Source organism: Megalops cyprinoides, chromosome 2 (genome assembly GCF_013368585.1).
Source record: "Megalops cyprinoides isolate fMegCyp1 chromosome 2, fMegCyp1.pri, whole genome shotgun sequence".
NCBI classification, from domain to species: domain Eukaryota; kingdom Metazoa; phylum Chordata; class Actinopteri; order Elopiformes; family Megalopidae; genus Megalops; species Megalops cyprinoides.
This window is the reverse complement of record NC_050584.1, coordinates 67,769,667-67,907,144: the sequence shown is the minus strand read 5'-3', so window position 1 is coordinate 67,907,144 and position 137,478 is coordinate 67,769,667. Positions and strand designations below refer to the sequence as shown.

General features: G+C 43.8%; 4 protein-coding genes and 1 long non-coding RNA gene across 5 annotated transcripts in view; 1 reads left to right on the top strand and 4 right to left on the bottom strand.

Moving 5' to 3' along the window:
* cip2a (cellular inhibitor of PP2A) overlaps positions 1-4,952 on the top strand; it is a 21,445-nt gene extending 16,493 nt beyond the window's left edge. The window contains exons 18-22 of the mRNA XM_036522523.1: positions 1-149; positions 647-760; positions 1,924-2,006; positions 4,237-4,376; positions 4,793-4,952. The exon at positions 1-149 is cut by the window's left edge and continues 48 nt beyond it. Of these exons, the coding sequence (XP_036378416.1) occupies positions 1-149; positions 647-760; positions 1,924-2,006; positions 4,237-4,376; positions 4,793-4,942 (636 nt within the window). The 3' untranslated portion in view covers positions 4,943-4,952. The remainder of the gene's footprint in view (positions 150-646; positions 761-1,923; positions 2,007-4,236; positions 4,377-4,792) is intronic.
* A 33,814-nt stretch (positions 4,953-38,766) lies between these two features.
* LOC118772343 (CD276 antigen-like) lies at positions 38,767-42,563 on the bottom strand. The gene is made up of 5 exons (XM_036520604.1): positions 42,201-42,563; positions 40,682-41,002; positions 39,563-39,838; positions 38,900-39,202; positions 38,767-38,801 (listed from the first exon to the last, which is right to left on the bottom strand). Exons 1-5 carry the CDS (start codon positions 42,265-42,267, stop codon positions 38,767-38,769), a joined length of 1,002 nt encoding a protein of 333 aa, XP_036376497.1. The 5' UTR covers positions 42,268-42,563.
* A 2,358-nt stretch (positions 42,564-44,921) lies between these two features.
* LOC118772342 (CD276 antigen-like) lies at positions 44,922-112,249 on the bottom strand. The gene is made up of 9 exons (XM_036520603.1): positions 112,131-112,249; positions 105,334-105,421; positions 101,767-102,084; positions 100,773-101,048; positions 83,120-83,422; positions 70,832-70,853; positions 49,034-49,293; positions 46,776-47,065; positions 44,922-45,029 (listed from the first exon to the last, which is right to left on the bottom strand). The coding sequence occupies exons 2-9, from the start codon at positions 105,398-105,400 to the stop codon at positions 44,922-44,924; spliced, it is 1,644 nt and encodes a 547-aa protein (XP_036376496.1). The 5' UTR covers positions 105,401-105,421; positions 112,131-112,249.
* Positions 112,250-121,717: 9,468 nt separating this feature from the next.
* LOC118768973 lies at positions 121,718-123,028 on the bottom strand. The gene is made up of 3 exons (XR_005004467.1): positions 122,941-123,028; positions 122,284-122,325; positions 121,718-121,747 (listed from the first exon to the last, which is right to left on the bottom strand). It is a non-coding gene; the product is annotated as an uncharacterized LOC118768973 (long non-coding RNA).
* Positions 123,029-123,529: 501 nt separating this feature from the next.
* Positions 123,530-127,317, bottom strand: LOC118772341 (CD276 antigen-like). Its single transcript, XM_036520602.1, has 4 exons — positions 127,251-127,317; positions 125,454-125,774; positions 124,341-124,616; positions 123,530-123,858 (listed from the first exon to the last, which is right to left on the bottom strand). The coding sequence occupies exons 1-4, from the start codon at positions 127,315-127,317 to the stop codon at positions 123,530-123,532; spliced, it is 993 nt and encodes a 330-aa protein (XP_036376495.1).
* Positions 127,318-137,478: the final 10,161 nt, after the last annotated feature.

Genomic DNA, 137,478 nt, shown 5'->3' with positions numbered 1-137,478 from the left:
GAGCTGCAGGGGGAGGTGAGCGGGCAGATGCTGGAGGCGGAGAGAGCGAAGGCCGACATCGAGCAGCTGCTGCAGCACAACAGCCGTCTGCAGGCCGTCTCCCAGGAGCACCAGACCCTGAAGGGCTCCTACAACGAGCTGCTGCACAGGTCATACTGCGCCACGCCTCCACCCGCCGTACCTCACACTACACCCGCCGTACCCCACACTACACCCGCCGTACCCCACACTACACCCGCCGTACCGCACGCCTACACCCGCCGTACCTCACACTACACCCGCCGTACCCCACACTACACCCGCCGTACCGCACGCCTACACCCGCCGAACCCCACGCCTACACCCGCCGTACCGCACGCCTACACCCGCCGTACCGCACGCCTACACCCGCCGAACCCCACGCCTACACCCGCCGTACCGCACGCCTACACCCGCCGAACCCCACGCCTACACCCGCCGTACCGCACGCCTACACCCGCCGTACCGCACGCCTACACCTGGCGTACCGCACGCCTACACCCGCCAAACCCCACGCCTACACCCGCCGTACCGCACGCCTACACCCGCCGCACCCCACACCTACACCCGCCGTACCCTCACACCCACGCCCACTGTACCTCACACCTACCCTGTCTGCTTTCTGCAGGTTTAATGAGACCGACAGGATGCTGAAGGAGCTGCAGACGGCTCACATCACTCTGAACAAGCAGGCCGAGACCCTGAGGAAACAGAACGATGGACTAAAACTGCAGCAGGACAGGTAGGAGTCAGGGAGAGGAGTGTGAATCAGAGCAGGAGAGAATCAGGGAGAGGAGTGTGAATCAGAGCAGGAGAGAATCAGGGAGAGGAGTGAATCAGAGCAGGTGAGAATCAGGGAGAGGAGTGTGAATCAGAGCAGGAGAGAATCAGGGAGAGGAGTGTGAATCAGAGCAGGAGAGAATCAGGGAGAGGAGTGTGAATCAGAGCAGGAGAGGAGTGTGAATCAGAGCAGGAGAGAATTAGGGAGAGGAGTGTGAATCAGAGCAGGAGAGAATCAGGGAGAGGAGTGTGAATCAGAGCAGGAGAGAATCAGGGAGAGGAGTGTGAATCAGAGCAGGAGAGGAGTGTGAATCAGGGAGAGGAGTGTGAATCAGAGCAGGAGAGAATCAGGGAGAGGGCTGCGTGTCTGGGTGAGGTTGGTTGGGTAGAGGTATTTTTCTGTTGTTGTATAGGTCTGAGTAGAGTTTATGGTATTTTTGATGTGGCTGTTTCTGTGTTTCTTTTTCATCTCTCTCTATCTCCCTCCCTCTCTCTCTTTCTCCCTCTCTCTCCCTCTCTCTCTCTCTCTCTCTCTCTTGCTCTCTCTCTCTTCCTCTGTCTCTCTCTCTCTCTCTCTCTCCCTCCCTCTCTCTCTCTCCCTCCCTCTCCCTCTCTCTTTCTCCCTCTCTCTCTCTCTCTCTCTCTCCCTCCCTCTCTCTTTCTCCCTCCCTCTCCCTCTCTTTCTCTCTCTCTCCCTCTCTCCCTCTCTCTCTCTCACTCCCTCTCTCCCTCCCCCTCTCTCTCTCTCTCTCTCTCTCCCTCCCTCTCTCTCTCTCCCTCCCTCTCCCTCTCTCTTTCTCCCTCTCTCCCTCTCTCCCTCTCCCTCCCTCTCTCTCTCCCTCTCTCTCCCTCCCTCTCTCTCTCTCCCTCCCTCTCCCTCTCTCTTTCTCTCTCTCTCCCTCTCTCCCTCTCTCTCTCCCTCCCTCTCTCCCTCCCCCTCTCTCTCTCTCTCTCTCCCTCTCTCCCTCCCTCCCTCCCCCCCCTCTCTCTCTCTACCACTCTCACTCCACCTCTCCATCTCTCTCCCCCTCACTCCCCCTCTCTCTCTCTCCCTCTCTCTCCCTCTCTCTCTCCCTCTCTCTCTCCCTCTCTCCCTCCCTCTCTCCCTCTCTCTCCCTGTGACAGAATTCTCGCCCAGCTGTCAGAGAAGGAGGAGCAGGTGAGGGGGCTGGAAACAGCCCTGCAGGAGAGAGAGCGGGAGATCTCAGGTGAGCTGCTGGGACCCTGCTAACCAATGCTAACCAATCACCGCATTCGCACTTAGGCAGCTGCGCTCCCCTGAGCTGGACTTTAAAAGCTAACCGTGGCTCTGGAACATACCCTCTTCATGTAAACAGGAAAGTGTATGCGGTGCATTGCTTTAACATTCGAGCTGTTGCTCTCTTAGGAGTTTGGCTGTGTGAGTGTTAGTGATTTGCAAAGATTTACACTCATATCCATCTGCACTCATTTTAGGAAAACTTTACACTCTGGTCTGATGTGGCTCTGTCTCCCTCTGCTGGTCAGAGTGGGAATCACGCTATGACTGCTTCAACCTCTCTGCATTTTAACTCATTTTAATTCTGTGCCAATAGTCGGCCTGTGATAGCATCATTATTTCTGTTTGACTGCAAGTTATACTTGAATGCACTCAAATGAATACTGAACACTGTGTGTTTGTGTGTGTGAGGGATATTGATTCTCTCCTGGATCAGATGTTCAGTTTGTGTCATTGTGTCTTGTTCAGGGCTGCAGTGTGTGTGTCTGTGTGTGTGGTTCTCTCCTGGTTCAGGGCTGCAGTGTGTGTGTCTGTGTGTGTGAGAAAGACAGAGAGTCTCTCCTGGATCAGATGTTCAGTGTGTGTGAGACTGTCTTCTGTGTAGCATAGTGCTGCAGGACTCGTAACCGAAAGGTTACCTTTTCAGTTCCCCATGGGGGGGGCACTGTTGCTGTATACTTAACCCCCAGTTGCCTCAGTAAATATCCAGCTGTATAAATGGATAACATTGTAAAGGTGCGTTTTAACCAAATGCAATGCGAAATTTAAGAGCAACTTGAATGCATGTCAATGGCAGGAGGCGAATGGGCGGAGTTAATTGCGGCAAAACCGCGAGTGACGCAAAATGGGCAAAATGAGCGTTCGCTTGAGTTAAACAATGTTCAACTTGAGTGAAAATTTCGCCTGGTGAAAGCCAGTCACCTTCAAGTAGGGCTATAAGCCACGCCCCCTTTCCAGAAATCTGAAGCTGATTGGTATCGTCCGTTAGCTGACGTTTCAAAATGTGGACCCATCGTTGTGTTGACCGTTAACTTTGAAACATTACTTCTTAAAAAAAAGAGTTCATAAGAAATGACAAACTGCTTGTGCGGTATTTATATATGCTAATTAACTAGGTAGCTAGCAAAGCAAGACAACTTAGCTGTGTCTAGCAAACTTGCTAGCAGCGTTGGTGTAATCAAAAATGCTTGCTGTGATGTGGCGCGAAATTCACTTGTTCATTTTTCAGACAAGCGATCAAACCCGTGCAGGGAAAGCGAAGTGAAATTTTGCATCGTGTTCGGTTAAAACGCACCTTAAAAACCAATAATGCCAATAAAGTCTTCCGGATTGGATGTTCTGTGTGTGTGTGTGTGTGTGTGTGTGTGTGAGATTCTCTCCTGGCTGAGATGTTCAGTGTGTGTGTGGTTCTCTCCTGGCTGAGATGTTCAGTGTGTGTGTGGTTCTCTCCTGGTTCAGGGCTGCAGTGTGTGTGTGTGGTTCTCTCCTGGTTCAGGGCTGCAGTGTGTGTGCGGTTCTCTCCTGGTTCAGGGCTGCAGTGTGTGTGTGTGTGTGTGTGGTTCTCTCCTGGTTCAGGGCTGCAGTGTGTGTGCGGTTCTCTCCTGGTTCAGGGCTGCAGTGTGTGTGTGGTTCTCTCCTGGCTGAGATGTTCAGTGTGTGTGTGTGGTTCTCTCCTGGTTCAGGGCTGCAGTGTGTGTGTGTGGTTCTCTCCTGGCTGAGATGTTCAGTGTGTGTGTGGTTCTCTCCTGGCTGAGATGTGCAGTGTGTGTGGTTCTCTCCTGGTTCAGGGCTGCAGTGTGTGTGTGGTTCTCTCCTGGTTCAGGGCTGCAGTGTGTGTGTGGTTCTCTCCTGGTTCAGGGCTGCAGTGTGTGTGTGTGTGGTTCTCTCCTGGCTGAGATGTTCAGCGTGTGTGTGGTTCTCTCCTGGTTCAGGGCTGCAGTGTGTGTGTGTGGTTCTCTCCTGGCTGAGATGTTCAGTGTGTGTGTGGTTCTCTCCTGGCTGAGATGTGCAGTGTGTGTGGTTCTCTCCTGGTTCAGGGCTGCAGTGTGTGTGTGGTTCTCTCCTGGTTCAGGGCTGCAGTGTGTGTGTGGTTCTCTCCTGGTTCAGGGCTGCAGTGTGTGTGTGTGGTTCTCTCCTGGCTGAGATGTTCAGCGTGTGTGTGTGGTTCTCTCCTGGTTCAGGGCTGCAGTGTGAGCTCGGACAGCAGGAGCAGAGGGTGAGGGAGCAGGAGAAGGAGAGAGAGGAGATGGAGGAATCCATCGACCTGCTCAGGAAGGAGCTCAACAAGACGGAGCTGGCCAGGAAAGACGCCAGCATCAAGGTAGGAACCCACAATGGCAGGGGAACAGTTCAGTGCCCCTATAGCACCGGCAGGGGAACAGTTCAGTGCCCCTATAGCACCGGCAGGGGAACAGTTCAGTGCCCCTATAGCACCGGCAGGGGAACAGTTCAGTGCCCCTATCGCACGGGCAGGGGAGCAGTTCAGTGCCCCTATCGCACCAGCAGGGGAACAGTTCTGTGGCTTCACATCTGGGGGAAAGGACATTCCTGATGGTTACGCAGCCCACAGCACTGTGGAGCTCCGTGTCCACCCACACATCCAGCTGTTAAAACAATGCAGATCCTAACGTGGAAACGAACCCAGAGAAAATGTGTCTTTAAAGTAATGGGAGTAAGGGATTAATGTAGGCCGCAGACTCATCCTGGGCGTTTCCTGCTCATGTGTCCGCCATGCAGGCCTCTTCCCTGGAGGTGCAGAAGTCACAGCTGGAGGCCAAGCTGCAGAAGAAGGAGGAGGAGCTGAGTAAACACTCACACATGATCGCCATGATTCACAGCCTGAGCAGCGGCAAACTGAAGAGCGACACGGTCAACCTGTCCCTATGACCAACTCGCACACGCACACACACACACACACACACACGCTCACACACACACACGCTCACACACACACGCACACGCTCACACACACACACACGCTCACACACACAGCGGCAAACTGAAGAGCGACACGGTCAACCTGTCCCTATGACCAACTCTCACACACACACACACGCACACGCACACGCACACGCACACGCTCACACATACGCACGCTCACACATACGCTCACACACACACACACACACGCACGCTCACACTCACACACACGCACGCTCACACTCACACACACGCACGCTCACACACACACACACACACACTCACACACACACACACACACACACGCACACACACACACACACCCTCACACACACACACGCTCACACACACAGCAGCAAACTGAAGGGCGACACGGTCAGCCTGTCCCTATGACCAACTCACACACACACACGCACACACACACACACACACACACACACACACAGCGGCAAAATGAAGAGCGACACGGTCAACCTGTCCCTATGACCAACTCACACCACACACACACACTCACACGCACACGCTCACGCACGCTCACACACACACGCACGCTCACACACACGCACGCTCACACACACACACACACACACACTCACACACACGCACGCTCACACTCACTCACACACACACACACGCACACGCTCACACACACACACAGACACACACACACGCGCACACACACACGCGCACACACACACACGCTCACACATGCTCACACACACACACACACGCCAGCTCACACATACCCTCACACACACACACACACACACACTCACACACACACACGCTCACACACACACACACACTCACACTCACACTCACACACACGCACACGCTCTCACACACACACACACACACACACACACACACACACACGCTCACACATACCCTCACACACACACAGACACACGCTCACAATCACATCATATGTCTTTCTGTCACTTATGGTTAGCCATATAGTTTTGAGGCAGACTTTATTAATAGAAACTCTTTTTAGCAGAATTAACTTATTTCTCTGTCCCTGCCAAACGGCACATCACACGGCTGTAGATGATCACAGCTGTATGCGTCATGTTTTAACTAATATGTATGAATTTTAAACCTGTTTTGCATGTTTTATGTCTTATTTAATAAATGAATCAGCTCAGAAACCGTATCCCTTGATGAAGTGATTCCTATTGATAACCTCAACTGAGACAGACAGACAGCTCACTGCAGCTTTCTGGTACCACTAGGCTGTTACCGTGTGGCTGTAGTTGTCAGGGATACAGATCTGTGATCCGAAGGGTGAGGGCTCCATTTTCAGGTGGGTCAGAGCTGTATAGCACTCTCCAGAAAGAACCTCAGCCTGTACTGAATCAGTGAGTACTCAGTCAGGCCCGGACTAAGTAACCTCAGCCTGTACTGATTCAATGAGGACTCAGTGGCTCTTTGATAGACTGCTGTTGTTTAGGATTGTATGGATGTCTTATGCAGGGTTTAACTCGCACCACATATCAAACCCATGACTTGGATACGGCTCCATAATTGGTATAAATGAAGTGCAGTGTTGTAGTTATGTCACCTAACCTCGAGTCCAACCTGAGTCTAAAGTCACCAGCACTCAAGTTAGTGTCCAGGAGTGGGGAAATGAATCAAATTTCACAGGCTCAACAAGCAAAGATGAAAAGGTCAAATATGAGATATAAAGGCATGAGTGCACATTAATTTTTTTAAACAGATGGGTTTAGCACAGCCAATATGAGCAGGTCATGTGTGTATCAGTAAACAAATCTACAAATGATTTTAGTCACAAATGTTCATAAGATTTAACTATGACTGCGGCACTACATAAAAAAAAATTGACATAAATTTTAACATGATATGCTTCCTCTTTTCCCAGGTTTCATATCAACAAGCTGTATGGGTATACCTGTCCCAAAGTTACCTGTAGGGAGTATTTTTACACCTGGATCCTGCAACAGCTCAGGACACCAATCACCAACTGCTGATGGCTGTACACAGGTCACACACTCAATGCACACACTGTACACACACAACCACACACTCAGACTCATACACACATCACTGATGCACATATACTCAATACACGAAGCGAATACACATTAATGGTATATATGCACATAGTCAAAACACAGTTTACATTACATTACATTGCTTCATTTAGCAAAGGTTTGGGCACCCTTGGCCAAATAACATATTTTGTTGACTTCTGAAGTGAAACATAGGGCTACTAAACACATTAAATTACATTACATCATTTAGCAGATGCTCTTACCCAGAGCGACTTCAAATTAAGTGCATCACTATGCTAAGAATAGTTATTGAAAAGCACTACATGAGGTCAGTAAGATACTGAGTTAAGTGCTAAACTAGTGTAGAGTGCTTTTTTTAATAGAAAATGGCGATACATAGGATAGATAAAGAGGAAGGCAGACTAGAGATAAAGCTTATACACATTTTTTTTAATTGAAATGCTTTATTGGCATGATTGTTTGACTACATTTGCAATATTGTTATTATTCAGTCTCTGTACAATGTGAGCAACAACATACAAGCTTAAACAATACAATTAACAGTTTAAGTTAGAGATTGGTAAGCCTCTGTCTGTCTGGCTATTATTATTCCAGTTTGCAGGAAAGAAATTTGTAGTTTGTTTTACGGTTTGGTTTATTCTGATCCATGACTGTGAAGCAGTGTTAGTCTGAGACAGGTGAATGTTGAGTGCTGTGTGGTTAGTCAGGCTCAGTGCTAAATGACTGAGGGAGCTTGTTTGTTTTAGGGTTCAATACTTGGGTTTAAGGTACCTGAAATTGCAGCGTGTCTTGTGCACACACACACACATACATATATACATACATACACACCTGTACACAACATGTTACATGTTACTGTTGTTACAGCCCGAAAATCCACCAATCCACCAATTTTACAATAATAGAGAGGACAAGTGTAGGAGCCTAAAATGCAGTTTATTGATAAAATATAAGTATTAATTGATTAATTAACATGCAATAATTTAAGCTCATATGTATAAAAACAGTAATTTACATGGTTTGTTGATTTAGAAGGAACTGGACGGAATATTTACAGTATTTGCAGGTTGATTTATTTACAGTTCATGTTTACAGTAATGCAATAAGTTAATTGTTTGATCCCTTGCACATAAAAGGTGTGTGAATGATTTAAAATGCATAAGATCTCATTTATGTAACATTTGTAATATTTGAGCATAGGTGACTATGATTGTTGCTGCCTGTTGATACTCTCGCGAGGAGTGTTGGGGTAAGAGTCGGGGGGAGTCAGGCAGGGAGAGAGGAACCACACAGTTTCCCGACCTCTCAGTCTTTCTTTCTCATGAACTATTCTTGCCAATGGACAGTCGTTCTATACCAAACATTTCATGTGTCGAAGTAAACGGTTCAACTTTACCGAGTGGTCCTGTGGATTTTCTTGATGTGAATTCGGACGTTAGAGCGTCAAGCTAAGGCTTCCTTCATTGGACACCTACAACGAGGTTGGTCGTAACACCAGAGGTGGAAAACCCCGGCTTCAGAAAGTAAAAGTCCTGCCATGTGTAAGTCCTGCCATGTATTTGTTCTAGCCATTCACTAAACAAGGTGATTTCACTGATTAGCTCCTCCACCTGGCTGAGGAGTTGTGCTAATTAAATTCAGGTGGTGTAGTGCATGGGTGGAACAAATACGTGGCAGGACTTTTACTTTCTGAAGCCGGAGTTTTCCACCTCTGCGTAACACTAAGCCACCACGATCACAATCAAACGCATCCAGTTGAGCCACACAGTGGTATATACAAGCTAATGTATTATTACAGGTGGAGGATCAATTAAACTAATGCATAACTCTGAATATGATTACAGACGGTCTGCAAAACCTCACCGGGTAGCCAGTATAGCAAAATCCAGATCTGCAAAGAATATAAGAGGAATACAGCTGCCCTCTGATTGGCCGTCGCTCGACTTTGCCGAACTTTTCTTGTCGCCAAGTCGCGGCGATTTTGTCGCCAGCTGACTCGCCGCGCCCTGTCGCTCAGTGTAGCCCAGCGACCAGTGGAAATGAATGACTTCTGTGGTTATTTTTGTGTCTTTTAACGCAAGCATAAAAGACAGTTTTGAGAGCAAATTTCTCGCACTGCAATTAAAAATTCAAGTTTGTTTTTTTTTGCGTCACAAAAAGTTTTGATTGCAAATCAGTCCTGTTTGGTTGCAAATCAAAAAGTTTTGCTTGCGGGTCGAAACGTTTTGCGAGCCAAAGAGTTTTACGTGTCAAACAGTTTTGGTTGCAAGTTTAACTGGACGTAATGGGCGGGATCTACGCTGATGGACGAGAGAAGAGTTTCTATTGGTGGGTTTGAGTTAGGTCGACAGCATGGCTGCACCCCCAATTCCCTCGCTCCCAGTAAGCACTCGACTGCAGAGGAAAGATAACATTATTGTGTGTTGAGTTACATGGAGGTAAGTTGACATTAATGTCACTCCTTTTAATTGAAATGCTTTTAAATGTAGCATAGCAAGAGCAGCCAACTTGGCTAGCTACGTTTTTTGCTGCTAACTGGCTATGCTGTAGGCCAGCGTTTCCCAAACCTCTCCTGGAGAGGCTGCTGTAGGCTAATGGTATGTGTTTTCCCTGTGTGAGCGACAGGAAGAGTGAGACAATATTGGTGATGATGACGATGATACTTTATTGTCAGACAAGTCTGAAATTTTTCTTGCATCACAACATCTCAATTTGCAACATCACAGAGAAGACAAGAATTAGGACAATGAAACAAAGATACATACATTTAACATAACCATCACAAAGGACAATATTCAATGCATATTTAATCTGGGATTAAGCTCCTTGTTTAATTCTAGGATGGACTGATGCACAAAAGAGTGATTTAGCCTAACCCTAGTGAATCTTGGAACCCTGTGTCTCTGGTTTGATGGTAACATTTTGTCTTCACTGTTAGGGACATGGTTGGGGTCAGAGACAATGTTGTTGGCCAGCCTTAATATGTTACTATGGTAGGCCAATTCATACAGGTCCTTCTCAAAAAATTAGCATATTGTGATAAAGTTCACTATTTTCTGTTATGTAATGATAAACATTAGACTTTCATATATTTTAGATTCATTACACACAACTGAAGTAGTTCAAGCCTTTTATTGTTTTAATATTGATGATTTTGGCAAAAAAGTAAAGAAAAACCAAAAATCCCTATCTCAAAAAATTAGCATATGTCATCCGACCAATAAAAAAAAAGTGTTTTTAATACAAAAAAAGTCAACCTTCAAATAATTATGTTCAGTTATGCACTCAATACTTGGTCGGGAATCCTTTTGCAGAAATGACTGCTTCAATGCGGCGTGGCATGGAGGCAATCAGCCGGTGGCACTGCTGAGGTGTTATGGAGGCCCAGGATGCTTCGATAGCGGCCTTAAGCTCATCCACAGTGTTGGGTCTGGTGTCTCTCAACTTCCTCTTCACAATATCCCACAGATTCTCGATGGGGTTCAGGTCAGGAGAGTTGGCAGGCCAGTTGAGCACAGTAATACCATGGTCAGTAAACCATTTACCAGTGGTTTTGGCACTGTGAGCAGGTGCCAGGTCGTGCTGAAAAATGAAATCTTCATCTCCATAAAGCTTTTCAGCAGATGGAAGCATGAAGTGCTCCAAAATCTCCTGATAACTAGCTGCATTGACCCTGCCCTTGATAAAACACAGTGGACCAACACCAGCAGCTGACATGGCACCCCAGAGCATCACTGACTGTGGGTACTTGACACTGGACTTCAGGCATTTTGGCATTTCCTTCTCACCAGTCTTCCTCCAGACTCTGGCACCTTGATTTCCGAATGACATGCAAAATTTGCTTTCATCCGAAAAAAGTACTTTGGACCACTGAGCAACAGTCCAGTGCTGCTTCTCTGTAGCCCAGGTCAGGCGCTTCTGCTGCTGTTTCTGGTTCAAAAGTGGCTTGACCTGGGGAATGCGGCACCTGTAGCCCATTTCCTGCACACGCCTGTGCACGGTGGCTCTGGATGTTTCTACTCCAGACTCAGTCCACTGCTTCCACAGCTCCCCCAAGGTCTGGAATCAGCCCTTCTCCACAATCTTCCTCAGGGTCCGGTCACCTCTTCTGGTTGTGCAGCGTTTTCTGCCACACTTTTTCCTTCCCACAGACGTCCCACTGAGGTGCCTTGATACAGCACTCTGGGAACAGCCTATTCGATCAGAGATTTCTTTCTGTGTCTTACCCTCTTGCTTGAGGGTGTCAATGATGGCCTTCTGGACAGCAGTCAGGTCGGCAGTCTTACCCATGATTGCGGTTTTGAGTAATGAATCAGGCTGGGAGTCTTTAAAAGCCTCAGGAATCTTTTGCAGGTGTTTAGAGTTAATTCGTTGATTGAGATGATTAGGTTAATAGCGTGTTTAGAGTACCTTTTCATGATATGCTAATTTTCTGAGATAGGAATTTTGGGTTTTCATGAGCTGTATGCCAAAATCATCAGTATTAAAACAATAAAACACCTGAAATATTTCAGTTGGTGTGCAATGAATCTAAAATATATGAAAGTTTAATTTTTATCATTACATTATGGAAAATAGTGAACTTTATCACTATATGCTAATTTTTTGAGAAGGACCTGTAGAGTTTCTCAAGGGGTTGGCCTACAATCTGTGAGCAGATTTTTAGTTGGTGGCTTTAGTAATCCATGTAACCTGTGGTGTAAGGAGTCATAAACTAGCAAGCTAGCTAGCTGCCACATCTTTTTAATTTCTGTTTAGTCAACTAGTTGTTCTAAACAGGTCGTTGCTGCGAAAGTGCATGCTACTCAACTGTGCCATTGTCAATTCGCTAGTAATAGGGAAGATGGCTAACCGGAAATAAAGATACCCCCTGTTGACTCAGACTGGAAGGTCTCCATCTTTACGTGAGAAAGGCAAATTCTCTGCTTCCTGAACAGATCGTTCAGCCCACAGCTGCATAGTTACTCAGGAAGTTCAGTTTCAGCTCTTCAGCTCCAGGGTGTGACTGCAGCGCCCCCCTCTGGACCTCCAGAGTCTGATGATTTGTGCCCCGCCCCCTCTCTCTCAGGCTAGGATAAGGATAAGGGTAAGGATATTTTTATTGTCGTTCCGGGACATGTTGTACATGACAGGGAACGAAATGAGGTACTCGGGTCCCGATTCGGTGGTAGCAATAATAATAATGAAAATCAAGAACAAGCAATAATAAAATCAAGAGGAACACACAAAAAAAGAAAAACCATTAAAGATAAAATAAGTAAATAAATATATAAATATGAGTATAAAGTGAGCAGGAATCTAAAGATGAACAGACAGTAGCAGCAAATCTTAAGTAATCTCAAGTCTTAAAGTGCAAAAGTTTGTCAGTCAGTTGCAGCAATGCCCTGATGTGGAGTAATAATGCCATGATGTGGAGTAATAATAATAATAACAATAATAATAATAGCAGCAATTTTTCAGTTTGTCAGTCTCACAGCACCCGGGAAAAAGCTATTCCTCAGCCTGGTGGTTCTGGCCTTGATGCTGCGTAGCCTCCTGCCTGAAGGGAGGGGGGCAAACAGCCCGTTAGCAGGGTGGGTAGAGTCCCTCATGATGCAGGAGGCCTTTTTCCTGCACCTGCTGCTGTAAATGTCACTGATGGTGCGTAGGCTGCTGCTGATGATCCTCTGTGCAGACTTTACCACCCGCTGCAGTGCCTGTCTGTCTGCAGCAGAGCAGTTACCGTACCACACAGTGATGCAGGACGTGAGGATGCTCTCCACCACACACCTGTTCAAGGAGATGAGGACTGAGGTGCCAAGGCCAGCGCGCTTCAGCCTCTTTAAGAAGTGGAGGCATTGGTGGGCCTTCTTCACTATACTGGCTGTGTTGATGCTCCAGGTCAGGTTGTCAGAGATGTGCAATCCCTGGTATTTGAAGCAGGAGACCACCTCAACAGCTGCTCCCCCTATGTGGAGGGGAGGGGGAGTGGTGCTGGTCTTCCTAAAGCCCACAATCATCTCCTTTGTTTTCTTTACATTGATGGAGAGGCTGTTTGCTTTGCACCAGACCTCCAGTTTTTCCACTTCCTGCCTGTACTCGGACTCATTGCTGTGAGTCCCACCACTGCCGTGTCATCTACAAACTTCACAAAATGATTGCTCGCATGCTTGGCTGAGCAGTCATAGGTCAGCAGTGTGTACAGTAGGGGGCTCAGGACTCACCCCTGGGGGGAACCGGTGTTGAGAATGATGGGGGAGGATGAGATGTGGATTCTGACGGACTGTTAAAAAGTCCAGTAGCCAGTTGCACAGGGATGAGCTCAGTCCAAGTAGTGTCGGTTTGTCTATCAGGGTTTGTGGGATGATGGTGTTAAAGGCGGAACTGAAGTCCAGGAAGAGCAGTCTGACATAGGAGTCCTTGCTCTCCAAGTGAGTGAGGGCCAGGTGAACCACAGATGAGATGGCATTTGCGGTGGAGCGGTTCTGTCTGTATGCGTACTGGTGGGGGTCAGCTGTGATGTTGATGGTCTCCTTAATGTGTGCCATGACCAGCCGTTTGAAGCACTTCATGATTATTAGGGTGAGTCCTACCGGGCGATGGTCATTCAGGCATGACATTGTTGAGCTTTTTGGGACGGGGATAATGGTAGCAGTCTTAAGGCATGTTGGGACAATCGCCTGGGAAAGTGAGGTGTTAAAGATGTCTGTCAGCACATCTGCCAGCTGACATGCACAGTCCCTGAGCACCCAGCCTGGGATGTTGTCCAGGCCTGCAGCCTTGCGGGGGTTGACTCTCTGCGGGACCTCCTCACATCTACTGCAGTCAGACTGAGGGGCAGCTCACCTGGTGGGGGGGGGAGGTTAGCCTGGAGCCAGGAGAGGTGTTGGAATCCTCAAAACAGGCATAAAAAGTGTTAAGGGCATCAGGAAGAGATGGGTCCCTGCATCTCGTTTGGTGTACTCCGTGATGCCTTTGATGCCCCTCCACATACTCTGGGGTCGTTGGTGGAGAAGTGACCCTGGATTTTGAGAGCATATGTAGCTTTGGCCCTCTTTATGCCCGCAGTGAGGTTTCTCCTTGCTGCTCTGAGTGCAGATGCGTCACCAGACCTGAACGCGGAGTCGCGGGCTTTCAGCAGAGACCGGACCTCTGCATTCAGCCAGGGTTTCTGGTTGGGGTGGATGGTGATTTTTCTGGTGGTGGTAACATCATCCACACACTTACTGATGTAGCTGGTGACCGACAATGTGTACTCCTCCAGGTCCACACCTCCAGCGCTTGTTGCTGCCTCTCTGAAGATCTGCCAGTCAGTACATTCAAAACAGTCCTGGAACATGGAGGCAGCACCACTGGGCCACATAGTGATGGTCTTTGTTGTTGCTTTCCTGGACTTCAGCAGAGGGCGGTAGGCAGGGACCAGCATGATGGAGATGTGGTCGGAGAGGGTGAGGTGGGGGCGGTGGGATGGCTCTGTATGTCCCCCGTCTGTTTGTGTACACGCAATCAAGCGTGTTCGTTCCTTGGGAGGCAGTGGTGACGTGCTGGTGAAACTTTGGTAGAATGTCCGTCAGGTTGACATGGTTGAAGTCACCCGCAATCGCGTAGAGTGCCTCCAGGTGCTTGTTTTGAAGTGAGCAGATGCTATCATGAAGCTCCCTGAGCGTGTCATTGGCATTCGTACTCGGGGGGGGGGGGGGGGGGGGGGGATGTAAACAGCGACGATGAACACCGCTGTGAACTCCCGTAGCAAGTAATGCGGCTGGCATTTTATAGTTATGTGGTCGGAGAGGGTGAGGTGGGGAGCTGCAGTCTGCTGAGTGCCGCTCTGAGCTTCGGTGGAAGTGAAGCGGGCAAGTTGTTGATGTGCAGAAGTTAGGTCGGACTGTACCTTTTTAGCCTAGTTGCACTGGTCATGTTGTCTGCACATCTACTCACGTTGAAAGAAAAGTCCCTACCGCTAAATTTTACACCAAACTTTACACCATAACCGGGAGCCAGAGAAGCTGCTGTCCTACTGCACGCTGCCATCTTGGTGTCCTGCTGGGCTCTGGGACGTCCTGCGTATCCAGGTATGCAGCTGCTTGGGTCTGGTATCCGTGGCGATTAGGCGTCTGTGGATTCAGCCTGCTCCGCCCCCTGCCTGCCACAGTAGCCTCAGCTGCCTTTCCCTTCTCTCACAGGGCCACTCTCTATCACCATGGAGACAGCTATGTTCTACTGTGAGTCCTTAGCCAATCAGCTCGCTTTATTTAGAAACTTCCACCTCTCCATTTCCTTATTTTCCATCTTGTTTCTTTTGATCTTCACCTACGAGAAGCAGAAAATATGAAGTGTTTTACAGTCAAGTTTAAATATAAATGTGGTCAACTCCAGCCAAAACATCAATACATCATAATCAAGTATAAATATGAACGCAGAGTCATTACCTGAAGCACTCAGAAGACATTGTTCCTGTTCCTCTTCTCTCCTGTTCCTCCACTCCTCCATCTTCTTCTCCATCTCTTCCCCCCTAATTACCACCCAGAGGCTGTAACTCCTCTCCTCCACCTTGTGGTCCTTCTCCTCTCCCCTGGTTACCATCACCTGCAGGAAGGAGGATATGAGCCACAGAGAGAACAAAGCAGGCCCTTCCACATCCAGAGGCCTTCAGTCCCGGTGCCCCACATTAACGAGGTGATGTCATCGTGCCCATTCTTTAAATGCCAGTAATGCTTAACTAACTAATCCAGAGGCCTTCAGTCTCGGTGTCCCACATTAACGAGGTGAAGTTGTCATGTCCATGATTCAAAAGTGCTCAACTTACTCTGCCTCAAACACGGGACACCTTCCACCACTCCACGTACCACTACTTCTCCTTTTTCCATTAGATCCTCACCTGCAAGAAGCAGAAAATCAGCCACAGAAAATGTGAAACATTTTACAACCAACCAGGACTTTGCTCCCAACAGTGCAGATCAAGGAGGTGTTGTTTTATATACCTGTGGTTCAAATGCCAGCTGCACTGAGCTGAACATTAATAATTGAAGGCAACTAACTTCATACGCCTGCATGAGAAACATTTTTCAAATAGGACACTAAACTCCAGGGAAAGCATCCTATATAATCCAATAATATGGAAATATCCAGTTAAAATATCAATTTTATATATCAAGCAACAGCAACAACAACAGCAGCAGCAGTAGCAATTGCAGCATGGTTCCTGGTGTCACTCCCAGAATGTGCACCTGTAAATAAAGACACAATTCTTCACACTGACGAGTCTAGGACTGACACTCTTTAAGCAACTCATAGTATGGTACATAGTATATGCACTTCAACCTCTAGCATGCATAATTCTGTTGATATTGATATGCAAAATAGGAAATCTTTGCACAATGAATACATATAAGTCCACAATATAGCATCTTGTATCATCTGTCTTGGTTGCTAATAAATGGGTCCTTAAAATATGAGACAAAAATATTTCTAATGCATCCATTTTGTTCAGGCAGAAACACAGTGTTAATTCTTTGGGGTTTTGCCAATGACATGATTTATTCTTTAAAATTCTGGCATAGCATTATCACAAATGGATTTAGATCAGTCAAAAGTAGAGCTCTCAGTAGCTCCAGACCAGCTCAGCTGAGTTTTATTTAGTTTCTCCTCTTTATCTTTCACTTCCTGGATCTGTACCTGTGAAGCTGACATATGTCTGCACCAGCTGCAGGGTCCGGTTGGCTGACACCTTGCAGGTGTAGGTTCCTGTGAGGTTCTGGCCCTCTGGGTTCTGGATCAGGAGCGACCCGTTTTCTAAAAGGTCCTGAACCCGGTTCTTCCACAGGTCTGAGATATGCCGGTGTGAGGTGCTGCTGTTGTGTGTGAGGATGGGCGGGGTTTGTCCCATGAAAGTCCAGGTCTGAGTGAAGTTCTGGAGGCTGGGCTTTGGTGCAGGGCAGGGGATGGCCAGGGTTTGGCCCACTTCTCCATGGATGTCCCCTGAAAGGACAATCAAACACAAGTTGAGTTACACTTAGAGCAAGCCCTCCACACCCTGACAGACCCGGTCCAGTAAGATGATCACACACTGCACAGAAAAGCCCAGGTTAATCTCTGATATGATGATATGAGGTCTGGGTGGGGCAGGGCACTACAGCACACTTTAAACTTAAAATTCCTAAACCTAAATTTAGGAGCTTAGTCTATAAAAATATAAACTGTAGGATTGCTAGAGCTTTAGTACTATGTGGCAAACCTACTTTTCGGGGCTCAGTCAATAAAAATGAAGTGGATGACGCTATCCAGATTACTGCTGGTCATGGTGCATGTTGGAGGGTGGCTTCATGAACTGTATAATGGATGGAGTTACAGTACTGTGCTGTCAAATGCTGATTTTTATGAAGCAATGAAATTAATGAGTAATTTACATGACTGACAGTGCATTCTGGGGTTCATGAATCCTCATTTTGCCCTCAGTAGACACTCCCCTCTGTTCAGGAGATCGGTGGTGGTGATGTAATCCAGGCTGCGGTACCTTGCTGTCTGAACGAGGCCCTCCACTCCCCGGTCCCGTCCTCTTTGGACACGGAGCAGATGTAGGCGTGGTCAGAAGGATTTCCCAGCATCCTCACTGTGCTGCTCACTGAGAACAGTCCCTGGGCATCTGCAGTCAGCTGGCTGGAGTCCTGCAGGGTTCCTGATGGTGTGGGTGGATCAGTGGACCAGGAAACACGAGGGGTGGGGTAGACGCCCTGGGACATGCAGGCCACACCCTCTCTGGTCCTCTCCATGCTCACTGATTTGATGGGAGCTGCAGTGATGTCATAATAACAGTTAATATCCTCTTCCTCTGCACTGTCAAGGTGGGACACATGAAGGTTTCATCAGCAAGCTTGTCATTAAATTTGTTGTCACATCATCCATATGTTTGCCTGGAATGTGAGATTTCAAAACCAAATAAATTTTGACAGAATTTTTTTACGATAAGGGTTAAGCGACACTGAAGTGAGAGGAAACTGCACATGTACCATCCTCTTCAACTGATGTTTGCAACTCCTTACTACCCACAATACATTGCTTGAGCAAAGCACACCCCTTCAAGAATGTTCACAGTGATACAGAGTCAGGGCTGCCGCACAGTCTGCGCACATTATCAGCTTTACTGGTTTAACTTCCTCTTTTTTAGAGCACAGCACAGCTGGATATCAGATAATTTAACCACAACCCCCAGGCAACGATCATGCGCAGACTCTGGGTTAAGAAGGCCAGGCCTGGAAAAGTTCAATCGTATTTTGCATGAAAATTGATACTGAATACACGTTTGAATACACGTTTGTCAGTTTCCCTGTTATGTGATGATTGCCTGTGTGCTCGCTTATAAAAGGCACTTGGCTAAGCACTTGGTTATAATCCTGTGTGAAGTTTTTGGTGTTCTCAGCTGCCCAGGGCACTAAATGCAGGATATAAAACACTGCTCTTGCTGTTGGTTGTCTCTGCGTTGTCTGAGTGTTGAATGTGTGTTCAGTGCGCACCTTTTGGCACCTGATACGGGGGTGCAGAACGGTGATAGTGCGGACCCCTAGTGAGATAGGGGTGGATCCTTCGGATGTTGTAGAAGAAGAATCTGCACGCCTGACTCACCGCTACCACCTGAGAAGAGAAGGATAGTTGGCTATCAAGCAGTAGCAGCGCGTGGCTGCAGTCCTAGCAGTTCCCAAAATGAGATCCATAACTCGTTATTTAGAGGAAGACACTGGGACATACTCTGCTCATTTGTTGTGTTCTTGGCTGCTTGGCGCACTCACTGGGGGAAAAACTATGCTCTTCTTGCCTTTGGTTGTCTCTGCGTTGTCTGAGTGTTGAATGTGTGTTCAGTGTGCACCGTTTGGCACCTGATACAGGGGTGCAGAACGGTGATAGTGGGGACCCCTGGGGGTGTAGCATGGTCCCCAGTGACGGGTGTAAGCTTTCTTAATGTCTGTCAAGTAGATGCGTTACTTGCTAATGACTTCAGGGCTTAGGGTTAGAATTATGTAATATCTAGTGAGTAAATGTGCTACTTTATATTGACTGCAGGGTTTATTCTCACGTGACGGGTAGAACCACACTGCTGACATACCTGTGTAGGAGATCAATATGCCATTTGCCTGAAGGGGGCGCTCACAGCCTGGGGAGTCTGCAGCGTCAGCCAGTGCAGGAAAGGAGTTAATCAAGCAGTGATGGTTTCCTCAAAGAAAAGTGACGTTGTACATGAATATGTGGATCCTGAAGGTTTTACAACAATGACTTACATGAATTCACTCGTATCACTTGCTGCTTATTTTACTTGTAATATCGCAATGCCTTATGGATACTGTGATCTAGTCACTGGGATGTATTGTAGTGTCTCTACTTGACGTCCCTTAGTTTTCCAGCCTTTGTAGTTTCAGGTTAGCACAAGTTAACTTGTGGTAGTGCTTGAGTAATGTTGTACCCACACTCACTGGTCTGGGAGTGTTGTTAGCCCGGTCTGACACTGTTGCTCATTCAACTTGAATAAATGCACACATGCTCTATTGTGCTGGAAGCTGCTCTGGATAAAAGCATCTGCTAAATGAATGTGATGTAATGTGATGTCATGCTTGATCCATGTGGGGACTGAGTGTTCTACAGTAATGTGTCTGTTAATAATACAATTATTATTACCTTATTCACCTTTAGGTATCTGCATCAAATAACACCCAAATCTTAAAATAACACACTCCAGTGAAAATGTGAAAAAAATCAGTTTTCTATAATCAAGTTTGAATAATAATGCACTCACACCAGCTGAAATAATACAATACAATCCAGAATAAATATTAAAATCAACGCGTCAGTTAAACAATCGGTACACGTTCGACTTCAGTGTGCTTGTGTGTGTGTGTGTGTAAGAGAGGGTGTAGATAATCATTAGTGACAGAGCTATTTCACCTCCTGTTTCTTGCTTTCAATTATGTGATATGTGATAGGTTCATTCTTACCTATTTGAGGTTTCAGGGTTATAGAGAGGTCATACACGTGTAAAACATACACACACACACGTGCACACATACACACACACACACACACAAACACACACATATTGTGACACACACACACATGCATGCTCATGCACACACACTCACACACATTCACATACTCACAAACATTGTGACACACACACACGCATGCTCATGCGCACACACGCACATGCACACATACATGCGCATACACACACACACACAGACACACACATGCACTCACACACACACTCACACACAATCAGTCTCTGTACCACAGCAGACACAATACAGCTCACATAACTCCGTCTCATAAGTCCTGTCACACTTAGTAAGGAAATCTTAAGCAGTGCAAAGTGTATGTCTGAGTGTGCATGTGTTTGAGAATACACATAAATATGCATGTGTGAGTATGTGTGTAAATGTGTTGGTGGTTCACTGGTTTGTATGTGTGGGTGTTTCTACGTGCATAATGTGCATATTTGTGTACTTCTGCATGTGAGTGTGCGTGTGTTGGGGGGGTAGATAGTGTGTCATTGTGACAGACAGAGCCTATGATTATTTACATTTACATTTATTTATTTAGCAGACGCTTTTATCCAAAGCGAAGTACAAAAGTGCATAGAGTAAGTATAGCGACAGTACGGGGACAGGATGTGTACAGTTCCACAATGAGACAGTTCTCAGCTGAGAGCTAATTTATAGAGCTACAGGGTATAGGGCAACTAATAAGATCCAACTTCAAACAGCGCAATGAGTGCTAGAGTAAAGGCGGTAACAAGAAAAAAATACACAAAAAGCACACAGCAATTCAATTCAATTCAATTCATATTTATATTTATAGCATATATTTATATAACATCCGTTATGTTTGGGGTCAATTTGACCCCAGCAATTTAAACCTCCAGAAAATGGTGGAAATTAAAACTGCTACCCAAATTTATGTGTCAGGTACTTTATGTTTCTTTGTTGACTACGTAAATAGGCTTTAAATAACCCCCCACCCCCCACCCCCACCCCTATACATGTAGAATACCTATTATGCGACTATGGAAAAACATGGCAATCACCATAAAATCTCACTGATTAACCTAAAATCGAAGAGAAAGATATTTTTGGTATGTTAAGGCCTTTATATTATTTCTAAGTACTGATATTTTGTTATTACGAAATGCACTCAGACATTCATCCACAGTCATGTGGGGGCCTGGATTGTAAAGAAAAGGTAATCGCTGAACCCACTTGTCCCATACATCCCGTATTGCTGCGAGTTTATCACGCTTTCTTAGGCCCTGCCTTGTTTCTCTATCATCAAAGCGTATGACACGGGAGAAAAGATGAAATTTCTGTAGAGACATAGTTGCTGGAGATATTGCCCTTCCAGTGCCAGCATTCCAAAGGCTTGCTGTTGCTTCGCTTTTTGACTTGTAAACTTCTGCCAAAATGAGCAACCCAATATAGGCTTGCAAGTGGGTCACATCCAAGTCTTTCCAACTGCCCCCATACACACGCCTCCCCTCCAAGTTTGTCATCTCCAGTATATTCTTTTCAATTGATTATCAAGAGCTCAAAAGCTGATTTTATGTCTTGGGCATGGCTGACAGCGTATCTGGTGGGGCCTGAAACCATCCTGATAACATTAGCAGCACTAAGTCTACCCTGACATTCAAGTGGGGAGAGGGACCATAATAACTTTCCATTTTTTGAAGGTAACATGCCTTCTGGTGGTTGAGAAACAGGAGGGTCAACACTTAGAGTCTCATTCTCATCAGAGGAGGATGCCTCATAATCAGGGTCCTCCTCAACGTTATCCTCTGTCTCATATACAGTCTCCTCTATGTCACTCTCACTGGCAAACAGCTGTGGCAAAACCTCATTGGCAGAAAACTTTTGCTTAGAGTTCATTTTCAATAGAGAGAGAGAGCACACAGAGCACCAAGAGGAATGGCTTTGAAGGATGCTGTGCAAGCTTTTGTATGTTTGCTCCTCCCCTACTGTCATGCGCAGACACAGGTGTGGGAACCATAGTTCCCCTCCCTCACAGCACGGGAAATATCAAAATTCTCATGGAAATTATGTTTTCCCCTCCCTCATGTCATGTGAATTGTCCGTGGTTCTCGCACTACTACAGGCATTATTATGATAGGTTATGGCCCTAAAACAGAGGGAAGTCTTATATTACTTTATAAAATTATATTATAAAATTGTATGTTGCAGTGTCCGCAATATCATCCAAAACAAGCAAAACAAATGTGTGTAAAAAGTTGATATTTCTTATATGTTTTAAACAGCTAAAACACCCTGGGGTCAAATTGACCCCAAACAACACCAATGCGTACAACATGAGTACAGGGCATTAAAAACATATCATCATGTTAATTTTGTGTTTAACCAGTTGTCCCTATTAAATTAGGAAAAGTCATTAAATATGAAGCAAAAAAAATGATGTTGAGCATTTATTTAGAGACGTTAAACATTGAATGGGGTCAAATTGACCCCAAACATAACAGGAGGGTTAAGACATTCCAGATTGATAGACAATAGTAATTAACAGCAGAAGAACCCGGTTCTTCCACAGGTCTGAGATATGCCGGTGTGAGGTGCCGCTGTTGTGTGTGAGGATGGGCGGGGTTTGTCCCATGAAGGTCCAGGTCTGAGTGAAGTTCTGGAGGCTGGGCTTTGGTACAGGGCAGGGGATGGCCAGGGTTTGGCCCACTTTTCTATGGATGTCCCCTGAAAGGACAATCAAATACAAGCTGAGTTACACTTAGACCAAGCCCTCCATACCCTGACAGAACTGGTCCAGTAAAAAGGTCACACACTGTTCCAGAGAAAAGCCCATTTGATCTATGATGTTATTTCTTTTCTGGGTTTTGTGGAAGCACTGAATCTTTGATTTAATGCTTTTGTTTAACACCAAGACTGAAAGTTCCAAATTGTAAGACAGCATGGATTAGGGCACTACAGGGCATTTTACAGAGCAGATTGTTAAATATGAACTTAGTTCCCCCCTTAGGAGCTCAGTCAATAATTCACAGCATGAAAAGTAGCAAAGTAGCTGTGTTGCACTGTAATTATGTGCCCCTCCAGGCCACTAGGAGGCGCTGAGGTAAGCTGTGGGACTGTGGGGATAGAAACAAGGTTCATGGACACTGTGTCAAGAGTTGCAGTTACTGCTGGTAAGCGATTCCAATAGATGTGTTAATATCACAAATGAGACTGTAATTTCAGCATCTTCCAGATTACTGGCAGTGATGATGTAACTGGTGATGTAATCCAGGCTGCGGTACCTTGCTGTCTGAACGAGGCCCTCCACTCCCCGGTCCCGTCCTCTTTGGACACGGTGCAGATGTAGGCGTGGTCAGAAAGATTTCCCAGCATCCTCACTGTGCTGTTCACTAAGAACAGTCCCTGGGCATCTGCAGTCAGATGGCTGGAGTCCTGCAGGGTTCCTGATGGTGTGGGTGGATCAGTGGACCAGGAAATGCGAGGGGTGGGGTAGATGCCCTGGGACATGCAGGCCACTCCCTCTCTGGTCCTCTCCATGCTCACTGATTTGATGGGAGCTGCAATGATGTCATAATAGCAGTAAATATAGTGCAGGTAATGCATTTATGACACCACACATCATAGATATTCTGTGTTGACTAGATATTTGGGTCTTATGCTCCTTCCATGATTCTTACTCCTTTATCTAGAAGGTTCCAGTGCTATCTGTGTTGCTACACTAGATGTCGATCGTCTGTTGTAGAACATCCCTCTTCAGCTCTTAAACTGGTAAATCAGAAAACACAGCTTTAGCAATGGCAGAGGCAGAACTCTCATTGTGAGGAGTATGGACTTAAATATATGGTCCATATACAGATCATCTGAGGTTATTATGAAATGTTCCTTCCACGTTCCTTACTTCTTTATCTTCAGCCATGCTTTTAAACTGAATCAGAATACAAAGCTTTAACAAAGGCAGAACTCTCAGTGTGGACTTAAACATATGGTCTACATAGAGACCATCTGAGGCAAATCTTAAACCTGTGGACTGTGGAAACAGAACAGAGTTCATTCCTGCTTCAGAAAACCACTGGCTCAAGAATATGCATGAAGGGACATGGCCAACCAATCCCTTTAAATCAGATTCTGCTCTAAAACTCTGCTCATTTGCAAAGCTGAGAAATTTTGAATCAGTTACTGGATGTTTTAATCATCTGTGTAGGTAAATGATATTACTGTCAACATTTTATCATGAGGACCATTGCTCTTTTATTCCCCAAATGAATATTCATAAGACACAGAAAATCAGAATTCTTTAGTGTCTGTAATTAAGGGGGCAGAATTTCCTAAAGCATGCCAGTCCTGTGTCTTGGAGAAATCTGTAAAACATTACTGTAGAGGAAGAATTTCGATTAGAATTTAGAATTTGGTGATTAAATGACTCAAAGCTGAAACAGGACACGCTGTTTCACGCTGTACAACATCAGGAAAATCGGGCCCTCCCTATCTGAGTCTGCTGCACAGCTCCTTGTCCAGGCTCTTGTCTGAAGACTGGACTACTGCAATGCCCTCTTGGCCTACCTGCATGCACCATTAAGCCTCTGCAGTTGATACAGAATGCGACTGCATGTCTGGTTTTCAACCAACCAAAGAGTTACTCCTCCCTTGGTCTCGTTCAACTGTAGCTACCTGTTCAGAGCCTTGATGCTTGCGTACAGGGTGACCAACAAAACTGCACTTAAGTATCTGAACTCACTGCTGCAACCCTATGTTCCCTCCCGACTGCTACGCTCTGCCACCGAACGGCATCTGGGGGTCCCGTCACATTGCGGAGTAAAATCACTATCCAGGACTTTCTCCGCCGTCGCCCCCCAATGGTGGAATGAACTTCCACACCACATCCGTTCTGCCGAGTCCCTCTCTGCCTTCAAGAAACATCTGAAGACACAGCTCTTCCGCTCTCACCTGAGCACCTGAACACTACCCCCTAAAGGAATCCCTCAAAATGCTTTCCAACGAAATTAAAAAACAAAATTATAAAAAAAAATAATCTAATGGTTTAACACACTCGTTAGCTTTACCTGCTAGTTTGTACCTTGCCTGGCCAACCTTTGAAACTTGGTCACGCAGTGCTTCTAATATTGTTGACTCTGTATGGTTTTTCGCTTCTGTTGTATGATACCTCACTTGTAAGTCGCTTTGGATAAAAGAATCTGCAAAATGAATAAATGTAAAATGTAATAGTTGTGGGGAGACTTACCCTCCACTTTCACATTCACAAAGGACTCCTGGTTGCCGAGTGTGGTGCTGGTGTAACACTTGTATCTGCCCTGGTCCTGAATTCTGGTGTTCCGTAGCAGCAGGGATGCGTTGCCGTGGGAGATCAGGTCCTTAAAGAGAGAGGTCCGTCCTTTGTAGTGCCTGTCTTGGTCCTCTAGCTGATCGCTGCCATGGTAGTAGCTGTGGACAGTGATGACGTCCCGTCCAGCCAGTGTTTGCCAGTGAATGACCTCTTCAGGTGAGTGTCTGAAGCTGCACGGCAGCACACAGGCCTCAGAGAAGAGGCAGGTAACAGGTGTGTCTGCAGAGGAAGAACACACAGCAGAGTGGTTCAGCTGTTAGGGAGCCGGGCTCCTAACCAAAGGGTTGCAGGTTCGATCCTTTGCTGTGCTCCTGAGAAAGATACTGCAATACTCCCCTGTGTTGCCCTTGAGCTGTGTATGTTTGTGTGGATGACTGATATGAAAGTAAACAGTAACAGACTGATGTGATAACAACCATTTAATTTTACATAGTATGTGTCAGAACCTGTCTGTGTGTTTCAGCATCCGTAAACTCAATGTGAATTGAGTGGCAAATTGGGATACCTTCCTACATTCCATTCTTATGATACTACCCTCTCGAAAGGGCAGCTCCAATAACACTATGTTTGACCAGCTTAATACATGTCAACGGTAACCGCTGTTGTGGTTGTGTTTGATGCAGAGAGCAAATTTGGCACAACTAAGTGTCCCTTTTCACCAACAGCATGGACTTTGGCTCAATTGACTCAATTCAGCAAATGGTTAGAAATTCTATACAAAACACCAGAGTAATCAACAAATAGGGTCGTTTTTAATTCATTCATTCTCCATCACGGAACTAGGCAAGGATGTCCTTTCTTACCATTTCACTTTCACAATGGAAAATTCTCCCCTTTTACTTACCTGGCACAACAGTACTCATTACCACAAAATTAAAACTTAAAATATATTCAACCACGTAATGCCATCAAGTCCAAAATGGTCATTCTCTTCTTCTGCTAAACCTCCCAGACCATTCCCTTACCCTGTAATGTACCACACACCAAGATCAATCTGTCTAAACACATATCAAAACTCAAAGTACAAAAACATGTCTGTATTTCAATGGTTATCTAATGAGTGATCACCTCAAACTGGACAGTATCAAAGGAACGTAAAGGGATATGACAATACAGTACATGTCATCCATTCATAACAACATTATTCATAACTGTCCAACACCCCCCACCAACCCCATAACCCTGTCAGCCATCAGCATGGCCTCTCTATCCTGACTGTTCATTCCTCTCTTTTCTTTTACTGTCTGTGTGTCTACCCTTCCCTGCCCTCTCCCACATCGCATCCTCTTTTCTTTTCTTTTTCTCCTTTGAACTCTCTTTATACTATATATATATATATATGTTTCATTGGGGGGGAAACGACACAGAATTAATCACTCAACTCAGGGTCATTTTTCAGCTGTCAGGTACCAGAATCCACAGATATATTCACAGATTTACATACACCTAGCTCCTTATACACATTAAACACATACTGCAGGAGTGAGGAGAAAAAAAGAGCAGCTAGAAGCACAGCAGGTGAGAGTGAAGGTGGAAAGTGGGTTTTGTGTTACCTTGGCATTCAGTCAGAGTCAGCATCCACAGGAGGACGATGGTGACGGCCAGACGAGGCCCTGCCATGGCTGAGACTCCACCCAGCAGCTGAAAAATCAGTTTATTTAGTAACTTATTTAGTTGAAAGGGAAAGAACATAACAACTGTTTCATTACATATAGTGCCAGATTTAGCTGTAAGATAATTCCACCAAGAACATTTTTTAGAATGTAGGTTCAGTATCACATTTTGGAATTTTAAATCCATAATATTAAAATTTCCTTTTCCCTTTCTGCAGTTCTCATCTATTACCTGCAATTTTGGAGATGACCAGGAGCATTCTTAACAGCTTTTAGCTTTTAATATTATCTATGGTCAAGCCCTTTTTATCATTTGATGATTTCGAAAGGGTTATACATGCTCTTATCTCGTCCCGGCTTGACTGCTGTAATGCTTTGTACGTTGGTGTTAGCCAGGCCTCCCTCTCACGCTTACAGTTGGTCCAAAATGCTGCAGCTCGTCTTCTAACAGGAACACGCAAGTGAGAGCCCATCACCCCTGTACCCGCCTCCCTTCATTGGCTCCCTGTTCATTTGAAGATTAATTTTAAGATTTTATTGTTTGTCTATAAATCGTTAAATGGGCTTGCTCCAACTTATCTTTCTGACCTATTACAACCACCCGTCCCATCAAGGTCACTCAGGTCCACTAACCAGTTCCTTTTAGCTGTTCCAAAATCAAGGTTGAAGCATAGGGGAGATCGTGCCTTTGCAGTTACAGCACCTAAACTCTGGAATGAGTTGCCTCTGCATGTAAGGCTGGCCCCTACACTGCCTGTTTTTAAATCCCGTCTTAAAACGCATTTTTATTCCTTGGCTTTTAACTCAGTATGAGAGGTGCTTTTTCTTTCGTTTCATTGCTATGGTCTCATTGTTTTTATTTATTGTCTTTTGGCTATTTATTTATTAATTTTTTATTTGTACAGCACTTTGGTCAACTGCTGTTGTTTTTAAATGTGCTTTATAAATAAACTCGACTTGACTTGAGCATTCTTAATGGATTGTAGTTTCCAGCATGGATCCCCCAGTTTCAGTAGCTGGGTGGCAGTGTAGCATAGCGGTAAGGAGCGGTGCTTGTAACCAAAATGTGGCAGGGAGGATTCCCGGCTGGGGTGCTGCTGCTGTACCCTTGCACAAGGTATTTAACCTGGATTCACCTCAGTAAATATCCAGCTGTATATAAACGGATAACATGTAAAAACAGCAAGTTGTGTTAAGTAGCTCTGGATAAGAGCATCTGCTAAATGCCATTAATGTAATTTCTACACTTTAAGAAGAAGGCCTGAGTAGACCTGAGGAGGCCTGGAGACCCAAAAGTTCATCTGGTGAACAATAGCACAGATGAGTCAATATTTGTATTACTTTAAAAATACAGAGTAAGTACCATAGAGATCTTCATAGGTACCCTTGTGAACCTTTATAGAGCTGATTATTGTACTTCTGTATTGACGTTTGATTTGAGAGATACCATTGATATTATAAACAGACTGTTATCAGTCTAGGCAAAGTCAAAACACTAAGTGGGAAATTTCAGAGTGAGTTCTTCCACAGATGACAGAAACTTTACTGAAAGTGGTTGCAACGGTAACACAGGCTTGTGATAGGGTTCCATTCACTGTAAGCTCTATTGGTAATAAAAGCCGAATCTCTCGGTCTCTCAGTCTCAGAGTGGCACCACTGTCTGCCAACAAATAGTGCAGAACGCTGACCTGTCCACTGCACAACATGGACTGGAATGGAAATGGAAGCTGTGTGGGTACTTTATTTTAGGGGTCCATAATCACACATTGATAAACTGCTAATAGTTTATAATACAGCAACATAAAGCTTAATTAAGGACTTATATTACATATTATTCTTTAGCAAAGTCTTTTCATTGGATTTTATGAATTGGTCTCTATTTAGACAGTAACAAGCTACTAATAAGGATATTTTGACCCCTGTTCTAAAGTGAGGTTAGAGTCTATATTTTGACATATAGATTCTTAGTGAACCGATATCCCCATTACAATAAGTAGACATCCAAATCTAAAGTTAAAAAAAACCTCTACCATTCATTATTTGTTGATTTATTTGTATTATGATTAGTAATTGCACTCTGGCTGTTTATATGGTGTATACATTTTTGTTTTTCTGCAGAGACTGTTGATTTTCACAAAAATAAAAATGTATGGAATATGACTCATCTGGCAGAGGCATCGGTACATCCTCATGCACAAGAGTTTGTTGATGTTGTAAAGCTTTGCACGTGTGTCATATTCCATACATTGTAGAATAACAGATCCACAAATTGAAGGCTGGAAGTGGCAGATCCAAGAAGCAGAAAGGATATAGCGCTGCTCAAGTGTGTGTCTGCTTCTCATTCACAGGGTCACTCGGAACGATTTGGTAATTTCGTTTTATAGTAACATTGGCTAACTAATAACACCAACAGATTATTGGTCGGAAATACAACAGAATCCGCTATCCGGACTGCTAGGTTTGCCATAATTATTTTGCCTAATTGGTAGTGACTTCGCACTGACTTGTGTGACTGAAATAGCAATCGTTTGCTTTCCTTACTGAGATCGGGGTCAAACTAAACAAAATAAAAATATAAATAAAAAACAAAATAAAACATGCACTTTAGCCATCAATTTCAGCACTTGTTCCTGCGCAGAATAAGCCACAGTTTGTTTCTATGGTTAGCAGTTTACTGTAAGTAAACACTTGGCAGAGTGGTGCTTCAGTGCTTTTTCCAAAGCGAACCTTGTCGGGAATCAGTTTTTATAGCATGTAGCACGATTTCAGCTTTTTATGTGAAGTCACATGAAATCAGACTGGCAACCCTGTCGAAAAGGCCGACTGTGGTTTGTCACAAAGCCGCGCTTCTTTAGTGCATTTCATTTCCTCTTCAACCGGCGCTCGCTCCGCCCCCGCCCCTTTCCGCTCATTGGTGGGACGTCACTCATCGTACCCGGAAGAACGTGGCGGCGGGAACTAACTGAAACTTAATGCTAATGAAAAAATAACGAACCACGTAATATAACACGCGCTACATAGCATAAAAATAAGTTACGTGCAAAAGGGTTAAAAAATACATTAATTAAAAATCTTCTCTCGCGCTAAGGTTGCCGACCCCTGCTCTAGACAATGTTCATACCATTTATTACTCATAGCAATACATATCAATATGAAAGCTCCACACATGAGAAGTTATTCAGTACAACCCAGTTCAGATGGTGTACCTTACAATTAAAACACAAATAAAATGTGTTTCTTGTAAATAGCAACAGGTCTCTTTCTATGTATGTAATGTTTATATGTGTAATTTGGACAAAAACTTAACATCCTACCTTCACTATTTTTCAAACCCTGGTTACGGCCATGCCCTCATCTACCAGGCCACGAACCTACCCATGCGGTCGCATAGCTACTTTTACTCCTTTACCAACTGGCCTGTGAAAGCAGTTTTACTCAAGAGAGGCGATTCACTTCATTCAATTTCTAAACCAAAACAGCTTCTTTCACCTGAGAGATTTACCTTTAACTGTTCTCCGTTTCCACCTGCCACGACTGGGCTCCCGGTTCCGACGTTAGTCGTCCAATTTTACTGAGCGTCGACACCAAGCCGCACTTTCACACCGACCAGCTACACCTGTTTCAGCTCTCTAACACCAAAGTGCCGCTCCCCTCGCTTCTCCACGTTCAAAAACTTCATTCATTCAGCCGCCGGCGCAGCTCTCCTCAGTCCCGCTCGCTCGTGGCTTTCGTTTTCCCCGCCTCTGGTATTCCTGAGCCCTGATTGGACGGAAAGCTGCTGATAGGCTAAAAGATACCCACGTGCTGATAGCGTTTCTTAAAGGGGCGTGTCCTAAATGCACAGAACAGACACCTCATATCCACGGGGCTCGCCGCATACAGCTGCGGCAAGCGCAGCGAGTACACGGGTAACGAGCAAGATAGATAGATGGCTACTTTAATGTCTCATTTGACATACTGTGTAGTAAAGTTCAGTCTGGACCATCTAATCTACGAGTCAACGAGCCACTTTCATTTTCTTTGAACACAACTTGATTAGCGAGACAAGCTATATTTCACCTCTTCGAGTGAGTATAATATTGACTGCATAACACTGCGAACAAAAACGAGAGATTTACTTGATGTCGTTATATCACTATGCTGTCATTTCAATATTAAAGGAAATACCCATAGTATCTGCTGAGAAAGTTGCCCGCTTGTGTTTAGTTTGGGTGCTCAGATTCGAATAGTTACAGCTCGTTATAGATTGTGGTTTTCATCCGACAGGTGTCTGTCTGCAGGTTACTCATAAAACGCATATTAGTCAGCACTGATTACAATTCAGTAACGAAACACATGGATTGTCTACTTGTACGTCTTGTCTACTTGTCTACGCATGGATTGTCTACTTGTACGGTATCCTACCCAATATCCTTTACTATAGTCATTCTACCAAAGGTTTCTGTGAATTATTTAATAAACGTACAAAAAATCGCATTTGTGCTCAGCACCTTTTTAGAGCAAGACTTTTGTCTGCAGAGGCTCAGTCTGATTTTAGCGGTTGGCAGAGGACGCTGATTGCTGTCCGTGTAAGGCAGATCATGATAAAAGAAAGGAATCACACTTTAAAAAGTGGGCTTGATCCCGTTTACCTGACACGACCGTACTGTTCTCCGTTTCCACCTGCTATGACTCGGCTCCCAGCTCCGACGTTAGTCGTCCAGTTTTCCTGAGCAACCACTATTTGCACCAGGAACAATTTTTGAGCGGTTGACAAGAGCACGCTGTTTGCTGTTAGTATAAGGCAAATGATGACAAAATAAAGGAAGCACACTTAAAAAATAATAATAGTGGGATTGTTTCCACTTAACTAACGCGACGATATTGTTCTCCGTTTCCACCTGCCACGACTGGGCTCCCAGCTCCGATGTTAGTCGTCCAATTTTCCTGAGCAACCACACTAAGCCGCACTTTCACCCCGACTAGCTACACCTATTTCACCTCTCTAACCCCGTTAACAAACCGCGCCGCTCTGCTTGCTTCTTCTCCACGCGGAAAATCTCCCCCATTCAGCCCGCCGGCTCAGCTCTCCGCAGCTCCGCTACTTTTGGAGCTGTCCGATCCTGCGTTCGCTCAAGTGCTGCTGACAGGCTTACCGTACGTTCACACCGGGAATATGGTTACAGAGAGAGATGAGAGACCAGAGTTAAGATTCTGGAAAACCTGCTGACTAAGAGTGTCGCTGTGACCCCTGGAGATGGGTGAAGAGGGGGCCAGAGACGGCTGGGCACATCCAGCCGAGGTATTCAGAGGGACATTCTCCCAGGGATAAGAGCTTTTGTCCCATTTGGCTGGAGGCCATCGTCACCACTGATGTGAAGACCTAAACCTGAGAGATTATTCACCCCAGTGTACCGACCCACAGGGCTGTGGTAGGAGAGCAGTGTGTAATCATGGGAAAAGGCTGGGGTGATGTCACACTTGTGACCATCCAATCATTGCTGTTGTTTTTGTATGGAGTATGATTAATACTATGTTATTAATAATGAATTAAGTAATAGTGGTTGCTCCTTCAGATGGAAAAATATATGCACCATTTGGCATATAGTTCACCATAATATTCTTTAGGACACTGTGTCCTGTGGCCAAGTTGCAATGTTTTATTGTTCAAAAGAACACCTTCCAGGACACGATGTATCACTTGAAATAACTACATTTTGAAGAACATTCCATGCTTTAAGTTGTTAAATGTCTATGTGGCTTTAGTGTGTTTAAATACACAAAAGGTGCATAGATTTCTTAAATTAAAACAATAAAAATTATACCTTGTTGTAACAACGCAAACCACACCTACAAAACAATGTTGTCCATTTATACAGCTGGATAGTTTTACTCAAGCAATTGTGGGTTAAGTACCTTGCCCAAGGGTACAGCAGCAGCACCCCAGTGAGGAATCGATCCAGCAACCTTTCAATCACAAGTGCTGCTCCTTAACCACTATGCTACACTGCCACACACTCATAGCACAACAATGTAACTTTCAAATGCAATACTGGAGCAAAGTTGAAAATATAAAATAATTTCAAAGATTAATTAAGTCTGATTATAACAGTGATTGATTACACCAAGAAGTATTGTACCTAGAATACTGGGAAAAAGTAAAACCAGTTTGTGTTTATGCCACAGATCTGTGATCTCAGAATATCTAATTGTATGTGGACTACATGTGGTCATCTGAAAAGATATAAACCATGTGCTTTGACCTAACCTCAACCCTTCCACAACTTTCTGATATGTTGTGTTTTGGGTACAAGCACAGGCAATCTAAATAGACAACTTACCTTCTTTCCAGACAGGCCCTGCAAAATAGTGAGGAAAAAGTGAGATTCACTGAGGGGCTTTCAACAAAATATAAAGCATCAATATTATCTGACTGATACATTTTACTATTATTACTCTTTGTACTCTTTGTTGTTTGAATGCCCTTATCCAGGTTGTCTGTAAATGGTTCCAGTTTGTGTCTTACACAGTCTGAGACCCGTATCCAGTTATACAAAAGCAACTGCAATACCAGAACCTCAACTCAGGGTGGCAGCAGTGCTCAAACTTGGATTTGTGCACATGGCCTTCAGTGCAAAGCTCCAACCACTAGAGCACATGCTGACCATACATTTTAAACTTTTGTACTGCATTCAGGATTAATGATAAAAACGTTTATTCCATTACATTGTACTGTACAAAAATTCACAGAGGGGGACTTTGGATCCCAGAGAGAGCGGGAGACACTGTATGCTGTATGTAGGCAGACTGTGTCATGGCAATAACAGGTGCTGCCGTGGCAGAATAATAGGCACGTTTGTTGATCGGTGACCTTGTGTTATTTAAGAGAGATTTTAAGTTCTGAATTTCTGATAATCAGCTGAAGTCTCTCCGGGGTCTCCTCCTGCACTGATCTCTGCCTCAGAAAAATCCATCATGAAATGGCTGGTAGAGCGTGCAGCTCTGTCTGTGTGCGTGACACCGGGAAGCAGTTCAGAGACTCACCTGCATGTCAACAGAACACAAGTGTATCCATTCAGTTTAAACGAGCAACAGTGTCAGACCAGGCTCACAACACTCCCAGACCAGTGAGTGTGAGCTTAACACCATTCAAGCCCTACCACAAGTTAACTTCATGCAATCTAACAGAAACCAAGTATACTATGATACAACAGTCCCTACAGTCCCTGATACACTTCACAGTATTACACAAAATAAACATCAAATACTAGAGGTAGCAGGTGTTAGGGGGCGGGGATTTGAGGTGGATCCGAGATGCAGTCTGAAGAAGTGGGTCTTCAGTCTGTGTTGCAGGATGGCCAGCGATTCCACTGTCCTAACCTCCAATACCGACAAGGATCGTGTCTGAAAAGAGCGACCCCGTCGGGTCGGGACAGTCAGTTGCCCTGTAGATGCAGAGCGCAGCGATCTTGGGGTCATAGGTATGAGGGGGTGTCCCATTCACTGTCCTGTATGCAGCACCAAGGTTCTGAACTTGATGCGAGCAATAACAGGAAGCCAGTGAAGTGACTGAGGAGGGGAGTAACTTGACTATGTTTAATGAGATTGTAGACAGGTTGTGAAGCTGCATTCTGCACTCAATTAGCTGTAAAGGTTTGATTGCACAGGTGGAAAGGCAAGCCAAAAGGGACTTGCAGTAGTGCAGGTGTGAGAGCACCAGGGCCTGAACCAGGAGCTGTGTAGAGTATGTAGTGAGATAGGGGTGGATGCTTCGGATGTTGTAGAAGAAGAATCTGCACGCCTGACTCACCGCTACCACCTGAGAAGAGAAGGATAGTTGGCTATCAAGCAGTAGCAGCGCGTGGCTGCAGTCCCAGCAGTTCCCAAAATGAGATCCATAACTCGTTATTTAGAAGAAGACACTGGGACACACTCTGCTCATTTGTTGTGTTCTTGGCTGCTTGGCGCACTCACTGGGGGAAAAACTATGCTCTTCTTGCCTTTGGTTCTCTCTGCGTTGTCTGAGTGTTGAATGTGTGTTCAGTGCGCACCTTTTGGCACCTGATACTGGGGTGCAGAACGGTGATAGTGGGGACCCCTGGGGGTGTAGCATGGTCCCCAGTGACGGGTGTAAGCTTTCTTAATGTCTAGCGAGTATATGCTTTACTTGCTAATGATTGCAGGGTTTCGAGTTAGGGTTAAAGTTATGGTTATTTAATATCTAGTGAGTAAATGTGCTACTTTATATTACATGAATTCACTTGTATCACTTGCTGCTTATTTTACTTGTAATATCGCGATGCCTCATGGATACTGTGATCTAGTCACTGGGATGTATTGTTGTGTTACTACTTGACTTCCCTTAGTTTTGTAAACTGTGTAGTTTCAGTTTAGCACAAGTTAACTTGTGGTAGTGCTTGAGTAATGTTGTACCCACACTCACTGGTCTGGGAGTGTTGTTAGCCCGGTCTGACACTGTTGCTCATTCAACTTAACTAACTAAATACACATATGTTCTCTTGTGCTGGAAACTGCTCTGGATAAAAGCATCTGCTAAATGAATTTAATGTGATTTCATGCTTGATGCATGTGGGGACTGAGTATTCTACAGTAATGTGCCCGATATGGGCGTCTCTGAGAGACCTGAACTCTGTCTCCACCTGCTGGTTGAAACAGTCACTGAGCTCATTCTCCTCCCATCGCCTTGTCCTGTCCAAAGCTCCCCTTTGTTGCAGGTAGCAGTGTAACAGGGTTTCGTTGCAGGACAGGGTGGGGTAATAATCCAGTTCCCCATGCAGGCTGTGTGGGCACACCTGTCCCAGAGTTACCTGTAGGAGCTGTTTTTACACCTGGATCCTGCAGCAGCTCAGGACACCGAACGCCGACTGCTGATAGATGCACACACGAACACAATACCAGTCTAAACACCACCATTTACACACACACAATACACTGTACAAGCAGCCTATTCACCATTTACACACACAATACACTGTACAAGCAGCCTGTTCACCATTTACACACACAATACACTGTACAAGCAGCCTGTTCACCATTTACACACACAATGCCCTCTCCCTCTCTGGCTCTGGGACGTCCTGTGTATCAAGGTATGCGCCCCCTCCATCCTGGTTACCGTGGTGATTGGGTGGCTGTGGATCCAGTATGGCTGAGAGGCTCAGTGTGGCTCCAGCTCCGTCCCCAGCTTCCACCTCTCCATTTCCTCCTTCTCCAGCATCCTATATAATCCAATAATATGGAAACATCCAGTTAAAATATCAATAACAATTTTCTCAATGATCAAATTCCATTAGAAATATATCCATACGTCTACATGAGAAGCTCTCAAAACAATGCCTTTGTCTTCAAATATGAGTACAATAAACTCCAGAGAAAACATCATTGCAAACAAAATGCAACATTGCTCAGTGTTCATCACTTCAGAAGTCCTCAGCTGTGTATCAAGGTATGCGCCCGCTTCATCCTGGTTACCGTGGTGATTGGGCGTCTGTGGATCCAGTATGGCTGAGAGGCTCAGTGTGGCTCCAGCTCCGTCCCCAGCTTCCACCTCTCCATTTCCTCCTTCTTCTCCATCTTGCTCCTTTTGAACCCCACCTATTAGAGGCAGAAAATACGTAAAGTGTTTTACAATCAAGTTTAAACATCAGTGTGGTCAAAACCAGCCAAAACATCAATACTCTAATCAGGCACAAATATCAATGCACTTTATTTCACTTAAAGAGCAAATACACTAATAGAGTTGAGTCAGCACCTGAAGAATTTGCTGCGTTGAGAAGATGATCCTCCACTCCTCCATCTTCTTCTCCATCTCTTCTCTCCTGTTCCTCCACTCCTCCATCTTCTCCATCTCTTCTCTCCTGTTGCTCTACTCCTCCATCTTCTTCTCCATCTCTTCTCTCCTGTTGCTCTACTCCTCCATCTTCTCCATCTCTTCTCTCCTGTTCCTCCACTCCTCCATCTTCTTCTTCATCTCTTCTCTCCTGTTGCTCCACTCCTTCATCTTCTTCTCCTTCTCCTCTCCCCTGATTTTCCCTCAGTCGCTGTATCTCCTCTCCTCTATCTTCTGGTCCTTCTCCTCTCCCCTGGTTACCATCACCTGCAGGAAGGAGGATATGAGCCACAGAGAGAACAAAGCAGGCCCATCCACATCCAGAGGCCTTCAGTCCTGGTGTCCCACATTAACGAGGTGATGTCATCGTGCCCATTCTTTAAATGCCAGTAATGCTTAACTAACAAATCCAGAGGCCTTCAGTCCCAAACCTCTGGACTAATGAAGCAACTTCATTGTTACTGAGGGATAAACACCTTCAGATTCAGGAGTTGAGGTTATTGTGCTTTAGTTTAAATGCCAGTAGTGCTGAATTTACTCAACCTGCTGAAGTGTATCCATATGTGAAGCTATGAAAACACCACATAAATCATGAATATCAACAATGACACTGAAGGAAGTCAAATCAACTTTAAATATCAGTACACTTTACTCCACTTGAAATGACATCACAAAGTAGCATAAATATTTCATATCAGTTAAATGTTGAATATACTGAGTTACATATTGAGTTATATTAGTGTACTATGCCCCAGTTAAAATATTCAGGTTTTGGCAAAGCTATTTCACCTCCCGTTTCAAGTTTAGTTGTTTTAGAGGTCATACACGTAAGGTTATACGTGTAAAACTCTCTCCCTCTCTCACACACACACACACACAGGCACACGCAATCGCACACGCACGCACACACACGCACGCACACACACGCACACACACACACACACACACACTCTCACACACACACACATACACACGCGCATGCACGCACGCACGCACACACATGCACACACACACGCACATACACACACATACACGTACATACAAATTTCTATACCACAGTAGACACAATACAGCTCCTTCACATAATCCCGTCTCATACGTCCGTTCTGTCCCTGTTAGTAAAAGAATCAGTGCAAAATATATGTCTGAGTGCATGTGTTTGAGAAAACGTGTGTGTACATATGTGTGTGAGCATGTCTGTGTAAACGTGTTTCTGGTTCACTGCTGTTGTGTTTGTGTGTGTGCATATTTGTGTACTTCTGCATGTAAGTGTGCATGTGTAGGTGTGGGGGGGGGGTAGATACTTAGTGTGTCTTTGTGACAGAGACAGAGAGAGCCTATGATTATATGCTGGGAGCAGCACTTCAGTTTGATTACCACTGTTCTAGAGGCTCTTATTTTTGGTCAAACAGATTTTAAATCCTAGTCTGATATCATAAGGTGAAACAGGAATGAATTGACTTTACCTGGTCGGTGTGCTCTGTATAAGAATACTGCCACAAGACCAAGGGTAAGAACAACAGCAGAAACTGCAAGTCCAGCAACGGCAGCAGGGTGCAGGGTGTCACTCTCAGAATGTGCACCTGTAAATAAAGACACACTTCTTCAGAGGGGGTTACAGCTGACAGCATTTTCAGCCTGAACCAAAGCCAGTCATGCATGAAGAGAAGAGTTTCAGAAACACTGTGCAGATGTGAGTAGCTTCCTCAGAGTAACTGTGTGGTTTATTTATCTGTATGCAGCTACATGTTATTTACACCCCATATTCACAGCAGGTCATGGACACCACTCTTAATACATTATTCATTTAGCAGATGCTTTTATCCAGAGCGACTTCAGTAATAATAATAATAATAATAATATTAAACAGACCATCAAAAGGTGATGTTTTGTTGTGTTTTTAGGTGCGAGTCGTAGTTTTGAAAGTTTATAAGGGATATTATCTGATAGCCTTTTGTAATAAAGTGAAGTCTGCGTGGATTTCTGTTACATAATACCGAAGAGGAGCTGGCGTGCTGTACCTGGTGAGGACGTCCAGGTAATGTGTCTTTCACAATACAACAGATGTATATCCATTCAAGTTGAATGAACAAGTATCTTTCACTTCCTGGATCCGTACCTGTGAAGCTGACATATGTCTGCACCAGCTGCAGAGTCCGGTCGGCTAACACCTTGCAGGTGTAGGTTCCTGTGAGGTTCTGGCCCTCTGGGTTCTGGATCAGGAGCGACCCGGTTTCTAAAAGGTCCTGAACCCGGTTCTTCCACAGGTCTGAGATATCCTGCTGTGAGGTGCCGCTATTGTGTGTGAGGATGGGCGGGGTTTGTCTCATGAAGGTCCAGGTCTGAGTGAAGTTCTGGAGGCTGGGCTTTGGTACAGGGCAGGGGATGGCCAGGGTTTGGCCCACTTCTCCATGGATGTCCCCTGAAAGGACAATCAAATAAGTCGAGTTATAGACTTAGACCAGTCCCAAGATGGAACCAGTCCAGTAAGATGATCACATACTGATCCAGAGAAAAGCACAGGTTAATCTCTGATACTATTTCTGTTCTTGGTTATTAAACAGCCTCTGAGTCAATAAAGTAACTGGCTCTATCCAGATTATTGCCAGTGAAGATGAAACCAGGTATTGGAAGACCTCAATGAAACTGAAGGTCAAGGAGTCAATGACAGAGCCTGAAGGCCACACCCATTCTGGGGTTCATGAAGCCTCATTCTGCCCTCAGTAGACACTCCCCTCTGTTCAGGAGATCGGTGGTGGTGATGTAATCCAGGCTGCGGTACCTTGCTGTCTGAACGAGGCCCTCCACTCCCCGGTCCCGTCCTCTTTGGACACGGAGCAGATGTAGGCGTGGCCAGAAAGATTTCCCAGCATCCTCACTGTGCTGCTCACTGAGAACAGTCCCTGGGCATCTGCAGTCGGCTGGCTGGAGTCCTGCAGGGTTCCTGATGGTGTGGGTGGATCAGTGGACCAGGAAACGCGAGGGGTGGGGTAGATGCCCTGGGACATGCAGGCCACTCCCTCTCTGGTCCTCTCCATGCTCACTGATTTGATGGGAGCTGCAGTGATGTCATAATAACAATAAAGTATCTATTTCCTGTGCACACTTTATAAATGTGCCAGAATTAGCTAAAATAACTAGTTTTCATCTGCAGTCCCTGGGTAGGTAGTTAAAAGGCACTGCAAAGACATTACAAGCAATAAAAAGAGCATGAGCATGAAACATGAAATGGCATGGAACGTGGACAGCTAAAGCACAGTAAATGTCATGAATCATAACCAAAGGCACATGGGAAGGCAGAGGAAAGGAGCAGCTCAGACTGTAACACGCAGCATAACATCAGGGTGGGTGAAGCTGACAGAATTAGCAAATGAAAAACAAACTCAGACAGTGAAGACAACATACAGGAGATGTATGGAACAAAAGCACAAGAGACTGGCATTGAGATAGCACTCTGAGTGAGAGGACCATGGAGTGGAGGATCTGGTCCATATATGGAATATTTGAGGGTTACCTTAAATCTGTGGACTGTGGAAATAGAGGAGTTCCTGTATGAAAGGGAATGAGCTCTCGAAAATTAATTTTAAATTAAGTTTAAATTTTTTTATTCATTATATATTTCAAGGCTGAAAAACTTCAGTACATCAGTTACTGGAAGTTTTAATCAACTGTGTAGGTGCATGAAATTCCTGAAAACGTGTATGGCATGAGGAGTGTCTACATACTTTTATTAAACCCCTTTTGGTTTGTTAAGCTTTTTTTATTATTTTAGGACAGTACTGGAAAGGTCCATTACTGTCCAATGAATTCTAGGCTTACCCAGAGAGGGATTCTCTGTTAAATACCAGGAACACTGTGGGTCATGAAGGCATTAGCAGGAGATGGTTGTGGGGAGACTTACCCTCCACTCTCAGACTCACAAAGGACTCCTGGTTGCCCAGTGTGGTGCTGGTGTAACACTTGTATCTGCCCTGGTCCTGAATTCTGGTGTTCTGTAGCAGCAGGGATGCGTTGCCGTGGGAGATCAGGTCCTTAAAGAGAGAGGTCCGTCCTTTGTAGCGCCCGTCTTGGTGTTTTAGCTGATCATTGTCATAGTAGTAGCTGTGAACAGTGATGACGTCTTGTCCAGCCAGTGTTTGCCAGGTAATGACCTCTTCAGGTGAGGGTTTGAATCTGCACGGCAGCACACAGGCCTCAGAGAAGAGGCAGGTAACAGGTGTGTCTGCAGAGGAAGAACACACAGCAGAGTGGTTCAGCTGTTAGGGAGCCGGGCTCCTAACCGAAGGGTTGCAGGTTTGATTCTTTGCTGTGCTCCTGAGAAAGATACTGGATTACATCTCTATGTTACCCTTGAGCTGTGTATGTTTGTGTGGATGACTGATATGAAAGTAATAAACAGTGATAGACTGATGTGAAAACAACCATTGAATTTTACATAGTATGTGTCAGAGCCTGTCTGTATGTTTCAGCATCTGTCAAACTCAATGTGAACTGAGTGGCAAATTAAACTAACTAACCTTCCTACAATCCAGCCTTCCTGACAGGTCAGTGTGCATTTCTCACAAACAATAAAGAGAAGGAACAAACTTACAAAAACAATAACTTATTTAAAACAAAGCAGCATGTAAGAAGAACCAGCCTGGAGAACTTAACACAATGGGTAATACTTCCCTTTTGTTTAACCGACACAACAGTACTCATTACCACACAATCTAAACTTAAATATTTAACCACATAATACCATCAAATCCAAATCCATCACTTCTGAATTCCCTGCTAAACCTCCCAGACCATTCCCTTACCCTGTAACATACCACACACAAAGATCAACCTTGGCACACACAACTCAAAACACAACATGTCTGTATCTCAACGGTTATCTTTAATGGTTATCTTTTATCCACCTCAAACTGAACAAAGCACTGTAAGTATCAAAACATAAAGGAATTTGAGAATATGCAGAATCTATTCATTACACTATAAAATTCACAACACTGACATTATTCCTGTCCAATACCCCCCACCAAACCCCACAACCCTGTCAGTTATCAGCATGGCCTCTCTCCCCTTACTGTTCATTCCTCTATTTTCTGTGTCTACCCTTTCCTGCCATCTCCCATATCACATCCTTTTTTTCCTGTCTCTTTTTTCTTTCTCTTTCCCCTCTGCCCTCTCTTTTTACTTTGTTTTATTGGGGGGAAAACAAAGAAATATTCAGTCAACTCCAGGTCATTCTTCAGCTTTCAGGTACCAGAATCCACAGACATATCCACAGATATGAATGTTCACCCAATAAACTTTTTGAGAAGGGCACCTACGCTTTCTCAACATTAAACACATACTGCAGGAGTGACGAGAAAAAAAGAGCAGCTATAAGCACAGCAGGTGAGAGTGAAGGTGGAAAGAGGGTTTTGTGTTACCTTGGCATTCAGTCAGAGTCAGTATCCACAGGAGGACGATGGTGACGGCCAGACGAGGCCCTGCCATGGCTGAGACTCCAGCCAGCAGCTGAAAAATCAGTTTATTTATTAACTTATTTAGTTTATAAGGACAGCACAAAGGATGAAGATCCTATTTCATGGATTTTAAAAGTAAGACAGGCATGTGTCACGCTTTCATTTTTACTGTTTACGAGAGGCAATTAACTTTTCAACATAAAACCAAAACAGCTGCTTATAGCAGTGAAACGTCCCTTCAACCTGCACCTTCAATGCATTATGTTGGGGCGACTGCACACCCCTCAAGGAAAAAACACCACCGTATCATCCCTTTTTTTAAGCTTCACTTCACTATTTTTCTATCTCACTCACCTACCTGTGCCCTGGATGGATTGAAACTTGTTCTGGAAGGCTGCTCACAGGCTAACAAAATCCCCACATACTGATCATGTTCTCCAGGTAGACTTTCTCAAAGTGCAAAGTCCAATGTACAGAAGACACAGAGAGAGCAGCTGAGTCTGCTTTGAATAACCGTTAGAGCTTTGGTGGTTTAAGCTTCCTCTCTTTTAGAGCACAGCACAGCTGGATATCATATAATTTAACCACAACCCCCAGGCAACGAACATGCTCAAACTCTGGGTGGAGGACTGTTAAGAAGTGCAGGCCTGGAAAAATTCAATCGTATTTTGCATGAAAATTGATACTGAATTAAATACACATTTGTCAGTTTCCCTGTTATGTGATGATTGCCTATGTGCTCGCTTATAAAAGGCACTCGGCTAAACACTTGGTTACAATTCTGTGTGAAGTTTTTGGTGTTCTCAGCTGCCCAGGGCACTAAATGCAGGATATAAAACACTGCTCTTGCTGTTGGTTGTCTCTGCGTTGTCTGAGTGTTGAATGTGTGTTCAGTGTGCACCTTTTGGCACCTGATACGGGGGTGCAGAACGGTGATAGTGGGGACCCCTGGGGGTGTAGCATGGTCCCCAGTGACGGGGGTAAGCTTTCTTAATGTCTAGCGAGTATATGCTTTACTTGCTAATGACTGCAGGGCTTAGGGTTAGAATTATGTAATATCTAGCGAGTAAATGTGCTACTTTATATTGACTGCAGAGTTTATTCTCAGGTGACGGACAGAAGCCCAGTGCTGACATACCTGTGTAGGAGATCAATATGCCATTTGCCTGAAGGGGGCGCTCACAGCCTGGGGAGGGTCAGTGCAGCGTCTGCCAGCCCAGAAACAAAGTTAATCAAGTAGTGATGGTTTCCTCAAAGAAACGTGACGTTGTACATGAATATGTGGATCCTGAAGGTTTTACAACGACTTACATGAATTCACTTGTATCACTTGCTGCTTATTTTACTTGTAATATCGCAATGCCTCATGGATACTGTGATCTAGTCACTGGGATGTATTGTAGTGTCTCTACTTGACTTCCCTTAGTTTTCTAAGCTGTGTAGTTTCAGTTTAGCACAAGTTAACTTGTGGTAGTGCTTGAGTAATGTCGTACCCACACTCACTGGTCTGGGAGTGGTGTTAGCCCGGTCTGACACTGTTGCTCATTCAACTTGAATAAATGCTCACATGTTCTCTTGTGCTGGAAGCTGCTCTGGATAAAAGCATCTGCTAAATGAATGTAATGTGATGTGATGTCATGCTTGATGCATGTGGGGACTGAGTGTTCTACAGTAATGTGCCTGATATGGGCGTCTCTGAGAGACCTGAACTCTGTCTCCACCTGCTGGTTGAAACAGTCACTGAGCTCATTCTCCTCCCATCGCCCTGTCCTGTCCAAAGAATGCCCATGTGAACACAATACACTAAAACAGTCTATTCACCATGTACACACACCATGCACACACTCATTTCACAGGTGCACACAAACTGTATACACATACATACTTACATACAGTTTAAACAGTCTACACACACATACTCAAAACTCATATATGCATCAGTCACATACACAGTCCACACAAGACACACATACATGAACACACATACACATGGAGGTTAAAAATCCAAATCACAAATCAGTTCATTACAATATGTATAAAAATATATATTTTTATATATACAGTATATACACACATGAAAGGCATCAGTGTTCAGAGGTGAAGTGGGTGTTGAGCAGTGCTGCAGTCTCTTGCTCAGTCTTCATCACTTTCTCTCCATTCTCTGCTTCCTGAGCAGATCCTTCAGCTCACAGCTGCACAGTTACTCAGGAAGTTCAGGTTCAGCTCCTCAGCTCCAGGGTGTGACTGCAGCGTCCCCCTCTGGACCCCCAGAGTCTGATGATTTGTGCCCCGCCCTCTCTCTCTCTGGCTCTGGGACGTCCTGCGTATCCAGGTATGCAGCTGCTTGTGGCGATTGGGCGTCTCTGGATCCGGCCAGCCCCGCCCCCTGCCTGCCACAGTGGCCCCGGTTATCCTTCCCCTCTCTCACAGGGTCACTTCCCATCACCATGGAGACAGCCGTGCTCTACGATGAGTCCTTAGCCAATCAGGAGCCAATCGCCCCTCCACCTCCCTTTCCTCCATCTTGTTTCTTTTGATCCTCACCTACAAGAAGCAGAAAGTATGTAGTGTTTTACAATCAAGTTTAAATATCAATGTGGACAACTCCAGCCAAAACATCAATACTCTATTATCAAGTATAAATATAAATGCACTTTATGTCAGTTAAAGTTAAGAGTCAGCACCTCAAGGATTGGCTACATCGAGAAGATGATCCTTCACTCCTTTATTTTCTTCTCCCCAGAGGGAGAAACTCCACTCCTCTATGTTCTCTTCCTTTTCCTCTGCCATCACCTGCAGGAAGGAGGATTTGAGCCACAGAGAGCAAAAAGAAGGACCACCAAAATCCAGAGGCCTTCAGTCCCAAAACTCCGGACTAATGAAGTAACTTCCTTGTTCCCGAGGGATAAACACCTCCAGATACAGGCGGGGAGGTTAAAGGCTGCTTTAAATGCCAGTAGTGCTGAGCTTACACAACTACTGAAGTTTATCTGTATGTCAAGCTATGAAAACACCACATAAATCATAAATATCAACAATGACTTTGAAGTCAAATCAACTTTAAATACCAGAACACTTACTCCATCTGAAGTAACATCACAAAGTAGCATAAATATTTAATAACAATGCACATCAGTTAAATGATCAACATACTGAGTTATGTATTGTTATGTTAGTGTACTATGCCCCAGTTAAAATATTCAGGTTTTTGGCAAAGCTATTTCATCTCCCGTTTCAAGTTAAGTTGTTTTAGAGGTCATACACATAAGGCCATACATGTAAAACACACACACACTTTCTCACTCTCTCTCTCACATACACACACACACACACACACACACACACACAGACACACACCACCACCAATATCTATACCACAGTAGACACAATACAGCTCCTTCACATAACCCTTCTCATGAGTCCTGTCACACTTAGTAAGGAAATCAGTGCAAAATGAGCCTGTGTAAATGTGTTTCTGGTTCACTGCTGTTGCATGTGAGTGTGCTTGTGTGTGAGTGGTTGGGGGGGGGGGGGGGGGGGGGTAGATACTCATAACTATCTATAGACTATAAGTCTGATCAATCTGTAGATACTCATTAGTATGTCCTTGTGACAGAGAGAGAGAGCGAGCCTATGAGTATATGCTGGGAACAGCACTTCAGTTTGATTACCACTGTTAGGAGACAGTTTTGTGAAATGGCATGGCGCTTGATCTGGAGACACGCGATGTGTATTCGAATACAAACGCTGGAGAGGGGGTAGTGTGATGCCTATGATTATATGCTGGGAACAGCATTTCAGTTTGATTACCACTGTTCTAAAGGATCTCACTTTTGGCCAAACAGATTTTAAATCTTGGTCTAATATAATAAGGTGAAACAGTAATGGTTTGTCTTTACCTGGTCGGTGTGCTCTGAATAAGAATACTGCCACAATACCAAGGGTAAGAAGGACAGCAGAAACTGCAAGACCAGCAACAGCAGCAGGGTGCAGGGTGTCACTCCCAGAATGCTTATCTGCACCTGTAAATAAAGACACACTTCTTCAGAGGGGGTTATAGCTGACAGCATTTTCACCCTGAACCAAAGCCAGTCATGAAGGAGGAGTCTAAGAATGACTTTCAGCAGCTCTTTCTAAGGAGAACTATGTGGTATATGCACTGGAAGCCTCAGCATGTAACTGCAATATTATTAATAGAAGTATGCTGAGTGCCATAAGTAAGGAGTATCTTTGCACATTAAATGCTTATGTCAAAAATAGAACATTTTCTTTCATTTGATCATCCTTCCTGGTAATTGGTGTTATGGACAATGCCTACAAGTTTGTTAATGAGTCCATAAAATATGAAGAATCAGAGTGTTAATTCTGTGGCTTTCAGGACTGAAATGATTTATTCTTAATTCTGGCATAGCATTATCACAAATGGATTTATATTAGTGGAAAGTAAAGCTCTCTGTGGCTCCAGACCAGCTCAGCTGAGTTTTATTCAGTTTCTCCTCTTTATCTTTCACTTCCTGGATCCGTACCTGTAAATCTGACATATGTCTGCACCAGCTGCAGGGTCCGGTCGGCTAACACCTTGCAGGTGTACGTTCCTGTGAGGTTCTGGCCCTCTGGGTTCTGGATCAGGAGCGACCCGTTTTCTAAAAGGTCCTGAACCCGGTTCTTCCACAGGTCTGAGATATGCCGGTGTGAGGTGCAGCTGTTGTGTGTGAGGATGGGCGGGGTTTGTCCCATGAAGGTCCAGGTCTGAGTGAAGTTCTGGAGGCTGGGCTTTGGTGCAGGGCAGGGGATGGCCAGGGTTTGGCCCACTTCTCCATGGATGTCCCCTGAAAGGACAATCAAACACAAGTTGAGTTATACACTTAGACCAAGCCCTCCATACCCAGACAGACCCGGTCCAGTAAGATGATCACACACTGCACATAAAAGCCCAGGTTAATCTCTGATATTATTTCTGTTCTGGGTTATTAGGTGAGTCAGTAAAGTAACTGGCTGTATCCAGATTATTGCCTGTGATGTGTGATGTAACTAGGAATTGGAAGATTGAAGATTCAAGATTCACTTTATTGTCCCAGACTGTAGGAAATTTGGCTCGGGCTTCCACCCATGGTGCAGCCATAGGCTATAGGTAATCCAGGCTGTGGTACCTTGCTGTCTGAACGAGGCCCTCCACTCCCTATTTGACCTAGACTCTGCACAGTCTAGGTCAAATATATCAGCAACTTGGTCATTAAATTCATTCAGTAACATCTCACGGTGCATCCAAATGTTTGTCTGGAATGTGAGTTTTATGCAACACTGAAGTGAGAGAAAATGGCATATGTGCCATCCACTTTAACTGTGGAATCTGATGCCAGTAACTCCTTAATGCCCACCGTCCACTGCTTAAGCAAACAACACCGCTTAAAGAATGTTAACAGTGATCCCGTCAATCAGAAAAGGTTTTTCCATTGGGTTTACTAGACAGGGACAGTTCACATTAATAAACGTTTATGTAAATGTGCCAGAATTAGCCAAAATGGTTGGTTTTGATCTGCAGTCCCTGGGTAGGTAGTTAAAAGGCACTGAAAAGACATTACAAGCAATAAAAAGAAACAAAACAAACCTGAAATGAAAAGGAAATGGCAGAGGACAGCAGCAGCTCAGACTGTAACACGCAGCATAACAAACTCAGACAGTGAAGAGATCATACAGGAGATGTATGGAACAAAAGCACAACAGACCGTTAATTTCATATTATGTGTGTGTGTGTATATATACACATTTTTTTTCCAAGGCTGAAAAATCTTACATCAGTTACTGGATGTTTTAATCAATTGTGTAGATACATGATATTCTCGGAGCAGAGTATTGTAACCCTAAACATGTAAGGCATCGGTTGTGTTTAGAAAATTTTATTAAACTTTTTTTATTATTTCAGGACAGTAATGGAAAGTGAAACTGAGGGGGCAGTTTCACCCGTACTAGGTTCAGGCTTGTTTGCTATCACAGTGGGGTGTCGGTCAGAACACAGGAGTCAGGTTCCGGGTTCAGGTGTTTATTGGGGATTTTGAATGGATGGATACAAGGGTTTGTGGTGTATAGGTGTGTGTGGTTCCCTGCAAAGAGTAAGCAGGGGGAACGATCAGTACATTGTATCAGTAATCAGTACCAGGATAACAGGTATGGTACATACAGGCTTAACTAAAGGAATGGCTGCGACAACATTTATACATTAAGGACACACTATCTTAATTAACATGCACACCCCTCTCTCTCTACAGGCAATTATATTACAACCAGTTGAAGTTAGGCATACTACTTACTTTGGCACAGATGCACACAACAACAGCACAATGTTTGGTCCCCAAAGGCTTGGTCTCCCCAGTTCTTCACCTCCCAGATATTGTTGTGGTACTGAGGTGGGGGAGGTCACTACCACCTTTATCTTGTCCCGTATCCCCGGCCCTATTGAGGCCCTGATTGGTGGCCAAAGGATACGGGCAGGTCCGAGGGCAAATGGTGACCTGGGGGCCGTCCTTGGGGGTGTGCCTGTGCCTCAAGTTCCCTGTGGGGGTCCTGCTGATAAGGGGAGCAGCAGGACCGGTTTGGCCAGGTTTCAGCTGAGTCGTAAACAAGTGCCTGTGAGAGGTGGAGGTGGTGCGCAAACAAAGACAGAAACATAAACATGTGGCCCTTTTCTACAGAAAGGGCCAATGAATACCAGGGATACCCAGAGGGGGATTCTCTGTTAAACACCAGGAACACTGTGGGTCATGAGGGCATTAGCAGGAGATGGTTGTGGGGAGACTCACCCTCCACTGTCACGTTCACAAAGGACCTCTGGTTCAGGGTTTGACAGCTGTATCTGCCCTGGTCCTGAATGCTGGTGCTCTGTAGCAGCAGGGATGCGTTGCCGTGAGAGATCAGGTCCTTAAAGAGAGAGGTCCGTCCTTTGTAGCGCCTGTCTTGGTCCTCTAGCTGATCGTTGCCATGGTAGTAGCTGTGGACAGTGATGACGTCCCGTCCAGCCAGTGTTTGCCACTGAATGATCTCTTCACCTGAGTGTCTGAATCTGCACGGCAGCACACAGGCCTCAGAGAAGAGGCAGGTAACAGGTGTGTCTGCAGAGGAAGAATACACACAGCAGAGTGGATCAGCTGTTAGGGAGCCGGATTCATAACCAGGTTCATTTCTGACACTGGGCACTACTGTCCATAAACTAGGTAATTACAACGGATTATTTGTGTTGTTGCATTAAGTTATGAAGGCTTGTGTGGATGTCTATCAAACGATAAACAGTGTGACACCATGAAAGACAGGCCACTTTGAAGGGCTGGCATGTATGATAATATCCAGCCAAACACAGCAAATACGGTCCCTACAGTGATCACACTGGGAGCTTACTGACAGCACAACAAGGATACACACCTATCCCTCTACATTACTAACAGAGGTGTGCTACCTATCCCTCTGCATTACTAACAGAGGTGTGCTACCTATCCCTCTGCAGCCTTACTAACAGAGGTGTCCCTACCTTTCCCTCTATGTAGCGCGCGTGTTACCTTATATGGTTCGTTATGTTTTCATTTGCGTTATTAAGTTTCTTATAGATTTCAGTTAGCATTTGCTATGTTTTAAATCGCTGTTTCCTCAAAGCTAAAATTAGCTAGAATTTTTCCAATCTAGTGTTCTAATCACACCAGTTTAATCACACTGGTGTGACCGTACGCGCAAAAGGGTTAAACCAAAATTTGCCGTTCAGCACATCTGTGTATGCCACGCCTTTCAGTAATTCAGCCAGGTAAATATCCGCGCTGGAATTACAGAAGGAAGTTGCGGTCAAACTTGATAATATGATTAATTTGATTAATCTGTGTTTGCCACATAAAATAAAAAGACCGTAAAATAAAAAATGAGTACATTTCGATTTTTTGCAGTACTTTATACAAGCAGTGATTGTAGTAGATAGCTTCATGAATGTTCAATTATGTTGCATGTTTAAAAACCATTAGCATTACATTGCATTACAGTATTACACCATAATATTCCCTTACTATCTTCTTGTCAGTTGATTTGAAAAATAATTAAAACTGTTTTAATGCGGCTACATATAGCCTACCTGTTCATGCCGCTTCAGATGCCATTATTGTATAGCCTACAGCATTATGTGAATTAAAATATAAAATATTAAAATGTAAAAATGTTAAAATGTAAAATATTTCTAAGTTTGCAATCACTTTCTAAGTTGTAATCAGCCTTCCTGAGAATTTTTTAGAAAAATAAACAAGTTGTTCATGTGCAAACGTTACGGGTTAGCTTTTTGTATTACGCGGGAGTTCAAGCAGGCTAGAGTATCCCCACTGCTCAAAAAACCTACACTCAGCCCTACAGCAGTAGATAACTACAGACCAGTCTCTCTCCTCCCTTTCCAAGCAAAAACTCTTGAACTAGTTGTTTTTACCCAGATTTCTGCTTCCCTCTCCCAGAATGACCTGTTGGATAGCAACCAATATGGCTTCAAAACTGGCCACTCCACTGAGACGGCCCTTCTGTCCGTTGTCGACACACTGCGGTTGAAAAGAGCCGTGTCCAGGTCATCGGCCCTCATTCTCCTAGGCCTGTCTGCCTCTTTTGACACAGTGAACCACCAGATCCTCCTGTCTACCCTCTCTGATCTGGGCATCACCAGCACTGCACTTCGCTGGTTTGAATCCTACCTCACAGGTCGTTGAAGGTATCTTGGAGGGGTGGTGTGTCTAAGTCACATTGTCTAACCACTGGGGTACCTCAAGGATCGGTGCTTGGCCTCCTCCTCTTCTCACTACATACAACCACACTGGGCCCAATCATCCAGGCGCGTGGCTTCTCCTACCACTGCTATGCTGATGACACCCAGCTCTACCTCTCATTCCAACCTGATGGCCCCACGGTCTCAGTGTGAATCTCTGCCTGTCTCTCAGACATTTCAGCTTAGATGAAGGAGCACCACCTTCAACTCAACCTGTCTTAGAGCTCCTCGTCATCCCAACCAGCCAGTTGATTCGGCACGACATCACCGCACAGCTTGGCTCAACAGCACTAACTCCGTCTAGGTCTACAAGGAACCTGGGGGTAGTGTTTGATGGCCAGCTAAAATTTACTTACCTCATTGCAACAACTGCCAGATCATGCAGATTTGCGCTGTACAACATCAGGAATATCGGGCCCTGCCTACCTGAGTCTGCCGCGCAGCTCCTTGTCCAGGCTCTTGTCTGAAGACTGGACTACTGCAATGCCCTCTTGGCTGGCCCACCTGCATGCACCATTAAGCCTCTGCAGCTGATACTAAATGCGACTGCACATCTGGTTTCCAACCAGTCAAAGAGAGCCCATGCTACTCCTCTCTCTGTCTCCCTCCACTGGCTCCCTGCAGCTGCCCGCATCAAGTTCGAGGCCTTGATGCTTGCATACGGGGTGACCAACAAAACTGCACCTACTTACAGTACACTGAACACACTACTACAAGCCTATATTCCCACCTGACCACTACAGTCTGCTACTGAAAAGCGTCTGGTGGTCCTGTAACTTCTCAGCACAAAACCACTTTCTGGAACCTTCTCTGCCATTTTCCCCTGATGGTGGAATGACTCACTTCAACCGTTCTACCGAATCCCTCGCTATCTTCAAGAAACAACAGAAGACACATCTTTTCCGCTTTCACCTGATCACCTCACACTACCACCTCAAGCAATTTTTATGTCCTAAACTTTGTTTTCCTTAAAAAAAAATACAAATCTAAAAATTTAATGCACTTGTGTCTCCACCAGCGAGCTTGTACCTTGTCTGACCAACTATTGAAACCTGGTCATGTGGTACTTCTAATATTGCTGACTCCTTTGGCACAGGCCAAAGCACAGAGCAGTACAGATGGTTCAGTGTTCAAAACATTAGTGTTACAAACAAAAGTTTTGAGGGCTCCAACCAAGCATGTTACTTATACCACTACATTTTATACTTTACCTCCATATGGGGGTTTGGGTTATCTTCTGAAGGCAGCTGGTGACACATTTATTTAAACTCCACACTAGAGTGACTGCACCCCTTTTGACATGTGCATGCTGGTGCTGTTACATCTTACCATTTAGATGTAGCCTGAAATTGAAGTTATGTGTTCCCTACAATGTGTCTGCAAGATAAGATAAGATAAGATCAGATAAGATAACACTTTATTGATCCCTAGGCGGGGAAATTTGGAGAGCTATGCCATATGCTGTAAAATTCTAATGAAGAGATTTAACCAGTTGACTAAAAGACAGACATATGCAACACCTTTGTTGGAAAGATCAGCTATGTTAATTTCTCATAATGGATACTAATGACACCATTTTAAGCACAAAGATTTATTGGGTTCAGTAAATTCAGTAACTTTCTAAAGAGCGAGTTTGACCACTAGCTCATGCCAGCTGCTTTTTTTCCATAGAAAATAGAGCCTGTGTTAAATAGCTCATTTTCGCCTGTTTTAGGAGTGCAGCTGCTGCCTGAAGTATTCCTTAATGATTTTTTCATTTGACTCACCATTCTCACTACCGCCCTAAAATGCTAGGAGTGACAACTACATCTATTAGGGGGCAAAAACATGAATGCAAGAAAAAGACTTAAAAAAAAAAACTTTCTGTGGAGCAGGCTGCTGTCCATGCAGCATTTCAGAACTAGCATAATCAATGAACATACATGCCCCCAATCACTGAACAAATTAGTACGCAGTACAATGATTCTCGCCTGCGGTTTGTTCAGTATGATGTTACCTCTCACCGCTTCTCACTGCAATATTCATCACCATTGACATCCTGCTTTATCTCCAACACACTGACAAATCCTTCACACCTCATTCACTACGGGAAACAAGTTTCCCACAAGTGCCCACAAAATCAAAAATTCAACTATATATTCCCTCTGCTCAAACGTTTACTCATGTTCACTCAATACCAATGCACAGTTAATAACAATCAAGGCTATGCACAACATTCACTTGACAACAATTATTTCTCACTCAAATACCAAAATTTGCCAACACTGAACACAACAATTCATAGGAGGAAACACAGTCTGGAAAACCTGAGGCTGCTTCCTCAGGTCCACCCCTCTGCTTCTGTCGGGCTCTGGAATTGCCACTCCGCGGTCAACAAGACTGACTTCTTCCCTGCCTTCGCCACCCAGTCCTCCCTCCTCCTGGATCTGTGCAAAAAACACTGCAACTCCTGCGGCTCTCTCCACCAACCTCGTCAAACTGGGCAGGGAGGTGAATCAGGTTTGCTGATTTCCAACACCTGGAAATTCACTCCTCTCTCCTCTTTATGCAACAGCACCTCTTTCGAATACCATGCAATCACTATCACTGCACCTGTTATATATCGAAGTGCTGGACATGTTACCATCCTCCTTCCCAGAATACGGCAGCCCGCTTGTGATCCTCGGCGACCTGAACATTCACCTGGACGAACCTCAGGCTAACTTCCCTACTCTTGTGGCCTCCTTTGACCTGAAACCCCTCTGCACCCCAGCGACTCACAAAGTGGGCAACCAGCTAGACCTCATCCTGGCATGTAACTGCACCACAGAAAATCACCTTGTCACTCCTGTACACGTCTGATCACTTCTTCATTCATTTTACTGTGTATCTCTGCGTATCTCCAAAATCTCTACTGCCAAGGCCACTTCCTCCCAGGACAACAACACTTTCAGACACCCGCAAAATGTTCACAAGATTCACCTCTCTCCTCTGCCCTCCACCATCTCGACCCCCCACCTCTCAGCAGCTGCCATCAGCAGTCAGCTCTCCACTCCACACATTCACAGCCAGTTTCCACCGATGAACAACACACTACTATCCACATTCTCCCTTGTCTCTGAGGCTGATGTCAGTTTAACTATGTGGCTAGTTGAGTTACAATGTGCTAATATTTTTAATGTGCAACAAAAGAAGAACACTAGATGAAAAACAATACCGAACGATATGCGTACAGACCGATTGACTCTTATTCAGGTTAGCTAGCTAGCGAGAACAAATTACTCAGAATAGGTAGCGTTACATAATAGGGCTGGGTATTGGCACAGATGCCCCGATTCGATTCAATTCGATATCGATTTGATACGAATGAGATATGAAATAAAATATAACAGCTTTCCAAATTATAGCGATGTTTAAAAAGCTTTAAATGGAACACAAATATACAAATGTCAGTCACTGGAAACAACTTGTGAAAATCACTAAAGAAAAGGCCAAAGGCTTGTACAGTCATGCGCCGCTTAACGTCCATTCAGACAACGTCCGTTCGCATATACGTCCGTAGTCCCATAAGGTTACAATAAAGTTTAAAAATCCCAATCGCAGAAGGGGACGTAGCGGACGTAGCCGGACGTAGTGAGGGCAACGCCTCCCGCACACAACACGTGTATCTAATGTCTGATGGAAATAAAGCGATTGCGCTGCCAGGCGTATAATGGTACAGAAGGCTATATAGTATACCACAAAATACATATGTCTTGATGGTTATAATAAATGCTTGTGCTAATGCCTTATGCATGTACTGCACTGTACTTTCTATCGTTGTTTTAAAGTGAACTTTGCATACTTGCAATTAAAAGGTTTACCGTATAACAGTGTATGCTTCAACTCGTAAGCAGCAGCGTCCAATCTCGTGCCTATTCCATATAGGTTTGCTAAGCATGTAGTATGGTGTTCGCACAACGTCACATAACGTCCTATTTCACAGAACGCATCGTGGACGTTAAGCGACGCATGGCTGTATACCAAAATCTGTTTATTTGAGGAACACATGGGTACAGTTCCTATGCTATAGTGTAGCTGGGATACTGCTGTTGTACCCTTGGGCAAGGTACTTAACCATTAATTGCCTCAGTAAATATCCAGCTGTATAAATGGATAACATTGTAAAGAACTGTAACCTATGTAAGTCGCTTTGGGTGAATAAATAATATAATAAATAAATAAAGCGTCTGCCAAATGAATAAATGTAAAAACAAAACCAACCTGTATCATTGCCTACTTATTAATGACATGAAGCAGCAATGTGTGCATTAGATGGCTCAGGGAAAGCTAGTATTTAAGGTAGCTACAATGACTGACAAAACTTAGCTCACTGCCAGTAGCAACTTTGCAATTGTGAACGTTTTCTTGCTAGTGTAGCGGAGCTGAAGTAGCTCGTGTGAGTCCTGCGTAAAGCCTTAGGTAGCGGGTAGCAGGTAGCCGAGTGGTTGCAGCGGCTACGTTACTCCCCCTGAGACCTGGTTAAGTGGCGTTGTCGCCGACAGGCTAACGGCAATTTGCCTTTAGCTCAACTGGCAACGACGCTGGCTTTAAGGGGTTGGCAGCGAGCAGTAAGAACCTCGGTTCGAAACTCGCTCGCTCGCCGACCCACGTAACATCACATTAAATCTAATACACAACGCAGCAAGATACCACCCGTTACACTAGCCTAATATGAACAACTAGCTAGCTAGTTATCTAGCAAATGAACATGAACAACTATGTTTCTCTTGAATTGCGCTAAATTACATTGCATTCGTGAGCAAGTGCTGCTGTTCAGTTTAGCTAGCTAGCTAGGTAGTGGTTGGGCACCGTATTAAAGTTAATGCTAAAAATCTTTGACTGCAGTGCACATATATATGAATATGTATGTATACCAAGCATCTGCACAATTTCGGACACCCTTCTCCATGCATCTTTTTTTTTATTTATATCTCTGTACGCATCAAGAGACAAATTGTAAAACCCGGCACTGCCACGATAAGCTGTTTGACTGGAAGCAAAATGTTGGATCATTTGTTTCAGCAACGTGTGTCACGCTGCCTTCTCCGTGTCGTATCGCTCAGTATTTACATAAACCAGACCTTGAGTCTAGTCTATTTCAGCCCCATAGTTGGCTTTGCAACGGCCACTTGTCTCTTGTCTCTGTAAATCACCAACTCTCATTGAAAATGAATGGCAGCCGGTCGCTTTGTCTCTCTTCTGTGTCGTCCGTGTGAACGTAGGGTTCGCAGGTCGTTAAACGTTAGAAGTTCCCGGGGGGGTGACGGGATGACGACGAGTAATTGCCTTTAATATGACAGTTGGCCTACGTTAGAGCCCGTCTCTTTAATTCTCTGTTTAACCATTTCAGAAATAAACCTAGAAAACTGGAAAAATGCATATCAGCCTAAAAGATCGATCCATAAATTTTACAGATCGATATCGAATCGGACGAATTTTAAAAAGCAATTAATCAAAAAAAAAAAAAACTATTTTTGCACACCTCAACTACATAACATCGAACGAAAAATAAGTCCAACTAAACCGTTCTAGCAGACCGTTAGCATTTTACCTAACTGTTTGACCATCTCGATATGGATGATTTAAACCACTCATCATCGAGTTACAGTCGGAGAAAGAAGGTTGAACAGAGAGTCCTGATGTCAGCAGGAAACTTCGAGGCTCATCTGGTGTTTGCAGCATACGGAATCCACCTTCACAAGCCACCTTTAAGACAACCGTGTAAATAAGAAAGTTCCAGGTGCCTGCATTCCTCAGGATGCGTCTGAAGGGGGGCGAACGCATTTCTTTTCTTTGCTGTGGCAGGCGAAAAATCGAACCTGTGGTCGAACAGGCCCCACTTTTTTGCAAGCCTCCAGTATGAGATTCCTGTCCAAGTTTCGTAGGAGTCTGTAGATGAACACACGTGGTTTTTCCCGAACACTGGGGTCCCCGTCTCCAGCGTAGATGCCATGCGCCCTCGCAACCTGGATTTCCCGACCGGCCAAGGGTGGAAGCCTAACTGAAAGCGATGCTTTGATGAAGCCCACCGGGTCATCCTTCTCGGCTCCTTCTGGCAGGCCGACAAGGCGCAGGTTATTGCGTCTGCTACGTTCCTAGAGATCGATAACTTGTCGTTCCAGCGATTCGAGCCAAGAGGTATGGTCATTAAGTGTCCTTTTTTGCTCTCGTTGTTCACCTGACACCATTTCTACCTTCGTACACAATTTCTACATTGTTTGCATCTGAGTGGCGAAGTCAGCTCTGAGCGCAGCGATCTCAGTTTTAACTAAGTGTTCCAGAGAGAGAGAGCTAGTTTATCTGCCACGTTGGTTATGTCGGCGTCGGCAGAGCATTTAGATTTCTTCTTTTGTGGAGACTGTGAAGGTAACGAAAGAGATTGCTTCCTAGAAGTAGACATCCTCTGAAAGAAATCTAAGAGCGATTTGCAGAAAATGAAGTGGGTTCTATGCTAATGAAAAATGATAAAGGGTAAAGGGATGGAGGAGCCCTAGCCAAGCACAACCGTTCCGATGAGCAGGTCACGTGATTCCTGCACCCCGCATGAAGTTCAAGGCCTTGATGCTTGCGTACAGAGTGACCAACAAAACTGGACCTACTTACCTGAATGCACTATAATAAGCGTATGTTCCCACCTGACCACTACGCTCTGCTCCTGAAAAGCGTCTGGTGGTTCTTTCACAGCACAGCACAAAATCACTTTCTGGAAATGTCTCCGCTGTTGTCCCCTGATGGTGGAATGAACTTCGACACTTCATCCATTCTACCGAAACCCTCGCTATCTTCAAGAAACAACAGACGACATCTCTTCCGCGTTCACCTGATCACCTGAAACACTACCACCTAAACCATTTTTTTATGGCCTAAACTTGTATTTTTTCACAGAAAACAAATAAGTTAATTAAGTTAATAATTTAATGCACTGGTGTCTCCACCAGCTAGCTTGTATCTTGTCTGACCATCTATTGAAACCTGGTCATATGGGACTTCTAATATTGTTGACTCCTCATATGGCTTTTTGCTTGTGTTGTACTCCGCCTCACTTGTAAGTCACTTTGAATAACAGCGTCTGCCAAATGAATGTAAATGTAATAAATGTAAAACACAACCACATACACACTTTTTGCGACTGCACCTCTGAATTTTATCTGGAACCAGATCACTCCAACATTGTTCAAAACTACCGGATAGAGCATCCCCTCTAACCCAATTATCAACTGATGATCAATTATCCCTTTTTTCCTTCTCCTTTTCTTTTTGGGGGTTTTTTGGCTGTGTGGTGTGTGTTGTCCTGTGTCGTCTGTTGGGGTGGAGTGGACCACGGGCCTTCCTGGCGGTGGTTCCTGAGTCGGAGCAACACGGGCCGGGACTGACGTGAACCGGGGAAAGGGGAAGATGGCAGGCAGAGAGACAACGGCCTCGGACCCCCCTAGCGCTGGGCACAAGACGGGGAGTGGACACCCTGTCATCGTAAAGAACTGCCGTCCCCCTCCCTACAGTACGGCTTCGCGGAGCTCCACACCTGATGGCGTCGACGAGGAAGAACTGGCGACAGTAGCTGCTGAGCAGAAACAGTGCCCCTTGCAGTGCGGCTGAAAATTATACCCAATGAGATGGAAGTTTATCATACCAGATATAGAATTAACAAACATGAGGAAAGAATTAAATGCCCCCCCCCCCCCCCCCAAACTTTGATTTCAAATGGAACTAAGGATTCCCTGGCCAGAACTAAGGGGCCACGCCATCCCGGGCCTCAGCGTTATTCGAACCCTGGGCTTCTCTCTCCTGACTGCTGTCTGTGTGTCTACTCTTCCCTGCTTTCTCCCACATCGCATCCTCTTTTCCCTGCCTCTTTCTCTCCTCTTTCTGTCAGCCCAAGGTCATTTGCGGCTCTCAGGTACCAGCATCCACAGAAAGTACAGATACAGGTGTTTACCTGTACAGACAGGACACAAGGTGAGGAGCACCTGGCACCGTGACCCACCAAACATAATGCAATAACAGAAGTTCAACAACATAATGCAGTGCAACACATTTCTGCACTTTTTGTGAAGTACACTTGAATCTTTGTCAACATTAAACACATACTGCAGGAGTGAGGAGAAAAAAAGAGCAGCTAGAAGCACAGCAGGTGAGAGTGAAGGTGGAAAGTGGGTTTTGTGTTACCTGGGCATTCAGTCAAAGTCAGCATCCACAGGAGGACGATGGTGACGGCTAGACAAGGCTGTTCAAAAGGACAGGGCGTAATGATCAACACATCAGTAACTGTGTCTATAGACATAGTGCCAGAGATAGCTGTACATTAAGGGGTGTAAACTGCATTTATTTGTGTATTTGACTGGATGTTATGTGGGTCAATGAGCAAGCAAGGTTCAAACCGAAATCCTCACTACCCCCCCCTTATGGCCAGCATCGTTGCCAGTTGAGCGAAAGTCAACTTCCTCCTAGCCTACCAGCAACAATGCTATCCAGTATCCAACAATGTTAACCAGGTCTCAGGGAGTGATGTAACCGTTGGAACCGCTACCTGCTACCCGCTACCCCACAGGCTTTACGCAGGGCTCACATGAGCTACTCACTTCAGCTCTGCCACAATAAGAAAATTCCACTAAGAAGGGGTTTTTGGAAAAAAATTAGGTTCAATATTACATTTTGGAATTTTAAATCCATAATATTAATAAAATTCCCTTTTCCCTTCCAAAATCTACCAGGGCCTATAACACTCCGCCAATCAAATTTGAGAGCACTTTTTAAAACATTTTTTTCAATTGAACAAATGACAGGATAGATTTTGCATAATTTCAATCAAACAGATTAGGTTCACTGTAAAGTTCATGTTAAATTCTAAAAAAATAAGTTGCCCAAGGACCACATTAGGCATGACGAATGATCGATTACAAATTTCAAACGATATATATATCATTACAATATTTAGGGCTGGATGATATTGCTAATAAATAATATTGCAATATTTTTAGGCTATATCGTGATACACAATGTGTATCTTGATATTTTGAAATCTCCTCTAAAGCACTTCATAAATGCTTGCTTTAACCCTTTGATGCATACAGTCACACCAGTATGATGATTCTAATAGTCCCTGCAACACACTACGGCTGGGTGACTAATTGAATTTTATTTTCAATTACGATTTTGATTTCCAACTATTATGAAAACAAGATAATCCAGATAAAATGATTATTGTGCCGCATTATTTATTGAAATGTATATGACGCCCAAACCGCTGCCAGACCATGGATCCAGTGCTGTTTCTTTTTAGAACCAATTCCGAACTCAACACGTATAAAGTCGCTTTGGCGCCTTGCTTCTTTCGCTCTCTCCAGGCTCTTTCCCTGTTCCCTCCAGATACAAAACACACGTCTCACCTAAATATGTAATACACACTCGCCCAGCAGAGTGGTCTGGATGGGCGGGCGCATGTGTGTTACATGTATGTGAGTTTTTTTCTTTTTGTGTCTGTGAGAGGGAGAGAGCAAGAGAAGCAAAATGCCGAAGCGAGTCTCACACCGGCGGCTTAAAAAAATTAGGCTGCGTGACATAATTAAATAAATAAATTACATAATTAAATTAAATAAACATATATATGTTAATGACCCAGGGCAGTATAATGTATAATGTGATCCCACCCCTTTTTACTGGGGGCTGCTGGGATATTAAATTCGGTTGATACTGGGATGTCACGTTCATGACTGCCCCTCTTTTTTGGTGTTGGTGCAAGTTAGTGAGCTACCCGGCTGATCGTTTGGTGCTTTGGTTGGCATGGGCTGTGGCTGACAGCAGCCCTTGCACTCTGCATTCAAATAAAAGCACAACGTTCTGTGAACCCGTCTGTCTCCAGTGACTAGTGTGGTCATTACTATGTATGTATGTGTATATATATATATGTGTGTGTGTGTGTGTGTGTGTGTGTGTGTGTGTATATACATATATATATACACACACACACACACACTATTAGGAAAAACACATTAACAGTATTGTCCAACCTGGATCAATCGCAAAATGTTCACAAAAAAGTCTGTCCTCAAACCGGGTTGCAGCTTCCAGCACTTCTCAACTGCGGGATGGTGTCAGAAGAGGAGAGAGGTGTCTGGTCCACTTATGCTAACCATACGCTAGAAGACTTTGACAAGACACTGAAAAGACTTTTAAAAGACTCAAGTCTGACACCCTCTCACATCTAAAGACAATGTGCCATTAGTCACAGAATTTTTAGTCACAGACTATGATTTTGCAAAGAATGGGGATCTTGCAGGGTCACTATTTGAAAGACTGCAACCAGATTCCTTTTGAGATTATTTCCCATCATGCTCCTTGATATTATTGGCACAGTCCAGCATTACAGGTTGCAACCCTGTATGATCTCTGCTCACGGCTGTTCAAAGATAAAATAACAGTACATGCAGTCAGCGTCACAGGTTTCAGCTCCGTATGCCCTCTCTCGTTCATCAGAAGGGAAGAGAGTGAGATCACAAATCTGTATCTCAATAGCTACACAGTTACATATCATGTACAAAATAAAATACATTACAAAAAAGTATACTATTATAGTACATTAGGTTTAGAAAATACCCTTGCAGAGCCCAAATACATATTGCATATCACCACTATATGCATACTTAATCACCATTCACATATTTATAACATACGCATTTATAGTATAAGTATGAATCTACTTTGGATGCTCAGATTCAAATACTTACAACTGCCAAGAAGATGCTAGCCATCGCTGCCTCTGTTGCTCCGAAAAGAAAGAAAAAAAAGCCAAATCAGCACTCTCTTGGTATGCTCTCAATGTCAGTGTCAATGTCAGTTGTACTTTGATAAGATGAACTAAACAGATGAAAATGTGAAATAGTAACGCCTCTTTTTTGGACCCATCGTTTCCTTGCAAAACCTGCTCTGCTGCCCCTTGAAACTTTTCGCTACGATGCCGTCCGCTCTGTAGCGTGAACAACAAACAAAGCGCTCATACAGGACTGTATTTCCTTATCTCTCATTATAGGGAAGATGTCCTGTACTCTCACCTCTCCTGTTTCCTCCTGTCTCTGATTTGATAAGCAAGGACAATCATTTTATTGATATTGCATTGCTAATTATGAGTGGCATATTTTCTGGACCGTAATGTAAAAAGTCTCATAACTCTTTTCAATAACATGTCACTAAAACAGAGAATGTAGGCTATGTACACTGCTTTATTGCACCGTGCAGTAGGATAGCAGTATGCTCTGTATTCGCTCAGGTAAATAAACTGGGCAGCTGTGGATAAACGGGAGTTATAAGAGGAGGATTTACTACCGAGGATTACTGGCTTCCACATTATGCTATAGTTTTTCACAAGTAGGAGGAAAACACTACGCCACATAATAAGTAAGTAATTTACAGATACATTTCTGTTTACCAGTGTAGTTTTAATGTTTGCTACTCCATACACGCGTGTTTAGCCAGGATTCTGTAGTAAATCTTTGTCCTTCTGGTGTCTTGTTTGGATAGATTTTGCATGTCTATAGCTACATGTTACAGGTGAAGAAAGGAAATCCTAGCGAACTGACTGTAAAAATGAGGGCTAATGCTTCTTTGCAAAAAGAATCAAATACTTTTTTTTTCAGCCAAGCTATATCAAACTTCTGAAAAATGAACATCAGACAACAGAATACAACACATTTTGGACGGTCATTTTACCCAATCATCTGTCTGTGAGTTTTTCCTCAACATTAAAAATACGGGCGGCTGGTAACTCACGGTCACGTTCAGCGTCGGCATCCGCAGGAAGTCAGTGGATAAACTGCGGAGCAGGGAGTGAGTGACCCTATGTGTTTGGGAGGGGCGGGTCCAGTTCCTTGATCGGGAGCAGCTGGCGCAGGTAGAAGGGTGGGGCGGGTGTGGAGCTGTTAGGGACGGAGGGCGAGTGAGTTACGCAGGCGGGCGGTACAATGGGCGATCGGCTCGCTCTTTCCCCGTTTCATTCTGTCTGTGTGCATGACCCCGGGAAGCGGCTGCGGCGCAGAGACGCATCAGATGTAGAAATGAAACAGTTGTCGTACTTTCCGAGTATGAAAATGAATGCAAGCTTCAGACTTCGTTTCGCTGTTTCTAGAGTTGCCACCTGTCCCGGTTTTCCCGGGATTGTCCTTCTTTTTAATAGTCATTCCCAGAAAATGTATTCTCTCTCCGGGGACACTTAATGTCCTGGTTTTCAATACTCTAGATCAGGGGTTTTCAAAGTTTACATTCAAAGGTCCAAATCTGAATTCTCATCAACGTCAAAGGTCCGGAACAATTGGTTATTACAAAACTATTTTTAATAAACATGCTTATAACTTTATATAACAAATCAACACTAATTTTTTTGAAAAAAGTGTCTTTTGCATTCAAAATACATTCATAATGAGTGCAAAAGTGAGAAGTGCTGCTCTAGATCAAGTTTTACCGTTTCTGTTTAATTGACTATTTCGATGTTGTCTTTATGTCCATCCTCTTGAAATATGCATCATTTTCCCGCTGGTGTGCACTGTCATTGGCTCTGATGGGATGTGACGTGACTAGCTCATCAGCCTCGGCGGCTACTACTGGCGGCACAAGATAGGCAGTGAACCTGATAATTGTGCTGAATGTACTACTGTATAGCTTACTACTTAATGGTAACGTTATTCTCGAGGAACAATATAACCACTGAGATGGGTGGCGAGATGGAAGACGAAGATGAGATTGTGTCTATTGGGTCTGACAGGCCAGTCAAAAAGAAAATGAAATGTTCAATTTATTTCAGTAATGACTGGATAAAAAATGAAAATTAGCCAACCCCGGGCGCTCCACTTTCTGCTACCTGCTCCATATGCTCATTTAAAACTGTGATTAAACACGAGGGCAAAACCGCTTTGGACGTCCACACTAAAAAAAAAAACCCACCAGAATCGTGTTAAAATCATTCGACAAACCAAAGCAATTTCATCATTCATGATCAGGAGTCTGGCCGTAACACCTTTAATTTTCTCGTATTGGCAAGAGGTGGTAAAAGTAGTAAAGAAAATTTTTGATTTGCAAATTGATTGCTCGTTTCTTACAGTATATTTGGGCAAAACCCCAAATTAACTTAATCCAGGACCGATATCTGTTCAAAATGCTTTTAGCAGCCAGTAAGAAAGCTATCACTCGGAAATGGTTGCAAAAAAATTCCCCAACAAAAAAAACTGGATTGAAATTGTCAATGAAATACACTTTATGGAGAGGCTAACCTTTGTTTTAAGATCATGTAATGAAGAATATGTAAGATACTGGGAAAAAATGGAATTTGTATACACTGAAAAAAGAACTCAATTCAACGGATTTACTCAATTCAATAGCGGACATTGGTTGCACACAGATTGTTTGCTTTGGCAGCAATTTACAGAATTGTGTTAAATCAACACAAACTATTTATGTTCAGTCAACACAAGTACTTTGTGTTGATACAAAGTTATTTAAATTTGATTCAATAAAGTAAATTAAACTCTTTAATCAGTTTACTCCAACACAATTTGATCACTTTATTCCAACACTATTTGATCACTTAACTCTAGCAATATTTGTTATCAATACAATCCAATAAATTACAATTAACATTTCAGCAATCAATAATTTTCTTGTTGTCTAATACTTTTCAATTAACTTTTTCTTGATCATTCTTAACATTACCCACTTTTTTCCATTGAAAACGATAAGACAGTTTTGTTTCAAAACCTTTATTCCAGAACCTGGATGAACAGCAGGTCCCCCCCCCCCCCCTCTTTAAATGTGCCAAGTTAAAATGTCACATACAAAATATTTTCAACAAGAAAAAGCACTACACTGCAGATACCAGTGTTTCAACCTGATGACACCAGTTTGCTACATTAGAAAACCCAGAAAAAAGTACAGCTAGAAAGTATTTTTACTTTGTTACTTTACAACTCTGGCTAGGACCAACGTTTTGGATTAACAGCTAGTGCAAAGGCCCAGGGCTACTCAGCTGAAATAACCATCTACAGAGCTCTGCCATGCCATTAACAGAGCGAATAAAAAAAATCATATTCTCACCACAAAAACTTGAGCCCACAGTGAAAGCGCTGACTCCAGGAGATATGCACAGACTGTGAGTTTGCTTGTCAATCTGTAGCAACAAAGAGCAACAGAAAACCACTTCTACAATGTAAAACTGTATTTCTCTAAACACAAATAGTATATACTACAGGTCAACAGATTGTTTTTTATGGCTGATGCCAATGTTTTTATAGCAGAGCAGCAAATAGCCAATATGTATTTCTGCATCTAAAAATGTAAATGACACCATTGCTCTCTTCAATGTACATTTATATAAGTTCTACTCACCGCAAAAAACTTAAGAGTGTGAGGCTGGTGGTGAGCTGCAGCACCAAAAACAGACACAAATCACTGCATCAGTATACCGTTTATTTTCACCGAGGAGACGTGGCAGTTGAAGTTGCCACGGTGATTAAACAGCGCAAGAGCAAAAAACCTCACGCGAGTTCATTAAATAATACGACTCAAGGATACGCATTAGCCAATATTCAAATTTATTCCAGCCAATGGCGTGACAAAGCAGGTCTGTCTTCTTCCTCAAATGCATTACGCGCAATGCATGATTGCACGGGATATCGCGATGATACATTTACTTGATTGACTCACTTTATCCCAACGTTAAAGCCATGGCTCTGCTCAACATGAGCTAAACAAGTTCATGTACTCTCGCTGCATACATTGTAGATTCTACACAATATTATTACATTTTGCTTCAGAACATGAGACAGTTGTGTAAAATGCGCAAAAGATGCTTAGATAAATCCAACAGATGGCCAGTCTCCTTTTTTCAGTGTATGAGTATGTGAGATATGTAACTGTGGTAGGAAAAACTGTATTAGCCTAGCAACACTGTGTACTAGCATAAGCCTACTGCCAAAAGGTTGTATTAAGTTCACTATGCTTGCTTGAGGTTATTGGAGGACAGGTGTATTGGACCCAGGAAGCCTGGGTTACTGCCAACTGAACTTTCAGGAGGGTTCCACCCATTTTAAAAAATATAGCTTGGTTTGGCGTAAAATATTGGAAGAAAAACCTGAGAAAAAACTCAGAATGATTGAGAGAAATAAATAAATAATTGTGTAAAAGTTAATTAAACCAAAAAGAGAAAAAGAGGGTGGACCATGAGAGGGGGAGCTAGCAGGTAAGCCCAGAAATGGGAAGGTTTAGGAAAAAGATATATAAGAAGGGGAATTTGAGGTGCTTCCCCAGACCTGGGTCTCGAGAGAGGGTGTGACTGCTTTGCTCCACGTGGACCAGCCCGGTTTACTGTATGTGATTTCTGATCCATATACAATAAACCTATATACATCAGACCTTGAGGTATAGTTTGTATTAATTTTGGAGATTGTTATTTCTGTATTTGATACAGCATACTGAAGGCACAAGAACGGAAAGGATCCTCTGGCCTGACTGGTAGAGGCGGGGAGTGGTGGAGTCACCACATAACCCTTTATTCAATGAGAGAAATGACCTGAGCATGTATAACTGTTTTGTACCACCCATGCCAATCTTATCAGTTGTGTAAAAACTTCAGTAAAAGAAAGTTCCAAAAAATAGGTGGGCTCAAGCAACGCCTTTCCTCAACTTCCTGGGATGAAGCTGATCTGCCAAATGCTCAACCACAAGATATCTTACATATCCCAACAACAGACAGGGACATACTATATTTTTGTGTTTCTGCCCTCCGCACTCCTCAGCCGAAGAAAAAAAAAGCTTTTCCTGCTGTTCGTTGTCTCTGTGTTGTCCGAGTGTTGCATGTGTGTTCAATGCCGTTGTCGGTGCACCCGCTCCGGGTGTGCAGAACGGTGACAGTGGGGACTCACTCAGGGTGTAGCGCGGGCGGAAGCGTATTTAATATTTAGCGAGTAGATGTGCTGCTTTATAATGGCTGCAGGGTTTACTCTACTGTGATGTGTAGAACCCCAGTGCTGACATTCCTTTTTGGGAGAGCGATCAATATAACATTCGCCTGAAGGGGGCGCTCACAACAGTGGCGGATTTAGGTATGGGCGACATGGTCAGCTGCCCAGAACGGCGTCTTGCCGGGGGCGGCACGGGGCGCGATCAGTTTTCTATCGCTCATTTGCGCGTCGCGTCAATGATATCATGTCACTGTATGGGTCTTTTAACCTTGTCGGAGTGGGCGCCCTGAATCTAGTTTGTGAGCTAGGCAGGCTACTGCCTGGGAAGATTTCCCACGCAGGAGTATGAGATGAGGAGGAGGGCGGGAGTAAGTTGACCTCAGGTCTCCCCACTGGAAGCCCGAGGTAGGGGGAGCGGGGGAATCTATCAAATAGCGCACCTTTAACTTTGTACAGTACTAATGCAATTAGTAAAATCTGTGAATATGTAGTTTCACAGACATTTTTTCTTTGGTTTGTGTGAAATTGTTAAGAATAATATAAAACCAGTCTGCACACCACCGAGGTGAATTGATTTAGTCTTAACTGTTGGTTGACAGTGTTGGAGTATGGGTAATGCTCAAGTGCCAAATCAACACAAATGGGTAAGAAAAGGTCTAAGCCATCAGGTGCCCAGTTTAGGAAAAAGAGGAAAGAAGAGGAGAAACGCGCAAAAGATAAAGGCAGCTATGTCATCTCTTTATGAGCATAATATTATGCATTTAATGAAAAAGGCGAGTACAACACTTATATTTGTTAGCCTATGTTGCTTGCTATGCTATTACACATAGGGTGATAATACTCCGTTTTCTGTCCAACTAGCATACATAACATTGGACATAATTTCACACAGTTTCATCATGATAATGTGCGTAGCCTGTAGCAAAATGATTACAACCTAACTAGCACATTATTGATTTGGTTAACTTTCATTGGGGTGACATCATAAAGGTTTTCTGTGATTGTATTGACTTGGTCGCAATTTCCAATGCTGTAGGCTAACTTAAAAGACGTCTATATTATGCTGATATTTTGTATCTTTTGTGCTATATTGAGTCTTTTGGGGTGTCTTGTGCTTAAAATTAGCCAAGGAGGATGTATGATTCATTTGGTTCCTATTCTGAAAGTTTGATAAATTGTGCATAATGACATGTATATTTAGAAATAGGGCAATCGTGTAATAATTCGATTCTCTTTTTTATTTGTTTATATATATGTGGCAGAGCTGGCTAGCTGAGGTGGTTAAGTAGCGTTGTCGCCGACTGGTCAGTGGAAATTTGCCTTTAGCTCGACTGGCAACGACGCTGGCTGTAAGGGGTTGGGAATAAGCAGTGAGAACACAGGTTCGAATCAGCTATTTGAAACACACAACGCAGTCTACACCCGTTACGTATAGCCTACTGCAGTTTGTTTCTATTTGTCTTTGTTACTTCTTTTTGATATTTGAGCGTTATTTTTGTATATATTTTTAGATTTATATAGTTTTAAAAGTTATGACTATTTATTTGTGTTGTTCCAAATGTCTGAGTAAAAAAAAAGGGGGGGGGGGGGGGGCATACAAGCTAGAACTGCCACTGGCTCACAGCCTGGGGTCAGTAGAGTCACAATCAGTAGGTAGCCAGTCCAGCAAAGGAGTGAAGCTAGCAGGGTTGGTTCCACCAATGTTGTTATGTGCAAGAATATGTGGTTTCTGGGTCTTTTCTGACACTGAATTATCTGAACAAACTGTAATTGAGACTCGTCTGACTGGAACTTATCTGTCTGAACTGTGCTGGATCCTCCTGTGTCAGGGTGCAAGTCACACACGGCTACAGTGTGAGTGAGTGAGAGAGAGAGAGAGAGGGAGAGGGAGAGGGAGAGGGAGAGGGAGAGAGGGAGAGAGGGAGAGGGAGAGGGAGAGAGAGAGAGATTGATTGCATCTCCTGGTTCAGGGATGCAGTGTGTGTTCTGTCCTGGTTGTTTTCTGACTGAGTGTTCTACTCTACAGTGATGTGCCTGATATGGGCGTCTCTGAGAGACCTGAACTCTGTCTCCACCTACTGGTTGGAACAGTCACTGAGCTCATACTCCTCCCATCGTCCTGTCCTGTGCAAAGCTCCCGTTACAGGTATCAGTGTAACAGGCAGAGATGTAGTGCTATTTTCTGAAGATCCAGAGCGCCAGGGAGTGTATAACAAAAAAAAAAAAAAAAAAACTTGCCTTCCAGGGGGTGTCATTTCTCGACCTCAGTTATCCTAAAGTATGTTTTACCTCAGTGAAAGTGTATAGTTTCATGCACAAAACTCAAAACTTTACACACACATGCACACACACTCAAACTCATTTCACAGCTGCACACAAAGTACCCATAATACACGTCATACACACTGTCCACACAAGACACACATACAAGCGCACACATACACTTGTAAGTAATGTAAGACACTGTGCACATGTATGGAAGTTAAATTGTTAATTAAAAATATAGATAAAAATACATTAAAATAAAATGCATATATTTTTATATATCCAGCAGATCCTTCAGTCCACAGCGCCCCCCTCTGGACCCCCAGAGTCTGATGATTTGTGCCCCGCCCTCTCTCTCTCTGGCTCTGGGACGTCCTGCATAACCAGGTATGCGCCTGCTTCATCCTGGTTGCCGTGGTGATTGGGCGGCTGTGGATCCAGTATGGCTGATAGGCTCAGTGTGGCTCCAGCTCCGTCCCCAGCTTCCACCTCTCCATTTCCTCCTTCTCCAACTTGTTTCTTTTGATCCCCAACTGTAAGACGCAGAAAATATGTACAGTGTTTAACAAGCAAGTTTAAATATCAATGTGGACAACTCCAGTCAAAACATCAATACACTGTAATCAAAGCTATTTCACCTCCTGTTTCTTGTTTAGTTGCTTTCAAAATTGTGTTATGTATAATAGTCCTATTTGAGATTTTAGTCACAGACACAGACACACACACACATCAATCTCTGTGCCACAGCTTTCAGAATACAGCTCCTTCACATAACCCCTTCTCATGAGTCCTGTCACTCTTACTAGGGAAATCTCAAGCAGTGCAAAATGTATGTCTGAGTGTGCATGTGTTTGAGAAAATGTGTGTGTGTGTACATATGCATGTGTGAGTATGTATGTGTGTAAATGTGTTTCTGGTTCACTGGTGTGTCTGTATGTGTGCTTCTGCTTGCGTGTGGGTGTTTGTATGTACTTTTTTTTTTTATACTTCTGCATGTGCTTGTGTGTTGGGGGGGGGGGGGGTAGATACTTAATGTCTCTTTGTGACAGAGACAGGGAGAGCCTATGATTATATGCTGGTAACAGCGCTTCAGTTTGATTACCACAGTTTTACAGCCTCTCACATTTGGTCAAACAGATTTTATATGTTGGTGTAAAATAATAAGGTGAAACAGTAATGGTTTGTCTTTACCTGGTTGGAGTGCTCTGAACAACAATACTGCCACAAGACCATGGGTAAGGAGGCCAGCAACTGCAATACCAGCAGCAGCAGCAGCAGTGGCAGTATGGTGCCAGGTGACACTCCCAGAATTTTTGCTTTTTTGTTTTTATTTGTATTTGTTTGTGTGTGTGTGTACGCACATTTTTGTTTTTATCCAAGTATGAGCATGTATATGAGTTTTATGGACAGCAGTCTGGTTTGATTACCACTGTACTACAGTGTAAAACAGTTTTAAATACATGGGTCTAGAATAATAAGGTCCAAAGAGTTCATATTTCTCTGTACCTTTTTTCCATGCTACTATGAGGAGTCCTGTCACGAGAAGAACAGTAATAACCACAGCAACAGCAGCAGCAGCAGGGTGCAGGGTGTCACTCCCAGAATGCTTATCTGCACCTGTAAATAAAGACACACTTCCTCAGAGGGGGTTACAGCTGACAGCATTTTCACCCTGAACCAAAGCCAGTCATGAAGGAGGAGTCTAAATTCTGGCGTAGCGTTATCACAAATGGATTTATATTAGTGGAAAGTGAAGCTCTCTGTGGCTCCAGACCAGCTCAGGTGAGTTTTATTTAGTTTCTTCTCTTTATCTTTCACTTCCTGGATTTGTACCTGTAAATCTGACATATGTCTGCACCAGCTGCAGAGTCCGGTCAGCTAACACCTTGCAGGTGTACGTTCCTGTGAGGTTCTGGCCCTCTGGGTTCTGGATCAGGAGCAACCCGTTTTCTAAAAGGTCCTGAACCCGGTTCTTCCACAGGTCTGAGATATGCCGGTGTGAGGTGCTGCTGTTGTGTGTGAGGATGGGCGGGGTTTGTCCCATGAAAGTCCAGGTTTGAGTGAAGTTCTGGAGGCTGGGCTTTGGTGCAGGGCAGGGGATGGCCAGGGTTTGGCCCACTTCTCCATGGATGTCCTCTGAAAGAACAATCAAACACAAGTTGAGTTACACTTAGACCAAGCCCTCCACACCCTGACAGACCCGGTCCAGTAAGATGATCACGCTGATGCACAGAAAATCCCAGGTTAATCTCTGATAATATTTCTGTTCTGGGTTATTAGGTGAGTCAGTAAAGTAACTGGCTGTATCCAGATTATTGCCAGTAATGTGTGAGGTATTGGAAGATTGAAGATTCAAGATTCACTTTATTGTCCCAGACTGTAGGAAATTTGGCTCGGGCTTCCACCCATGGTACATCCATAGAGAAAACATTCCACATACATACAGACAGGATGAGACAGCTACAGGGAACAAGAGACATATCTAACATAACGATCAAAACATACAGTGAAAAAGATGTTTGACACCGATGTTAAAAAGATAAAACCTATAGTGCCAAAAGTAGAGAGAGGTGCTATATTGATTCCATCCCTGTTACGTCTACCGCCATTTCAAATTTTTATTGAAGTAGGGATAAAAGAGTTTTTAAATCTATTCAAACCACAGTGTGGTACTTTAAACCTGCTCCCTGATGGCAGTAGCTGGTACTCGGTGTGTAGCACATGAGATGAGTCGGTTATAATCTTGTTGGCTTGCCTTAACACAGCCTGCTTGTAGGTAGATGGATGTTGTCCTACTATTATCTTCCATGCAGTTTGTATGAGTCGGACTAGTTTTGACTTCAGTTGCACAGAGCGGTTACCAAACCAAGCTGTAATGCTATATCTAATTAGGCTCTCAAAGACTGCTTCAAAGATGACCTCAATGAAATTGAAGTTCAAAGAGTCAATTACAGAGCCTGAAGGCCCCACCCATTCTAGGGTTCATGAAGCCTCATTCTGCCATCAGTAGATGCCCCCCACTGTTCAGGTGATCGATGATGTAATCCAGGCTGCGGTACCTTGCTGTCTGAACGAAGCTCTCCACTCCCCGGTCCCGTCCTCTTTGGACACGGTGCAGATGTAGGCATGGTCAGAAAGATTTCCCAGCATCCTCACTGTGCTGCTCACTGAGAACAGTCCCTGGGCATCTGCAGTCGGCTGGCTGGAGTCCTGCAGGGTTCCTGATGGTGTGGGTGGATCAGTGGACCAGGAAACGCGAGGGGTGGGGTAGATGCCCTGGGACATGCAGGCCACTCCCTCTCTGGTCCTCTCCATGCTCACTGATTTGATGGGAGCTGCAGTGATGTCACAATAGCAGTAAAGCATCTACTTCCTGTGCACAGTCTCACAAGGTGGAACATAAAAAGGTTTCGTCAGGAACCCAAGTCATTTGCTACTCACTAAATTCATTCAGGCACATCTTACGATGCATCCATCGTAAAAACAATTGCAAGGGTTAAGCAAAACTGAAGTGAGGGAAAACTGCACATGTACCATCCTCTTCAACTGATGTTTGCAACTCCTTACTACCCACAATCCACTGCTTGAGCAAAGCACGCCCCTTCAAGAATGTTCAGAGTGATACAGTAAATTAGAACACTTTTTATTTGGGTTTATTTGACAAGGGCAGTTCACAATAAATAACATTTCTGTAAATATGCCAGAACCAAACAAAATGGTTAGTTTTTATCTGCAAGGCAAAATCAGACAGTGAAGAGAACATACAGGAGGTGTATGGAACAAAAGCACAAGAGACTGCTCATTTCATATCCAGTTACCGGATGTTTTAATTGTGTAGGTACATGATATTCTTGGTTATGGTTAGATAACTTTATTAAACCCTTTTTGGCTTGTTAGGCTATTTTATTATTTCAGGACAGTAATGGAAAGGTCCAATGAATACCAGGGATACCCAGAGAGGGATTCTCTGTTAAACACTGTGGGTCATGAGGGCATTAGCAGGAGATGGTTGTGGGGAGACTCACCCTCCACTGTCACGTTCACAAAGGACCTCTGGTTGTGGGTTTGACAGCTGTATCTGCCCTGGTCCTGAATGCTGGTGTTCTGTAGCAGCAGGGATGCGTTGCCCTGGGAGATCAGGTCCTTAAAGAGAGAGGTCCGTCCTTTGTAGCGCCTGTCTTGGTCCTCTAGCTGATCAGTGCCATGGTAGTAGCTGTGGACACTGATGCCCTGTCCAACCAGTTTATGCCAGTAAAACTCTTCATTCGAGTCTTCATTCCTTGAGGGTCTGAAGCTGCACGGCAGCACACAGGCCTCAGAGAAGAGGCAGGTAACAGGTGTGTCTGCAGAGGAAGAATACACAGCAGAGTGGGGCAGCTGTTAGGGAGCCGGGCTCCTAATCAGAAGGTTGCAGGTTCATTTCCTGACATTTATTTATTTATAAAATAATTTATATAGCTCCACACTAGAGTGACTGCACCCCTTTTGACATGCACATGCTGGTGCTGTTATGTGTTATCATTTATCATTATGTGTTATCATTTATCATTATGTGTTATCATTTAGAAGGTGAAGTTATGCATTCCCTGCAACGTGTCTAAGATAAGATAAGACTTTATTGATCCCCACATGGGGAAATTTGGGGAGCTATGTCATATGCTGTAAAATTCTAATTTAGAGATTTAACCAGCTAGCTAAAAGACAGACACATGGAACACTTTTGTTGGGAAGATCAGATATGTTAATTTCTCATAATGGATACTAATGACACCATTTTAAGCACAAAGAATTATGGGGTGCACTTGCTTTGACCGCCATGCAGGAGACACAGACAGAAGGAAGCTAGTTGCAATGCACCTAACGTGTTTCCACCTGCTGCTGTATTTCTGCATTAACATTCCATTTCCCTTTAGTTAAGTTCAGTTCACATCTACACGTCTGATCACCTCTTCATGTCGTTTAATGAGTGTCTCCCTCCATGGCCATCTCCCTCTCCTCGTTTCCTTTCACTGTAACCCCCGTTCCCTCTCATCCACTCACCTTTCCTCCTTTTTATGTCCCAAACTTTGTTTTCCTTAAAAAATACAAATCTAATAATTTAATGCACTTGTGTCTCCACCAGCTAGCTTGTACCTCGTCTGACCAACTATTGAAACCTGGTCATAAGGTTATATAGAGTGAATTTGTATATGCATTGAATCCATTCATCGTACACCTTGAGATTTTTCCTGTCCAACAAAGCCCACAACCCTGTCAGCCATCAGCATGGCCTCTCTCTCCTGACTGTTCATTCCTCACTTTTCTTTTACTGTCTGTGTGTCTACCCTTCCCTGCCAACTCCCACATCGCATCTTCTTTTCCCTGCCTTTCTCTTCTCTTTCTGTCAATTTTTGCAGCTCTTAGGTACCAGCATCCACAGAAAGGTGTTTACCTGTACAGACAGAGCACAAGGTGAGGAGCACCTGGCACTGTGACCCACCACAGACATAATGCAATAACAGAAGTTCAACAACATAACGCAGCGCAACACATTTCTGCACTTTTTGTAAAGTGCACATGAATCTTTGTCAACATTAAACACATACTGCAAGAGTGATGAGAAAAAAAGAGCAGCTAGAAGCACAGCAGGTGAGAGTGAAGCTGGAAAGTGGGTTTTGTGTTACCTTGGCCTTCAGTCAGAGTCAGTATCCACAGGAGGACGATGGTGACGACCAGACGAGGCCCTGCCATGGCTGAGACTCCACCCAGCAACTGAAAAATCATTTTATTTATTAACTTATTCAGTTGAAAGGGACAGAGCATAACAGTCAACTGTATTATTACATATAGTGCCAGATTTAGCTGTAAGATAATTCCACCAAGAACAGTTTTAGAATGTAGGTTCAGCATCACATTTTGGAAATTTAAATCTGTAAAATTAATGAAATTCCCTTCTCCCTTTCCTGCAGTTCTCATGTGCAGTTTGGGAGATGACCAGGAGTATTCTTAACAGCTTGCAGTTTCCAGCATGGATCCCCCAGTTTCAGTAGCTGGGTGGCAGTGTAGCATAGCGGTAAGGAGCGGTGCTTGTAGCCAAAATGTGGCAGGGAGGATTCCCTGCTGGGGTGCTGCTGCTGTACCCTTGCACAAGGTATTTAACCTGGATTCACCTCAGTAAATATCCAGCTGTATAAATGGATAACATGTAAAAACAGCAACGTGTTAAGTAGCTCTGGATAAGAGCGTCTGCTAAATACCAATAATGTAATTTCGACACTTTAAGAAGGAGGCCTTGTGAAATGGTGAATCTCATCTCTCAGTCTCAGAGTGGCACCACTGTCTGCCAACAAATAGTGCAGAACTGTCCACTGCACAGCATGGACTGGAATGGAAATGGAAGCTGTTTGGGTACTTTATTTTAGGGGTCCATAATCATGCATTGATAAACTGCTAATAGTTTATAATACAGCAACATAAAGCATAATTAAAGACTCATAAGGCTTTTTCATAACCTTGTCTTGTATGTTTGCTATAAATAATTTATCAGCAAACTGCGTATAGGATGTACATGCCCAATTACACAGCTACATAATGGGGCTGATCTTACAAACTAGTCATTATGTCTTTTCATACTGCTGCTAATCTTCACCAATTTAGCCAGCTCTACTCAAATGTATTGAACAAAACTTTAAACAGGTTGTTTAAGACTGTGCTCCCCATGAATAAAAATAAACTCATTCTAACTGTATAAAATTTATTTGAGGTGCATAGCCGACATGCTGCTGTTTAGCACATTTTATTTCCTACATCAAGCAGTTGCTTGATCGACTAACAGTAATTTTCCAGCATTTACAAAAAAAGGACACTGATTAACTAGATTATCTACCTCCATATGAGAAATTAGTTAATATCTAAACAGGCTTATTATTACTGACATTAAAATGAAACGGATGAAAAAAGGAGAATGAAGACAGTAAAATTAAAATATTCTCAATAGCGGTAAAGCCATTAGTGGCATCTAACATGAGATTTAACGGCTTCAAAATGGCGTCAAACTTATACGAAGAGGATTCACTCACCAACTAACCTACACACGCGCACTCGGGTTGCTGCTTCTACTCCTTTACCAACTGGCCTGTGAAACCAGTTTTACTCAAGAGAGGCGATTCACTTCATTCAACATATGAACCAAAACAGCTGCTTTCACCTGAGAGATTTACCTTTAACCTGGACCTTTAACTGTTCTCCGTTTCCCGGAGTTCAAGGATCGGGCGAAAGATCTACATTTACATTTTTGGTCATTTAGCAGACGCTCTTATCCAGAAAGTCTTGCAAAATGTTATGCTAGAAGGTTCCAGAATTCAACATGTGAAATGCATGCCAAATATGGCTTGGAAAGAAATATCAAAATACTACTTGAATCGTAGGCCTACCAAATGAAATGTGAAAGTGCATGGACGAATGGATAGATGACTGAATGATTGAATTGTGCACAGAAACGGCCCATACCAAGTGCAATTAGAAATCAGCAGTTCGCCTCACATTTTCTTGAGTCTTGCTTACTGTTATCCACAACTTAATTGGTGTTTTAATCGGCAAAACTGAGCAAATGATTTGGACTGTGAGAAGACACGCGTCTCAAGTGGATGAGTGTGTGGGCAAGACGACACACGATATCGTATATGTGCACAGCTCTTAAGACATAATTACGAATTTATTTTAAATACTATTAAAATGAAATTAAAATGATCTTTTCTAATGTCTAATACAATGTTTGCTGATCATATGTAGGCAATGCCAAAACATTGGCCAGAAGATACCCGATATTTCATGTAAGATTGCATCGTTCTGACGGTTTTGTGCATGCATCAATATTTCTGAAAACTATTTTGAGCACCCAGCGCACTTGTTTGTGCACGCTTCCATTCACATCTAGCATACGGGGCTTCCCGAGAAACCATGACCGCCGCAGCCTCGGTACTTTTGTGCAAAAAAGGAAGGAACTCCCCCCTTCTAACTCTAGTTCATTGATGTTCATGCTGTTCATTACGGCATCCCCCGCTGCCGTGACACACTGCATTTCCTGTTGTTCAGTTCAGCCTTTTTTCCTTTTAACCACATCACCTTCCTGTGGTTAGAGGTGGAGGTAGAACCATAACCACACCAACACTGTTGTTTCATTTTTAACGCAACCCGATACCGACCCCTTTGACCACACAGTGTTGCACACCAACGCTCTCATCCCCTTTCAGCACAGCCATACAAATACCTTGATCTCAGATTAACACACACCCCACACACTAATATCTTCGTTTTAAATTAACATACTCCTACACACTAACATAATGGTGTCAGATTAACAAACCTGAACATGCCAATATATTTATGTCACATTATTACAAAATTATACACCATCATAATTTTACCAGCCATACCCCCCAACCTATCCTCATACACAACCCTACATACCACCATCTTTATCTCTGGGGAAAAAAAAAGAAACCTCACACACCACCATCTTGATATGAGATTTACAACCTCCAACAAAACAAATCATTTATCTCAGATTAAACATACTGTGTATGACAACCTTTAATTTGTACCAACATAACCACATATATGAACATCCCACCAGAGTAACAATACCAAACACAGCAACCTTTTCATCTCAGATTGACAGATGCATATGCCAGACTATCTTCATAATGGAGAGACAGAGAGCAAATCGGAGAAAGTAATTGAGAGGGTAAGACAGAGTGCATGTGTGTGCGTGTTTTTTTGAGAGACACACAGAGGCAGAGTGGGGGCGGGGGCGAGTTACAGTGCGATTCTACTCTCCTGCTCCGTCTACAAGCGCGAAGCGTTACGGCCAGTGCCATTCATATTTCAAGGAGTGGTCTGTCACCTTTTTAATGTCTCTGACACACCTCTCTTCCTCAATTTTCAATTTCAAATTTCAATTCCAAAGAGCTTTATTGGCATGACAAATATACACACAGGTACACATCTCTGTCTGTTGTGGAGCGCCCACAAATCTGAAATCTCCTGGTACGCACTGTGCGTACAGCCGTACAGCTGCAGACGCCCGTGGCTGCAGCAGTACTTCCACTAACTTCAGAACTACTGAAGTTGTTTTTGCGCTTGGCTTCCGGGGCTCCGTCATTAGATTTGCTTTTCGGCATTTCCTCAGCTTTTCCCTTCTGATATCTCTAGGATAGCTTTACGGGCATTTGCGGCCGTTTACCTATGCTAATTAAGGACAAGTGGAACGCGCTTGTCATGAATCAGTTCATGTTCATGAATCAGACGTAGACTTTTCTTAAGAATTTTCTTAAGAACAATTTAAGTGAATATTTGAGAAAATACTTAGGAAAATATTAGTGAATGAGGCCCATTGTTCGCACTTACCTAACACGACGATACTGTTCTCCGTTTCCACCTGTCACGACTGGGCTCCCAGTTCCGATAACTGTCCAATTTTCCTGAGCGTCGACACCAAGCCGCACTTTCACACCGACCAGCAACACCTGTCTCTCACCCTGTTAACAAACCGTGCCGCTCCCGTGCCGCTCGCTTCTTCACGCTGATAATCTCACTCTCCTCTGCTCCGCTCGCTCGTGGCTTTGTTTTTCCCCGCCTCTGGTATTGCTGAGCCCTGATTGGACGGAAATCTCCTGGCAAACTAAAAGATACTCACGTGCTGATAGCGTTTCTTAAAGGGGCGTGTCCTAAAAGCACAGAACAGACACCTCATATCCACGCGGTTTACCGCATACAGCTGCGGCAAGCGCAGCGCCGCACCAAGGCGACCTGCAGAGTTCTGGCGGTTTAACTTCCTCTGTCCATCCCAGAGAAAAGTAAAATAACACAATTTAAGCCGTGAAGCACTCTGTGGTCGATACTACGTGGCCAGGTTTTACTTCGCTAACGTATAGCCAGATAGCTAAACGAGTACACGGGTAACGAGCAAGATAGATGGCCACTTTAATGTCTCTTTTCACATACTGTGTAGTACCGTTCAGTCTGGACCACCTAATCTACGAGTCAACGAGCCACTTTCATTTTCTTTGAACACAACTTGATTAGCGAGACCAACTATATTTCACCTCTTCGAGTGAGTATAATATTGACTGCATAACACTGCGAACAAAAACGAGAGATTTACTTGATGTCGTTATATCACTATACTGTCATTTCAATATTAAAGGAAATACCCGTAGAATCTGCTGAGAAAGTTGCCCGCTTGTATTTAGTTTGGGTGCTCAGATTCGAATAGTTACAGCTCGTTATAGATTGTGGTTTTCATCCGACAGGTGTCTGTCTGCAGGCTACTCATAAAACGCATATTAGCCAGCACTGATTACATTTCAGTAACGATAAACACATGGATTGTCTACTTGTACGTCTCTAACGGCATCCTACCCAATATCCTTTACTATAGTCATTCTACCAAAGGTTTCTGTGAATTATTTAATAAACTTTCAAAAATTCGCATTTGTGCTCAGCACCTTTTTGGAGCAAGACTTTTGTCTGCAGAGTCAGTCTGATTTTAGCGGTTGACAGAGGACGCTGATTGCTGTCCGTGTAAGGCAGATGATGATAAAAGAAAGGAATCACACTTTAAAAAGTGGGCTTGGTCCCGTTTACCTGACACGACCGTACTGTTCTCCGTTTCCACCTGCTATGACTCGGCTCCCAGCTCCGACGTTAGTCGTCCAGTTTTCCTGAGCGACCAGACTATTTGCACCAGGAACAATTTTTGAGCGGTTGACAAGAGCACGTTGTTTGCTGTTAGTATAAGGCAAATGATGACAAAATAAAGGAAGCACACTTAAAAAATAATAATAGTGGGATTGTTTCCACTTAACTAACGCGACGATATTGTTCTCCGTTTCTATCTGCCTCGACTGGGCTCCCAGTTCCGATGTTAGTCGTCCAATTTTCCTGACACTAACCCGCACTTTCACCCCGACTAGCTACACCTATTTCAGCTCTCTAACACCGTTAACAAACCGCGCCGCTCTGCTTGCTTCTTCTCCACGCGGAAAATCTCCCTCATTCAGCCCGCCGGCTCAGCTCTCCGCAGCTCCGCTACTTTTGGAGCTGTCAGATCCTGCGATCGCTCAGGTGCTGCTGACAGGCTTACCGTACGTTCACACCGGGAATATGGTTACAGAGCGAGATGAGAGACCAGAGTTAAGATTCTGGAAAACCTGCTGACTAAGAGTGTCGCTGTGACCCCTGGAGATAGGTGAAGAGGGGGCCAGAGACGGCTGGGCACATCCAGCCGAGGTATTCAGAGGGACATTCTCCCAGGGATAAGAGCTTTTGTCCCATTTGGCTGGAGGCCATCATCACCATTGATGTGAAGACCTAAAACTGAGAGATTATTCACCCCAGTGTACCGACCCACAGGGCTGTGGTAGGAGAGCAGTGTGTAAGACACATGCACAGTCAACACAAGACACACATACATGAAATCACATACACATGGAGGTAAAATATCCAAATCGCAAATCAGTTTATTAAAATATGTATAAAAATATACTTTTATATATACAGTACATACACACATGAAAGACAGCAGTGCTCAGAGGTGAAGTGGGTGTTGAGCAGTGCTGCAGTCTCTTGCTCAGTCTTCATCACTTTCTCTCCATTCTCTGCTTCCTGAGCAGATACTTCAGCTCACAGCTGCACAATTACTCAGGAAGTTACTCTCTCTTGTGGTCTGTGACGTCCTGCATAACCAGGTATGGGCCTGCTTCATCCTGGTTACCGTGGTGATTGGGTGTCTGTGCTCAGTGTGGCTCCAGCTCCGTCCCCAGCTTCCACCTCTCTGTTTCCTCCCTCTCCATCTTGTTTCTTTTGAACCCCACCTATTAGAGGCGGGAAATACGTAAAGTGTTTTACAATCAAGTTTAAACATCAGTGTGGTCAAAACCAGCCAAAACATCAATACACTATAATCAGGTATAAATATCAGTACACTTTACCTCAGTTAAAGAACAAATACGCTGTAACTGAGTTAAGAGTCAGCACCTGAAGAATTGACCACATCAAGAAGATGATCGTCCTCTCCTCCATCTTCTTCTCCATCTCTTCCCCCCTGATTACCACCCAGAGGCTGTAACTCCTCTCCTCTATCTTCTGGTCCTTCTCCTCTCCCCTGGTTACCATCACCTGCAGGAAGGAGGATATGAGCCACAGAGAGAACAAAGCAGGCCCATCCACATCCAGAGGCCTTCAGTCCCGGTGTCCCACATTAACGAGGTGATGTCATCGTGCCCATTCTTTAAATGCCAGTAGTGCTTAACTAACTAATCCAGAGGCCTTCAGTCCCGGTGCCCCACATTAATGAGGACCACTGGGTCGATGCTTTAAATGCCAGTAATGCTTAACTTACACATGAAGTCATCAGGGTTTGAAGCAGTTCATCAGAGTCACCAGGAACCAGAACCTCTCACTCCTGCAGCTGTGTCTCAAACACTCTCTCTCTCTCACACGCACACACATACACACACACACACACGCACTCACACATACACACACACACGCACACACACGCACACACACACACGCGCACACACACACGCGCACACACACACACGCACACACACACACGCACACACACGCACGCACACACACGCACGCACACACACGCATACATACACACGCACACACACACACACACACACACACACACAAACACACGCACGCACGCACGCACGCACACACACACACGCATACATACACACGCACACACACACACACACACACACACACACACACACGCACGCACGCACACACAAATACACGCACGCACGCACACACACACACACACACGCACACACACACACACACACAGACTGTCAGTCTGATCAGTCTCCATACTACAGCAGACACTACACAGCTCCTTCACATAACTCCTGTCACTCTCAGTAATGGAATCTAAGCAGTGCAGATACAGTATGTCTGTGTGGGTGTGTGAATGGTGTGTATGTGTATGCATGTGTTTAAATGTGTATGTGTTTGTTTATGAATGTATTTCTGTATGTTTGTGTGTGTATGTCTGTGCGTACTTTTGAGTATGCATGTATTTATTTCTCGGCGTCTGTGTGATTATGCGCGCGCGCGCGTGTGTGTGTGTGTGAAAGAGAGGGTGTAGATACTCATTAGTGTGACAGAGACAGAGAGAGCCTATGACTGTATGCTGGGAACAGCACTTCAGTTTGATTACCACTGTTCCACAGGATCTCACTTTTGGCCAAACAGATTTTAAATCTTGGTCTAATATTTTAAGGTGAAACAGTAATGGTTTGTCTTTACCTGGCCGGAGTGCTCTGACTAATGCTAATGCCACGAGACCAAGAACAACAAGAAAAACAGCAGCAGCAGCAGCAACAGCAGCATCATGGTTCCTCCCAGAATGTGCACCTGTAAATAAAGACACACTTCTTCACACTGATGAGTCTAAGATGGACACTCTCTCAGCAACTCCTTCGAAGGAGAAGTATGCAATATAGTATATGTACATAGTATATGCACTTCAAGCTCCAGCATGCATAATTCTGTTGATAATGATATGCAAAGTATGAAATCTTTGCACAATGAATACATATAAGTCCACAATATAGCATCTTGTATCATCTCTCTTGGTTGCTTAAGAATAGATCCTTAAAATATGAGACAAAAATATTTTGAATACATCCATTTTGTTCGGGCTGAATCACAGTGTTAATTCTGTGGCTTTTGTCACCAAAATGATTTAATCTTAGAAATTCTGGCATAGCTTTATCACAAATGGACTTAGATCAATCAAAAGTAAAGCTCTCTGTGGCTCCAGACCAGCTCAGCTGAGTTTTATTTAGTTTCTCCTCTTTATCTTTCACTTCCTGGATCCGTACCTGTAAATCTGACATATGTCTGCACCAGCTGCAGGGTCCGGTCGGCTAACACCTTGCAGGTGTACGTTCCTGTGAGGTTCTGGCCCTCCGGGTTCTGGATCAGGAGTGACCCGTTTTCTAAAAGGTCCTGAACCCGGTTCTTCCACAGGTCTGAGATATGCCGGTGTGAGGTGCCGCTGTTGTGTGTGAGGATGGGCGGGGTTTGTCCCATGAAGGTCCAGGTCTGAGTGAAGTTCTGGAGGCTGGGCTTTGGTGCAGGGCAGGGGATGGCCAGGGTTTGGCCCACTTCTCCATGGATGTCCTCTGAAAGGACAATCAAACAAGTCGAGTTATAGACTTAGGCCAGTCCCAAGATGGAACCAGTCCAGTAAGATGATCACATACTGATCCAGAGAAAAGCACAGGTTAATCTCTGATATTATTTCTGTTCTTGGTTATTAAACAGCCTCTGAGTCAATAAAGTAACTGGCTCTATCCAGATTATTGCCAGTGAAGATGAAACTAGGTATTGGAAGATGACCTCAATGAAATTGAAGGTCAAAGAGTCAATGACAGAGCCTGAAGACCACACCCATTCTGGGGTTCATGAAGCCTCGTTCTGCAATCAGTAGACACTCCCCTCTGTTCAGGAGATCGGTGGTGGTGATGTAATCCAGGCTGCGGTACCTTGCTGTCTAAACGAGGCATTCCACTCCCCGGTCCCGTCCTCTTTGGACACGGAGCAGATGTAGGTGTGGTTAGAAAGATTTCCCAGCATCCTCACTGTGCTGTTCACTGAGAACAGTCCCTGGGCATCTTCAGTCAGCTGGCTGGAGTCCTGCAGGGTTCCTGATGGTGTGGGTGGATCAGTGGACCAGGAAACGCGAGGGGGGAGGTAGATGCCCTGGGACATGCAGGCCACTCCCTCTCTGGTCCTCTCCATGCTCACTGATTTGATGGGAGCTGCAGTGATGTCACAATAACAGTAAAGTATCTACTTCCTGTGCACAGTCTAGGTCAAATATATCAGCAACTTGGTCATTAAATTCATTCAGTAAAATCTCATGGTGCATCCAAATGTTTGTCTGGAATGTGAGTTTTATGCAACACTGAAGTGAGAGAAAATGGCACATGTGCCATCCACTTTAACTGTGGAATCTGATGTCAGTAACTCCTTAATGCCCACCATCAACTGCTTAAGCAAACAACACCCCTTAAAGAATAGCCACAGTGATCCCATCAATCAGAAAAGGTTTTTCCATTGGGTTTATTAGACAGGGACAGTTCACATTAATTAAAATTTCTGTAAATGTGCCAGAATTAGCCAAAATGGTTGGTTTATATCTGCACTCGTTATGAACTCCTGAAGCTGCTTAATAACAAACTGATCATTTGAATCAGCTGTGTTGGAACAGGGAGAGATCTAAAACATGCAGGGCAGGGGGTACTCCAGGAGAGAGTTGAGAAACACTGATCTAAATGAAAACACAGTAAATGATAACTCTTCAGATTCAGCACTGACAGGGCCAGAATTTCCTAAATGCTGCATGTCACTCCATCATGTACATGGGGAAATCTGTATCAGCATTACTGTAAAGGCAGAGAACCTTCCAGAAAAACTTATGGACTAAGAGATGCACATGACTCCGTGGCAACAGGAACTTAACCAGCTGCCATTTTTCAGAATGTGGTGTTTAAACGACCCAGCTGAAACAGGTTTAAGGAAGAAAGCAGCTGCCAACAATTTCAGTTTCACTCTAACTTCCCTACTCTTGTGGCCTCCTTTGACCTGAAACCCCTCTGCACCCCAGCGACTCACAAAGTGGGCAACCAGCTAGATCTCATCCTGGCATTTAACTGCACCACAGAAAATCTCCTTGTAACTCCTGTACACGTCTGATCACTTCTTCATTCATTTTACTGTGTATCTCTGCGTATCTCCAAAATCTCTACTGCCAAGGCCACTTCCTCCCAGGACAACAACACTTTCAGACACCCGCAAAATGTTCACAAGATTCACCTCTCTCCTCTGCCCTCCACCATCTCGACCACCCACCTCTCAGCAGCTGCCAGCAGCAGTCAGCTCTCCACTCCACACATTCACAGCCAGTTTCCACCGATGAACAACACACTACTATCCACATTCTCCCTTGTCTCTGAGGCTGATGTCAGTTTAACTATGTGGCTAGTTGAGTTACAATGTGCTAATATTTTTAATGTGCAACAAAAGAAGAACACTAGATGAAAAACAATACCGAACGATATGCGTACAGACCGATTGACTCTTATTCAGGTTAGCTAGCTAGCGAGAACAAATTACTCAGAATAGGTAGCGTTACATAATAGGGCTGGGTATTGGCACAGATGCCCCGATTCGATTCAATTCGATATCGATTTGATACGAATGAGATATGAAATAAAATATAACAGCTTTCCAAATTATAGCGATGTTTAAAAAGCTTTAAATGGAACACAAATATACAAATGTCAGTCACTGGAAACAACTTGTGAAAATCACTAAAGAAAAGGCCAAAGGCTTGTACAGTCATGCGCCGCTTAACGTCCATTCAGACAACGTCCGTTCGCATATACGTCCGTAGTCCCATAAGGTTACAATAAAGTTTAAAAATCCCAATCGCAGAAGGGGACGTAGCGGACGAAACCGGACGTAGTGAGGGCAACGCTTCCCGCACACAACACGTGTATCTAATGTCTCATGGAAATAAAGCGATTGCGCTGCCAGGCGTATAATGGTACAGTAGGCTACATAGTATACCACAAAATACATATGTCTTGATGGTTATAATAAATGCCTGTGCTAATGTCTTATGCATGTACTGCGCTGTACTTTCTATCGTTGTTTTAAAGTGAACTTTGCATACTTGCAATTAAAAGGTTTACCGTATAACAGTGTATGCTTCAACTCGTAAGCAGCAGCGTCCAATCTCGTGCCTATTCCATATAGGTTTGCTAAGCATATAGTATGGTGTTCGCACAACGTCCAAATCACATAACGTCCTATTTCACAGAACGCATCGTGGACGTTAAGCGACGCATGGCTGTATACCAAAATCTGTTTATTTGAGGAACACATGGGTATAGCTCCTTTAAAAACAAAACCAACCTGTATCATTGCCTACTTATTAATGACACGAAGCAGCAATGTGTGCATTAGATGGCTCAGGGAAAGCTGGTTTGTAAGGTAGCTGCAATGACTGACAAAACGTAGCTCACTGCCAGTAGCAACTTTGCAATTGTGAACGTTTTCTTGCTAGCCTAATATGAACAACTAGCTAGCTAGCTATCTAGCAAATGAACATGAACAACTATGTTTCTCTTGAATTGCGCTAAATTACATTGCATTCGTGAGCAAGTGTTGCTGTTCAGTTTAGCTAGCTAGCTAGGTAGTGGCTGGGCACTGTATTAAAGTTAATGCTAAAAAGCTGTGACTGCAGTGCACATATATATGAATATGTATACCAAGCATCTGCACAATTTCGGACACCCTTCTCCATGCATCTTTTTTATTATTTATATCACTGTACGCATCAAGAGACAAATTGTAGAGTATGGGGAAACCCGGCACTGCCACGATAAGCTTCTCCTCCACGTTTGACTGGATGCAAAATGTTGGATCATTTGTTTCAGCAACGTGTGTCACGCTGCCTTCGCCGTGTCGTATCGCTCAGTATTTACATAAACCAGACCTTGAGTCTAGTCTATTTTAGCCCCATAGTTGGCTTTGCAACGGCCACTTGTCTCTTGTCTCTGTAAATCACCAACTCTCATTGAAAATGACTGGCAGCCGGTCGCTTTGTCTCTCTCCTGTGTCGTCCGTGTGACCATAGAGTTAGCATTGGTGAACACTGAGAGTCCGCATCACAGTAAAAAATTGATGTAACAGGTTTCCCTCTATGCGTTCGCCGGGGGGCGACGACGACGAGTAATTGCCTTTAATATGACAGTTAGGCTACGTCAGAGCCCGTCTCTTTAATTCTCTGTTTAACCATTTCAGAAATAAAACTAGAAAACTGGAAAAATGCATATCAGCCTAAAAGATCAATCCATAAATTTTACAGATCGATATCGAATCTTCCGCGTTCACCGCGTTCACCAGTAGCTGCTGAGCAGAAACAGTGCCCCTTGCAGCGCGGCTGAAAATTACACCCAATGAGATGGAAGTTTATCATACCAGATATAGAACGCCATCCCGGGCCTCAGCGTTATTCGAACCCTGGGCTTCTCTCTCCTGACTGCTGTCTGTGTGTCTAAACTTCCCTGCTTTCTCCCACATCGCATCCTCTTTTCCCTGCCTCTTTCTCTCCTCTTTCTGTCAGCCCAAGGTCATTTGCGGCTCTCAGGTACCAGCATCCACAGAAAGTACAGATACAGGTGTTTACCTGTACAGACAGGACACAAGGTGAGGAGCACCTGGCACTGTGACCCGCCACAGACATAATGCAATAACAGAAGTTCCACAACATAACGCAGCGCAACACATTTCTGCACTTTTTGTGAAGTGCACATGAATCTTTGTCAACATTAAACACATACTGCAGGAGTGATGAGAAAAAAAGAGCAGCTAGAAGCACAGCAGGTGAGAGTGAAGGTGGAAAGTGGGTTTTGTATTACCTTGGCATTCAGTCAGAGTCAGTATCCACAGGAGGACGGTGGTGACGGCCAGACAAGGCTGTTCAAAAGGACAGGGCATAATGATCAACACATCAGTAACTGTGTCTATAGACATAGTGCCAGAGATAGCTGTAAATTAAAGGGTGTAAACTGCATTTATTTGTGTATTTGACTGGATTTTATGTGGGTCAATGAGCAAGCAAGGTTCAAACCGAAATCCTCACTACCCCCCCTTATGGCCAGCATCGTTGCCAGTTGAGCAAAAGTCAACTTTCTCCTAGCCTACCAGCAACAATGCTATCCAGTATCCAACAACGTTAACCAGGTCTCAGGGAGTGATGTAACCGTTGGAACCGCTACCTGCTACCCGCTACCCCACAGGCTTTACGCAGGGCTCACATGAGCTACTCACTTCAGCTGTGCCACAATAAGAAAATTCCACTAAGAAGGGGTTTTTGGAAAAAAAAATTAGGTTCAATATTACATTTTGGAATTTTAAATCCATGATATTAATAAAATTCCCTTTTCCCTTCCAAAATCTACCAGGGCCTATAACACTCCACCAATTAAATTTGAGAGCACTTTTTAAAACATTTTTTTCAATTGAACAAATGACAGGATAGATTTTGCATAATTTCAATCAAACAGATTAGGTTCACTGTAAAGTTCATGTTAAATTCTAAAAAAATAAGTTGGCCAAGGACCACGTTAGGCATGACTAATGATCGATAACAAATTTCAAACAATATATATATCATTACAATATTTAGGGCTGGATGATATTGCTAATAAATAATATTGCAATATTTTTAGGCTATATCGTGATACACAATGTGTATCTTGATATTTTGAAATCTCCTCTAAAGCACTTCATAAATGCTTGCTTTAACCCTTTGATGCATACAGTCATACCAGTATGATGATTCTAATAGTCCCTGCAACACACTACGGCTGGGTGACTAATTGAATTTTATTTTCAATTACGATTTTGATTTCCAACTATTATGAAAACAAGATAATCCAGATAAAATGATTATTGTGCCGCATTATTTATTGAAATGTATATGACGCCCAAACCGCTGCCAGACCATGGATCCAGTGCTGTTTCTTTTTAGAACCAATTCCGAACTCAACACGTATAAAGTCGCTTTGGCGCCTTGCTTTTCGCTCTCTCCAGGCTCTTTCCCTGTTCCCTCCAGATACAAAAAACACACGTCTCACCTATACACTTGCCCAGGAGAGTGGTCTGGATGGGCGGGCGCATGTGTGTGACATAGGCTATGTATGTGAGTTTTTTTCTTTTTGTGTCTGTGAGAGGGAGAGAGCAAGAGAAGCAAAATGCCGAAGCGAGTCTCACACCGGCGGCTTAAAAAAATTAGGCTGCGTGACATAATTAAATAAATAAATTACATAATTAAATTAAATAAACATATATATGTTAATGACCCAGGGCAGTATAATGTATAATGTGATCCCACCCCTTTTTACTGGGGGCTGCTGGGATATTAAACTCGGTTTATACTGGGATGTCACGTTCATGACTGCCCCTCTTTTTTGGTGTTGGTGCAAGTTAGTGAGCTACCCGGCTGATCGTTTGGTGCTTTGGTTGGCGTGGGCTGTGGCTGACAGCAGCCCTTGCACTCTGCATTCAAATAAAAGCACAACGTTCTGTGAACCCGTCTGTCTCCAGTGACTAGTGTGGTCATTACTATGTATGTGTATATATATATATGTGTGTGTGTGTGTGTGTGTGTGTGTATATATACATATATATATACACACACACACACTATTAGCAAAAACACATTAACAGTATTGTCCAACCTGGATCAATCGCAAAATGTTCACAAAAAAAGTCTGTCCTCAAACCGGGTTGCAGCTTCCAGCACTTCGCAACTGCGGGATGGTGTCAGAAGAGAAAAGACTTTTAAAAGACTCAAGTCTGACACCCTCTCACATCTAAAGACAATGTGCCATTAGTCACAGAATTTTTAGTCACAGACTATGATTTTGCAAAGAATGGGGATCTTGCAGGGTCACTATTTGAAAGACTGCAACCAGATTCCTTTTGAGATTATTTCCCATCATGCTCCTTGATATTATTGGCACAGTCCAGCATTACAGGTTGCAACCCTGTATGATCTCTGCTCACGGCTGTTCAAAGATAAAATAACAGTACATGCAGTCAGCGTCACAGGTTTCAGCTCCGTATGCCCTCTCTCGTTCATCAGAAGGGAAGAGAGTGAGATCACAAATCTGTATCTCAATAGCTACACAGTTACATATCATGTACAAAATAAAATACATTACAAAAAAGTATACTATTATAGTACATTAGGTTTAGAAAATACCCTTGCAGAGCCCAAATACATATTGCATATCACCACTATATGCATACTTAATCACCATTCACATATTTATAACATACGCATTTATAATATAAGTATGAATCTACTTTGGATGCTCAGATTCAAATACTTACAACTGCCAAGAAGATGCTTGCCATCGCTGCCTCTGTTGCTCCGAAAAGAAAGAAAAAAAGCCAAATCAGCACTCTCTTGGTATGCTCTCAATGTCAGTGTCAATGTCAGTTGTACTTTGATAAGATGAACTAAACAGATGAAAATGTGAAATAGTAACGCCTCTTTTTTGGACCCATCGTTTCCTTGCAAAACCTGCTCTGCTGCCCCTTGAAACTCTTCGCTACGATGCCGTCCGCTCTGTAGCGTGAACAACAAACAAAGCGCTCATACAGGACTGTATTTCCTTATCTCTCATTATAGGGAAGATGTCCTGTACTCTCAACTCTCCTGTTTCCTCCTGTCTCTGATTTGATAAGCAAGGACAATCATTTTATTGATATTGCATTGCTAATTATGAGTGGCATATTTTCTGGACCGTAATGTAAAAAGTCTCATAACTCTTTTCAATAACATGTCACTAAAACAGAGAATGTAGGCTATGTACACTGCTTTATTGCACCGTGCAGTAGGATAGCAGTATGCTCTGTATTCGCTCAGGTAAATAAACTGGGCAGCTGTGGATAAACGGGAGTTATAAGAGGAGGATTTACTACCGAGGATTACTGGCTTCCACATTATGCTATAGTTTTTCACAAGTAAGAGGAAAACACTACGCCACATATAATAAGTAAGTAATTTACAGATACATTTCTATTTACCAGTGTAGTTTTAATGTTTGCTACTCCATACACGAATGTTTAGCCAGGATTCTGTAGTAAATCTTTGTCCTTCTGGTGTCTTGTTTGGATAGATTTTGCATGTCTATAGCTACATATTACAGGTGAAGAAAGGAAATCCTAGCGAACTGACTGTAAAAATGAGGGCTAATGCTTCTTTGCAAAAAGAATCAAATACTTTTTTTTTCAGCCAAGCTATATCAAACTTCTGAAAAATGAACATCAGACAACAGAATACAACACATTTTGGACGGTCATTTTACCCAATCATCTGTCTGTGAGTTTTTCTCAATATTAAAAATACGGGCGGCTGGTAACTCACGGTCACGTTCAGCGTCGGCATCCGCAGGAAGTCAGTGGATAAACTGCGGAGCAGGGAGTGAGTGACCCTATGTGTTTGGGAGGGGCGGGTCCAGTTCCTTGATCAGGAGCACCTGGCGCAGGTAGAAGGGTGGGGCGGGTGTGGAGCTGTTAGGGACGGAGGGCGAGTGAGTTACGCAGGCGGGCGGTACAATGGGCGATCGGTTCGCTCTTTCCCCGTTTCATTCTGTCTGTGTGCATGACCCCGGGAAGCGGCTGCGGCGCAGAGACGCATCTCAGAAAGAGATCCATAACGCCGTATCTAGAAGCAGACAGATGTAGACATAAAACGGTTGTCGTACTTTCCGAGTATGAAAATGAATGCAAGCTTCAGACTTCGTTTCGCTGTTTCTAGAGTTGCCACCTGTCCCGGTTTTCCCGGGATTGTCCTTCTTTTTAATAGTCATTCCCAGAAAATGTATTCTCTCTCCGGGGACACTTAATGTCCTGGTTTTCAATACTCTAGATCAGGGGTTCTCAAAGTTTACATTCAAAGGTCCAAATCTGAATTCTCATCAACGTCAAAGGTCCGGAACAATTGGTTATTACAAAACTTGTTTTTAATAAACATGCTTATAACTTTATATAACAAATCAACACTAATTTTTTTTTTGAAAAAATAGTGTCTTTTGCATTCAAAATACATTCATAATAAGTGCAAAAGTGAGAAGTGCTGCTCTAGATCAAGTTTTACCGTTTCTGTTTAATTGACTATTTCGATGTTGTCTTTATGTCCATCCTCTTGAAATATGCATCATTTTCCCGCTGGTGTGCACTGTCATTGGCTCTGATGGGATGTGACGTGACTAGCCCATCAGCCTTGGCGGCTACTACTGGCGGCACCAGATAGGCAGTGAACCCGATAATTGTGCTGAATGTACTACTGTATAGCTTACTACTTAATGGTAACGTTATTCTAGAGGAACAATATAACCACTGAGATGGGTGGCGAGATGGAGGACGAAGATGAGATTGTGTCTACTGGGTCTGACAGGCCAGTCAAAAAGAAAATTAAATGTTCAATTTATTTCAGTAATGACTGGATAAAAAATGAAAATTAGCCAACCCCGGGCGCTCCACTTTCTGCTACCTCATTTAAAACTGTGATTAAACACGAGGTCTGGCCGTAACACCTTTAATTTTCTCTTATTGGCAAGAGGTGGTAAAAGTAGTAAAGAAAATTTTTGATTTGCAAATTGATTGCTCGTTTCTTACAGTATATTTGGGCAAACCCCCAAATTAACTTAATCCAGGACCGATATCTGTTCAAAATACTTTTAGCAGCCAGTAAGAAAGCTATCACTCGGAAATGGTTGCAAAAAAATTCCCCAACAAAAAAAAACTGGATTGAAATTGTCAATGAAATACACTTTATGGAGAGGCTAACCTTTGTTTTAAGATTATGTAATGAACAATATGTAAGATACTGGGAAAAATGGAATTTGTATACACTGAAAAAAGAACTTCAACGGATTTACTCAATTCAATAGCGGACATTGGTTGCACACAGATTGTTTGCTTTGGCAGCAATTTACAGAATTGTGTTAAATCAACACAAACTATTTATGTTCAGTCAACACAAGTACTTTGTGTTGATACAAAGTTATTTAAATTTGATTCAATAAAGTAAATTAAACTCTTTGATCAGTTTACTCCAACACAATTTGATCACTTTATTCCAACACTATTTGATCACTTAACTCTAGCAATATTTGTTATTTTAATATTCCCATGTAAATTACATGTTTTCATAATTATAAAAATTAAATTAACATAATTAATTAATTATAATCTATTTATAAATAACAATAATACAAAAATAAATGTAAATATAAAAACAGATTTTTAAATATAAATACAATAAATTACAATTAACATTTCAGCAATCAATTATTTTCTTGTTGAATTAACTTTTTCTTGATCATTCTTAACATTACCCACTTTTTTCATTGAAAACGATGAGACAGTTTTGTTTTAAAACCTTTATTCCTGAACAGCAGGTCCCCCCCCCCCCCCCTCTTTAAATGTGCCAAGTTAAAATGTCACATACAAAATATTTTCAACAAGAAAAAGCACTACACTGCAGATACCAGTGTTTCAACCTGATGACACCAGTTTGCTACATTAGAAAACCCAGAAAAAAGTACAGCTAGAAAGTATTTTTACTTTGTTACTTTACAACTCTGACTAGGACCAACGTTTTGGATTAACAGCTAGTGCAAAGGCCCAGGACTACTCAACTGAAATAACCATCTACAGAGCTCTGCCATGCCATTAACAGAGCGAATAAAAAAAATCATATTCTTGAGCCCACAGTGAAAGTGCTGATTCCAGGAGATATGCACAGACTGTGAGTTTGCTTGTCAATCTGTAGCAACAAAGAGCAACAGAAAAACCACTTCTACAATGTAAAACTGTATTTCTCTAAACACAAATAGTATACACTACAGGTCAACAGATTGTTTTTTATGGCTGATGCCAATGTTTTTATAGCAGAGCAGCAAATAGCCAATATGTATTTCTGCATCTAAAAATGTAAATGACACCATTGCTCTTTTCAATGTACATTTATATAAGTTCTACTCACCACAAAAAACTTGAGAGTGTGAGGCTGGTGGTGAGCTGCAGCACCAAAAACAGACACAAATCACTGCATCAGTATACCGTTTATTTTCACCGAGGAGACGTGGCAGTTGAAGTTGCCACGGTGATTAAACAGCGCAAGAGCAAAAAAACCTCATGGGAGTTCATTAAATAATGTTGACGACTCAAGGATACGCATTAGCCAATATTCAAATTTATTCCAGCCAATGGCGTGACAAAGCAGGTCTGTCTTCTTCCTCAAATGCATTACGCGCAATGCATGATTGCACGGGATATCGCGATGATACATTTACTTGATTGACTCACTTTATCCCAACGTTAAAGCCATGGCTCTGCTCAACATGAGCTAAACAAGTTCATGTACTCTCGCTGCATACATTGTAGATTCTACACAATATTATTACATTTTGCTTCAGAACATGAGACAATTGTGTAAAATGCACAAAAGATGCTTAGATAAATCCAACAGATGGCCAGTCTCCTTTTTTCAGTGTATGAGTATGTGAGATATGTAACTGTGGTAGGAAAAACTGTATTAGCCTAGCAACACTGTGTACTAGCATAAGCCTACTGCCAAAAGGTTGTATTAAGTTCACTATGCTTGCTTGAGGTTATTGGAGGACAGGTGTATTGGACCCAGGAAGCCTGGGTTATTGCCAACTGAAATTTCAGAAGGGTTCCACCCATTTTAAAAAATATAGCTTGGTTTGGCGTAAAATATTGGAAGAAAAACCTGAGAAAAAACTCAGAATGATTGAGAGAAATAAATAAATAATTGTGTAAAAGTTAATTAAACCAAAAAGAGAAAAAGAGGGTGGACCATGAGAGGGGGAGCTAGCAGGTAAGCCCAGAAATGGGAAGGTTTAGGAAAAAGGTATATAAGAAGGGGAATTTGAGGTGCTTCCCCAGACCTGGGTCTCGAGAGAGAGTGTGACTGCTTTGCTCCACGTGGACCAGCCCGGTTTACTGTATGTGATTTCTGATCCATATACAATAAACCTATATACATCAGACCTTGAGGTATAGTTTGTATTAATTTTGGAGATTGTTATTTCTGTATTTGATACAGCATACTGAAGGCACAAGAACGGAAAGGATCCTCTGGCCTGACTGGTAGAGGCGGGGAGTGGTGGAGTCACCACATAACCCTTTATTCAATGAGAGAAATGACCTGAGCATGTATAACTGTTTTGTACCACCCATGCCAATCTTATCAGTTGTGTAAAAACTTCAGTAAAAGAAAGTTCCAAAAAATAGGTGGGCTCAAGCAACGCCTTTCCTCAACTTCCTGGGATGAAGCTGATCTGCCAAATGCTCAACCACAAGATATCTTACATATCCCAACAACAGACAGGGACATACTATATTTTTGTGTTTCTGCCCTCCGCACTCCTCAGCCGAAGAAAAAAAAAGCTTTTCCTGCTGTTCGTTGTCTCTGTGTTGTCCGAGTGTTGCATGTGTGTTCAATGCCGTTGTCGGTGCACCCGCTCCGGGTGTGCAGAACGGTGACAGTGGGGACTCACTCAGGGTGTAGCGCGGGCGGAAGCGTATTTAATATTTAGCGAGTAGATGTGCTGCTTTATAATGGCTGCAGGGTTTACTCTACTGTGATGTGTAGAACCCCAGTGCTGACATTCCTTTTTGGCAGAGCGATCAATATACCATTCGCCTGAAGGGGGCGCTCACAACAGTGGCGGATTTAGGTATGGGCGACATGGTCAGCTGCCCAGAACGGCGTCTTGCCGGGGGCGGCACGGGGCGCGATCAGTTTTCTATCGCTCATTTGCGCGTCGCGTCAATGATATCATGTCACTGTATGGGTCTTTTAACCTTGTCGGAGTGGGCGCCCTGAATCTAGTTTGTGAGCTAGGCAGGCTACTGCCTGGGAAGATTTCCCACGCAGGAGTATGAGATGAGGAGGAGGGCGGGAGTAAGTTGACCTCAGGTCTCCCCACTGGAAGCCCGAGGTAGGGGGAGCGGGGGAATCTATCAAATAGCGCACCTTTAACTTTGTACAGTACTAATGCAATTAGTAAAATCATTCACACTACGAAATGCTACCAAATGCACCACCATTCATTCATAATACTGTGAATATATAGTTTCAGACATATTGTTGCATTTTTTCTTTGGTTTGTGTGAAATTGTTAAGAATAATATAAAACCAGTCTGCACACCACCGAGGTGAATTGATTTAGTCTTAACTGTTGGTTGACAGTGTTGGAGTATGGGTAATGCTCAAGTGCCAAATCAACACAAATGGGTAAGAAAAGGTCTAAGCCATCAGGTGCCCAGTTTAGGAAAAAGAGGAAAGAAGAGGAGAAACGCGCAAAAGATAAAGGCAGCTATGTCATCTCTTTATGACTATAATATTATGCATGTAATGAAAAAGGCGAGTACAACACTTATATTTGTTAGCCTATGTTGCTATGTTGCTTGCTATGCTATTACACATAGGGTGATAATACTCCGTTTTCTGTCCAACTAGCATACATAACATTGGACATAATTTCACACAGTTTCATCATGATAATGTGTGTAGCCTGTAGCAAAATAATTACAACCTAACTAGCACATTATTGATTTGGTTAACTTTCATAGGAGTGACATCATAAAGGTTTTCTGTGATTGTATTGACTAGGTCGCAATTTCCAATGCTGTAGGCTAACTTAAAAGACGTCTACATTATGCTGATATTTTGTATCTTTTGTGCTATATTGAGTCTTTTGGGGTGTCTTGTGCTTAAAATTAGCCAAGGAGGATGTATGATTCATTTGGTTCCTATTCTGAAAGTTTGATAAATTGTGCATAATGACATGTATATTTAGAAATAGGGCAATCGTGTAATAATTCGATTCTCTTTTTTATTTGTTTATATATATGTGGCAGAGCTGGCTAGCTGAGGTGGTTAAGTAGCGTTGTCGCCGACTGGTCAGTGGAAATTTGCCTTTAGTTCGACTGGCAACGACGCTGGCTGTAAGGGGTTGGGAGTAAGCAGTGAGAACACAGGTTCGAATCATCTATTTGAAACACACAACGCAGTCTACACCCGTTATGTATAGCCTACTGCAGTTTGTTTCTATTCGTCTTTGTTACTTCTTTTTGATATTTGAGCGTTATTTTTGTATATATTTTTAGATTTATATAGTCTTAAAAGTTATGACTATTTATTTGTGTTGTTCCAAATGTCTGAGTAAAAAAAAAAAAAGGGCGGGGGGGGGTTGGCATACAAGCTAGAACTGCCACTGGCTCACAGCCTGGGGTCAGTAGAGTCACAATCAGTAGGTAGCCAGTCCAGGAAAGGAGTGAAGCTAGCAGGGTTGGTTCCACCAATGTTATGTGCAAGAATATGTGGTTTCTGGGTCTTTTCTGACACTGAATTATCTGAACAAACTGTAATTGAGACTCGTCTGACTGGAACTTACCTGTCTGAACTGTGCTGGATCCTCCTGTGTCAGGGTGCAAGTCACACGGCTGCAGTGTGCGTGCGTGTGCGTGCGTGCGTGCGTGTGCGTGTGCGTGTGCGTGTGTGTGACAGAGTGAGGGATTCTCTCCTGGTTCAGGGCTGCAGTGCGTATTCTGTCCTGAGCAAGTGTTCTACTCTACAGTAATGTGCCCGATATGGGCGTCTCTGAGAGACCTGAACTCTGTCTCCACCTGCTGGTTGGAACAGTCACTGAGCTCATACTCCTCCCATCGTCCTGTCCTGTGCAAAGCTCCCGTTACAGGTATCAGTGTAACAGGCAGCGATGTAGTGCTATTTTCTGAAGATCCAGAGCACCAGGGAGTGTATAACAAAAAAAAAAAACTTGCCTTCCAGGGGGTGTCATTTCTCGACCTCAGTTATCCTAAAGTACACTCAAACTCATTTCACAGCTGCACACAAAGTACCCACAATACACGTCATACACACTGTCTGCACAAGACACACATACAGGCGCACACATACACTTGTAACTAAGTAATGTAAGACACTGTGGACATGTATGGAAGTTAAATTGTTTATTAAAAATATAGATAAAAATACAGTAAAATAAAATGCATATATTTTTATATATACAGCAGATCCTTCAGTTCACAGCGCCCCCCTCTGGACCCCCAGAGTCTGATGATTTGTGCCCCGCCCTCTCTCTCTGGCTCTGGGACGTCCTGCATAACCAGGTATGCGCCTGCTTCATCCTGGTCACCATGGTGATTGGGTGTCTGTGGATCCAGTATGGCTGATAGGCTCAGTGTGGCTCCAGCTCCGTCCCCAGCTTCCACCTCTCCGTTTCCTCCCTCTCCAGCTTGTTTCTTTTGATCCCCACTCTAAGAAGAGGAAAATATGTACAGTGTTTAACAAGCAAGTTTAAATATCAACGTGGACAACTCCAGTCAAAACATCAATACACTGTAATCAAAGCTATTTCACCTCCTGTTTCTTGTTTAGTTGCTTTCAAAATTGTGTTATGTATAATAGTCCTATTTGAGATTTTAGTCACAGACACAGACACACACACACATCAATCTCTATGCCACAGCAGACAGAATACAGCTCCTTCACATAACCCCTTCTCATGAGTCCTGTCACTCTTACTAAGGAAATCTCAAGCAGTGCAAAATGTATGTCTGAGTGTGCATGTGTTTGAGAAAATGTGTGTGTGTGTGTACATATGCATGTGTGAGTATGCATGTGTGTAAATGTGTTTCTGGTTCACTGGTGTGTTTGTATGTGTGTGCTTGCGTGTGGGTGTTTGTATGTACTTTTTTTTTTATACTTCTGCATGTGCTTGTGTGTTGGGGGGGGGGGGGGGTAGATACTTAACGTCTCTTTGTGACAGAGACAGAGAGAGCCTATGATTATATGCTGGTAACAGCACTTCAGTTTGATTACCACTGTTTTACAGCCTCTCACATTTGGTCAAACACATTTTATATTTTGGTGTAAAATAATAAGGTGAAACAGTAATGATTTGACTTTACCTGGTCGGTCTTGTGTTACTTGTATTGTTATTCAGAGCACACCAAGACCAACAAGAACAGCAACAGCAGCAGCAGCAGCAGCAGCAGCAGTGGCAGTATGGTGCCTGGTGACACTCCCAGAATTTTTGCTTTTTTGTTTTTATTTGTATTTGTGTGTGTATGTGTGTGTGTGTGTGTGTGTGTGTGTGTGTACGCACATTTTTGTTTTTATGCAAGTATGAGTATGTGTCTAGGTCTAGAATAATGAGGTCCAAAGAGTTCATATTTCTCTGTACCTTTTCTCCATGCTACTATGAGGAGTCCTGTCACGAGAAGAACAACAGCAACTGCAATACCAGCAACAGCAGCAGGGTGCCGGGTGGCACTCCCAGAAGGCTCATCTGCACCTGTAAATAAAGACACACTTCTTCAGAGGGGGTTACAGCTGACAGCATTTTCACCCTGAACCAAAGCCCATCATGAAGGAGGAGTCTAAGAATGACTTTCAGCAGCTCTTTCTAAGGAGAACTATATGGTATATGCACTGGAAGCCTCAGCATGTAACTGCAATATTATTAATAGAAGTATGCTGAGTGCCATAAGTAAGGAGTATCTTTGCACATTAAATGCTTATGTCAAAAATAGAACATCTTGTTTCATCTGATCATCTGTCCTGGTAGTTAGTGTTATGGACAATGCCTACAAGTTTGTTAATGAGTCCCTAAAATATGAAGAATCACAGTGTTAATTCTGTGGCTTTCAGCACTGAAATGATTTATTCTTAATTCTGGCGTAGCATTATCACAAATGGATTTATATTAGTGGAAAGTGAAGCTCTCTGTGGCTCCAGACCAGCTCAGCTGAGTTTTATTTAGTTTCTCCTCTTTATCTTTCACTTCCTGGATCTGTACCTGTAAAGTTGACATATGTCTGCACCAGCTGCAGAGTCCGGTCGGCTAACACCTTGCAGGTGTACGTTCCTGTGAGGTTCTGGCCCTCTGGGTTCTGGATCAGGAGCGACCCGTTTTCTAAAAGGTCCTGAAACCGGTTCTTCCACAGGTTTGAGATATGCCGGTGTGAGGTGCCGCTGTTGTGTGTGAGGATGGGCAGGGTTTTTCCCATGAAGGTCCAGGTCTGAGTGAAGTTCTGGAGGCTGGAGTTTGGTACAGGGCAGGGGATGGCCAGGGTTTGGCCCACTTCTCCATGGATGTCCCCTGAAAGGACAATCAAACACAAGCTGAGATACACACTTAGAGCAAGCCCTCCACACCCTGACAGACCCGGTCCAGTAAGATGATCACACACTGCACAGAAAATCCCAGGTTAATCTCTGATAATATTTCTGTTCTGGGTTATTAGGTGAGTCAGTAAAGTAACTGGCTGCATCCAGATTATTGCCAGTAATGTGTGAGGTATTGGAAGATTCAAGATTCAAGATTCACTTTATTGTCCCAGACTGTAGGAAATTTGGCTCGGGCTTCCACCCATGGTACATCCATAGAGAAAACATTCCACATACATACAGACAGGATGAGACAGCTACAGGGAACAAGAAACATATCTAACATAACGATCAAAACATGATATGAGGTCTGGGTGGGGCAGGGCACTACAGCACACTTTACTCAGCATATTGCTAAACATAAGGGGCTCAGCCAATAAAAATGAAGTTGCTGGCTCTACCCAGATTACTGCTGGTGATGGTTTATGTTGGAGGGTGGACTCATGAACTGTATAATGGATGGAGTTACAGTACTGTGCTGTCAAATGCTGATTTTTTTAAAACAATCAAAAGCTTTTCTTTTCACAGCTGAATTAATGAGTAATTTACATAATTGACAGTTCATTCTGGGATTCATGAAGCCTCATTCTGCCCTCAGTAAATGCTCCCCTCTGTTCAGGAGATCGGTGGTGGTGATGTAATCCAGGCTGCGGTACCTTGCTGTCTGAACGAGGCCCTCCACTCCCCGCTCCCGTCCTCTTTGGACACGGAGCAGATGTAGGCGTGGCCATAAAGATTTCCCAGCATCCTCACTGTGCTGCTCACTGAGAACAGTCCCTGGGCATCTGCAGTCAGCTGGCTGGAGTCCTGCAGGGTTCCTGATGGTGTGGGTGGATCAGTGGACCAGGAAACGCGAGGGGTGGGGTAGATGCCCTGGGACATGCAGGCCACTCCCTCTCTGGTCCTCTCCATGCTCACTGATTTGATGGGAGCTGCAGTGATGTCATAATAGCAGTTAATATCCACTTCCCTGCACAGTCTCACAAGGTGGTACATACAAAGATTGTCAGGAACCCAAGTCATTTGCTACTCACTAAATTCATTCAGGCACATCTTACGATGCATCCATCGTAAAAACAATAGCAAGGGTTAAGCAACACTGAAGTGAGAGGAAACTGCACATGTACCATCCTCTTCAACTGATGTTTGCACCTCCTTACTACCTACAATCCACTGCTTGAGCAAACCACACCCCTTCAAGAATGTTCACAGTGATACAGTAAATTAGAACACTTTTTATTTGGGTTTATTTGACAAGGGCAGTTCACAATAAATAACATTTCTGTAAATGTGCCAGAACCAAACAAAAAGGTTAGTTTTTATCTGCAGGGGAATTAGCAACTGAAAAACAAAAGCAAACTCAGACAGTGAAGAGAACATACAGGAGATGTATGGAACAAAAGCACAAGAGACTGCTCATTTCATATCCAGTTACCGGATGTTTTAATTGTGTAGGTATATGATATTATTGGTTATGTTTAGATAACTTTATTATATATTTTTGGCTTGTTAAGCTATTTTATTATTTCAGGGCAGTAATGGAAAGGTCCAATGAATACCAGGGATACCCAGAGAAGGATTCTCTGTTAAATACCAGGACCTCTGTGGGTCATGAGGGCATTAGCAGAAGATGGTTGTGGGGAGACTCACCCTCCACTGTCACGTTTACAAAGGACCTCTGGTTCAGGGTTTGACAGCTGTATCTGCCCTGGTCCTGAATGCTGGTGTTCTGTAGCAGCAGGGATGCGTTGCCGTGGGAGATCAGGTCCTTAAAGAGAGAGGTCCGTCCTTTGTAGCGCCCGTCTTGGTCCTCTAGCTGATCAGCGCCATGGTAGCAGTGGACAGTGACTCCCTGGCCAACCACTTTATGCCAGTAAATGACTTCTTCATTCGAGTCTTCATTCCTCGAGCGTTTGAAGCTGCACGGCAGCACACAGGCCTCAGAGAAGAGGCAGGTAACAGGTGTGTCTGCAGAGGAAGAACACACAGCAGAGTGGATCAGTGGTTAGGGAATTGGATTCATAACCAAAGGGTTGCAGGTTCATACCCTGGACAGGGCACTACTGCTGTGCCCATAAACTAGGTACTTACAATACATTATTGCGCTTTTGCATTAAGTTATGAAGGCTTGTGTGGACATCTAACAAACAATAAATAGTGTGACACCATGAAAGACAGGCCACTGTGAAGGGCTGGCATGTATGATAATATCCAGCCAAACACAGCAACTACGGTCCCTACAGTGATCACACTGTGTGCTTACTGACAACACAACAAAGATACACACCTATCCCTCTGCATCACTAACAGAGGTGTGCTACCTATCCCTATGCAGTCTTACTAACAGAGGTGTGCTACCTATCCCTCTGCAGTACTAACAGAGGTGTGCTACCTATCCCTCTGCATTACTAACAGAGGTGTGCTACCTATCCCTCTGCATTACTAACAGAGGTGTGCTACCTATCCCTCTGCAGCCTTACTAACAGAGGTGTGCTACCTATCCCTCTGCAGCCTTACTAACAGAGGTGTGCTACCTATCCCTCTGCAGCCTTACTAACAGAGGTGTGCTACCTATCCCTCTGCAGCCTTACTAACAGAGGTGTGCTACCTATCCCTCTGCAGTACTAACAGAGGTGTGCTACCTATCCCTCTGCAGTACTAACAGAGGTGTGCTACCTATCCCTCTGCAGTACTAACAGAGGTGTGCTACCTATCCCTCTGCAGCCTTACTAACAGAGGTGTGCTACCTATCCCTCTGCAGTACTAACAGAGGTGTGCTACCTATCCCTCTGCAGCCTTACTAACAGAGGTGTGCTACCTATCCCTCTGCAGCCTTACTAACAGAGGTGTGCTACCTATCCCTCTGCAGCCTTACTAACAGAGGTGTGCTACCTATCCCTCTGCATTACTAACAGAGGTGTGCTACCTATCCCTCTGCATTACTAACAGAGGTGTGCTACCTATCCCTCTGCAGTACTAACAGAGGTGTGCTACCTATCCCTCTGCAGTACTAACAGAGGTGTGCTACCTATCCCTCTGCATTACTAACAGAGGTGTGCTACCTATCCCTCTGCATTACTAACAGAGGTGTGCTACCTATGCCTCTGCATTACTAACAGAGGTGTGCTACCTATCCCTCTGCAGCCTTACTAACAGAGGTGTGCTACCTATCCCTCTGCAGTACTAACAGAGGTGTGCTACCTATCCCTCTGCAGTACTAACAGAGGTGTGCTACCTATCCCTCTGCAGCCTAACTAACAGAGGTGTGCTACCTATCCCTCTGCAGCCTTACTAACAGAGGTGTGCTACCTATCCTTCTGCAGCCTTACTAACAGAGGTGTGCTACCTATCCCTCTGCAGCCTTACTAACAGAGGTGTGCTACCTATCCCTCTGCATTACTAACAGAGGTGTGCTACCTATCCCTCTGCAGCCTTACTAACAGAGGTGTGCTACCTATCCCTCTGCATTACTAACAGAGGTGTGCTACCTATCCCTCTGCAGCCTTACTAACAGAGGTGTGCTACCTATCCCTCTGCAGCCTTACTAACAGAGGTGTGCTACCTATCCCTCTGCAGCCTTACTAACAGAGGTGTGCTACCTATCCCTCTGCAGCCTTACTAACAGAGGTGTGCTACCTATCCCTCTGCAGCCTTACTAACAGAGGTGTGCTACTTATCCCTCTGCAGCCTTACTAACAGAGGTGTGCTACCTATCCCTCTGCAGCATTACTAACAGAGGTGTCTCTACCTATCCCTCTGCAATACCAACAGAGGTGTGCTACCTATCCCTCTGCATTACTAACAGAGGTGTGCTACCTATCCCTCTGCATTACTAACAGAGGTGTGCTACCTATCCCTCTGTATTACTAACAGAGGTGTGCTACCTATCCCTCTGCAGTCTTACTAACAGAGGTGTCCGTACCTGTTCCTCTGGGCCACTAAGCTGCTTACCAGAGACAAACACAATGGATCAGGCAAAACAGCAGCCAAAGAATAAGCACAGGTCAAAGCACAGAGCAGTACAGATGGGAGGGTTCAGTGTCGACCGTTTGAAAGCATTAGTGTTATGAAGCAAAAGTTTCAAGCGTTCCAGCCAAGCACATTACTTTGACCACTACATTTTAGAATTTCCCTCCATATGCACACTCTAAAAACTGATTCACGGGTTGAGTAAAGCTTAAAATCAAGAGCATTTTCAGCATAAGAAATTAAGTTTGTTACATGTACATGTTTTAGTCAGTTGACAACTCATTTTAAGAAGTTGGTCAAAATGAAAATAAAGAAAACTGTCTTAGATATACATCAATTTTGAATAAACATCTTTGCCTTCACTTAATTGACAAATCCTTCATACCTCATTCACTACAGGAATCATTCCCCACAGGGCTCACTACCACAAAATCAAAACCTCCCTCCACTCAAACATTTACTCATGTTCACTCAATACCAATGCACAGTTAACAACATTCAAGGCTACGCACAAAATTCACTTGACAACAATTATTTCTCACTCAAATACCCAAATTTGCCAACACTGAACACATCAATTCACAGGAGGAAGTAAGGTAAGGGAGGAAATAAAGCGATTTTGCTGCCATGCGTATAATGGTACAGTACATAGTATAGGCCTACCATATACTGTATATCGTATGGTGTTCGCACAGCATCCAAATCACATAATGTCCTATTTCACAGAATGTATCGTGGACATTAAGTGACACATGGCTGTATTGTTATTTGTTAGCCTAATAAAAAAACATTTTCAAAAGCTTTGGTTTGTTTTATGCATGTTTGTAATCCCGAGGGGTTTAGTTGAACGAGGTCCTATCTATGCACTTTTTGCCACAACACCAGCTTGTGACAATTTTTCTTATCATGGATAAATTATAGACCTACATAAATTCTCATAATAATAGGCTCCGAAACAGAGACAATGTCTGATTCCACGCCTGAATCCACAGGTACACAGATATATCCACAGATACCCATACACACAGAACACAAGGAGAAGGGCACAGTAACCCACTATAGACATAACGCAATAACAAGTTCACAACAAAACATAACACTTCTTGGATGATCACCTCACCTAATCAACTTTTTGGAGCACCTAGCTCCTTATACACATTAAACACATGTTTAAGGAGTGACAAGAAAAAAAGAGCAGCTAGAAGCACAGCAGGTGAGAGTGAAGGTGGAAAGTGGGTTTTGTGTTACCTTGGCATTCAGTCAGAGTCAGTATCCACAGGAGGACGATGGTGACGGCCAGACGAGGCCCTGCCATGGCTGAGACTCCACCCAGCAGCTGAAAAATCAGTTTATTTATTAACTTATTCAGTTGAAAGGGAAAGAACATAACTGCATCATTACATATAGTGCCAGATTTAGCTGTAAGATAATTCCACCAAGAACATTTTTTAGAATGTAGGTTCAGTATCACATTTTGGAATTTTAAATCCATAATATTAAAATTCCCTTTTCCCTTTCTGCAGTTCTCATCTATTATCTGCAATTTTGGAGATGACCAGGAGCATTCTTAACAGCTTTTAGCTTTTAATATTATCTAAGGTCAAGCCCTTTTTATCATTTAATGATTTCGAAAGGGTTATACGTGCTTTTATCTCGTCCCGGCTTGACTGCTGTAATGCTTTGTATGTTGGTGTTAGCCAGGCCTCCCTCTCACGCTTACAGTTGGTCCAAAATGCTGCAGCTCGTCTTCTAACAGGAACACGCAAGTGAGAGCCCATCACCCCTGTACCCGCCTCCCTTCATTGGCTCCCTGTTCATTTTAGGATTAATTTTAAGATTTTATTGTTCGTCTATAAATCGTTAAATGGGCTTGCTCCAACTTCTTTCTGACCTATTACAACCACCCGTCCCATCAAGATCACTCAAGTTGGCTAACCAGTTCCTTTTAGCTGTTCCAAAATCAAGGTTGAAGCATAGGGGAGATCGTGCCTTTGCAGTTACAGTCCCTAAACTCTGGAATGAGTTGCCTCTGCATGTAAGGCTGGCCCCTACACTGCCTGTTTTTAAATCCCGTCTTAAAACGCATTTTTATTCCTTGGCTTTTAACTCAGTATGAGAGGTGCTTTTTCTTTCGTTTCATTGCTATGGTCTCATTGTTTTTATTTATTGTCTTTTGGCTATTTATTTATTAATTTTTTATTTGTACAGCACTGTGGACAACTGCTGTTGTTTTTAAATGTGCTTTATAAATAAACTCGACTTGACTTGAGTATTCTTAATGGCTTGTAGTTTCCAGCATGGATCCCCCAGTTTCAGTAGCTGGGTGGCAGTGTAGCATAGCGGTAAGGAGCGCTGCTTGTAACCAAAATGTGGCAGGGAGGATTCCCTGCTGGGGTGCTGCTGCTGTACCCTTGCACAAGGTATTTAACCTGGATTCACCTCAGTAAATATCCAGCTGTATAAATGGATAACATGTAAAAACAGTAACATGTATTAAGTAGCTCTGGATAAGAGCATCTGCTAAATGCCATTAATGTAATTTCTACACTTTAAGGAGGAGGTCTGAGTAGACCTGAGAAGGCCTGGAGACCCAAAAGTTCATCTGGTGAACAATAGCACAGATGAGTCAATATTTCTATTACTTTAAAAATACAGAGTAAGTACCATAGAGATCTTCATAGGTACCCTTGTGAACCTTTATAGAGGGTTTACAAGGGTACCTGATTATTGTACTTCTGTACTGACGTTTGATTTGGGAGATTTCATTGATATTAAAAACACACTTATATGTTTGGGAGGGAAAGCTCTAAGCAAGTTCTTCCACAGACGACAGAAACTTTACTGAAAGTGGTTGCCACGGTAACACAGGCTTTTGATAGGGTTCCATTCACTGTAAGCTCTATTGGTAATAAAACCCGAATCTCTCTGTCTCTCAGTCTCAGAGTGGCACCACTGTCTGCCAACAAATAGTGCAGAACGCTGACCTGTCCACTGCACAACATGGACTGGAATGGAAATGGAAGCTGTTTGGGTACTTTATTTTAGGGGTCCATAATCACACATTGATAAACTGCTAATAGTTTATAATACAGCAACATAAAGCTTAATTAAGGACTTATATTACATATTATTCATTAGCAAAGTCTTTTCATTGGATTTTATGAATTGGTCTCTATTTAGACAGTAACAAGCTACTAATAAGGATATTTTGACCCCTGTTCTAAAGTGAGGTTAGAGTCTATATTTTGACATATAGATTCTTAGTGAACCAATATCCCCATTACAATAAGTAGGCATCCAAATCTAAAGTTAAAAAAAAACCTCTACCATTCATTTTTTGTTGATTTATTTGTATTATGATTAGTAATTGCACTCTGGCTGTTTATATGGTGTATACATTTTTGTTTTTCTGCAGAGACTGTTTATTTTCACAAAAATAAAAATGTATGGAATATGACTCATCTGGCAGAGGCATCGGTACATCCTCATGCACAAGAGTTTGTTGGTGTTGTAAAGCTTTGCACGTGTGTCATATTCCATACATTGAAGAATAACAGATCCACAAATTGAAGGCTGGAAGTGGCAGATCCAAGAAGCAGAAAGGATATAGCACTGCTCAAGTGTGTGTCTGCTCAAGCATCGAAGCTGGCCGAAATGAGCTCTGCAGAACGACTTGGCACGCTTGGCACGCAGGTCCACACCCATTTTCAGGCGTACTCTGATACCAATTCTCCAAAGGAGGAACAACCAAAGAAATGAATATGAGAGCTGACATGTTCATTCCTCAGTTGTGTACGTAACCGTGTTATATCCCCTGTTCACCCCTGAAGAAACCCTTTTTTTTGGGTAGGTGTGCAAAACCACAAAAGTCTCCAGGTGAGAAAAATGGTAGGGTAATTCAGCAAAGACAAGTTAGTGGCATGCCGATTCACCTGTACAGATCTGCCAATACCCTGTACATGCGATATAAGGTATGACTAAAGGGAAAAAAACATATGGGAAGAAACCTAACGCCACATACTGGGTATAGCTGTTATTGCAATAAAATATCTATGCGATATATCGCGATGGCTATATTGCCCAGCCCTACTAAGGATACCAAGAAAGTTCAGAACTAAATTAAGGTAAGTCTGAGGGTGTGGTCATCTTCCTCCTCTAGGATTTGGTGGCAGACGGAACGCTCTATACTGTATTGCTGCCACCCACTGGTCAGGAGTCCTGCAGACACTGAGACCACAGTCTGGAATGCAAGGCCACTGCGTTAATGCATTAATGAAGCCTAAAACCAGGAAGAACACACTTACCTAATTTTTCTTATTTTTACTTACTTAACTTACTGTTTAACTATTTACTTTATTTACTAGGTCAGTGTTTCCCACACATAGATTTTACTTGGCTGGGACGCCCAGGTATATTAACGGCCGCCAAAGTATATTTGGCGCCCCGTTTTAGCATTCGTTATTTTTATTTTTTTATCCGTCCGACAGAACAATGCCATCCGCGATCGATTAACTAGTGAAAAATCTCCCCTCGCTCTACCCTCCCGTACCTGTTCATTCTGCTATTGCGAGAAGAATTTGCTGACAATCGCACATGCTCTGCAGAGAAACAGAGAGAGAGGGAGGTTCTCTGGTGTTACATTAGAAGATGCGGACATGGTGGATATTTTACAAGCACGGAACAGGCAAAGCAACTCCTTTTCTCCGTATTGTGTAATTGTGCTCTGACTTTGGTAGTAGTTTTGAATTCTATGAAAGAAAGCAGCAACTATGCTGCGTTGGTAGCTACAAAACTCAAGAGCGTATTCAGCACACGTAACGTGACCATTGGTGCCACACGCTCAGCAGCAACTGGACGCCTTGCTCCCTGCATGGTCAAGGCAGGAGGTGCTCGTTCTGCCAGACATCGCTCCCCAGTGGTGGAACGAACTCCCGGTCTCGCTACGGACAGCTTCTTCACCCCAGTCCTTCAGACGGGGCCTGAAGACGCACCTCTTCAGACTCTACCTGGACTGACCCAGCACACAATTGCTGCCCCCCCCCCCCCCGCCCATCAGTGCTGTCGTAAATTGCTGTGCTTTTTAAATTGTGCTTTTAAATTTTGTCTCTTGTTGCCGCCTTTACCCTGAGGCTCATTGTGCCGTTTGAAGCTGTTGAAGTTTGCCGTTCGAAATTGTATCGTACTAGTTGCCCTTTAGGCTGATAGTACTGCGTCCTCAAACAGACCTTGCTCTCAGCTGAGAACTGTCTCATTGTGGAACTGTACACATCCTGTCCCCGTACTGTCGCTGTACCTACTGTATGCACTTTTGTAAGTCGCTTTGGATAAAAGCGTCTGCTAAATAAATAAATGTAAATGTAAACATGCAGCAAAGTTGTCCTGGCTAAAGATAAGAAAGATTATAATTTATTTTCTCTTCAGACTACGGCAGTTAGAAAGACACAGACTAACTTTAGATAAGGTTAAGCTACTCATTTTTCATGCATTTACTCAGCAGATATGACTATTCAAAAATATTTTAAGAGAATATGGTGTGAGGAAGAGAGATGTACTGCACCACAGGTAATTTAGCCAACATTAGCATTTAGCGTGAAATGGCAATAAATAAACGTATAAGCCTCAATAATTACATCTGTCAGTTAATTTGACGTGAAATTACAATTGCAGTCAACAGTGAGACGAAATGCAGAGGCCAAACTAGATTCAAGCTTGTTCTCAATTCCAGGGGTCGGTCAGGGGAGCACCTGGCTGCATGTCTGCGAATATGTCTAAATGGACCGGCACCAGAGGCGTTCCCATAAGCACAGGCGTCGGAGTGTTTTATCCTTATTATTATTATTATTTTTTGCTTAGTCTTACTCCTCCCATGTGGGTAGATGGATGGGAGGGTTGGGGGGTCGATCTGTGAAATATATTATGTGAAATTAATAGAAATATTCAATAAATCAAAATATTGTGTTAAAGGTCACACGTATTTGTTTGGCACATGTAGAAGACCATTTTTGTGCCAGCAGGTAATACCAGCCCTTTCCACTGGATACCACAAGTATATTTCAGACTTGTGGGAAACACTGTAGTTACTGTCCTTACACTTTGCTTTTATTTAAGTTACAAATAAGCTTACTTTCCTTACTTTTACTTGCACTTTCCCTTTACTTTTACCTTAACTTTATCTAACATGACTTACCTAACTTTCAATTCACTTACTTCTACTTTCTTAACTTACCTTTACTTTTACTTACTTTCTTAACTTACTTATTCTTTTACTTTAAATGACCTTACTTCTGATTTACTGACTTTGCTTAATACTTCTTATTACACTCCTTTTACTTAATTCACTCTTACTTATTTCTTCCCTCCCTCATTCTCGTGTGCTCCCAGAACCATCTACATAGAAGGAAACCTCTACATCTGCACCTGCAGAATAACTCCTCTCCCTAACAAAGCCCACACACTTGAAAAGCCCATGTGTTACTGCTCCTGATTTCACAGCCACCATGAGGATGTTTTCCCACCACCTGGAATCCCTGCCCTCAAACCAAAACACCCCAGCCTAAACCTGCAAATCACAGGCCCTTTCTCCATCACAGACTGATTGATACCAGTACCTGCTCCTAATTTCCGTGTTCCACTCCTGATTTCATTTGTGACCTACGCCCACCCCATTCTGTTCCCGACATCTGCCCTGCTGAAGGCAAGTGTCATCCCCCCCAAACCCTGTGCAGCTTTAGCAGCATCATTGGCCTTTCATTCCCCTCCACACCCACATGCACTGGGACCCACACAAAAAGCCCCCAGGCATCCTGCCCTGACCTATGCCCCCCCTATACCACATGTACCACTGCTATGGACAGGGGTGGAAATGTAGAGCTTCACAATTTTTAAATGAAATGGGGCTAACCTCAGTGTTTCATAAAGGCAGTGTGTTGCCCTAATGCCATCATGTAGTGGGTTTGGGGCTGTGTGGGACACCTACAGTGAAGATGAGTGTCAGTGCTCCGCCCCCTTAGCTGTGGTGTTTTTGTTTTTCCTGTCCATGTGCTTTTGTTTTCCTTGTGTTCTAGCCCTGCCCCGCTCCCCGCCCGATCTCCCACCGCCTGATTGCCTGCACACCTGCTTCCCATCCCCTCGTCTGCCCTGCCCTATATCTTCCCTGCGTGTCCCTGTCCTGTTGCTAGTTCGTTGCAGTGTGTTCTCACCCGTTTCGCCCCCGCCGGTTTTCTGTGTGCTTTTTCCGTAGTTCGACCTTGCCCGTTCATCGACAGCTGCTGTCTGCCTGCTGCTCTGTCCTGATCGCCAAGTCTATACGCGCGTTTCATATGTATGAATGCGCCCATTTCCATGTGTATCTGTACGAACATTTCATAAGTAGCCTATGTGTGTGTGAATGCCTTTCACATGTGCTGGCTCTTACTGCTGAGCTGAGCCAAATGATCTGGCTCACGAAAAAGAGCCGGAATTCCCAGCACAACCCCCCCATCGCATCCATATGACTCACCACATAGAGCACCAGCAAGCGCAGCGAATGAGACCATTTTGGAACAATGCGGAGGAGGTTGGGGTGCTGGGTAACGTCACAGCACATACAATATAATTTGTTATATCTAAAAAACCATAGCAGCACAAAAATGTTTACGGCACAAACCGACACAAACGAACAGTAATACCATTTCGAACTTTTTAAATACTTGGGGTGCCAACTTCACGCAGGTTCTGTAATCTACTCATAGAACGCATATTAGCCAGCACTGATTACATTTCAGTAACGAAACACATGGATTGTCTACTTGTACGTCTCTAACGGCATCCTACCCAATATCCTTTACTATAGTCATTCTACCAAAGGTTTCTGTGAATTATTTAATAAACTTACAAAAATTCGCATTTGTGCTCAGCACCTTTTTAGAGCAAGACTTTTGTCTGCAGAGGCTCAGTCTGATTTTAGCGGTTGTCAGAGGACGCTGTTTGCTGTCCGTGTAAGGCAGATCATGATAAAAGAAAGGAATCACTCTTAAAGAAAAAAAGGTGGGCTTGATCTCGTTTACCTGACACGACCGTACTGTTCTCCGTTTCCACCTGCTATGACTCGGCTCCCAGCTCCGACGTTAGTCGTCCAATTTTGCTGAGCAACCACACTAACCCGCACTTTTACACCGACTAGCTACACTTGTCTCACCTCACGAACACCGTTAACAAACTGTGTCGCTCTCGTTGCTTCTTCTTCACGTTCAAAAACGTCGCGAAACCTCTCCGCAGCTCCGATACTTTTGGACCGCTCACTGCTCAGATCCGGCGTTTGGTTTGCTCAGGTACTTCGCCTGTCGAAGCTGCTGAGGCGGCGCGTAGGTTGCTTAAAGTGGAATGTCCCCCTCGCACAGAACACAGGGGGAGGGACGCTGAATCCTCGCATCTAAATGACTCACCATACAGCACCAGCAAGACGAGCTGCCGAGGGCCTGCGAATAATACCAGCTCTGGTGGTTTAACTTCCTCTCTCCATCCCAGAGAAAAGTAAAAATGCCAACATTTAAGCCGTGAAGCACTCTGTGGTCGATACGTGGCAAGATTTTACTTCGCTAACGTATAGCCAGACAGCTAAACGAGTACACGCGTAACGAGCAAGATAGATGGCCACTTTAATGTCTCATTTGACATACTGTGTAGCAACGTTCAGTCTGGACCATCTAATCTACGAGTCAACGAGCCACTTTCATTTTCTTTGAACACAACTTGATTAGCGAGACAAGCTATATTTCACCTCTTCGAGTGAGTATAATATTGACTGCATAACACTGCGAACAAAAACGAGAGATTTACTTGATGTCGTTATATCACTATGCTGTCATTTCAATATTAAAGGAAATACCGGTAGAATCTGCTGAGAAAGTTGCCCGCTTGTGTTTAGTTTGGGTGCTCAGATTCGAATAGTTACAGCTCGTTATAGATTGTGGTTTTCATCCGACAGGTGTCTGTCTGCAGGCTACTCATAAAACGCATATTAGCCAGCACTGATTACAATTCAGTAACGATAAACACATGGATTGTCTACTTGTACGTCTCTAACGGTATCCTACCCAATATCCTTTACCACAGTCATTCTACCAAAGGTTTCTGTGAATTACTTAATAAACTTACAAAAATTCGCATTTGTGCACCTTTTTAGAGCAAGACTTTTGTCTGCAGAGGCTCAGTCTGATTTTAGCGGTTGACAGAGGACGCTGTTTGCTGTCCGTGTAAGGCAGATCATGACAAAATAAAGGAATCGCACTTAAAGAAAAAAAGGTGGGCTTGATCCCGTTTACCTGACACGACCGTACTGTTCTCCGTTTCCACCTGCTATGATCCGGCTTCCAGCTCCGACGTTAGTCGTCCAATTTTCCCGAGCGACGACGCTAACCCGCACTTTCACACCGACTAGCTACATTTATTTAACCTCACTAACCCCGTTAACAACCCGTGCCGCTCCCCTCGCTTCCTCACACTGAAAATCTCATTCATTCAGCCCGCCGGCGCACTCCCCTCTGTTCCGCTACAGATCCGCTCCCCTCTGCTCCGCTCATTCGTGGCTTTGTTTTTCCCCGCCTCTGGTATTTCCTGCGCCCTGATTGCGTTCCTTAAAGGGGCGTGTCCTAAATACACAGAACAGACACGGGGCTGTGAGTCCTCATATCCGCGCGGTTTACCACATGCAGCTCCGGCAAGCGCAGCGCCGCACCAAGGCGAGCTGCCGAGTTCACATGCCGCAAAGCACTCTGTGGTCGATACTACGTGGCCAGGTTTTACTTCGCTATAGCCAGATAGCTAAACGAGTACACGGGTAACGAGCAAGATAGATGGCCACTTTAATGTCTCATTTGACTTACTGTGTAGCAACGTTCAGTCTGGACCATCTAATCTACGAGTCAACGAGCCACTTTCATTTTCTTTGAACACAACTTCAGTAGCGAGACCAACTATATTTCACCTCTTCGAGTGAGTATAATATTGACTGCATAACACTGCGAACAAAAACGAGAGATTTACTTGATGTCGTTATATCACTGTGCTGTCATTTCAATATTAAAGGAAATACCCGTAGAATCTGCTGAGAAAGTTGCCCGCTTGTGTTTAGTTTGGGTGATCGGATTTGAATAGTTACAGCTCGTTATAGATTGTGGTTTCCATCCGACAGACGTCTGTCTGCAGGCTACTCATAAAACGCATATTTAGCCAGCACTGATTACAATTCAGTAACGAAACACATGGATTGTCTACTTGTACGTCTCTAACGGTATCCTACCCAATATCCTTTACTACAGTCATTCTACCAAAGGTTTCTGTGAATTATTTAATAAACTTACAAAAAATTCGTATTTGTGCTCAGCACCTTTTTGGAGCAAGACTTTTGTCTGCAGAGGCTCAGTCTGATTTTAGCGGTTGACAGAGGACGCTGTCTGCTGTCCGTGTAAGGCAAATGATGACAAAATAAAGGAAGCACACTTAAAAAAATAATAATAGTGGGATTGTTTCCACTTACCTAACGCGACGATATTGTTCTTCGTTTCCACCTGCCACGACTGGGCTCCCAGTTCCGACGTTAGTCGTCTAATTTTACTGAGCGGCGACACCAAGCCGCACTTTCACCCCGACTAGCTACACCTATTTCAGCTCTCTAACCCCGTTAACAAACCGCGCCGCTCTGCTTGCTTCTTCTCCACGCGGAAAATCTCCCTCATTCAGCCCGCCGGCTCAGCTCTCCGCAGCTCCGCTACTTTTGGAGCTGTCAGATCCTGCGATCGCTCAAGTGCTGCTGACAGGCTTACCGTACGTTCACACCGGGAATATGGTTACAGAGAGAGATGAGAGACCAGAGTTAAGATTCTGGAAAACCAGATATCGCCACGATTCTTTCACGTTGGTCATCTTTGGTCGGGGACACAGCCCAAAATTGCACAGTGTACACCCGCCTTAAGAGTGTCGCTGTAACCCCTGGAGATGTGTGAAGAGGGGGCCAGAGACGGCTGGGCACATCCAGCCGAGGTATTTAGAAGGACATTCTCCCAGGGATAAGAGCTTTTGTCCCATTTGGCTGGAGGCCATCATCACCATTGATGTGAAGACCTAAACCTGAGAGATTATTCACAGTGTACCGACCCACAGGGCTGTGGTAGGAGAGCAGTGTGTAACACACATGCACAGTCCACACAAGACACACATACATGAACACACATACACATGGAGGTAAAATATCCAAATCACAAATCAGTTCATTAAAATATGTATAAAAATATATATTTTTATATATACAGTATATACACACATAAAAGGCATCAGTGTTCAGAGGTGAAGTGGGTGTTGAGCAGTGCTGCAGTCTCTTGCTCAGTCTTCATCACTTTCTCTCCATTCTCTGCTTCCTGAGCAGATCCTTCAGCTCACAGCTGCAGTTACTCAGGAAGTTCAGTTTCAGCTCCTCAGCTCCAGGGTGTGACTGCAGCGCCCCCCTCTGGACCCCCAGAGTCTGATGATTTGTGCCCCGCCCTCTCTCTCTCTGGCTCTGGGACGTCCTGCGTATCCAGGTATGAACCTGCTTGCTTCTGGTAACCGTGGCGATTGGGTGTCTGTGGATCCAGGCAGCCCCGCCCCCTGCCTGCCAGTGGCAGTGACGCTTGTCCTGCCTGTGATGTCACAACGCAGGTGACCCCGCCCTTCCCCTCTCTCACAGGGCCGCTATCACCATGGAGACAGCTATACTCTACGGTGAGCCCTTACCCAATCAGAAACTCCTCCGGCTCTCCATTTCCATCTCGTTTGATCCTCACCTACAAGAAGCAGAAAGTATGTAAAGTGTTTCAGTCAAGTTTAAATATCAATGTGGTCAACTCCAGCCAAAACATCAATATGCCATAATCAAGTATAAATATGAATGCAGTCATTACCTGAAGCACTCAGAAGACATTGTTCCTGTTCCTCTTCTCTCCTGTTCTTCTACTCCTTTATCTTCTTCTCTCTCTGTGTGCTTGTGTGTGTGCATGCATGTTTGCGTGTGAGAGAGAGAGGGTGTAGATAATCATTGTGACAGAGCTATTAATCATTGTGACAGAGCCAGATCACAGCACAGAGTCCATGAAAGCAATGGCCACTTCGTCCACCAGAGACTCTATGATCCACACCAGCACCAGGCCATGTCCCTCAGCTGAAGGATTTACTGTATATATATATGTTTTGAGCCTAGACTTAAATGTGGAGAGAGTCTGTTCCCCAAATCTCGGTGGGGAAGCTGTTCCACAGGAGAGGGGCTTGATAGGAAAAGGCTCTACCGCCTATAGTAGTTTTGCCCACTCTTGGAATGATGAGAAGCCCAGCATTTTGGGAACGAAGGGCTCTCTGGGGAAGGTATGGGTGAAGAAGGTCCTTAAGATAGGGAGGGGCAAGCCTATTTAAAGCCTTAAATGTGAGTAATAGTATTTTAAAAACGATCCGGTATTTAATAGGAAGCCAATGGAGAGAAGCCACAACTGGGGTAATGTACTCAAAGCGTTTAGTTTTAGTTAAGATTCGAGCAGCTCCATTTTTGTACCAGCTGAAGGGGTTTTTAATGAGACATTTGCACATCCTGACAAGAGGGCATTACAGTAGTCTAATCTGGATGTTACAAAAATGTGGATTAATTTTTCACCACCCCATCAAGCTGTGAAGAAACACTGAGTCACTTGAACTTTAGCGCAGTTGATGTGCAACCCTTACCAAAAGCTGGACCAAGGAAAATCCCTGTAACAGGAAGGAAGAGGAAACAAATAGAAATACTCACTGATACACCTGTCAAGATGGCCCTTGAAGAAGAGCAGAGAAGAAGGTCTGACAAGGTGAAACAGAAAATAAGCTTGCCAAAGAAAGGTCTGGGCAAGAAACAAGACAAATCGACTCGCACAAACCAACAACGACCTAGGGTGTCTAAGAAAACATCAAGAAAGAAAAGTCAGAAAATGCATAACATCGAACCACAGGACACAGATTCCTCAGATGCTGATGAGAATTTCTGTATTGTGTGCATGGAACACTTCAATAACTCAAAGCCAAAAGAAGGTTTGGTTCGGTGCATGACCTGTAGCCTGTGGGGCCACGAAACCTACACTCCAGGAGTGCCATACATCTGTCACCACTGCGACTCTAACAGTGAGTAACAACTTGGCACATACAGACACACAGACACAAAATAATGTTCAATTTTAAGTTTTATTATTATGTTCAAATGTTAGTGTAAGACCTGTTGGCTACTCTGTGGGCCCATAAGGCCTGCACTCCAGGAGTGCCATGTCTGTCACCACTGTGACAAACACAGACGAACACAGTTTTCAATTTTATTATGTTCAAAGGCCTGTCATTACTATGACTGACAGTTACTGACATACTTGGCTCACACACACACACACAGCAGTTGTTAAAAAGTCATTTGTTCAAGTTCAAGTGTTGAATAAAAACCTTTCAATATCAAGTTGTCATAGTCCTTATTTCATGTTACATTTCACCCCAGTGTATATCATAATGTTACATTTCACCCCCGGGTATGTTACAACTAACCCAGACTATGGGGTGAATTGAAACATTTTACTCCTTGTGTTTGAGACTAAACCATGCATTTTCTGTTTGTGTTGCAGAGATAACAGCTACACCATTTAATAGCAGACACATGTAACTAGTTTCTTTCACATTTTTAACACACTGGCTCAAAAGAGCTCCAAGATACAGACAGAAATGTCAAAAACAACCATCCCTGGTCTCCCCTAAGTCATGTTTGAGCTCGACGAATGATAGGCGAATCTTTGCATGTCACATTCTTGGGGTCGTCCTTTACACGCTGGAAATGATCCCACACTTTAGATCACTGATTCTCAATCCTGCTCCTGGGGCCCCCCTGCTCTGCACGTTTTCCATCTTTCCCTGCTCTACCTACCTGACTGAACTCCTCAGTAGCACTTTTGATTAGCTGGGCTCACCTGATTTAATCAAGAGCTCACACTAATTTCAATCAGGTGTGTTTGGAGTAAGGATAGATAGAAGATATGCAGGACAGGGGGGCTCCAGGAGTAGGATTGAGAAACACTGCTTTAGATGATTACCTGCCCGACATAGTCTAACTTTTTAACGACAAGACGCAGCTCCCGAATGGAGTTTGAGGGTTTTTTTCTGTGACTAACCGACTACTGAAAATCTGGTCGACTAAGACTCTTCTCATCGACTAACGTTTAGTCGACTATTAGGGGGCAGCCCTAATATTATTCAAGAAAAAAGAGCTCTGGTATCGGTATCGGTATCTGTATCGGTATTGGCAGATATCCAAATTCACGTATCGGAATCGGATTGAAACTGAAAAAAAGTGGATCGGTGCATTTCTACTTTAATAAATACATATAAAAATATATAAAAATAAATTAAAATATATATTTTTATACATATATATATACACACTTTATATATGCACATCACCTCTGAAAAGGTTGTTGAGCAGTGCTGCAGTCTGTTGAAATGCAACATTGCTCAGTGTTCACCACTTCAGAAGTTCAGTTTCAGCTCCTCGGCTCCACGGTGTGACTGCAGCGCCCCCCTCTGCACCCCCAGAGCCTGATGATTTGTGCCCCGCCCTCTCTATCTTGGGGTCTGGGACGTCCTGCATAACCAGGTATGCGCCTGCTTCATCCTGGTTGCCGTGGTGATTGGGCGGCTGTGGCTCCAGCTCCGTCCCCAGCTTCCACCTCTCTGTTTCCTCCTTCTTCTCCATCTTGCTCCTTTTGAACCCCACCTATTAGAGGTAGAAAATACGTAAAGTGTTTTACAATCAAGTTTAAACATCAGTGTGGTCAACTCCAGCCAAAACATCAATACACTATAATCAGGTATAAATATCAGTGCACTTTACCTCAGTTAAAGAAAAAATACGCTGTAACTGAGTTAAGAATCAGTACCTGAAGAACTGACCACATCAAGAAGATGGCCCTCCTCTCCTCTATCTTCTGGTCCTTCTCCTCTCCCCTGGTTACCATCACCTGCAGGAAGGAGGATATGAGCCACAGAGAGAACAAAGCAGGCCCATCCACATCCAGAGGCCTTCAGTCCCGGTGACCCACATTAACGAGGTGATGTCATCGTGCCCATTCTTTAAATGCCAGTAATGCTTAACTAACAAATCCAGAGGCCTTCAGTCCCGGTGCCCCACATTAACGAGGTGATGTCATCGTGCCCATGTCAGTAGTGCTTACCTCATTCAACTTTTAGTATCTGCATCACATACCACCCAAATCTTAATGTCAACATGCTGAACTCCAGTGAAATTGTAAACATAATATAATCAGTTCAATATAATCTAGTTTGAATATTGACACTTTACTCCAGGTGTATTAATAATACATTATAATCCAGAATAGCTGTTAACATCACTGCATTAGTTAAACTATCAATACATAATGTTTGAGTTCTAAAACTAATGTACTATACCTCAGTTAAATTATTTACGTATTACAAAGAAGCTAAATATATCAGAACAGTGTATTCAAGTTAAAATATCAAAATACCACAACAGGAAATATGTAAAAACTACACTGCCTTTTGACAGATGAGTTATTATTGTTCTGTATGATAGTAAGGAAATGCACCTGGATTCAGTCTTACCTCTTAGTCCTTGTATTAACTGTATTAATCTTTGGAGCCACCCTGTAGTACACAGACATGTAAATCATATCCAGGGCCATATGCATAACACACACTCTCACACTCTGATCAATCTCTATACAACAGGAGACAAAATACAGCTCCTTCGTGTAACTGCTGTCAGTCTCAGTAACAGAATCTAAGCAGTGCATAATGTACATGTGTTTGTTTATGAATGTATTTCTGTATATTCGTGTGTGTGCATGTGTGGGTGGGGGGTAGTGTGATGCCTATGATTATATGCTGGGAACAGCACTTCAGTTCGATTACCACTGTTCTACAGGCTCTCACATTTGGCCAGATTTTAAATCTTGGACTAAAGACAGATAACCTATAGTAAACAGCATTGATCCATGACTAGAACAGATCCATGGCTGTGAAGCAGTGTTAGTCTGAGACAGGTGAATGTTGAGTGCTGTATGGTTAGTCAGGCTCAGTGCTAAATGACTGAGGGAGCTTGTTTGTTTTAGGGTTCAGTTCTTTGGTTTGCCTGAAATTGCAGCGTGTCTTGTGCACATACACACATGCATACATACAGTCTACACACACCTGTACACACAATGAAAATATACTGCATATACTAAAAATAGGTAAGCTCAATATATACATCCCAAATATCAGTTCATTAATTGTAATAAATAAATATTAACACGTGTTTCATCTCAGAAAGCTTTTTAAAGACCTGCAGTGAGATTAGCCCATTAGAGCATGAAGTCCAGCACCTCTCAGTGTTCATATTCACCACATTTCCTGATCAGAACCTTTAGCCCAGTTGCAGAGCTGCAGATTTATACAGAGTGTTCGGTTTTAGCACCTTAGCTCCAGGGTCCTGACCACATACTACCCATATGAGGCTGAAAGCTCAGGTTTGAGTCTAAAATGACAAGATTGTTCACATCAGATCTGCTCTGTACAGCCACATGGCTGAGTTTGCCTGCTGTGAGCTTGGGAATTGCTACTAGGATTTCAGTCTTTAAAGGACATTTTTGGACATCTGAGTAGTGATGCCTGTTAGACAACTCATCTGTGTTTGGAGGGAATCAGTGTTATTAGGGGAAACAGAAATATGAAGCCGTGTATCATCTGCATAACAGTGGAAACTGACACCATGTTCACAAATGATTTTACCCAAAAGGGGTGCATGTACAAGGAGAAGAGAAGCAGACCAAGAATGGCTCCACCTCTTCTGGGCGGCTTGGGGAGAGTTTAGAAGAGTTTAAAATGTTGCTGTAAAACCTCTGATTGCAGAATGCCAGTGTCATTAGTGCTGATGTGGCTGACAGTAGCGCTCTTTGGTGAATGTTTAGCCAGGACTGTGGGGAACTGAACTCCCCCTCATGGACCAGGATAACCGTGTTGCAGAACACATGGTTTTCATCTGTGCCAGTGGCTCTGCAGTCAGGTGACGTCAGCGGACTCATTTTGGAGCCAGCAGGCAGGTACAGCCCACAGAGCAGGAGAAGGGCAAACTGAAGCCTGGGTCAGTGCAGTGCGGTCCCAGCCCAAGAGGCTGACTGTGACACAGGCTGATTTAGATCCACCTGACCGTCTGAGGATGAGTAACTAAAAGTACTAATATGGATAGAATTCATCAAATAATTGGTAATACAATAAAAACTGGTTACAATAAAAATCAACGATTCCCTCATTGCAGAATTTTAGTTCAAAACATGAATGCTGCGATCAAGTAGGAATATGAAGGGATGTTACTATAGTTAAAAAATAAATTAACCATAATGAAGTTGAGTCGCTACCCAAAAGAGCTGCTGCACTCAAGACACTGTTCCTCCACTCAGTTATCTTCTTCTCCATCTCTTCTCTCCTGTTCCTCTACTCCTCCATCTTCTTCTCCATCTCTTCTCTCCTGTTGCTCTACTCCTCCATCTTCTTCTCCATCTCTTCCCCCCCTGATTACCACCCAGTTGCTGTGCCTCCTCTCCTCTATCTTCTGGTCCTTCTCCTCTCCCCTGGTTACCATCACCTGCAGGAAGGAGGATATGAGCCACAGAGAGAACAAAGCAGGCCCTTCCACATCCAGAGGCCTTCAGTCCCGGTGCTCCACGTTAACGAGGTGATGTCATCGTGCCCGTGTCAGTAGTGCTTACCTCATTCAACTTTTATATCTGCATCACATACCACCCAAATCTTAAAATGTCAACATGCTGAACTCCAGTGAAAATGTAAACATAATATAATCAGTTTAATATAATCTAGTTTGAATATCAAGACACTTTACTCCAGCTGAATTAATAACACATTACAATCCAGAATAGCTGTTAACATCAGTGCAGTAGTTAAACTATCAATACATAATGTTTGAGTTCTAATACTAATGTACTGTACCTCAGTTAAATTATTTATGTATTACAAAGAAGCTAAATATATCAGAACAGTGTATTCAAGTTAAAATATCAAAATACCATAACAGGAAATATGTAAACACTACACTGCCTTTTGACAGATGAGTTATTATTGTTCTGTATGATAGTAAGGAAATGCACCTGGATTCAGTCTTACCTCTTAGTCCTTGTATTAACTGTATTAATCTTTGGAGCCACCCTGTAGTACACAGACATGTAAATCATATCCAGGGCCATATGCATAACACACACTCTCACACTCTGATCAATCTCTATACAACAGGAGACAAAATACAGCTCCTTCATATATTTCCTGTCAGTCTCAGTAACAGAATCTAAGCAGTGCATAATGTACATGTGTGAATGCACATGTGTATGTGTTTGTTTATGAATGTATTTCTGTATATTCGTGTGTGTGCATGTGTGTGTGGGGGGGTAGTGTGATGCCTATGATTATATGCTGGGAACAGCACTTCAGTTTGATTACCACTGTTCTACAGGCTCTCACATTTGGCCAGATTGTAAATCTTGGACTAAAGACAGATAACCTATAGTAAACAGCATTACTATTGCAGCTATAACAAGAGCAATGATGGCAACAGGGTGCCAGGTGTCTCTCCAATAGTGTTATGCTGGAAATAAGCGTGTGTGCAGGTATACATGTATATTTATGTGTTCGTGTGTGTGTGTGTTTTGGTAAGTGCTTTATGGGTAGCAGTTCAGTTTGATCACCACTGCACTACAGAGCTGGCAAAACAGTTTTAACATATGGGTATAAAATAATAAAATCAAAAGAGTTCATATTTCTCTGTACCTTTTTTCCATGCTACTATGAGGAGTCCTGTCACGAGAAGAACAGTAATAACCACAGCAACAGCAGCAGCAGCAGGGAGCAGGGTGTCACTCCCAGAATGCTTATCTGCACCTGTAAATAAAGACACACTTCTTCAGAGGGGGTTACAGCTGACAGCATTTTCACCCTGAACCAAAGCCAGTCATGAAGGAGGAGTCTAAGAATGACTTTCAGCAGCTCTTTCTAAGGAGAACTATGTGGTATATGCACTGGAAGCCTCAGCATGTAACTGCAATATTATTAATAGAAGTATGCTGAGTGCCATAAGTAAGGAGTATCTTTGCACATTAAATGCTTATGTCAATAATAGAACATTTTGTTTCATCTGATCATCTGTCCTGGTAGTTAGTGTTATGGACAATGTCTACAAGTTTGTTAATGAGTCCATAAAATATGAAGAATCACAGTGTTAATTCTGTGGCTTTCAGCACTGAAATGATTTATTCTTAATTCTGGCGTAGCATTATCACAAATGGATTTATATTAGTGGAAAGTGAAGCTCTCTGTGGCTCCAGACCAGCTCAGCTGAGTTTTATTTAGTTTCTCCTCTTTATCTTTCACTTCCTGGATCTGTACCTGTAAAGTTGACATATGTCTGGACCAGCTGCAGAGTCCGGTCGGCTAACACTTTGCAGGTGTATGTTCCTGTGAGGTTCTGGCCCTCTGGGTTCTGGATCAGGAGCGACCCGTTTTCTAAAAGGTTCTGAACCTGGTTCTTCCACAGGTCTGAGATATGCCGGTGTGAGGTGCTGCTGTTGTGTGTGAGGATGGGCGGGGTTTGTCCCATGAAGGTCCAGGTCTGAGTGAAGTTCTGGAGGCTGGGCTTTGGTGCAGGGCAGGGGATGGCCAGGGTTTGGCCCACTTCTCCATGAATGACCCCTGAAAGGACAATCAAACACAAATTGAGTTATACACTCAGACCAGGCCCTCCACACCCTGACAGACCCGGTCCAGTAAGATGATCACACTGCACAGAAAAGCCCAGGTTAATCTCTGATATGATGATATGAGCAGTGTAGGTGGGGCAGGGCACTACAGCACACTTTACTCAGCATATTGCTAAACATAAGGGGCTCAGCCAATACAAATTAAGTTGCTGGCTCTACCCAGATTACTGCTGGTGATGGTTTATGTTGGAGGGTGGACTCATGAACTGTATAATGGATGGAGTTACAGTACTGTGCTGTCAAATGCTGATTTTTTTAAAACAATCAAAAGCTTTTCTTTTCACAGCTGAATTAATGAGTAATTTACATAATTGACAGTTCATTCTGGGATTCATGAAGCCTCATTCTGCCCTCAGTAAATGCTCCCCTCTGTTCAGGAGATCGGTGGTGGTGACGTAATCCAGGCTGCGGTACCTTGCTGTCTGAACGAGGCCCTCCACTCCCCGCTCCCGTCCTCTTTGGACACGGAGCAGATGTAGGTGTGGTTAGAAAGATTTCCCAGCATCCTCACTGTGCTGCTCACTGAGAACAGTCCCTGGGCATCTGCAGTCGGCTGGCTGGAGTCCTGCAGGGTTCCTGATGGTGTGGGTGGATCAGTGGACCAGGAAACGCGAGGGGTGGGGTAGATGCCCTGGGACATGCAGGCCACTCCCTCTCTGGTCCTCTCCATGCTCACTGATTTGATGGGAGCTGCAGTGATGTCACAATAGCAGTTAATATCCACTTCCTCTGCACAGTCAAGGTGGAACATACGACAGTTTCGTCAGCAACACAAGTCATGTGCTACTCACTAAATTCATTCAAGCACATCTTACGGTGCATCCAATTTAACAGCAAGGGTTAAGCAACACTGAAGTGAGAGAAAATGGCACATGTACCGTCCTCTTCAACTGTGGAATCTGATGTCAGCAGCTTCTTACTACCCAAAATGCACCACTTAAGCAATTCACACCCCTTCAAGAATGTTCACAATGATCCATTAAATCAGAACATTTTTTTCATTGGGTTTATTTGACAAGGACAGTTCACATTAATTATAATCCTTTATTTTTAATAATCCTTTCTGTAAATGTGCCAGAATTAGCCAAAATGGCTAGTTTTCACAGGCTGTCCCTGAGTGGGTAATGAAGACATTACATGCAACAAAAATAAAAAAATGACAAGCATGAAAAATGAAATGATATGACACATGGACAGCTAAAGCAGGTCAATGTCATGAATCATAAACAAAGGCACATGAAAATCTACAGAACAGGAGCAGCATAGATTAGGCTTAGAAACCTTACATCGATTACTGGATGTTTTAATCCATTGTGTAGGTACATGATATTACTGTCCGTATATTTATCATAAATACCATTGTTTTTTATGCCCCAAATAACATACAGCAAATCAGAATTCTTTCGTGTTAAATTGTCCAAAATGAAGCACGTCAGTCCTTGTCCTGTAGAAATCTGTAGCCGCATGGCTACAGGAACACTGTGTGTCATGAAGGCATTAGCAGAAGATGGTTGTGGGGAGACTTACCCTCCACTCTCAGGCTAACAAAGGACTCCTGGTTGCCCAGTGTGGTGCTGATGTAACACTTGTATCTGCCCTGGTCCTGAATGCTGGTGTTCTGTAGCAGCAGGGATGCGTTGCCGTGGGAGATCAGGTCCTTAAAGAGAGAGGTCCGTCCTTTGTAGCGCCCGTCTTGTTGACTTAGCTGATTGTTGCCATAGTAGTAGCTGTGGACAGTGATGACGTCAAGTCCAGCCAGTGTTTGCCAGTGAATGGCCTCTTCAGGTGAGGGTTTGAAGCTGCACGGCAGCACACAGGCCTCAGAGAAGAGGCAGGTAACAGGTGTGTCTGCAGAGGAATCACACACAGCAGAGTGGTTCAGCTGTTAGGGAGCCGGGCTCCTAACCGAAGGGTTGCAGGTTCAATCCTTTGCTGTGCTCCTGAGAAAGATACTGGATTACTCCTCTCTGTTACCCCTGAGCTGTGTATGTTTGTGTGGATGGCTGATATGAAAGTAATAAACAGTAACAGACTGATGTGAAAACCACCATTTAACTTTACATGTCAGAACCTGTCTGTGTGTTTCAGCATCTGTAAACTCAATGTGAATTGGGTGGCAAATTGGGACACCTTCCTACAATCCATTCTTATGATACTACCCTCTTGAAAGGCCAGCACGCCTCCAATAACACTATGTTTGACCAACTTAATACATATCAGAATATCATATACATATCAATGGTAACCGCTGTTGTGGTTGTGTTTGACACAGAGAGCAAATTTGGCAAAACTAATGGTGTGTTTCCACCAAGCAGTACAGTACAGTTCGGTTCATTATGTAACGGTTTGGTACGGTAAACCCTGGTACGGCTTGGCTTGTGTCTCCACTTCCAATCCACAGACGGCAGTGGGTGTAGCTCCCTCCTTTACAAACCGTATCACCGTGCTTGGTACCCCAAAAGAAGGGTACCAAAAAACCAGTGTGGTGCGGTATACTTATTTTGGTACAGTTTTGATGATGGAAACAGAAATAATTGCGCACCGTACTGTACCGAACTGTACCGTACTGCTTGGTGGAAATGCACCATTAGTGTTCCTTTTCACCAACAGCATGGACTTTCGCTCAATTGACTCAAATGGTTACAAATTCTATACAAAATTCTATACAAAACACCAGAGCATCAGTAATCATCCAAAATGGTCATTCTCTTCTTCTGCTAAACCTCCCAGACCATTCCCTTACCCTGTAATGTACCACACACCAAGATCAATCTGTCTAAACACATATCAAAACTCAAAGTACAAAAACATGTCTGTATTTCAATGGTTATCTAATGAGTGATCACCTCAAACCGGACAAAGCAATAGAAGTATCAAAGGAACATAAAGGGATATGACAATACAGTACATGTCATCCATTCATAACAACATTATTCATAACTGTCCAACACCCCCACCAACCCCATAACCCTGTCAGCCATCAGCATGGCCTCTCTCTCTCCTGACTGTTCATTCCTCTCTTCTACTCTGTGTGTCTACCCTTCCCTGCCATCTCCCACATCGCATCCTCTTTTCTTCCTCCTCTTTCTCCTTTGAACTCTCTTTATACTTTGTTTCATTGGGGGAGAAACGACAAAGAATTAATCACTCAACTCAGGGTCATTTTTCAGCTCTCAGGTACCAGAATCCACAGATATATTCACAGATTTACATACACCTAGCTCCTTATACACATTAAACACATACCACAGGAGTGACAAGAAAAAAAGAGCAGCTAGAAGCACAGCAGGTGAGAGTGAAGGTGGAAAGTGGGTTTTGTGTTACCTTGGCATTCAGTCAGAGTCAGTATCCACAGGAGGGCGACGGTGACGACCAGACGAGGCCCTGCCATGGCTGAGACTCCACCCAGCAGCTGAAAAATCAGTTTATTTATTAACTTATTCAGTTCAAAAGGACAGAACATAATAATCAACATGTAGTGCGTAGATTGTGTTTCATAGACGATCTGGCAACTTGGGTAACATACAAACTTATGGATCCGTGTATGACGATTAATCATAACAAAGCTTGCCATGGAAATGGGGTTTCTTGGGAGAAACAACAGAACGAGAGGCACTGACTTATTCAACCGAGAAGCAGGAGTGCGAAAATGGGTGTAGAAATTAGTAAAGATATTACTTTGCAGAAGTTTGATCTGTCTTCATAACGTGATTACTTCGTTATGTACAAATATGTGACTACTATCATTACAAAGCTCCAGTTCCGCTCTTTCGTGTGATATGTGTTTAATATCCATACAATGACGAGTTCATAAGTAATTCAAACAAGAGTAATGGGTGTAGAGATGGACGCAGAGCTGTATGCAGATTGTAACTATGATTAAATTTGATGTAAATTCAAAATTATTCTTCTCGCCAACACTTCGTCGCATAGACAAGCAACTAGCATCATTAGCGATGAATACTTCGTAAGTAATTCAACCGAGAATAAGGGATGTGAATTTGGACATTGGCGTCTGCCGGGCTTTAAGGGTTAAAAGACATTTTAGTGAGAATTGCAAGTGACAAATAAATTTTTAAAAGATTTTTCCAGACCCCCCCCAAATTTTGCTGTTGAGGCTTTCAGGGGGTCTCTCTAGTGTCAATCAAGGGGTCTCGGAACCCCTGTATTTCACACCCTGTATGCATGTGTGTGTGTGTAGTGTGTGTATGTATATATGTGTGTATATATATATATATATATATATATATATATATATAACACATATATACACTATATGGACAAAACTATTCGGACGCCTGACCATTACATTGTAACGACATTGTATTCAAATACATATACTTTAATATGGAGGTGGTCCCCCTTTTGCAGCTATAACAGCTTCCACTCTTCTTGGAAGGCTTTCCACAAGATTTTGGAGTGTTTCTGTGGGAATTTGTGCCCATTCATTCCATAGAGTATTTATGAGGTCAGGCACTGATGTTGGACGAGAAGGCCTGGCTCGCAATCTCCGTTCCATTTCATCCCAAAGGTGCTCGATGGGGTTGAGGTCAGGGCTCTGTGCGGGCCAGTCAAGTTCTTCCACACCGAACTCATCAAACCATGTCTTTATAGTCCTTGCTTTGTGCACTGGGGCACAGTCATGTTGGAATAGAAAAGGGCCTTCCCCAAACTGTTGCCACAAAGTTGGAAGCATAGCATCGTCCAAAATGTCTTGGTATGCTGAAGCATTAAGATTGCCCTTCACTGGAGATAAGGGGCCTGGCCCAAAAAATACGTGTTTCTGTTTTTGTTATTTTTTTTAAATTCCACCATTTGTGCTGATTCAAGTGATTTTGCATTTCTTATCAGTGAAATCCTACATTGGCATGTATAAAGGTAAAAAAAAAACTCCACCATTAATTAAAAGTTCTTAATTAAGATTCAGGAAGATTTAAAATATTACTTCATCTCTCTACAAACTATTCGGTGAAACAACACTGTATCCCATGTGTAGCAGGCACAACTGTGCCTGCTCAGCAAGGGTGCTGTTTGATAGCCTCTCCAGACGGCAGGAAAGCCAAGGATCTGAGTCCTGACTTCCCAGCACAATCCCTCTCTACTCTAAACTGCTATGGACAGGGGTGGAAATGTAGGGCTTCACAATTTTTAAATGTCATGGGGCTAACCTAAGTGTTTCATCAAGGCAGTGCGTTGCCCTAATGCCACCATGTAGTGGGTTTGGGGCTGTGGGGAACACCTACAGGGAACACATGTCTTTTAATAGATGCATAATAATAAAATGGTCGCAGCTACATAATTAAACAGTTTACCTCTGAAACCGAATTTACATTGCATCATTTTACCATAGATCACTTTTTCGCAAATGTCTGGGTCTAGGTAATTGCATTCTGTGAATTTGATGTTAGATGCCGCATGAGGATTCAAAATTTGTCTTGTAAACCGCACTAAACAATGAACTAAGTGGAAAAAATGAAACAAATGAGAAAACGCACATGAACACCTCCTACACTTGGGAGTTGGGCTTTACCTGATCCAGAGGGAAGTGGGCCCTCAACTATCAGGACAGAACCGCCATTTATGGCAAACTCCTGACTGAAGAATCAAACAGGAGTGAATTTATTTCACATGAACAGATGGAACAAGGAGAGTGAAAAGAGCAAAAGCTGTAATAGCTACTAGTAGAATCTAGAGTGACATTTAATGGCTTCAACAAAATAGCATCAAATTTAAGACAAGATAAAATAAGACAATCCTTTATTAGTCCCACGGCGGAACCTAACCAACGAACCTACCCACGTGCGCCCGGGTGCGATATTCCGGACCCACTAACTAGCTAGTGGGATTATTCGCACGTACCTAACACAACCATACTGTTCTCCGTTTCCACCTGTCACGACTGGGCTCCCGGTTCCGACGTTAGTCGTCCAATTTTCCTGAGCGACGCTAACTCGCACTTTCACACCGACTAGCTACACGTGTCTCACCCCTCTAACACCAGTGTCGCTCCCATCGCTTCTTCTCCACGCAGAAAAACTCCCTCATTCAGCCCGCCGGCACACGTGTCCTCCGACTCGTTAGCGGGCTTTTTTCTCCCCTGCCTGACTACACGGAAATCGCCGCTGATTGGCTAAAAGATACTCATATGCAGATTACGTTGCTTAAAGGGGGGATGCACTAAATATACAAAAGAAAGAGAGACGGCAGCAGAGTCCTCGCATGTACATCTCACACGGCGACAGCAGCAGCAAGCGCAGCGCCGAGTGTCTGCGCATATGCGTCACGATCCTCAAGAAAAACTGATTTTTAAAACTTCAAGGTGCTCACAAAAGAACAGATCCCTAAAATGAACGACTATGCTCAGCTATGAATAAATGTCAATTTTCTCTTTTTCAGTACCGGTCCAGAATTGCTAGTCATAGCCTCAGAGGGTAATGGGGGCAGGAGAAACTGATCTGTCTGGGAATAAATGATGTAAATAATGTCTGTAGGTCTTTAGGGGAGCAAGGAGTTGTTGTCGGAACCCCTCTCCTGTTGGAGAGGCTGCTATTGTCCAGAGGACAGGAAGCAGGAAGCAGCTCTTCTTCACAGTTCATTCCTTTTTCCGAATCCATTCAATCCATACCTTCTCTTGGTGGAAGTCACAGAGGAGGACTCTGGATCCCAGAGAGAGCAGGAGACACTGTATGCTGTATGTAGGCAGACTGTGTCATGGCAATAACAGGTGCTGCCGTGGCAGAATAATAGGCACGTTTGTTGATCGGTGACCTTGTGTTATTTAAGAGAGATTTTAAGTTCTGAATTTCTGATAATCAGCTGAAGTCTCTCCGGGGTCTCCTCCTGCAGTGCACTGATCTCTGCCTCAGAAAAATCCATCATGAAATGGCTGGTAGAGCGTGCAGCTCTGTCTGTGTGCGTGACACCGGGAAGCAGTTCAGAGACTCACCTGCATGTCAACAGAACACAAGTGTATCCATTCAGTTTAAACGAGCAACAGTGTCAGACCAGGCTCACAACACTCCCAGACCAGTGAGTGTGAGCTTAACACCATTCAAGCCCTACCACAAGTTAACTTGTGCAATCTAACAGAAGCCAAGTATACTATGATACAACAGTCCCTAGAACACAGAATCAATACACTTCACAGTATTACACAAAATAAACATCAAATACTAGAGGTAGCAGGTGTTAGGGGGCGGGGATTGAGGTGGAACCGAGATGCAGTCTGAAGAAGTGGGTCTTCAGTCTGTGTTGCAGGATGGCCAGCGATTCCACTGTCCTAACCTCCAATACCGACAGGGATCGTGTCTGAAAAGAGCAACCCCGTCGGGTCGGGACAGTCAGTTGCCCTGTAGATGCAGAGCGCAGCGAACTTGAGGGAACATAGGGTTTGAAAAGGGGTCATAGGTATGAGGGGGTCTCCCATTCACTGTCCTGTATGCAGCACCAAGGTTCTGAACTTGATGTGAGCGATAACAGGAAGCCAGTGAAGTGACTGAGGAGGGGAGTAACTTGACTATGTTTAATGAGTTTGTAGACAGGTTGTGCAGCTGCATTCTGCACTCAATTAGCTGTAAAGGTTTGATTGCACAGGTGGAAAGGCAAGCCAAAAGGGACTTGCAGTAGTGCAGGTGTGAGAGCACCAGGGCCTGAACCAGGAGCTGTGTAGAGTATGTAGTGAGATAGGGGTGGATCCTTCGGATGTTGTAGAAGAAGAATCTGCACGCCTGACTCACCGCTACCACCTGAGAAGAGAAGGATAGTTGGCTATCAAGCAGTAGCAGCGTGTGGCTGCAGTCCTAGCAGTTCCCAAAATGAGATCCATACCTCGTTATTTAGAAGAAGACACTGGGACATACTCTGCTAATTTGTTGTGTTCTTGGCTGCTTGGCGCACTCAGTGGGGGAAAAACTATGCTCTTCTTGCCTTTGGTTGTCTCTGTGTTGTCTGAGTGTTGAATGTGTGTTCAGTGCGCACCTTTTGGCACCTGATACGGGGGTGCAGAACGGTGACAGTGGGGACCCCTGGGGGTGTAGCATGGTCCCCAGTGACGGGGGTAAGCTTTCTTAATGCCTATCGAGTATATGCTTTACTTGCTAATGACTGCAGGGTTTCGAGTTAGGCTTAAAGTTATGGTTATTTAATATCTAGTGAGTAAATGTGCTACTTTATATTACATGAATTCACTTGTATCACTTGCTGCTTATTTTACTTGTAATATCGCAATGCCTCATGGATACTGTGATCTAGTGACTGTGATGTGTAGTAGTGTCTCTACTTGACTTCCCTTAGTTTTGTAGGCTGTGTAGTTTCAGTTTAGCACAAGTTAACTTGTGGTAGTGCTTGAGTAATGTTGTACCCACACTCACTGGTCTGGGAGTGTTGTTAGCCCAGTCTGACACTGTTACTCAACTTGAATAAATACACATATGTTCTCTTGTGCTGGAAGTTGCTCTGGATAAAAGCATCTGCTAAATGAATGTAATGTAATGTGATGTCATGCTTGATGCATGTGGGGACTGAGTGTTCTACAGTATTGTGTCTGATATGGGCGTCTCTGAGAGACCTGAACTCTGTCGCCACCTGCTGGTTGAAACAGTCACTGAGCTCATTCTCCTCCCATTGCCCTGTCCTGTCCAAAGAATGCCCACATGAACACAATACACTAAAACAGTCTATTCACCATACACACACCATGCACACGCTCATTTCACAGGTGCACACAAACTGTATACACATACATACTTACATACAGTTTAAACAGTCTACACACACATACTCAAAACTCATACATGCATCAGTCACATACACAGTCCACACAAGACACACATACATGAACACACATACACATGGAGGTTAAAAATCCAAATCACAAATCAGTTCATTAAAATATGAATATATATATTTTTATATATACAGTATATACACACATAAAAGGCATCAGTGTTCAGAGGTGAAGTGGGTGTTGAACAGTGCTGCAGTCTCTTGCTCAGTCTTCATCACTTTCTCTCCATTCTCTGCTTCCTGAGCAGATACTTCAGCTCACAGCTGCAGTTACTCAGGAAGTTCAGTTTCAGCTCCTCAGCTCCAGGGTGTGACTGCAGCGCCCCCCTCTGGACCCCCAGAGTCTGATGATTTGTGCCCCGCCCTCTCTCTCTCTCTGGCTCTGGGACGTCCTGCGTATCCAGGTATGCGGCTGCTTGCTTCTGGTAACCGTGGCGATTGGGCGTCTCTGGATCCGGCCAGCCCTGCCCCCTGCCTGCCACAGTGGCCCCGGTTATCCTTCCCCTCTCTCACAGGGCCACTTCCCATCACCATGGAGACAGCCGTGCTCTACGATGAGTCCTTAGCCAATCAGGAGCCAATCGCCCCTCCACCTGTTTCCTCCATCTTGTTTCTTTTGATCCTCACCTACAAGAAGCAGAAAGTATGTAGTGTTTTACAATCAAGTTTAAATATCAATGTGGACAACTCCAGCCAAAACATCAATACTCTATTATCAAGTATAAATATAAATGCCCTTTACGTCAGTTAAAGTTAAGAGTCAGCACCTCAAGGATTGGCTACGTCAAGGAGATGATCCTTCACTCCTTTATTTTCTTCTCCCCAGAGGGAGAAACTCCACTCCTCTATGTTCTCTTCCTTTTCCTCTGCCATCACCTGCAGAAAGGAGGATTTGAGCCACAGAGAGCAAAAAGAAGGACCACCAAAATCCAGAGGCCTTCAGTCCCAAACCTCCGGACTGATGAAGTAACTTCCTTGTTCCTGAGGGATAAACACCTCCAGATACAGGCGGTGAGGTTAAAGGCTGCTTTAAATGCCAGTAGTGCTGAGCTTACTCAACCTACTGAAATTTATTCAAATGTCAAGCTATGAAAACACCACATAAATCATAAATATCAACAATGACTTTGAAGTCAAATCAACTTCAAATATCAGTACGCTTACTCCATCTGAAGTAACATCACAAAGTAGCATAAATATTTAATAGCAATGCACATCAGTTAAATGATCAACATATTGAGTTATACATTGTAATGTTAGTGTACTATGCCCCAGTTAAAATATTCAGGTTTTTGGCAAAGCTTTTTCATCTCCCGCTTCAAGTTAAGTTGTTTTAAAGGTCATACACGTAAGGCCATACATGTAAAACACACACACACTTTCTCACTCTCTCACTCACACACGACAGTGGGGGCGACAGTGGCTCAGGAGATAGAGCAGTCGACTGGGGATTGGAAGATCCCTGGTTCAAATCTGGCTCATCCTGGCAGAGTGTCAAAGTGTCCTTGAGCAAGACACTGAACCCCCAACAGCTCCCAGTGGCCAGTTGGTAAGCCTGTATAGCAGCCTCTGCCACTGGTAGGTAGATGTGAAGCATATAACTGTGAAGTGCTTTGAGTACTCAAATGAGTAGAAAAGCGCTATATAAATGCAGTCCATTTACCATTTACACACACACACACACACACCAATATCTATACCACAGTAGACACAATACAGCTCCTTCACATAACCCCTTCTCATGAGTCCTGTCACACTTAGTAAGGAAATCAGTGCAAAATGTATGTCTGAGTATGCATGTGTTTGAGAAAACAGGTGTGTGTGTCTGTGTAAATGTGTTTCTGGTTCACTGCTGTTGTGTTTGTGTGTGTGCTTGTGAGTCCATATTTGTGCGCGTGCGCGTGTGTGTGTGTGTGGTGGGGGTGGGGGGGGGGGGGTGCTGGGAACAGCACTTAAGTTTGATTACTACTGTTCTACAGGCTCTCACTTTTGGCCAAACAGATTTTACATCTTGGTCTGATATAATAAAGTGAAACAGTAATGATTTGACTTTACCTGGTCGGTGTGTTCTGAATAACAATACAGCCACAAGACCAAGGCTAAGAGGGCCAGCAACTGCAATACCAGCAGCAGCAGCAGCAGTGGCAGTATGGTGCCTGGTGACACTCCCAGAATTTTTGCTTTTTTGTTTTTATTTGTATGTGTGTGTGTGTGTGTATGCACATTTTTATTTTTATCCAAGTATGAGCATGTGTATAAGTTTTATGGACAGCAGTCTGGTTTGATTACACCTGTACTACAGTGTAAAACAGTTTTAAATATATGGGTCTAGAATAATGAGGTCAAAAGAGTTCATATTTCTCTGTACCTTTTCTCCATGCTACTATGAGGAGTCCTGTCACAAGAAGAACAATAATAACCACAGCAACAGCAGCAGCAGCAGCAGGGTGCAGGGTGGCACTCCCAGAACGCTTATCTGCACCTGTAAATAAAGACACACTTCTTCAGAGGGGGTTACAGCTGAGAGCATTTTCACCCTGAACCAAAGCCCATCATGAAGGAGGAGTCTAAGAATGGCTTTCAGCAGCTCTTTCTAAGGAGAACTATGTGGTATATGCACTGGAAGCCTCAGCATGTAACTGCAATATTATTAATAGAAGTATGCTGAGTGCCATAAGTAAGGAGTATCTTTGCACATTAAATGCTTATGTCAAAAATAAAATATCTTGTTTCATCTGATCATCTGTCCTGGTAGTTAGTGTTATGGACAATGCCTACAAGTTTGTTAAGGAGTCCCTAAAATATGAAGAATCACAGTGTTAATTCTGTGGCTTTCAGCACTAAAAAGATTTATTCTGAAAAATTCTGGTGTAGCATTATCACAAATGGATTTATATTAGTGGAAAGTAAAGCTCTCTGTGGCTCGAGACCAGCTCAGCTGAGTTTTATTTAGTTTCTCCTCTTTATCTTTCACTTCCTGGATCTGTACCTGTAATGTTGACATATGTCTGCACCAGCTGCAGGGTCTGGTCGGCTAACACCTTGCAGGTGTACGTTCCTGTGAGGTTCTGGCCCTCTGGGTTCTGGATCAGGAGTGACCCGGTTTCTAAAAGGTCCTGAACCAGGTTCTTCCACAGGTCTGAGATATGCCGGTGTGAGGTGCTGCTGTTGTGTGTGAGGATGGGCGGGGTTTGTCCCATGAAGGTCCAGGTCTGAGTGAAGTTCTGGAGGCTGGGCTTTGGTACAAGGCAGGGGATGGCCAGGGTTTGGCCCACTTCTCCATGGATGTCCTCTGAAAGGACAATCAAACACGTTGAGACACACACCCCAACCAAGAACTCCACACCCTGACAGAAACAGTCCTGTTTACACACCGATCCAGAGAAAAGCCCAGGTTAAACTGTGGTAATGATGTAACTAGGTATTAAAAGATGACCTCATGAATTCCATAATGAGTGGAGCTACACGTGCTATCAATCACTGACTTGTATGAACCAATCAAGAAGCTTTGATCTCCACAACATAAAGCAGTAATTTACATAATTGGCAGTGCATTGTGGGGTTTATGAAGCCTCATTCTGCCATCAGTAGACGCCCTCCTCTGTTCAGGAGATCGGTGGTGGTGATGTAATCCAGGCTGCGGTACCTTGCTGTCTGAACAAGGCTTTCCACTCCCCGGTCCCGTCCTCTTTGGACACGGAGCAGATGTAGGCGTGGTCAGGAAGATTTCCCAGCATCCTCACTGTGCTGTTCACTGAGAACAGTCCCTGGGCATCTGCAGTCAGCTGGCTGGAGTCCTGCAGGGTTCCTGATGGTGTGGGTGGTTCAGTGGACCAGGAAACGCGAGGGGTGGGGTAGATGCCCTGGGACATGCAGGCGACTCCCTCTCTGGTCCTCTCCATGCTCACTGATTTGATGGGAGCTGCAGTGATGTCATAATAGCAGTTAATATCCACTTCCCTGCACAGTCTCACAAGGTGGTACATACAAAGATTTCGTCAGGAACCCAAGTCATTTGCCACTCACTAAATTCATTCAAGCACATCTTACGATGTATCCATCGTAAAAACAATAGCAAGGGTTAAGCAACACTGAAGTGAGAGAAAACGGCACATGTACCATCCTCTTCAACTGATGTTTGCACCTCCTTACTACCTACAATCCACTGCTTGAGCAAAGCACGCCCCTTCAAGAATGTTTACAGTGATACAGTAAATTAGAACACTTTTTATTTGGGTTTATTTGACAAGGGCAGTTCACAATAAATAACATTTCTGTAAATGTGCCAGAACCAAACAAAAAGGTTAGTTTTTATCTGCAAGGCAAACTCAGACAGTGAAAAGAACATACAGGAGGTGTATGGAACAAAAGCACAACAGACTGCTCATTTCATATCCAGTTACCGGATGTTTTAATTGTGTAGGTATATGATATTATTGGTTATGTTTAGATAACTTTATTAAACCCTTTTTGGCTTGTTAAGCTATTTTATTATTTCAGGGCAGTAATGGAAAGGTCCAATGAATACCAGGGATACCCAGAGAAGGATTCTCTGTTAAATACCAGGAAAACCGTGGGTCATGAGGGCATTAGCAGGAGATGGTTGTGGGGAGACTCACCCTCCACTGTCACGTTTACAAAGGACCTCTGGTTGTGGGTTTGACAGCTGTATCTGCCCTGGTCCTGAATGCTGGTGTTCTGTAGCAGCAGGGATGCGTTGCCGTGGGAGATCAGGTCCCCAAAGAGAGAGGTCCGTCCTTTGTAGCGC

What these genes read in the sequence shown, in the direction of transcription:
- LOC118772341 (XM_036520602.1), bottom strand. Translation starts at nt 127,317, where the DNA reads ATGGCAGGGCCTCGTCTGGTCGTCACCGTCGCCCTCCTGTGGATACTG. An exon ending in TGTTAGCCTGAGAGTGGAGG is followed by an intron (nt 124,617 to 125,453) that starts GTAAGTCTCCCC and finishes ACATCACTGCAG; the next exon opens with CTCCCATCAAATCAGTGAGC. An exon ending in GGCCTCGTTCAGACAGCAAG is followed by an intron (nt 123,859 to 124,340) that starts GTACCGCAGCCT and finishes TTGTCCTTTCAG; the next exon opens with GGGTCATTCATGGAGAAGTG.
- LOC118772342 (XM_036520603.1), bottom strand. Translation starts at nt 105,400, where the DNA reads ATGGCAGGGCCTCGTCTGGCCGTCACCATCGTCCTCCTGTGGATACTG. An exon ending in GACTCTGACTGAATGCCAAG is followed by an intron (nt 102,085 to 105,333) that starts GTAACACAAAAC and finishes CTTCCTCTGCAG; the next exon opens with ACACACCTGTTACCTGCCTC. An exon ending in GACATATGTCAGATTTACAG is followed by an intron (nt 70,854 to 83,119) that starts GTACGGATCCAG and finishes CTTTATTTACAG; the next exon opens with GTGCAGATAAGCATTCTGGG.
- LOC118772343 (XM_036520604.1), bottom strand. Translation starts at nt 42,267, where the DNA reads ATGGCAGGGCCTCGTCTGGCCGTCACCATCGTCCTCCTGTGGATACTG. An exon ending in GACTCTGACTGAATGCCAAG is followed by an intron (nt 41,003 to 42,200) that starts GTAACACAAAAC and finishes CTTCCTCTGCAG; the next exon opens with ACACACCTGTTACCTGCCTC. An exon ending in GGCCTCGTTCAGACAGCAAG is followed by an intron (nt 39,203 to 39,562) that starts GTACCGCAGCCT and finishes TTGTCCTTTCAG; the next exon opens with GGGACATCCATGGAGAAGTG.